The sequence below is a fragment of the Jaculus jaculus genome, chromosome 6, assembly GCF_020740685.1.
Source record: "Jaculus jaculus isolate mJacJac1 chromosome 6, mJacJac1.mat.Y.cur, whole genome shotgun sequence".
Taxonomy (NCBI): domain Eukaryota; kingdom Metazoa; phylum Chordata; class Mammalia; order Rodentia; family Dipodidae; genus Jaculus; species Jaculus jaculus.
Window position 1 is genome coordinate 78,169,217 of NC_059107.1, and position 144,179 is coordinate 78,313,395.

The window sequence follows — 144,179 nt, forward strand, 5'->3', positions numbered from 1 at the left end:
GTAGGAGGATCACCCTGAGTTTGAGGCCACCCCGAGACTACATAGTGAATTTCAGGTCAGCCTGAGCTAGAATGAGACCCTACTTAAAAAAACAAAACAAAAACAAAACAAAACAAAAAAAAAAAAACCCAGACAATGAAAACAGAGTGCTAAAAACAGCAAGAGAGAAACACCTCATTACATAGAAAGGCAATCCTATCAGAGTTACCTCAGATTTCTCAATGGAAACCCTAAAAACCAGAAGGCACAGAACTACATGATCATTTCAATAGATGTAGCAAAGGCCTTCAACAAAATACAGCATTCCTTAAATATTTTCTTTTTTTTTTATTATTTATTTATTTGAGAGCGACAGACACAGAGAGAAAGACAGATAGAGGGAGAGAGAGAGAATGGGCGCGTCAGGGCCTCCAGCCTCTGCAAACGAACTCCAGACGCATGCGCCCCCTTGTGCATCTGGCTAACGTGGGACCTGGGGAAGCGAGCCTCAAACCGGGGTCCTTAGGCTTCACAGGCAAGCGCTTAACCACTAAGCCATCTCTCCAGCCCAAAATACAGCATTTCTTCATGATCAAAATGCTTGAGAGACTAGGCAGTAAAAACTGAGGGCAACCAAAATCTATCAACATGACAAGAAAAGATATCATGAGATGAGCCACCTCCCATGTATCGGCCAGATTCCAGGTGAAACCACAGAAGAATGCAAATTAAGCAACAGAGTTAAAGTTGCTGAGAATGTAACACTAAAGCAGACTTAAAACACACCCATCAAGGCTCAGGGAATTATGTGGAAGAGGGAGTGGAAAGAGTCACAGGATGGAAAGGAGTATCCAGAGGAATTGCTCCCTCTCAATGACTGGCTACTGCCCTCACAATTCATAACCAACATATGATGTAGCCATACAAAGTTTCTATTTAATAATAAAAAAAACCCTTACTCAAAGGGTTAAGAAAATCAGTTGTATCCAGGTACAAATGTTTGTTACATTTTAGTATGTAAATTTGACATAATACAGATGCAAACATTTGTATATGTATACACATACAAACCCAGAAAACAGTCCTTTGCTTTCTCATCTCTAATTCTCATAGAGCTGATTGGATAGTCAAGATTTCTTTAATTAGTTTTCTATTCTGCAAGTACAGGCAGTTTGGTATCATTATTAGGCTCATCTGTGACCTACCCCCTCCCCATTGGCCCCTCCTTGTTGAGGTATATGGGTCGTACATTGTGGAGTTAGCCCACAGTTATTGGTTATTAGTTATTGATCCTGACCCAACATGTGGCTCTGACATTCTTTCCACCCCCTCTTCCACAAAATTTCCCTGAGCCATGTTGGGTTCATTTTTGGTCTGCTTCAGTGAATGAGGTGTTGGGGGCCTCTGGGATGATTTCTTACCAAACTCAATAAAAAGCTTTATGTGCATGTTAAAAAGGAGATAGGAAGCCAGGTGTGGTGGCACATGCCTTTAATCCCAGCAGAGGTAGGAGGATCACCTTAAGTTCAAGGAGACTACATAGTGAATTCCAGGTCAGCCTGGGCCAGAGCAAGCAAAATAAAATTAAATTTAAAAAAATAAAAAGGAGAAAGCAAGTGCATCATTTGCTTGGATTTTATAGAGGAAAAGAAAATTACTGCTGAATTCCACAATATAAATTACAGGACAGGCTACTAAGAGGCTTTTGTTGATTTTCTTTGGGTAGCTATGTAACCATGTTGTTTGCTATTATAGATAAAAGTTGATCCATTACATAGAGGTGGCGCAGGCTCTATAGAACATAGAATGCTACTGACCTAGAACAAATAATCCTCCCCCACTGAAAAAAAAATACAGCTGGCCAGGCATGGTGGTATACACCTTTCATCTCAGCACTTGGGAGGCTGAGCTAGATGAAGTGCTATGAGTTTGAGGCCAGCCAGAGTATATAAATGGACATACCAGGACCCCTAGCTGCTGTAAACTAATGCCCATTTTGCCTTTATGTGTGAGGCTGAGAAGTTGAACCTGGGCTGGCAGGCTTTGCAAGCAAGTGCCTCTAACCACTGAACCATCTCCCCAGAAACTGAGAATTTAAAGGAAATGAATTTTATGTCAAAAACAGGGGTGGGTAACAACTGCAATGATCCTTTAGCAGGTGAGTGGAGGAGGAAGAGGAGGGTACAGCCAGAGGTTAGGCCTCCTGCCAAAGCAGGGAAGCAGCAAACAAGGATGGGTTTGTTTCTAAAGGGCATTTTATAACTAACTGAGCACCAGGTATGCAAAACATTCTCCTCCTAAATCCTTGCAGCTATCAATGCACTTAAAGGTTTTGATCACCATGCACCCTGTGGTGGTTTGAATAGAACAGATGGCCCCCAATATATTCAGTTGTTTGTAGTTTGCATCTGCTGGCTACCTGGCTGGAGGCAGTGTCACTGGGTGATCTTAAGGTGTGGTGTTGGGTTCCCAGTTTCAATCTAAAGATATGCAAACTGTGCCTAGCTGGAGTTCCAGAAGTGTGCTGTATGGCTTTTGATCTTTAGGCTTGTACTTCTTCCCTCTCTCTGCTTGGACCTATGAAGGCAGGCCAGCTTCTTCTGCCATTATGGAACTTCCCCTGGATCTGTAAGCTTCAATAAATATCCCTTCCTCCATAACTGTGCCTGGTCTAGAAGTTCATCTCAGCGAACCTAAAGCTGTCTGTTACACACCCTATAAATCTGCTACTAATGCCAACATGTTATTGTAAAAAAAAAAAAAAAGTAAAGTGATACAATAAAGTATAATGTGAAGGAATGTGACATTTATATAATGGTTCTTTCTAAAGCCAACTGGGAATCCAGGGTAGAGACATTTGGCTTGTATAGTCATATTTTAGTTTTAAAGGTAATAGTAATGAACTTTTAGGATCAGAATGTGATCAAATAGTGATTCAAATAGTGGTAAATTCTTCAAAAGGACATACTGAGGGCCAGGGCTGAAGCTATAGCTTAATGGAAGAGTGCTTACCTAGCATGTGTGAAGCTTTGGACTGATTGATCTCAGAAAAAAGAAAATACTCAGTAAGTTTTTGGTAATTTATTCACAGTTCTGGTTTAGAGTCACTGGATTTGACAGAGTATGAAGATGAAATGACCAACTGGCTCAGAAAACTAAACATTCATTTCAAAGAATACAAAATCAAAACAAGAATGGTTCTAAATTTCCCCTACCTTGTACAAGAAGTATAATTTAAACAAATACCAAAATTTTATTTATGCAAAGACACATTCAGCCAGAAAATATTCAGAAAGTTAACAGGAATATTTCTATATCCATTCTGGAAAGGAGTACAGAAAGCAAATAATTTGAGAATTTCCAAAGTTGTTCTCATTAGCCTTCAATTATGCTATATTTTATAACATGTTGGTATCAAACTATTAACAGTCTTACAAGTTAATATGATAAAACTTAACAGGTTTACTTAATTATGGATATTACTGATCTGAAGCCAATGTCATCAGTCTTAATGTCACTGTCTTAGACTTAAAGATACACTTAAAACTAATCAAGCTGTTACGATACTGAAATGTTTATTTATAAACTTTAAAATGGAAAAGACTAATTAATATGTTAAAACTTTTAAACTTGAGACTCTAAACAAAGCAACCTGAAATCTGTATCCATGGCTGAAATACTGCCTGGTACTCTTGCACACAAATGTACTAAACAGTGGATACCATAAACAAAATAGCTTTACCATTCCTTTAAATTTCTTTGGCCTTTCCAAATTCAATGTAAATTATGAATTCTTTTCAACAAATACTTTGCAATGACATTGTGCTTTTTTAGAGAAAAATTATTTCACTTGTAGCACATAATAAATAGGTGTCTTTTATTGCTATAGAATATCCTAATTATAAGAAAAGGATAGAAACAAACTGACCCCAAAAAGTTTAAAACATGTCTGTCAAAGTAAACAATTCAGCTGGTTTCCTTCTTTCAAAAGTAATAGATAAATGTGAGAGCAGTATTACCAAAATGCCAAAAGCAGGCTCCTTTCCTTCCATCTCCCAGGATGAGACCTGGATTCCCAAGGAGACAGTATCATTTCAGAAACAAACCTGCTACACAGAAGAGGTTGTACATCACCCTGTGGAGGTTCCCGCAGAACAGAGACAAATGATTGCTTATCATCTTGGTATATTATTAACTGTTGTTTCTTAGAGTACCATAGACTTATGTATCGTTTTTAGAGTGGGACAAAGCAGCAAATACATTTCCTTCTTATGAACATATGTCCCAAAATTTGGACCACAGCTTAAGTAAACAAATCGATGCAGAGCATCAAACTCCTCAGCTCAACTCCATTTTTCCACTCTCACCCTGTCTTCCAAGTAGTCTGGCCTTCACAAGAACTCACTGGGAACAGTCAGACACCACTTTAGAGATGATATGGCTCTCATGCCTAGTACAATGACTTCCTCACAACAGGTATTAATAAATCTGGTTACATGGTTGTTACAAACTAAAGAATTAACATTACATTTTCTCTAATCTTTATTCCTATGGCACTGGGGATTAAGAAAAGAAGCTGACTTCAATGCCATAGCTATTTACCAGGACATGTGTTAAATGCTACATGTCTCCCTGCCTAACCAGGGCTCATGGGGTAAAAAATATGAGTGAACTTAAATTTTAAACACATTATAAAAAAAGAATTTTTTACAGAAAGACTCTTTTTGCAGAATATCTTTTTGAAAAATCAGATTTCTGTGTCCTAAATTACATTGGTGCTAGTGGGGCATGCTTACTTACTTAATGGTTAAAATATCTTTTGTATATTAAGAATAAAATAATTTAAAATAGTAACAGAGTAGAAAGCAAAAAGTGAAAAGGAATCATATTTATTTGGAAAACAGCACTTTTTTTTTCTATTTTGTTTTTTATTGTTCAGTTTAGGCCTTACCCTAACTTGTAGTGCATGTGGAGGGAGAGACTGATAAATAAGTTCAAAGAATTATGACAACACAGTTGACAAAACTGCATCATATAATCCAAAATAGCCACCAAAGAACTCTGAATGTCTCAAAGAATGAGTAAGTATTTTAGATGGAGGATAACCTAAGAATCCTGAGGTGGTCATTTCACAATCTCTCTCCCAGTGTACCGACATAGCATACCTTACAACCTAGAATGATGCACAAAAAAAAAAAAGCTAAAAACCCATACAAACCATGAGTATCGTATAGAATGTTACTACACCAACATAAACAACACTATACACATATTGAAGCACACACAAAATCTTAGAAATAATAAGGATAAAGCTAAAGAAGTACACATACGATGTAAATTGTGACCTTGTTCTGTATTAAACAAGTTTCCAGTCTCTTATCAATGAGTCCTTCTAAATTGCCTCAAAATATGCAAACTTTTCCCAATCCTCCTTCATAAATTTATAAATTGTAGCCATAACATCAACTTCAAACACATACTCAAAAGAAAGACTGAGCTTACTGACAACCGTGCTAAATATTTCACCTTCAAAATTTTAAAGAGAAAAGGACCTAACTAAAACATAAGCACATTCTCCTACAGCCCCCAAGGTTCTGTCCAAAAACCTCTGTGAAATTATTCCACACACAGTTTTGGAGTATCAAACTAATATTCTATTTTCAATATTTTAATCCAAATTATCCACTTCCATTTCTGACACTAGACAGCTAATAGCACTTTAGTATCACTTTATATTGTCTTCGCTCCTGAATAGAGGACAGAAACTACAGAAAGGAAAGCACCTCAGAAGTAATACTACATCTGATGTCATTCTACTGTGTAAACCAGGTAACTTTCTGAGCCTAACCTACCACACATCTAAGATCAAACAGCCAAAGTCTTATAAATCCTTCAAGCAATTACAAAATCTCCACACTGGCACTAAGGTATACTTGATGCAATGTAGTAAAGGAAGTTATTTTAATTCTAGGAAACTCTTCCTTGGTACAAAGCTGAAGACAGTAGTGAGCCTATTGATATGAGATTCTTAATAGCAGCAGCTTTGTGCTATAATTTCAAAGAAAATAAAAACGTCATTCAATAATTATTTTTTTAAAAAATACTAGTTACATGGACAAAACCTACTTTTAAGAGATGAAAAAAGAGAGAGATGAAAACAGCAAGGTGTAAGTAGGATATCCAATATCCTATCTTCAAATGTCAAGACATAATCAGTGTCTAAAACAGTTACTTTGAAGTATGTACTACAAAAGAATACACAATGTTCTCTTCAAGTCTGGAAGACAATGCACGACTACAACAGTCTGCTCCCTAAACTACCCTCCTACAGAGATAACAGACAAGCTGAAAAACTAAGTCAACTCAGGTATACATCCCACCAAGTCCTTCAGTTGTACAGTCTGACTTAAAATCAAAACAAAAACAAGTCTCAAAATAAATCACAGCCTATTCTCTATATATAAATTTAGCAAAACCTTCAGTAGATGTCTAAGAATTAGCATGTATTGTCACTGGCACTGAATATTCCTATTAAGTGCACTGCTCTTTCATTGGTCTGACCAAAAAGCAGCACTGGAAAAACAAAGGAAACTGCTTCAAAAATCTAACAACCGTCTCCTATTAAAGTGGAGGACTCAGAAATTCATTATTCAGTTCTTTAAAAAGGAAAAGGCAGTTAAAAATCTGATTTTAGCTTAGATATAGATTTAGGTCCTAGTGATCAAATTCCCCCACATATTACTGGAAAACTATAAGAGGAAATTGCACAAAAAATCATAAATTGAGTGAAATAACTATAACTGATATATAAATAAGGACTTTCTAAAAAAGAGTTTCAGGAAGTGACATTTTAAATACAAAAGGTGTCTTTGTTGATTGACTAAGTGTCCCAATTTGCTGATGTCCTCTACTCTACAGTTACAGATTTGGCAAGATTCCGTGGAAAATCAACCTGCAAAAAGAGGAAAGAATTAGATTACCAAAATATAGTAATAATATATCTTGGGTGGGGGGACTGGAAAAAGTACAAGGAAAGGTGCCAGTGCACTCAGGAAGAGCTACTTGGGTCTTCTCTGGAGATGGCAGTGGCTACAACAATAGAGGGATCAAATATATTACCACCCTACAGCATGCATTGTGTGAGTGTTTCAAACAACACAGAGCTTCCCAAAATGCTAATCACTGCTCCACTGAGAATCAAAGACTGAAAAAATAAGTGATTCCCCAGGTTGATCCCAGAATTGGAACTGAATGCTTCTTCAAGTTCTATGGACAAGAAAAAATGGTGATGTAAAGTTGCAAACTGGGTCAAGAAAAGTTAACGTGACATATAAATATTTAGTTGATCCCTCAGGAGGACAGCGTCAGGATGGACACAGGTTACTCACATCATAGCCTCTCAGCACAGCAAGATGGAAAGCCAACAGCTGTAGAGGGATCACACTGAGAATGCCCTGCAAGCAGTCCACTGAGTGAGGCACCTTGATAGTCCTTTTTGTGTTCTTAATGGTTTCAGTATCCTCCTTGTCACAGATTACCACAGGGCGCCCCTTGGGAGAAAATCACATGCAGACAAAGTCACCAGCAAACCAGTATTTGAGCTGCAGGACCCACATGTAAGCTCTTACTGCCCTCACTCAGACAGTGGCAAAAACATGCTGTTTGAGACTAATTAAAAAAAAAAAAAATCACAGAACCAAGAAACTCCAAGCTTAGTACTTGATCCCAAGTTTGCCTGCCTCTGAAGTTCAAGTTTACTACTAGTATGTTGTACTTAGTTATAGGGAGTAATAGCTTTTGGGATTCATAAGCCAACTAATCTAAAAGAGTCTAATAAGGACAATATTCATGACATTAATGTAAAATCTGAACACTACAGTTCCTTCTGAAAGAAGTACTTAAGAATATTAAATTAAGCCAGGCATGGTGGCGCATGCCTTTAATCCCAGCACTTGGGAGGCAGAGGTAGGAGGATCACCATGAAGTCGAGGCCACCCTGAGACTACATAGTAAATTCCAGATGAGCCTGAGCTAGAGTGAAACCCTATCTTGAAAAACCAAAAAGAAAAAAAAAAAAAAAGAATAGTAAATTAAAAGGAAGCAGCATGTTACCTGAAAAAGACAGAATTTGGAGAACAAGACCGGACCAGGCATGGAATCCCAGCACTCAGGATGAGGATGACCATGAGTTCAAGGCCACCCTGAGACTACATAGTAAATTCCAGGTCAGCTTGGTCTAGAGTGAGACCCTACCTTGCAAAGCCAAAAATTAAAAAAAAAAAAAAAAAAAAAAAACAACCTAGTTTGGGTTTGGTTCCACCTAGTAGGAGACCTTTGAGTTAAGACCCATCAAAACTATTGTCTCACTCCTTCTTTACATGTAAGAAAACCAATTAGCATGTAAACATGCTTTATAAGCCATCTACCTAGTACTGCTCTATCACTGTTAAGTACAAAATTCAACTGAGCTTTAATAACCCAACTCATAGACACACAAGGTATCCTCATAGACACCCAACTTACCTGCCGAGCAACCACCTGCTGCAGAGCATTCTGACACTTGGTGTAAGTGTGATCACGCATGATGATCATGATGACAGGCATCAGCTTGTCCACCAAGGCCAGAGGGCCATGCTTCAGCTCACCAGCGAGGATGCCTTCAGAGTGCATGTAAGTAATTTCTTTGATTTTCTAGTAACAAAGAACCAGGTAAGTAATGAGTCCACATTTCAAAAACCTGTTTTTAAATAAATACGTAAAACATCTGATATCATAAGCCCTAGTTTATCATGAAACATTAAAGAGCAATTAATCTGTAAGCTATCAGATCATTAATTCTATAGTACCAGCAAGTATGTGAGTTTGAAGCTCAAAAACAATATCCTTAAGGTTTCAAATGATTGTGAACATATGCATATTACTTTCAACAGTACCTCTATTTTCCTTGTGCATAATTCCCATTTCTTATCTAGAAAGCTATTATCTTTTATTTATATCTCTGTGTGTGTATGTGTGTATGTACACATGCGTACACATATAGGGTCATGAATGTTGCAGTGCACATATGGAGGTAAGGGGGTAACGGGTCAGCCCTTGCCTTCCACCTTGTTTGAGGCAGGGACTCTCTCATTCTTGTTGTTCACTGGTCTGCTCTGTTTGCCAGGTTAGCTGGTTCATGAGCTTCCAGGAAATTCTCTCTGCCTCCCATCTTGATGTTAGCATGTGGGATTATAGAAGCTCATCACAACTTCCAGCTTTTACATGAGATGTAAGGATCCAAACTCAGGACTGGGTGGCAAGCACTTTATTTAGTGAACCAGCTCCCTAGTACTTAGCACTTTTCTTCTTTTTTTTGAGGCAGGGTCTCACTCAAGCCAGGCTGAACTGGAACTCACTACGTAGTCTCAGGGTGGCCTGGAACTCACAGCGATCCTCCTACCTCTGCCTTCCAAGTGCCAGGCTTTTTTTATTCCCAGGGGTTTCAGGATCTCACGTTAGCCTAGACTGATCTGGAACTAACTGTGTAATCCAGAATGGCCTTGAGCTTACAGTGATCTTCCTATCTCAGCTGCCCTAGTGCTGGGATTATCTACTCACATTGTTTATTTTTTTTTTCCTCATGAACACAAATATTTATTGACATTATTTGTACTACTTGTACAGTATGTGAAGTTCTGGACAGCCTGGATTCACCATCTTCTTGTGGACTCTCTCATTTATAAATGAACATTTCTCTTTGGTATTCATTAGGTATTTGCCCAGATATTGGCCTCTGTCAAATAATAATTTTAAAAAATATATACATGTATAAAATAAAATAACCATGTTTCTATGAAACATAACTAAGAGTCTTATTTATTTGAGAGAGAGAAGAGATGGAGAATGGGCAAGCCAGGGCATCTAACCACAGCAAATGAACTCCAGATGCATGCACTACCTTGTGCATCTGGCTTACATGGGTCCTAGGAAATTGAATCTGGGTCCTTTGGCTTTGCAAGCAAGCACCTTAACCTCTAAGCCATCTTTCCAGCTCCCCCTACTCACATTTTTGACAATACATAAACTCAACTTACTTGTTAAACCCAAGTTATCATTCTAAAATATACTCTTCTTGTCTTTCCCTTTTGAATTAAGTTCCATGACACTTTCTCAAGGTAAAGAAACCACAATGGACATAAAGTGAGAACTTAAGTGTATCTGTTTCATTCAATGCTACAGTGATTGCCTAGCATTTGTAAGGCCCTGGGCTGTAACTCTGGCATCACAAAATAAAGCATGAGAGGCTAAGGAAATGGCTCAGTAGTCAACATCTTTTTGGTGCAAGCATGAGAATGCTAAGTCCATATCCCTCATATCTATGTAAAAGCCAGGCATAATGGTATGTACCTATAATCTGACCACTGGGGAGTTGGAAGCAGCAGCACCCCCAGGACTTACTAGCTAGTTAGTTTAGACAAATCAGTGTTTTCTAGGTATAGTGAGAGCCCTTGTCTCAGAAAATATAAGAGATAGGCTGGAGAGGTGGCTTAGTGGTGAAGGCACTTGCCTGCAAAGCCTAAGGATCCAGGTTTGATCCCCCAGTACCCATGCAAAGCCAGATGCACAAAGTGGTACATGCTTCTGGAGATCATTTTCAGTGGCTAGAGGCCCTGGCATGCCCATTCTCTCTGTATTTGCAAATAAAAAATAAAATTTAAGAGCTGGAGAGATGGCTTAGCAGTTAAGGCGCTTGCCTACAAGGCCAAAGGACCCAGGTTCAATTCCCAGGTCCCATGTAAGCCCGATGTACAAGGTGGTGCACACATCTGGAGTTCATTTGCAGTGGCTGGAGAGCCTGGCATACTTGTTTGCTTTCTTTCTCTCTCTCTCTCAAATAAAGAAATGAAAATAAATTAAAATTTTTAAAAAGGCTGGATGTTGTGGCATACATTTTTAATTCCAGCACTCAAGAGGCAGAGGGTAGGATTGCTGTGAGTTCAATGTCAGCCTGAGACTATACAGTGAATTCCAGATCAGCTTGAAGAAGACCTTACTTTGGGGAAAAAAAAAAAGTTTTAGCCAGGCATGGTGGCGCACGCTTTTAATCCCAGCACTCGGGAGGCAGAGGTAGGAGGATCGCTGTGAGTTCAAGGCCACCCTGAGACTACAGAGTGAATTCCAGGTCAGCCTGGGCCAGAGTGAGACCCTACCTTGTAAAACAAAACAAAACAAAAAAAGCTTTAGGGCTGGAGAGATGGCTTAGCGGTTAAGCGCTTGCCTGTGAAGCCTAAGGACCCCGGTTCAAGGCTTGTTTCCCCAGGTCCCACGTTAGCCAGATGCACGAGGGGGCGCACACGTCTGGAGTTCGTTTGCAGAGGCTGGAAGCCCTGGCGCGCCCATTCTCTCTCCCTCTATCTGTCTTTCTCTCTGTGTCTGTCACTCTCAAATAAATAAATTAAAAAAAAAAAAAAGTTTTAGAAAAAAAATATGAGGTGAGAGCAACTAAGAAAGATGCTTAATGTCTACCTCTGACCCCCACATGTACATACACACATGTGTCCATACATGTGAAACCACATACACACATGAATACATACCACACCTATATCTACAGACATAAAACAAAGATACATGTATGATGATGTGTCAGGACTAAAAGCCAAGAGATTAAAATTAATTGCATGAGAAACATACCAGTGCTCCTTCAAGACAAGTAGCATAATGATAGCCACGTCCCATTATCAAGACTGACTTCTGATGATACAGCTCAGTTGCCAGCTTCTGAATTTCATCATCCATGCTCAGTACTTCCTTAATCAAATCTGTAGAGAAGCAAAAATTAGTCATATCTAGAGTTGTAGTAACAATAATATGTTAATACCAAACAACAGAAGACCAGTATTTTTCTTCTATGGTATCAACATGCAATTTCTCAGCACACCATAGCAAAAGCTGAAAGATCTTACTAAATAGATACAAACCACAACTTCAAGAAGAAGAAAATTCCACCCAATACTCACTTTCTTACAAAAGAACAGAAAACTCAATAAACAGCCTTTGTTTAGACTTGCAAGGTAAGACGGTAAAGTAGAAGCTGCCTCCACATGACCCAGTTAAGGAGAAAAGTCAGGATAAGAAAAAAAGAGACCATGGGGTGGAGAGATGGCTTAGCAGTTAGGGTGCCTGCCTGCAAAGCCAAAGGACCTCAGTTCAATTCCCCAGGACCCACGTTAGCCAGATGCACAAGGTGGCGCATGCATCTGGAGTTTGTTTGCAGTGGCTGGAGGCCCTGGCGTGTCCATTCTCTCTCTTTGTCTGTCTGCGCACCTCTCTCACCCTCTCCCTCTCTCTCTCTCCCTCCCCCCCCCCTTTCTCTCAAATAAGTAAATACAAAATAAATCAAATATTTAAAAAAAAAAAAAGAAAAACAAGACCATAAGGGTTGGACTGCTTGCCTAGGATGCACAAGGTCCTGGGTTTAGTCACCAGCACTACATAAAACCAGGTGTGGTGGTGCACACCTGAAATCCCAGCATTTGGAAAGTGCAGGCGAAAGGATCAGGGGTTTAAGGTCATCCTTGCCCACAAAGTGAGTTTAAAGTAGGCCTGGGCTACATGAGATCACACACACACACACACACACACACACACACACACACATATATTTATATTTATATTTATATATTTAAATATATATATATAAAATCTTGGGCTGGGCATGATGGTGCATGCCTTTACTCCCAGTACTCAGGAGGCAGAGGTAGGAGGATCACCGTGAGTTTGAGACCACCTGAGATTTATACTGAATTCCAGGTCAGCCTGGGCTAGACAGAGACGCTACCTTAAAAAAGTAAAAAAATAGGGCTGGAGAGATGGCTTAGCGGTTAAGCACTTGCCTGTGAAGCCTAAGGACCCCGGTTCGAGGCTCGATTCCCCAGGGCCCACGTTAGCCAGATGCACAGGGGCACATGCATCTGGAGTTCGTTTGCAGTGGCTGGAGGCCCTGGCATGCCCATTCTCTCTCTATATCTGCCTCTTTCACTCTCGATCTCTCTCATATAAATAAATAAACAAACAAAAAAAATTAAAAAAATAAAGTAAAAAAATAAATAAATCTTGGGCAGTTAAGATGCTTGCCTGCAAAGGCTAAGGACCCCATGTTCCACTTCAGATCCCACATAAGCCAGGCGCACAAGGTGATGCAAGCACATACATGCTCACAAGATGGTGCACACATCTGGAGTATGATTGCAATGGCTGGGGACCTTGGTGCAACAATTGTCTCCCTCTCTCTCTCTCTCTCTCTCTCTCTCTCTCTCACTCTTTAAAAAAAAAGAATAATAATAATACAAAAAAAAGAAAAAGGAAAAAAAATCTTTAAAAAAAAGGCAAATTAAAAATGCTAAGAGATCCCATCTCACCCTAATGAGAATAACTATTATCATCATGAAAACAAAAATCAAAAACTTCTGACAAGGATGTGGGGAAAGAGGAACTGTTACATGCTTCTAGTGGCATGGCCACTATACAAGTCAGTGTGAAGGTTTCTCATAAATCTAAAAACAGACCTATCATATCAATACCACTCCTGAGTATTTACCTGAAAGAATCTAAATCAGCTTATTTTACCAAAGAAACCTGCATATGCTTATTGCTATGCTAGTCACAATAGCTAAGGGGTAAATCAGCCTAAATGACTATCAATGGATTGTATGGCATATATAGAATGGAATTTTATTTAGCAACAAAGAAGAATGACATTATACCATTTGCAGAAAAATGGATGGAACTAAAGATTATCATTAAGCAAAATAAGCTAGACTTTGACAAATATCATGTATTCTCTTATATGTGGTTTCTACATTTCAATATATCACCTTGGGCTGGAGAGATGGCTTAGTGGATAAGGACCCAAGTGTGATTACCCAGAACCCATGTAAGCCAGATGCACAAGGTAGTGCATGCATCTGGAGTTCGTTTGCAGTGGCTGGAGCCCTGGCATGGCCATTCTCTCTCTTGCCTGCCTCTTTCTCTCTCTCTCTCAAATATATATATGCTTATATGTGTGAATACCATGAAAGATGAAGGGGTACTGTATGGGTGGAAAAGGGTCAAAAGGAGGAAGGAGAGCAATGCGGAAAGAAAAACAAGTATCACATATTTTCCCTTGTCTGTAGACTCTAGATTGTGTGTGTGTGTGTGTGTGTGTGTGTGTATGCGTTTAGAGAGAGCAAAGGAGAGGGAGACCAGGTATAGGAAGGGGAGCAGTAAGTGGGAAAGGAGGGTACTGGAGGGTCAAGATACAATGACAAATGCATATGAAAATATACACCAGGTGTGCTGGCCCATGCCTGTAACTCCAGAATTTGGGAAATAGTGGCAAGACTGGGAGTTCAGGGTTACTCTCCACTACATAATGAGTTGGAGGCAAGCAAGAACTACATAAAACCCTATCTAGAAAATGACCAAAATAAAGACAAAAAGACTATAGAACACATTTTTTGCATGCTAACTAAAACTATGAAATTTTTAAAGTCTCTGCCAAAAATTAAAAAAGGTGAGCATGACAGCCTTCTTTAATCCCAGCAACTGGGAGACTCAGGTAAGAGGATCACTGTGAGTTCAAAGCCAGCCTGAGACTACACAGTGAATTCCAGATCAGCCTGGGGTTGAGTAAGATCCTACCTCAAAAAATTTAAAAAAAAAAAAAAAGAAGAGGAAGAAGAAGGTGGTATCTTCCTACCTGGCAGCCGTTTCAATCCAAGCATGATCTCTCTGCGTCTCTCTTGCATGGAGATCCTGTCATCACACATCATAAGGGCGAACATGACTAGGGACACAAACTGGCTGGTGTAAGCCTAAAGCACCAAAAAAAAAAAAAAACCAAAAAAAAGAAAGAAAAAGAAAAAGAAAATTAGCTGCACTTTCATTTTAAACAATTGGAACTTTAACAAAAAGATGAAAGTTAAATCCTCCTTCATCATACAATATACACTACCCATCTTTTAAAAGCAACATCAGTAATGCTGAGCTGACTCAGTACATGGACCCAGGGTCTCATGTAGCCCCCCAGGCTGGCTTCAAATTCATTATATAGACAAGGATGACCGTGAACTCCTGATTTCCCCTCCTCAGGGCTGAGATTACAGGTGTGTGCCACCACATTGCATTTGTGCAGTACTGGGGAGCAAATGAGTGCTTTGTTCTTGCAAAGCGAGCACTCTACCACAGAGCTGTGATCCCAACCCTGCTCTTTTAAGTCACGGACACACATGTAAAACCCCTCATTAAACTTCCTCACATCCCTAAGAAAGGAAGAAACACACAGAAGGAAGGTAGAAAGTCACTGGAAGGATCTGAGGTTCCTGGCACTCTGACCCACAGGTGGACTTTTGACTTTTTGTCAACCTTTGCCTCTTTCACATTCTCACTTTATGATATGTGTGTAAACTTGTTTGCGTGCATATAGAGGAGTGTATATATGCATATATGGAGGCTAGAGGAATACAGTGGGTGTCTGCCCCAATCACTCTCCCTACATTTATTAAGATAGGGTCTCTCACTTGATCCCAGAGATTGTCAATTTAGCTAGCCAGCTTACACCAGGGATCCCCTATCTCTGCCTTCGGAGCTCTGGGATTATAGGTGGGTCACCACTCCTGCCCAGCACTTACGTGGGTGCTGGGGGATCCAAACTAGGCCTTCATGCTTGCATAGCAAGAGCTTTATTGACTAAGCCAAAGTCCCAGCCTGTCCCTTTCTGAGATGGGGACTCACCCTATAATCCACGCTGGACTTGAATTCAAAGCAATCATCTTGCCTCAGCCTCCTGGTGTGATAGTGACACCTATAATTCTACTATTTGGAAGGCTAGGGCACAGCAGTATATGAATTCGATGCCAGCCAGGGTTACACAGTGAAACATTATCTTAAAAAAAAAAAAGTGTTGCAGAATAGAAAACTAATAAAAAAGGGAGAGGAGGGGCAGTCATGGTGGTACACACCTTTAAATCCCAGCACTAGGGAGGCAGAGATAGAATTGCTATGAGTTTGAGGCCACCCTAAAGCTAGTGTATTCCAGGTCAGTCTGGGCTAGAACAAGACTCTACCTCAACCACCACCCCCCCCCCAAAAAATTAATTAATTAGGGGCTGGAGGGATTGCTCAGTGGTTAAGGCATATCCCTGCTTGATTCCCCAGTACCCATGTACAGCCAGATGCAAAAAGTGGTACGTATGTCTAGAGTTTTGTTTGCAGTGGCTGGAGGATCCTGGCACACCCATTTTCTCTCTCTCCCCCTCCTTGCAAATAAATAAAAAACATTATTAAAATTCAGTAAGTAATTGAAAGTTTCACTACAGGATTGAAGAGATGGCTCAGCAGTTTAAAAGCACCTGCTTACAAAGGCTGTTGATCTGGGTTTGATGCTTCAATATCCACGTAAAGTGAGATGGAAAAGTGGTGTGTATGTCTGGAAGGTGTTTGCAGTGGCAAGAGACTTTGGTGTCTATTAGCACACATACAAATAAAATTTATACAGATATACATTTATATTTATACAGGTTTAATTATATCAAAATAAATAAAAAATTTTAAAACTTCCAGCCCTATTACTAAGAATAATGACATTAACATTATCATTTGTGAATACTGACCCCTAGCTTTTAGTTTTTCTCTTTATATTAAGAAAATTAATTAATTACAAAACTGGGTGTGGTATACCTGTTAATTCCAGCACTAAGGTGGAGTCAGAAGGATCAAAGTTCAAGTCCATCCTTGGCTACATAGCCAATTTGAAGCTAGCCTGAGCTACATGTGACCCTTCTCAGAAAAAAAAACTCTCAATTATTAGCAGGCATAATTTCTTATTTTTCTTTTACTTCTAACTAGTATCACGAGCATCTTCCCTCTATGTAAAGGCACAGAAGAACCTTGGACAGTTTTTTTCCCTACAGTGTCAGATGTCCCATATATTAAGGGCTTAAAAACCCATGTATTTTTAGGATCCTTGTTCAACCCCCAGTACTAAAAAGCAAAAACAAGAAACCAAGACTGTTGTGAGAATTAACTGAGAAGATACATGTACAGCATCCAGCACAGTGCAAGACATACTACTCAAAACACACTATACTGTACTGGCAAAAACTTGAACTAAGAGACATGTGCTCTTCAACACACTACAACTGCCATTATTCTACAACTTGCAGCCAATACCATTCAGACCACTCTTGTTTTCATAAGCTATATGCAAATTTGAGTTATGCCTTTTTTGTCACATTCTATGGAATTTACTCTGTAGTCCCAGTCTGGCCTCAAACTCACAGCAATACTCCTATTTTTGCCTCCCAAGTGCTGGGATACAGGAACGTGCCATCACATCTGTTTTGTTTTGTATCGGTCTTTTTTGTCCCCTCCCCCCCCAGGTAAGGTCTCTTTGTAGTTCAGGCTGACCCGGTATTCACCGTGTAGTCTCAGGGTGGCCTCAAGTAATCCTTCTTATCTCTGCCTCCCAAGTGCTGGGATTAAAAGGTATGTGCCACCAAGCCCAGCTATTATGTGTCTTTTGATAGTTCCTACTCTTAACCTTAGCCTCTCATTGGCAGTGTCTGCTTTCTCTTATGCCATTTTCCAGATATTCATCATGATGAGAATAATACATTTTTGTCTTTTGTCATTGGTTTTCATTTAGCGTGAAGGTTTTGAAGTGTATTCATGTTGTTAATAATATTAATGCATTTTTTAAAATTAATTTTGGGGCTGGAGAGACAGCTTAGCAGTTAAGACATTTGCCTATGAAGCCTAAGGACCTAGGTTCACTTCTCCAGAACCCATGTAAGCCAGACACACATGATGGCACATGTGTCTGGAGTTTGTTTGCAGTGGCTAGAGGCCCTAGTGTGCCCATTCTGTTTGTCCTTCTCTCTCTCTCATAAATAAAGAAATGAAATATTTTTAAAATTTTTAATTTTTTATTTTGAGGTAAGGCCTCACTCTACCCCAGGCTGACCTGGAACTCACTCTAGTAGGCTGGCCTCAAACTCACAACAATCCTCCTACCTCTACATCCTAAGTGCTGGGATTAAAGGACTGGCCAGTACATTCTTTTTTGGACGTCCTTTTGAGAACATTTTTAAGAATCTTAACATAGGGCTGGAGAAATGGCTTAGCGGTTAAGTACTTGCCCGTGAAGCCTAAGGACCCCGGTTTGAGGCTCAATTCCCCAGGACCCACATTAGCCAGATGCACAAGGGGGCGCAAGCATCTGGGGTTCATTTGCAGTGGCTGGAAGCCCTGGCTCGCCCATTCTCTCCCTCACACACTCTCTCTCTGCCTCTTTCTCTTGTTGCTCTCAAATAAATAAAAATAAACAAATTTTTTTAACCTTAAAATAAGTATAGATGTACAGAAAGCTGCAAAGTTGTATTAGCTTCATATATTACACATACAACCATGACAAAATACCTGTGGCTGAAGGAAAAGGGGGAAGGTTTAGTTTAGTTCAGTTTTGGAGGTCCCAGTTCAAAGTAAGGCAGCCTCATTGTTTTGTGCCTTTGGCAAGGATGTAATTTCACAGTGGGAGTACTTGAATCATTAGCCAGGAAGCAAAGAGGGTCTTGAGAGTTGGGCTCAAAAGCTCTTTCAAGGACATGCCAAAGGATCTCCCACTAGGCCTTGGCTCCTGCCAGTAGGAGAGGTCTCACCACTTCCCAGTAGCGGCACTCTGGGGACCAGGTCTTTAACGGGCAGTTGGGGGAAACATGGCATTCCAGCATAGCACAAACACGAAGAAGTCCCAAGTACTCTTCAATTCATTTCCAAACCCAGTGCTTACATCTTGAATAAAAAGGAGATAGCTTTCTATAGTATAACTTTCATTTTTAAAAACTATTTTAGAAAATTCTTTTCTTCTCATTTCTATTAGGTTGAAAGTTTTTAACTTTAGAGTTTCAATCTTTATTGGTTAGATTTATAAGTTAGGCAAGATTTTAATTTTTCTTAGATTCCAAAGTGACTTTGTTTTCTTCAGCTGTCTCAAGATATTCTGGGCTTGGAACTACTTTAGGGTCTTCCGCCGCAGGTCATTTCTGAATGGTGAATATGAGCTTGTGCTATGAGTAATCACAGAAGTTAAGTGTGGCTTTCATCTTTGGCTCAGTGATGATTCTGCTTACAAACTTCCAACTTTGCCTGAAAAACTGGTTAGGATTAGAAAGATATTACTGGCTTCCTCATAATGTCAGACCATAGATAATTTGACATTTCTTTAGGAACTGATGGGATAAATGTGCAGGCTTAACAATTTTTGTATGTTTTTGCAGGTGCTTAACATTTTATCACAGTGCTGACTTATGTTGATTTTTTAAAATATGCCAATATAACTGTTTTTAGCTGAATTTTTTAAAAAGTTGAAAAGTTTAGAGTCAATATTTTTCTGTTAAGTGATTTCAAACCTCACTAGATTCTAAATGTGGGGTATAACTTATTCTTCTCATAATTTCTTCCCTGGTATGTACTAATGAAATGAAATATATGGTGGCTTGGAATGTGGCCCAGTGGTAGAGGGCTCACCTACTATGTGTGAGGTCCTAGGTTTAATTCTTAGCATGGAAGACAAAAAGAAGGAAAATATGACATTGAAATAAGAAACTGAACTATAACATTAAAGAGTGGAAAATAGTGTGTGCTAAAGTCATGCTATTTAATATTTGTACTTAAAAAAATCAATGCTGAGATTATTTTAAGTCAAAGGAAATTCTAGCTTAACAATAAAGGTTTAGTTATGGGCTGGGGGCGCTGGAGTACTTATAAACAGTTCATTATCTTGGGAGTCCAAGATACAGGGATTTTTCTTTCTTCCCTGATAGTATACTTGTGATTCTTTTGTTGAATATTGAAACACAAACTACACTAGTGAGAGAGAGACCAGGAGGTCCTTGTGCTTGTTAGACTTGAAGGCAGGCCCACATCTACTTCAATGTGTGGGAATAATTCCAATCTGCTAGGAAAACATGAGGGCCAGGAAAGGTGGTTGTGGATGAGCAGATGAGGAGCCGAGCACTGGGTGACCGCAGGAGAAGCAGGGAGCCTTGGGTAAATTTTGGGCTGAGAAGCATTAGACTATGAAGGAGACTCCTCCACAGTATTACAGGAACTTAGTTATTTACTGAAGAGATGAAGTAAGGGGTTGTGGAGACATCTCAGTCAGTAAAGTGTTTGCCTTACAAGCAAGAGGACCTGAGTGTGATCCCCAGGATATACATTAAAAAGTAAACCAGAGCCGGACATGATGGCATACACCTTTAATCTCAGAAGTTGGAAGGCAGAGGTAGAAGGATCACTGTGAATTCAAGGCCAGATTGAGAATACATAGTGATTTCCAGGTCAGCCTGAGAGTACATAGTGATTTCTGGGTCAATCCGGACTAGAATGAGACCCTACCTTGAAAAACAAAAACAAAACAAACAGTAACAAGGGGCTGGAGAGATTGCTCAGTGGTTAATTGTCTGCAGTGGTTAGATTGTCTGCAAAGCCTAACAACCCCAGTTCAATTCCCCAGTGCCTACATGAAGCCAGATGCACCAAGTGGCCCATGCTTCTGGAGTTCATTTAAAAAAAGAAAAAACTAAGCTACATATGGTGGCGCACACCTTTAATCCCAGCACTCGGGAGGTAGAGATAGGAGGATCAAGAAGAGTTTGTGGCCACTCTGAGACTACATAGTGAATTCCAGGTCAGCCTGGCCCTACCTCGAAAAATCAAAAAACCAAAAAATAAAAATAAAAATAAATAAATAAAAAAGAAAAGAGAAATTGTTTACACACATGAAACCCTAGTGTGAGGTGGGGGACAGAGGACCCTTGCAGCTCATTGGCTACCAGTTTAGTCTTAACTGCTAAACTCCAAGTCAGTGAGGGACCCTGTCTCAAAAATACTACTAATAATAACTCATTAATTTAAAAAAAAAAAAAAGGGAGCCGGAGAGAAGCCTTAGCAATTAAGGTGTTTGCCTACAAAGTCTAAGGACCCAAGTTCTCAATTCCCCAGTTCCCATGTAAGCCAGATGTACAAGGCAACGTATGTCCAAGGTTGTACATGTGCACAAGGTGGTATATGCATCTGTATGTATGGAGTTTGATTACAAAGGCTGGAGGACAATTCTCTCTCTCTCTCATTAAAAAAAAAAAAAAAAAAAAAAAAGTCCAGTCTGTTGGACTTGCCTTTAAAAAAAAACAAAACGTTTTTTAAAAATAAACATGGGGCATGGTGGCACATGCCTCTAATCTCAGCACTCAGAAGGCAGAGGTAGAAGGACTGGTGTGAGTTTGAGGCCACCCTGAGACTGTATAATGAATTCCAGGTCAGCCTAAGCTAGAGCGAGACCCTACCTCGAAAAACCAATAAATAACTAATGAATAAAATAAAATAAAACAAACAGGTAAAGATGAAAAGATGAACTGGGGAGATGGCTCAGTAGATGAATGTGTTTGCATGCAAAGCCTGCAGTTTGGGTTCAATCCTCCACTACCCAAGTAGAGCCAGATAACAAAGTGGTACATGGGTTTGTAATTTATTTACAACAAGGGGCCCCAGAATGGCTATTCATATTCTCTCTCCTTGCAGATAAGTAAAAATATTAATACAGTAAAGAACAACAAAACATTAAAAGAGAAAACCTTAATGACACACATGGAAACAAGTCTTAATTTCTTTGGTTTCAAGCTGAGTGAGGTAGTACACACCTGCAGTCTCAACTCTTTGGGATGCTGAGGCATTGATTATTTGAGTGCAGCCTGGCAACACAGGGAAATCCTGTCTTTAACACAATTCAAACTGGTAGCTATTTGCTTAAAAAGGTAATTCTGGCTGGGTGTTGTGGCTCACACCTTTAATCCCAGCACTCGGGGCAGAGGTAGGAGGATCACCGTGAGTTTGCAGCCACCCTGAGACTTCATAGTGAATTTCTGGTCTGAATGAGCTAGTGAGGCCTTACCTCGAAAAACCAAATAAATAAATAATTCTGGCCAGGTGTACTGGTGCATGCTTTTAATCCCAGCACTTCAGAAGCAGAGGTAGGAGGATTGTTATGAGTTCCAAGCCAGCCTCAGACTATAAAGTGAATTCCAAGTCAGGCTGGACTACAGAGAGACCTTACCTCGAGAAAAAAAGAAAAAAGAAAAAAAGACATAAAACAAGACAGGTGTGGTGGCACATGTCTTGATCCCAGCACTCAGGAGGCAGAAGTAGAAGGATTGCTGTGAGTTCAAGGCCAGCCTGGGACTACAGAGTAAATTCTAGGACAGCCTAGGTTAGAATGAGACCCTGCCACGGGAAAAAAAATCAATCAAAATCAAGAGACACAAAATAATGTGTGACTGTAAGTCTTCCCAAACTGAGTAATGGTGACAGCTGCACAGGCAAATAAGCTTACTAAAACTTTACACTTAACATTGGCGGATGTGGGGCTGGAAAGGCGGCAAAGTAAGTAAAGTGCTTACTGCACAAGCATGAGAACCTGAGTTTGGATCCCCACAATCACATTAAAGGCAGTTGTGAATTCCAGTGCTGGGGAGGCAGAGACAAGAGGATCTCTGGGGCTTGCTAGCCAGCTAGCCCAAACAAAACACTAAACTGTGGGATTAGTGAGAAACCTTTTTTCCAGAGTTAATTCATAATATTTTGGACTTAAGATCTAGAGTTGGTACTGTTTATTACTCTGACCTTCATGTCATCATTGGGGCAAAGGGGTTACTATCTACTAAAATCAGGGAATTCTGTTTAAAATACAGCTATGTTTATGATTCAACATGGTTATTAGATTTGTGGTCTTAGACTAACTATTTTCTCCCAAGTGTATTTTGATATGTAATGTATGTGAGCATATACCTACACTTACATTTTATGTGTGTTTTTTGCATCTTTTACAATTTTTACTTTATGCTTTTGTGGATTAGAACAAGATCTTAAGCTTCGGAAGTAACATGAGTTCAGAATCTTCTCAAAACCCTTTTGATCTTTTAAAGTTTTCTGTCTTGTCCAATACTGTGGAATTTTTAATTAGTTTGTATAATTTTTTAATTAAACTATATTTCACTCTAAAAAAATAAATAAAGTGAAGAGTGACTGCGGAAGACACTCAACACTAACTTTAGGTCTCCACATGCATTCACACATACACACACATGCACATACATATACTATACACACAAAATTGGTGGATGTGACTATATGAAACTGCATTTCTAGAAAACTACAGAAAAAAGATTAATGGTAGGATCTAGGTAGTAGGAATATAGGTGTTAGCTAAATCATTTTAACCCTGCTGTATGTATGAAAACCATAATAAAATGACGAGAATTAAACTCTCCTAAGCTAAAGAAACAGGTTTAAAAAGTACTTCCCAGCTGCACAGATAAGATGGCTTAGCGGTTAAGGCATTTCCCTGAAAAGCCAATGGATCCCAGTTAGATCCTCAAGGACCCGTGTAAGCCAGATGCACAAGGGGACACATGCATCTGGAGTTTGTTTGCAGTGGCTGGAGGCCCTGGCACTCTCTTTCTCAAATAAATAAATAAATTTTGTTTGAAAAAAGCATTTCCCTTGGTAGCCCACAGTTGAAGAAAGAGTTATAAAATCCTGGTCATTCTATGTCCCTGCACATCAGGCTAACCTTGGTTCATGATGTGCTACAGAGGAAGGAACCCTGGATTCCAATCCCAGTTAAAGCTGTCTGGACAACGTTCCAAAACACCACACACGATTGCTGTGGTAAACTATTTATCCATCCACAGGGAACAACCCCAAGCAAAACACCTTACACGTTTTAAATTGCCATAAACTATAGTGTTAGTAACATCAAGATTCCCAAGAAAAATTTTAAGCCGGGCGTGGTGGCGCACGCCTTTAATCCCAGCACTCGGGAGGCAGAGGTAGGAGAATTGCCATGAGTTCAAGGCCACTCTGAGATGACAGAGTTAGTTCCAGGTCAGCCTGGACCAGAGTGAGACCCTACCTCGAAAAACCAAAAAAAAAAAAAAAAAACAAAAAGAAAAGAAAAATTTTAAAAAGCCAGGCGTAGTGGCACACACCTTTAATTCCAGCACTCAGGAGGCAGAGGTAGGAGGACCGCTGTGAGTTTGAGGCCACCCTGAGGCTACATAGTGAATTCTAGGTCAACCTGAGACCCTACCTTGAAAAACCAAAAGAAATACACACACACACACACACACACACACACACACACACACCCCTCGAGTTTTTATGTAAGAATCACAAATTAATTCTCCAGTGTAGGTTCCTTATAAAGAAAAAAAGATTCAAATGTGGTTCCTTACAAGTTAACATCTTTCACATGCCTTTAAACTCAAAACCCCAAACACCCACAATATTAATTAACAACAACAACAACAAAAAGACTTGAGCCCAGCATAGTGGTGCACACCTTTAATCACAGCACTTGGGAGGCAGAGAGGATTGCTAAGAGTTTGAGGCAACCCTGAGTCTACATAATGGATTCCAGGTCAACCTGGGCTAGAGCAAGACCCTACTTCAAAAAAACAAAATAGACGTAAGCAGAAAAACTTAAGAAACTGAAATTCTGAAATCATAAAAATACACAGGCTGGAGATGGCTCAGCAGTTAAAGGTACTTACTTGCAGTCTGATGGCTGAAGTTTAGTTCCAAAAAAAAAAACATGTAAAGCAAAATGCACAAAGTGGCACATGCATCTGGAGTTCATGTGCAATAAGCCTGGAGTGCCCATTCTCTCATTACTCTCTGCTTGCAAATGACTATTTTTTTTTTGAGGGGGGGGGGTTTCGAGGTAGGGTCTCACACTAGTCCAGACTGACCTGTAATTCACTCTGTCGTCTCAGGGTGGCCTTGAACTCACAGCGATCCTCCTACCTCTGCCTCCCGACTGCCTGGATTAAAGGCATGCGCCACCACGCCCGGCAATGACTATTTTTTTTTTAAGTAATACATTTGTATAAGAAGATAGACCTTTTGTATTTATACAATGTACTAACATTTCTTAAGTTTGTTTAAGATTTTATTATTCCTAAATATATATATGTACATCTCAAATTCAGAGAACAAAATAGTCTTATTAACCTTTAACATTAAGACTTTTCAAGGGGGTCTAGGGAGATGACTCAGTGGGTAAAATGCCAGCCACAATTAGAATCCCCAGCCTCATATAAAAACAAAAAAGTTAAGCAAGGTGGGACACATCTGTAATCCCAGTTCTGGAAGGGCAGAGACAGGTGGATTCCTAGGGTTTGTTGGCTAGCTGCTAGTCTAGCTGAATTGGTGAGCTCTAGGCTCATTGAGAGCCCCATCTCAAAAAATAAAGTAGTAAGCACTACGGAAGACACCAGACGTCAACCTCGGCTCCACTTTTGTGTGCATAAATTCATGTACGTACAAACATATACACACACGTGTGCGCACGCACTCCACTCACCCCCCAAAAAGGACTTTTACCCAGGCGTGGTGGCTCACACCTTTAATCCTAGCACTTGGGAGGCTGAGCTCAGTAGAAAGATCAGCTTGAGTTCAAAGCCAGCCTGGGCCACAGAGTAAGTAATAGGTCAGTCTGGTCCACAGTGAGACCCTGACTCAGAATAACAAGAACAAAGTACCTTTATACTTCCATAGATGAAACATTTAAATAGAGAATAAGATGGTCAGACAATACCCATTTTTAAAACTTTATTTAAAAAAAAATCTTTGCTTTTTTAAATTACCAAGTGTATTTCACCTTACAAACTTTCAAAAGCAGCTATGTACATCTGACATATAAAAAACCAGAAATATGTATATAAAAATGTCAAAAATTATTTGAATTAAACTTCATGTTTTTAAGTTAATGTTTTCCTTACTCCTAACTATGCACACTAACAGGACAGTGTGTTACGCATACATGTGTTCACTGTGCAATGAAAGTGGGCTGTGTAAGAGATGAACAAAAGTCAGAAGAGACCATTCCAAAGTAGATCAACATGACATATTCATTCCATCTATGCCCAAATAATGGAGTGGGGAAGAGATGGCAACCTTTTATTTATTGAGCCTGAACTCTTAGGACAATTTTGAAAAGTAAGTTGTAGATGGACCTGCAGACCAGTCTGTCTCACCAACACTATGGTTAAGAATCCTCTGTGAGAGAAGCCAAAGATTACCTTTGTACTGGCCACGCCAATCTCAGGACCAGCATTAATGTGAACCCCACAATCTGTCTCCCTTGATATAGAACTGCCGACTGTATTTGTGATCCCCACAGTTAAAGCTCCTCTCTCCTTACAGTAACGAAGACCCATCAGGGTATCAGCTGTCTCACCTGAATAAAATGGACAAAAGTAAAGGCACAGAGCTGTTTCAGAACATGCTGATTCACAGATGCAAACACCAACTGAACACACTTTCAACAGTACTGCTTGTTCTAAATAAAACACATGCACCTAGTAAATTTACAAGAGTGTTAACTGTACATTTTTAGGATTGCTTTTCCTTCCCTATCTGAAAATTCCAATTTTTTAGCTTTAATTATAGTGTTCATTTTTATTAATTTACAATGAATGTACTATTAAAGTAAACCTATTATCAAGTCATCCAAAATATCAATTTTAAAATATCAGTTCTTGCAAAGTGTACTAGGAATGATTAGGAAAATTAACTTTAAGATGCCTTTTCTCCCCTTTAAGCCTTTAAAATGAACAAACCTGATTGACTAATGAAAAAGCAAACATCATCTCGAAAAACTGGCGTGTTTCTATCCAGGAAGTCACTGGCTAGTTCTACCATCACTGGCAATTCGGTCAGCTCCTCAAGAACTTGACGTGTCTATAGAGGAAAGGGAACACAACTTGCCTTCAGACATGCATTTTCTTTGGAGTCCTTTAGATTTAAGGTGTAATTCTTACTTTTTCTGATTATAATCACCAGGCTAGGATATAGCTCAGGGGTGAGCACTTACCCAGCATGCACAAGACCCTGAATTCCAACCCCAGACCTTAAAAAAATAAAAAAGGAAAGAAAACGAGCCATAAGAACTGGAGAATTCTAACATAGCATATAATTTGTGCCCACAAACTGAGGCTTAGGACTAGGTGAAGCATTCAGTAAAATGTTTTGCTTGAGGAGAGAGGCTCAGTAATGGATTTAATATAGCACTGAATTCTCCCATACCTTCTTGAATTTTTACTAGTATATCAAACAAAGTATTCTTTCTATGCTTAAAATAAAAACCAACTTCTCCATCAGGGACATACAAATTAAAAGTACTTAAGATTTCATCTCACTCCTGTCAGAATGGCTATTATCAAGAAATCAAATGACAATAAATGATAGCAAGGATGCAGAAAAAGAGGAACCCTTCTACACTGTTGGTAGGAATGTAATCTGGTATAGGCCTTGTGAAAATCAGTGTGGAAGTTCCTGAAACAGCTAAAAATAGACTTACCATATGATCCAGCTATGGCACTCCTAGGCATCTATCCTAAGGACTCATCTCACTACCTTAGAGACACTTGCACATTAATGATTATTGTTGCTCTATTCACACTAGCTAGGAAATAGAACCAACCTAGATGTCCCACAAATGAGGAGTGGATAATGACAATGTGATACATTTATGCAATGGAATTCTATTCAGCAGTAAAGAAAAATGAAATTTGCAGGGAAATGGATGGACCTGGAAAAGATTATACTTAGTGAGGTAACCAAGACTCACAAAGCCAAGCCTGTTTTCTCTCATGTGGATCCTAGCTACAAATGTTTGGACTTATGAATTGAAATAAAACTCAGTACCAGAGGCTTGTAAGCTAGAAAGGGGTTGTAAGTGAGGAAGGGGAGAGGAGGACTTAAGGGGATGGTATTGTATATTTATAAGTAGAAGAATAGATTACTGGGCCTTAGTGAGGTCAGTGGAAGAGATTCAGTAAAGGAAAGGTGGGAGGAGGGTTAATCAAAATCTAAGAGGGTAGAAATAAGTCATAAGGAAACTTACATTTTTGGAAAATAGTGCATCCAGAAGCTATAGATTGTTACTAGAAAATTTTCAGTGCCAGGGATGGGATATCTTCCAGTAAATTGTCGGCTATGGAGGCTCCTGATGACCCAAAACATTATAGGCCATTGCCAAGGCTCTTGGTTTTCCACCAGGAATAGATGTTAAGACCCTATTGCTGAAGACTCCACATGCTTAGGTGGCAAGGTCACTGAGAAATCCTGCTGGAGCTGAGCTGAAAACTTCCTTACTGCAGACCAGCTGACAGAAAGCTGGAAAAACTATGCTGCATGCAGCTTCATGGGAGAGAGATAAGTCACCAGTGGAGATAAACAACAGTGGACACTGTAAACTTTAAGATGGGCCAGCCAGGCCAAATGAGCCAATGGGTGCAACAGTGGCATGTCTGTTACGGGGAAAACCAACCACTCTCTAATTAGACTGGACACCCACTCCACGGGAGGGAATGCATGCCTGAAGTCATGAGCACCACAGTGGTATAACACCTGCTGGTGCCTGGCTAAATACATATATTATGCTTACCATACTTCCTGGCAAGCATTTCTATTAATGTTCACTATCCATATATTAATGCTACTCTCACTTTTGGTTAGAGAAGCTTCTCTGTTCAGATGGTGGTGACCTCTGGGATAACACAAAAAACACCACAGTGCTGAGAAGAACTGAGAGAAGAGTGCTCAGCACTGAAACATCTCTATCACACCTTCCAAGGCTTGTTCCATTGCAGAAGAGGTGGCAGAAAGAATGTAAGAGCCAAAGGAAAGCTAGGACTCCTTACAATACACTATCAGACACAATATGGCCTGGATATTCATGACCTTGCAGCACCTGGCACTACTTAGACAAGACCATTGTAATAGGAAGAAAAGATGACATCAAAATAAAAGAGAGACTTATTTAGAAGGGGAAGGGATATAATGGAGAGTGGAGTTGTGAAGGGAAAGTAAGGGGGGAGGAAATTATCATGGCTTATTGTCTATAATTATGGAAGTTGTCATAATAAAAAAATTAAAAATAAATAAATCGCCTTCTTAGACCTTTTTCCTTCAATATTGCATAATCTTTCCATTTAGACAAGGTAGTATTTGGGAGAAAGGGGATTTGGAGGTTTAAAAAAAAAAAACTTGCTCAGAGACAAGGCTGGTTATAAGTATGTGTCCCAGCAAATAAAAAATGGCTATGTCATGAACTCTGGGAACCAATTCTATAAGCAAAAGCAAAGTATAAGGGTTCTTCTATATCACTGCACATAACCTGGTTCCTTATGAAGAACTTACATGTGGGTATGAGGTAGTAAGAGGTCATCTCATTCTAGAGTTTCTATAGTGACAACCATATGTTGTCAAATATATGTCTCTGATATGGAATTTCAGCTTCTAACAAACAAAGAATGAAGTCCGATGAAAAGTAGGCAGTACACTTCTCAGGTTCAGACTATACTGGCCATCTTCCTGAGGTCAGTGGACAATTCTAAGCAAAATCAAAACTATCCTGGAAAGCTGAAACAGCAGGATCATAGGCTTGAGGCCAGCCTGGGCTGCATAGTAAGATACTAACATCAATTCAAGTGGCCCACTTATCTGTATAAAGACAACAGATCTTTCCTTCAAGCAACTATGACCCATCTCCTTTCCTGCTGTCTGTCATGGCAAGAATAAGATAGCATGTTTTAATAAAAAGATGATTTTACATAGGTGGCATGCAGTCTGCTGGAGAATTGTCATCAATAATCTTACTCAGCAGTAGACCTCACATGCTACACTACTGACCCTGCTAGGCAAAATGTGCTCACTAGTGCATCAGTGACATGACTATAAGGAGGTAATCAACTTACTTTCTGGTTGGATTTGAAGTCTGCTCCACAGGAGGGAATTCCTGACTTTTTTTTTTAAGACATTGTCAGCAAGCACCTTCATTTTTTTAAATTCATTTTTATTTAAGAGTGACAGAGAGAGAAAGAGGCACAGAGAGAGAGAGAGAATGGGTGCGCCAGAGCCTCCAGCCACTGCAAACGAACTCCAGACGCGTGTGCCCCCTTGTGCATCTGGCTAACGTGGGTCCTGGGGAATCGAGCCTAGAACCAGGGTCCTTAGGCTTCACAGGCAAGTGTTTAACCACTAAGCCATCTCTCCAGCCCAAATTTCTGACTTTTATTACAAACCTGGCCACAGGCCCATGGTTGGCAAAGTCACATGCTGTAGCAGAGAAGGTACTACTGCTGTTTTGCTAAATGGACACGTTGTGCCAATCAAACTACCTTCTGATTATTTTCTCATGCCCATGGATTGGTGCTGCTCTTAAACTTCATCAGAGAAGCTTCTTTTGCACTGGATGACAGTAATGACAGAGAATCATAACTGATCAAAGTGCTGAGTGTAACTATTATGTGCTCAGCCCTAAATGGGTAACTATAGCAGCCCCTCTAAAATTTAGGGAACACTGTGGAAGAGGGGAAATAATGTGAGTGAGCTGAAGGAAGGAGAGGAGTGTCATAGAATGCAGTCTTCCAGATATGACCTGGCCATTGCACTCATGAACTCATAGCAGCTGCGATTACCTGACAGGATTTTAGTCCATCAACATGAACATTCTGTCAAGTCTTGGGGAAGGGCACATGAGGCTCTACTTCCCAATAAGGATTTATAGATAGTTAATATTGCTGCATCCTGAAGATCTATTAGCAGTCATTGGTTGCTGGGAAGGGAAGAGAAATTTTCTTCAGTGGTCTGCCTGTAGCAAATTGTCCATGCCCAGTACTCTAATTAGATTCACTGGGTCACAAGAAAAAAAGAAAGAAAGGCAGACAGACAAAAATGAAAGAGTGACTACTAGATGGAAAAAGGAAGGGGTTCAGAAAGGACTGAGAGATAGCTATCTCTCAATCCTATATATATATGTATATGTAGCACATACACATATACAAATATATATATATAATATACATACATGTATATATATATGAAGCTGTCAAATAAAAAATTAAATTGAAATTAATAAAATAGTTTTACATGGTATGTTATTAGATATACTACTAGTTTGCTGATACCCTCTACAGCCAACCAATATAACATAAATAAAATGTTAAGAGGTCACTTACTGCTACACCAGCATGGTAACTTGTTCCACAAGCAATAAGAATCAAACGCCGACACCTCTGGATCTCCTTAATGTGATCCTTTAAACCACCCAAATTCACTGAAATAAAAGTTTGTGTTTGTGGTTATTTATAAAAGAATCATTTGAAACAAGAAATCACTTTTCATAAATATTCATGTCAATTTGGGAGATGAATAGTGTTTTAAACAATTCAAATCCCTTTTAGAAGGAACACTATTCCATAGTTAGGAAAATAAATTAACAGGTCACAACTTAAATAATTGCCACTCTGCTCAAACTTAAACTAACCTTACTCACCCAAACACTCTCAATAAACACACACTATCGAATGAATTCTGCTTTTAGACATTTTTACCTTCTTCTCTTTAGATTAATTATAGGGTTGGAACGATGGATTAATGGGTAAAAAGCACTTTCTGTGAAAGCATGAGGCCCTGAGTTCAAATCCCCAGAACCCACATCAAGCTAGACACAACAGTGTGAGCATCTCTAAGGCCAGCACTCACTCCTATAGTGAAATTGGAATCAAAGACAGGAAAATCCCCAAAAACTTGTGGGCTCTAGTTGGTATATGTAGCAGCAAACAATCTCAAATAAAGAAAGGACTAACATCCAAGAATGTCCTCTGACCTCCACACATATGCTATGGTATGTGCATGCCTGTATTCATACACATGAGCACATACACACAAACATACACACACAAAATGTTTAAGAATGCTATCTTTTTTAAAAAAGTCATTTATTTTTGGCTTGCATCCGCTTGCCGCACGGAGCCTTGCTCCCTTTTCCTGGCTGGCACCTTGCACCAACTTTAGCAGGTCTGCCAGACTCTGAGTGGCCGGCACCAGGGCAGGATGGCTTGCTTGGGGCTGGGGCGAGGGATCTGGGGCTGCGTGTTAGGCCCAGGCTTGGGATCTCTCGAGACACGTGGGCCGAGGTCGGTCGCTCAAACTCAGCCTGGCCGAATGTGCCCAAACCTGCACGGGTGGTGGACCCTCCTCGGGCTGGCAGGCATTACTCACCACCAAGGCCTAACCGACTAAGCTGCTATCCCCACACAGCCGTCTACACTGAGGAAGACCCGGAAGCTTCGGGGCCATGTGAGCCACGGCCGCACCGGCAGCGCCCGGGGCCCGCATCACCACAGGATCAACTTCGACAGCGACCACCCAGGTTACTTTGGGAAAGTTGGTATGAGGCATGGCCACTTAAAGAGGATCCAGAGCTTCTGCCCCACTGTCAACCCTGACAAACTGTGGACACTGGTCAGTGCACAGACCAGGGTAAATGCTGCCAAAACAAGACCAGAGTTGCCGCCATCATTGACGTTGTGCGCTCGGGTCACTACGGCGTTCTGGGGAAAGGAAAGCTCCCTGAGCAACCTGTCATCGTGAAGGCCAAATGTTTCGCAAGAGCGGAGGAGAAGATGAAGGGTGTTGGGGCGCCTGCGTCCTGGTGCCTTGAAGGCACCCAACAAGGTTCATTAAATGCTAGAAAGTGCTTTTCCAAAAAAAAAAAAAAAACATATTTATTTTTGAGAGAGCGAGAGAGGGAGAGACAGAGAAGGACAGGGAGAGAGAATATGGGCAACAGCAAAGCCTCCCGCCTCTGAGAACAAATTCCAGACATCTGGCTTACATGGGTCCTAAGGAATCAAACCATCCTCTTCAGCCCCTAAAAATGCTATCTTGAAGGCAAAATATGGGGAAACAGGCAACAAATCAGCAGACGCAGAAGGCTGGATTTGGGAAAAGGCTGACAACAAAGGGGCACAATGAAGTTTTTTTTTAATATTTTATTTTTATTTATTTATTTGACATAGAAAGAAGGAGGGAGGGAGGGAGGGAGAAAGAGAGACAGAATGGGCGTGCCAGGGCTTCCAGCCACTGCAAATGAACTCCAGTCACATGTGCCCCCTTGTGCATCCACAATGAAGTTTTATAAGTGATGGAACCATGTGATATCTTGACTCTGCAGGAGTGTGACTATGTTGCATAAGACTGTCAATACCCAGAACTTTATCAAGAAGCCTAAGCAGGAGAATCATTTGACCCTAATAATTCAGGTCAACATAAAAAGATCCTCTCAGGAGCTGGAGAGATGGCTCAATGGCTAAGGTGCTTGCCTACAATGCCAACCTGACTTTGATTCCCCAGGACCCATGTAGAGCCAGATTCACAAAATGGTGCATGCATCTGGAGTTCATTTGCAGTGGCTAAAGGCCCTAGTGCACCCATTCATTCTCCTATTACCTCTTTCTCTCTGTCTCTCTCCCTCCCTCCCTCTCTCCCTCCCTCCCTCCCTCCCTCCCTCTCTCTCTCTCTCTGCAGAGCATAGTGATGCACTGCTGTGAGTTTGAGAGAAACCTGAGACTATATAGTGAATTCCAAGTCAGCCTGGAATTAGGAGCCTTAGGAGTCCTGAGGGACAGGCCTTTGCTCTCTCTCAGCCTTCATTACCACCCACCTAACTGCTCCAGTTCCTACATTATTATCGTCCTGCAGTACTTCACTTCTCCTTCACATCCAGAGTGAGACCCTACCTCAAAAAGAAAAAAAAAAAAAAAGCCTGTCATGGTGGTGAATACCTTTAATCCCAGCACTCAGGAGGTAGAGGTAGGGAGGATCGCTTTGAGTTTGAGATCACCCTGAGAATACAGAGTGAATTCCAGGTCAGCCTGGACTAGAGTAAAACCCTACCTCGAAAAAATAATATATAATATATATATATATATACATACACACATATACATATATGCATACATACATGTGTATATATATACATAGATACATATGTATACATACACACACACACACATCTTGTCTCAGAAAAAATAAACAAAATTTTTCTTCTGCCTATATTATATGTGTGCAGGTGACTGGTATGGGGAAGCACATCCATTTGTGTGTGCATGTGAACACCACAGGTTCATTCATTTGTCTTCCTCTATAATCTCTCTTCTTTTGCTAACTAAGGCAAGGTTTGCCAGAGCTCATCAATTCAGTTAGTCCAGCTAGCCAATTTGCCCTTGGGATTCCTAGTCTCAACCTACTGTATGCTAGGATTACAGGTGTGGGTGGTGTGGATCTGAACTCAAGTTCTCATGTTTACATAGTGCTTTATCACCTGAGCCATCTCCTTAGCTCCAATAAACAGAATTTTACATTAAGAATGATGGATTTGGGGCTGGAGGGATGGTTTAGCGGTTAAGCGCTTGCCTGTGAAGCCTAAGGACCCCGATTCGAGGCTCGATTCCCCAGGACCCACGTCAGCCAGATGCACAAGGGGGCGCACGTGTCTGGAATTCGTCTGCAGTGGCTGGAGGCCCTGGCACGCCCATTATCTCTCTCTCTCTCTGCTTCTTTGTCTGTCTGTCGCTCTCAAATAAATAAATAAAAAATAAACCAAAAAAAATTAAAAAAAAATAATGATGGATTTGGGGCTGGAGAGATGGTTTAGTGGTTAAGGTGCTTGCCTGCAAAGCCAAGAGACCCAGCTTCAATTCCCCCAGGACCCACATAAGCCAGATGCACAAGGTGGTGCATGCATCTGGAGTTTTTTTGCAGTGGATGGATGCCCTGACACATCCATTCTCTCTCTCTGACTCTCTCTCTCTCAAATAAATAAAACTAAAATAAATTTTAAAGAAAATTTTAAAACAATGATGGTTTTGAAAAAAAATTATGGATTTAGGAGGCTAAGCTATAGTTCACTTGGCAAGATTTTTGCCTAGCAAGCACAAGACTGTGGGATTAATCCTCAGCCCTGTATAAACAGAGTATGGCTACACATGCCTGCAATCCAGTGCTTGAGAGGTGGAGTCGTACTCAGCTAAAAAGTTTAAGCCCAACTTGAGATAAAAGAGACACTATCTCAAAAAAGGGGGAAGGAGGAAGATATGGAAATAGAAAGATTATTTAGTTAGAACCAAGAAGGGGCTTAGAGGGAGTGTGATAAGGCAGGATAGTGGGAATGAATATGATCAAAATTATTATATACAGGCATGAAATTATAAAAGCTAAAATAAAAAATAAAATAATTTTGAGTGCAAATCATAAGTCCAATGTGAAAAAAAAAATTAAAAGTGTAACCTGTCACTCAGTGTTAGAAAATTGCCTAAAATGTAGTTTAATAAATGAACTTTGTACCAAATGGTAATTTAAATGGGGTAATTTTCTGCAAAGAAAATACTGTTTTTATGGTTCCAACACTCTTGAATTAAAATAAAAACAACTTGTTAAAAAAAATAAAAAATAAAATAAAATAAAAAACTACTTTAAAAGATGACCTTTATTATATCTAAATATATTTCAACAAATAACAATTATTCTCATTACGTATGGAATGCTTAGGAGGCCTGAAGGACAGGCATTTGCTATCTCTCAGCCTTCATCACCACCCACCTAACTGCTCCAGTTCCTACATTATTATCGTCCTGCAGTACTTCACTTCTCCTTCACATTCAATTTATGCATGCCCCTGTTGCAGTGAGGTTCACAATACTGGTAGAAATCACCTGACCAAGAGCAGCTTTTGGGGAAAAGGGTTTATTTTGTCTTACAGACTCAAAGGGAAGCTTCATAATGACAAGGGAAAACGATGACATGAGCAGAGGGTGGACATCACCCCCTAGTCAACATAAGGTGGACCATAGCAACAGGAGAGTATGCCAAACTCTGGCAGGGGGAAATTGGCTAGAACACCCATAATCCCACCCCCAACAATACACTGCCTCCAGGAGGTGTTAATTCCCAAATCTACATCAGCTGGGAAACTAGCATTCAGAACACCTAAGTTTATGGAGGACACCTGGATCAAAACACTACACCTGCCTCACTGTTATCACATGATTTAGCACCTCTCCAAGGAACAAAGCAACATTCTCCCAACTCTTCTCCCCAATCCTCAGGGTACTAGAGTCTGTCTGCCACACACATAAGAATGTTCTTTAGATGGTGGCATAGGAGCCACACCAAAGCAGTCTAGGGAAGGAAATAAATAGAAAAACAGCAAAATACACTCTTCTACCAAAACGTGAAGGTGTATAAGTTATTACCAAACACAACAGAGAAGCAGGAGAGACTAAGAACTTCCAGAAGGGAGGAAACCCAGCCAGAATCCAGCCAAGGCACCAGTGGCCTCGGGTTATGCATGCCCTCCAAACTGGTACAGAGCGGCAGGAGCAGAAATCAGGTAGAGGGATTTTCCACCCACATGAGCCTTCTCCCAACATCAAAAAACATGAAGGAGGGCTGGAGAGATGGCTTAGCAGTTAAGGAGCTTGCCTGTGAAGCCTTAGGACCCAGTTTCTATTCTCCAGGTCCCATGTAAGCCACTTGCACATGGTGGTGCACACATCTGGAGTTCATTTGCAGTGGCTGGAGGCCCTGGTGAACTCTTTCTCTCTCAAATAAATAAAAATAAATAAATATCCCAGCACTCGGGAGGCAGAGATGGGAGGATTCCCCTGAGTTTGAGGCCACCCTGAGACTCCATGGTGAATTCCAGGTCAGCTTGGGGTACAGTGAGACCCTACATTGAAAAACCAAAACAATAAATAAATAAAATAAATAAATAAACACACATGAAGGGGAAGAAAGCAGGAACCAGCTGAGCAGCAGCTGAAGAACACAAATGGGACCAGATGAGCAGCTCCGGTCCAAATACAAGCAGCATCTCACACAGCTTCCCATCCCCCAACTGTCAATGCCTTAAACCTCCTGAGAACTCACCCCCAGCTACACAGCATCCAGCACAGCTGATAATAACAGTAGATCCACAGGGCAACACAGAGGGATCGAAATGGGTCCTCACCATTGTTGAGACTGGAAGCCATCCCAAAAGGTAACAGGTACATGAGCCTGCACTGTAAGTGCTAATCTCTCTTCTCATGTCACAGCAGGTAAAGTGCTACATATTCTTAATTGGCTTTACCCTTCTCAAATAAGCTGTATGTTGGGGTTGACTACTGTGGCCTTTGATGTTTCCTGATTCATAGGGCCTTTGTCTTTTCCTTCTGTCACTAGTGGGGGCGGGGTCTAAATTGGCCCCAGGCTGAACTAGAACCCATTTTAGACCAGAAATCTCAACCACCCAGTTGAAAGAATTATGGGTGGGGTGCAACACACATACTAGGGAATCTGGCTTTATTAGATTATCTATTTGTTTTAATCCCCACTACTGCATAAATACTCTGGGCTGGTTTTGATTGATTGAATGTATATATTGCTCAGCTGAAGTTTAGAATTTGCCAGTAAATTGCTCCACCCAGTACACTAGAATACCTGAATAGCAGGTAAATTCAACAATTAGGATAACTCCTGCTGTCTCCTTGGAGTATAATAGCTACACTTGGCACCTGCAACTCCTACCCTGAAGATTTATAAAGTCAGATTTACATGGCTTAGAATACTGCAGATAATTAGAAAAAGCATCAAATTAATTCAAGATGTAAAAATCACTACATTATAAGATACATTAAAAAAAATCAAGACAATACAATCTTCCCCAAAATTATAAACACATCAGAAATGATACCCAGTGAGACTGCTTTAAATGAAATGCCTGACAAGGACTTCAAAAAATGATTATACCTATGCTCAAAGAAATTGAAGAAAACAAAGGAATCAAAGAAAAGAACAAACTCCTAAAAGAGAACACAGGAAACTAACTTAACGAAATAAGGAGGGCAATACAAGACATAAGTAAAGAAACAGAAATAATGAAAAAATACCAATCAGAAAGAGCAGCAATGAGCCAGACGTGTTGGTGCACACCTTTAAGCCCAGAACTCGGAAGGCAGAGGAAGGAGGATCACCATGAGTTTGAGGACACCCTGAGACTACATAGTGAATTCCAGGTCAGCCTGAGCTAGAAGGAGAAACTACTTCATAAAAACTAAAAAAAAAAAAAAAAAAAAAAAAAGTAGAAATGAAAAACAGAGTAAGTAAAATAGAAAACTCTCTAGAAGGTCTCACCCATAGAATGAATCAAGGAGAGGACAGAATATCTAACCTAGAAGAACAGGTGGCAGATCTATTACAATCCAACTAAGAGAAAGACAAACTAACAGGAAGGCATGAATGGGAATTTCAAGACATCTGGGACACTATGAAAAAATCAAACATAAGAATTCAGGGCACAGTAGGAGAAGAATTTCATTCCAAAGGCATAGCAGGTATTTTCAAAAATTATCGAAGAAAACTTCCCCACAATAGGGAAAGTCATGCCAATGCAGATACAGGAAACCTTTAGAACACCAAATAGAAAATTAGGAAAAAACATCTCACCATCATATTATAATTGAACTACAAAACAGACAAACCAAAGAAAATACAACTGGAAACACATAGAGAGAAAAATCAAGTCACAAAGGCAAGCCCATCAGGATAACAGCAGATTACTCAACACAAACTTTAAAAGCGAGAAGGGGTGCATTCCAAGTTTTAGAAGATAGAAACTGTCAACCAAGACTATTGAGCAAAGCTATCCATCCAAATAGATGGAGAAATAAGGACCTTCCATAACAGAAACAGGCTAAAGGAATATATGAACACTAAACCAGTTCTACAGAAAGTACTTGAAAGGATCCTCCATGTGGAAGAGAAAGATCACAGACATAAGGAACCAAGAAAACATAAAGCACACTCAAATAATGGTTAATACAAGATAGTAAAGGAAAAATGGGAAGCACTATGAAACAAAAAGAACGGCAAGAATAAATACACACCTTACAATAGTAACTCTTAACATCAATGGCCTCAATGCCCCAACCAAAAGACATAGATTTGTAGACTGGGTTAAAAAGCAAGATTCTTTAGTTTGTTGCCTCCAAGAAACTCACCTTTCTACAAAGGATGGACACTATCTTAGAGTGAAAGGTTAGAAAATGGCGTTTCAAGCAAATGGGCCTAGAAAACAAGAAGGGGTTGCTATCCTTATATCTAACAGAATAGAGACTTCAGACCAACACTAAGTTAGGAAAGATAAGGAAGGTCACTTTATACTGAGTAAAGTAACACTCCAACAGGAGGACATTACAATTCTAAAGAAACACTATTAAAACCAACATTAGCGATAACAGCAAACACAGTTGTAGTGGGTGATTTCCACACCCCACTCTCATCAATTAACAGGTCATCCTGGAATAACAAACAGATATCTGGATTAAATAAAGTCACAAAACAAATGGACCTAACATCTACAGAACATTTCACTCAAAGGCTGCAGAATACACATTTTTTTTCAGGAGCACAGGGAACATTCTCTAAAATAGACCATATATTAGGACACAAAGCAAACCTTAACAAATACGGGAAAACTGAAATAATCCCTTAGATTCTATATGATCACAATGAGATTAAACTACAAGTCAATATAAAGAAAAGCTATAGAATATACACAAAATCATGGAAACTAAACAATACACTACTAAATAACGAATGGGTCAGTGAAGAAATGAAGAAGGAAATCAAAAAATTCATAGAATCATAGCTGGGCGTGGTGGCGCAGGCCTTTAATCCCAGCACTCTGGAGGCAGAGGTAGGAGGATCACCATGAGTTTGAGGCCACCCTGAGACTACATAGTGAATTCCAAGTCAGCTTGGACTAGAGTAAGACCCTATCTTGAAAAACAAAAACAAAATTCATAGAGTCACAGAAGGCATCATAGTGCTGGAAAGAAGTGACTGGAGTACTGAGTAACAGCTCGATCACACTTTCCAAGACTCAGGGTCTAATGCGGAAGAGGTGGTGGAAAGAATGTAAGAGCCAAAGGAAGGGTAGGACTCCTTACAACGTGCTCCCTAAAGACATAAAATGGCCTGGATATCCATGACCTCATAGTGCCTGACACTACCTACACAAGACCATCATAAGAGGAGGAAAAGATCATGACATCAAAATAAAAGAGAGACTGATTGAGATGGGGAGGGGATATGATGGAGAATGGAATTTCAAAGGGAAAGTGGGGGGCGGTATTGCCATGGGATATTTTTTATAATCATGGAAAATGTTAATAAAAATTGAGAAAAAAATTCATAGTCAAATGATAATGAGAACAAAACATACCAAAACCATTGGGACACAATGAAGGCAATCCTAAGAGGTAAATTTATAGCTTTAAGTGCCTATACTAAGAAATTAGAAAGGTTTCAATTAAACAACTTAATTCTTCACCTAAAGCCTTTGGAAAAAGAAGAACACGGCAAACCAAAAATCAGTAGATGAGAAGAAATAATAAAGATTAGGACAGAAATTAATGAAATAGAAACCAAAACATATATATAATAATAAAAAGAATCAATGAAACAAAGAGTTGTTTCTTTGAAAGGATAAACAAGATTGACAAACCCTTAGCAAATCTGACCAAAAAAAGAGAGAAGACACACAAATTAATAAAATTAGAGATGAAAAAGGCACCATCACAAGAGATACCAAAGAAACTCAAAAAATCATAGGGATATATTATAAGAATATATTCTCCACTAAGTCTGAAAATCTGAATAAATGGATGATTTCCTTGATTTATATGACCTACCAAAATTAAGTCAAGAAGAGATTAACCACATGAGTAGAAATGTAACAACTATGAAGATCCAAGCAGTTGTAAAAAAATCTCCCAACTAAATAAAGTCCAGGCCCAGAGAGATTCACTGGTGAGACCAGACCTTCATGGAAGAAATAAAACCACTGCTTCTCAAACTTTTCCATAAAATAGCAAAGGAAGGAATCCTACCACACTCCTTTTACAAAGCCAACATCACTCTGATACCAAAACCAGACAAAGAAGGAACAAAAAACAGAAAATTACAGACCAATCTCCCTCATAAACATAGATGCAAAAATCTCAACAATTATTGGCAAACAGAATACAAGAATATATCAGAAAGATCACTGACTCCAACCAAGTAGGCTTTATCCTAGACATGCAAGGATGGTTCAACATAAGCAAATCAATAGTTCTAAGACACTATATAAATGGACTGAAGGACAAAAATCAAATAATCATCCCAATAGATACAGAAAAGGCACTTGACAAAATCCAACATACCTTCATGATAAAAGTCCTACATAGAGTAGGAATAGAAGGAACATATCTCAACATAATAAAAGCTATTTATGACAAACCTACAGCCAACAAAACACTAAATGGGGAAAAATTTGAAGCTTTTTCACTAAATTCAGGAGTAAGACAAAGGTGTTCACAGTCCCCACATTTATTTAATATAGTACTGGAAGTCTTAGCCATAGCAATAAGGCAAGAGACACACATAAAAGGGATATAAATTGGAAAGGAAGAGATCAAGTTATCATTATTTGCAGATGATGTGATTCTATACATAAAAAAGGACCCTAAAGACCCTACCAGCAAATTGTTAGAGCTGACAAACACTTTCAGCATAGCAGGATACAAAAAAGACACACAGAAACCAATAGCCTTCCTATATGCTAACAACAAATACACAGAGGATGAAATCAGAGAAGCACTTGCATTCACAATTGCATCAAAATAAAGTACCTTGGAATAAACCTAACCAAGGAATTGAAGGATCTCTATACAATGAGAACTTTAAACACTCAAGACAGAAATTGAAGAAGACACAAGGAAATGGAAAGACAACCCTTGTTATTGGACTAGAAGAATCAATATTGTGAAAATGGCAATCATAACAAAAGCAATCTACACATTTAATGTAATCCCCATCAAAATTCCAATGGCATTCTTCATGGAAATAGAAAAAAACAATCCAAAAATTCATTTGGAAGCACAAAAGACTTCAAATACCTGAAACAACTTTGAGTAACAACAATAAGGCGGGTGGTATCACCATACCTGATTTTAACCTATACTACAGAACTATAGTAATAAAAACAGCATGTTACTGGTACAAAAACAGACATGTGGATCAATGGAGCAGAAGAGAGGACCCAGATGGAAGTCCAGGTAGCTACAGCCACCTGATCACAATGTTGATCAACAAAAATAAGGCTGGTGGGGCTGGAGAGGTGGCTTAGTGGTTAAGGCACATACCTGCAAAACCTAAGCACCTAGGTTCAATTCTCTAGGTGCCACACAAACCATATGCACATGGTGGAGCATGTGTCTAGAGTTTGTCTGCAGTGGCTAGAGGCCCTGGTGTGCCCTTTCTCCCCCCTATCTCTAATAATAAATAATTAAAAATAAAATCTTTAAAACTAAATAAATAAATAAGGCTGGCTATTGAGGTGGGGAGGTAATATGATGAAGAATGGAATTTCAAAGGGGAAAGTGTCAGGGGGGAGGGTGGGAATTACCATGGGATATATTTTTTTTTAATAATCATGGAAAATGTTAATAAAAATTTAAAAATTTTTAAAAAAAACAACAACAAAAATACATTTCAGGGGGCTAGAGAGATGGCTTAGTGGTTAAGGCTCTTGACTGCAAAGCCAATGGACCAAGGTTCAATTCCCCCAGGACCCATGTAAGCCAGATGCACAAGGTGGTACGTGCATCTGGAGTTTATTTCAAACAGCTGAAGGCTCTGGCGCACCCATTCTCTTTCTCTCTTTCCCACTTTCAAATAAATAAAAAAATAAATAAGTAAATAAATAAGGCTGGTAATAACATCATACCCCTTTAAGCTATATTTCAAAGCCATAGTAATTAAATATGGCATGGTACAGGCACAAAGACAGATACACAGATCACTGGAACAGAATAGAGGACCCAGATGTTAATCCAGGCAGCTACTGCCATCTGATTTTTGACAAAAACGTCCAAAAAATTCACTGGATTAAAGACAGCCTCTTCAGGGCTGGAGAGATGGCTTAGTAGTTAACTGCTTGCCAGTGAAGCCTAAGGACCCAGTTTGAGGCTCGATACCCCAGGACCCATGTTAGAAAGATGCACGAGGGGGCGCATGCATCTGGAGTTCATTTGCAGTGGCTGGAAGCCCTGGCACGCCCATTCTCTCTCTCTCTGCCTTTTCCCGCTTTGTCTGTCGCTCTCAAAAAAAAAAAAAAAAAAAAAAGACAGCCTCTTCAACAAGTGTTACTGGGAAAACTGCATATCTATATGTAGAAGGAGGAAAATAGATCCTTGTCTCTCTCCATACACAAGAATCAAGTCCAAATGGATCAGGAACCTTAATATTAGACCTGAAACTCTGAAACTGCTAGAGTAAAAAGTAGGGAAAACCCTTTGTTGTACTTTGAATAGATGGTCCCCAATATACTCAGTGTTTTATTAGTGTATAGTCTGGATCTACAGCCACATGGTTAGAGGAGGTGTCACCTGGCAGACCTGGTGGTGGGTTTAAAATTCCAAACTAAAGATATACAAAGTGGCCAGGGAGTTCCAATAGTGTGCTGTGTGGCTTTTGGGCTTGTGGCTTCTCTCTCTCTGCTTGGACCTGTGAAAGCAGGCCAGCTTCTTCTGTCATTATAAAACTTCCCCTGGATCTATAAGCTTCAATAAATATCCCTTCCTCCATAACTGTGCCAGGTCTGGAAGTTCATCTCAGTGAACCTGAAGCTGTCTGCTACACCCTTTATCATACTGGTATAGGCAATGACTTTCTGAATATAACCCCCAGTTGCTCAGGAAATAAAATCCCTAATCAACCACTGGGATCTCATGAAATTACAAAGCTTTTGTACAGCAAAGGACAATGTGAATAGAGCAAAGAGACAACCTACAGATGGAAGAAAATTTTTGCCAGCTACACATCTGACAGAAGACTAATATACAGAATATACAAAGAACTTAAAAAATAAAACAATAAGAAATCAAACAACTCAATTTAAAAAACAGGCTATGGAATTAAATAGTGTTCTCAAAAGAAGAAATACAGATGGATGGAATCAGCCTAGATGTCCCTCAACTGATGAGTGGCTAATGAAGATGTGATACATTTATACAATAGAATTCTATTTAGTGGTAAAGAAAAATGAAATTATGAAATTTTCAGGGAAATGGATGGACCAGGAAAGTATTATACTTAGTGAGGTAACCCAGGCTCAAATACCCAAGCACCACATGTTCTCTCTCATATGTGGATCCTAGCTACAAATGTTTGGACTTATATGTGAGCTGGAATAAAATTCAGTAGCAGAGGTCTATAAGTTAGAAAGGGCCTGGGCTGTAAGGGAGGGAGGAGAGGGGAGGATTTAAGAGGATGGTGTTGTTTATATGTAAGTAGAAAAACTTACATATATGTAAGTTTTTATGGGAACTTACATATATGTAAGTTTTTATGGGGGAGGGGTGGAATGGTCTAAGTGAGGTGGGCATAAGAAACTGAGTAAAGGAAAGCTGGGGGGAAGGTTAATCAAAAGCTAAGTGGGTATAATATTAAGTCACAGAGAAACCTATTGTTTTTGGAAAATGGCACATCCAGTAGCCAGATTGTTACTAGAAAATTTACAGTGGCAGGGATGGGATACCTTTCAGTAAATTGTTGGCTAGGGAGGCCCCTGATGCCCCCAAAACATTACAGGCCATTGTCGAGGCTCTTGGCTTCCCACCAGGAATAGATGGTAAGACCCTATTTGCTGAAGACTCCACATGCTTTAGCTGCAAGGTCACTGAGAAACTCTGCTGGAACTGAGCTGAAAGACTTCTCCCTGTATACCAGCTGACAGAAAGTTGGTAAAAACTATGCTGCATGCAGCTTCATGGGAGAGAGAAAAGTCAACAGTGGAGATAAATGACAGTGGGTATTGCAAGCCTTAATTTGAACCAGCCAGATCAAATCAGCCAACAGGTGCAATAGTGGCACATCTGTCATAGGGCAAACCAACTACTCTCTAATTGGAGTGGAGGACCACTCCACAGGAGGGAACAGTGATAGCCATGAGCCCTATAGGTGTAATACCTACTGGTTAAATGCATAAATTACACTCATCAAACTGCCCTGTAAGCACTTTTCTTAATGTACACACACACACACACACACACACACACACACACACACACTTTTTTTCTCTGGTTTGTCATAGTAGGGTCTTGCTCTGGCCCAGGCCAGTCTGGAACTTGCTATGTAGTCTCACGGTGGCCTCAAACTCATGGCAATTCTCCTACCTCTGTCTCCTGAGTGTTGGGATTACAGATGTTTAGCACCGTGCCCAGCATACCCATGTATTAATGCACTCTCATTTTTTATCAAAGAGGCTTCTTTTCAGATGGCAGTGACCTCTGGGATAACTAAAAAGGCACCATAGTGCTGAAAAGAAGTGACAGATGAGTGCTTATAACCAAAACATCTCTATCACACCTTCTAGGGCTCAGGGTCCATTGCAGAAGAAGTGGTAGGAAGAATGTTAAAAGGAAAAGGAAGTGTAGGACTTCTTATAGTGCACTCTTCCAGTCATGAAATAGCCTAAATATCCATGCCCTCACAGTGCCTAGCACTACCTACACAGACCCAAACAACAGCAGGATAAGATGATGACATCATCATCATCATCATCAGAGCAACTGACTGAGAGAGAGAGGGGATATGATGGGGAGTAGAGAATGTAGTTGTGAAGCAGAAAGTGGGGGAGAAGGGAATCATCATAGTTTATTGTCTATAATTATGAAGTTGTCAATAATAATATAATTTTTAAGTATTATTTTTTACAGTGATCTTTAAAAACAAGATTGGGCTGGAGAGACGGCTTAGCAGTTAAGGCTCTTACCTGCAAAGCCAAAGGATCCCGGTTCAATTCTCCATGATCCAAATAAGCCAGATGCACAAAGAGGTACATGCATATGGAGTTTATCTGCAATGGCTGGAGGCCCTGGCACATCCATTCTCTCTCTCACTCTCTACCTCTTTCTCTCTCAAATAAATAAATAAAAACAAGATTGATCTTGAAACTGTCCAGTGGCGTCTATCCTGTTTCTGTCTCTAGAGCTATTTATGTGTTCATTGATTGGCATCTTTATCTGTGGGTCCATTGACACAGTCTAGTTTCCTACTTGGAAGAAACTCTAATTATTCAACTAGTTTTTGAGCCCCCACCCCCTGCTCAAACTCCAAGTATCTGTCAGAGCTCCAGACCCCAGCCAGGGCCCAACTGAGGAGGAAGATGTGTCTCCTCATGGGCACCATCCTCTTCTGCTACATCCCCGCCTATACACCCTACCTAGCCCCTGCTCTCATCACCTACCCGTCCCTTGTCTGCCTTATTTGTACTATAAAACTGAAATGTATGTCTTACCTGTTATCTTTTTTAATGATGTTGTGTGCTCCTTTTTATATATGAATAGCAAAGCCAGGCATGATGGCACACACCTATGATCCCAGCACTTATAAGGCTGAGGCAAGAGGATTGTGAGTTCAAAGCCAGCCTAGAGTTTCAGGTCAACGTGGGCTTAAAAAGTGAATCTACCTCAAAATAAGCATGTCATCAATTTATTTTATTTTATTTTATTTTTTTAGTTAGCAAAGGAGAGACAAAACAAAGTAAGAACAAAAATATCACTGGCTTCCCAAATGACTGAGAGTAATCTACAGTGCTTTTTATAGATTTTAAGTCCCCTGTGACCACTGCTTTGTTCACTCTCCTTTGTCTGTACTAGACAAAGCTGCTCCTATAATTGTCCACATTGTTTTCACAGCCCTTGGTATGTGTTGTGAAAGTTTGGGAAGAAAAGAAACAAAGGCTGTAGATATTCATGACTGCATAGTAGCTGAAGCTACCTACACAAGACCTGCATAATAGGAAGGGAAAAAAAAGATGACATCAAAATAGAAGACTGACTAATTGGAAAGAAGGGAACAGATGAGGGAAAGATTTGGGAGGAGTAAAGGGAAGGAGGTGGAAATGCCTTATGATCGTGGTATACTTTCCATATGTATGGAAGCTGCCAATAAAAAAGTTTAAAATATAGTTGGGTGTGGTGGCACACGCCTTCAATCCTAGCAGAGGCAGAGGAAGGAGGATCGCCATGAGTTTGAGGCCACCCTGAGATTACATGGTGAATTCCAGGTCAGCGTGAGCTAGAGTAAGACCCTACCTCAAAAACCAAACAAACAACAACAAAAAATTTAAAAAATAATAAAATTAAATTAAAAATAAACAAAGGCTAACATGAGGTTAACTGGACAAGTGTTTCCCTAAACCTCAAATTTCATCCTACCATTATTTCCCGATGGTAGAGAGTTTAAGAATCCTCCAAGGTCTAAAATGATTCCTTATTTTTCTTTGGAGGCAAGTTCTCACTACAGAAGCCTAGGTTAGCCTCAAACTCCCAAATGTATGCCATTATATCTGACTTGATAATGCTTTTTTTTTAAAAAAAAAATCTATTTTATTTTAAGAGAAAGAAGGGCAGATAGAAAGAATGGGCATGATGGGGCTTTCAGCCACTGCAAACAAACTACAGATCCATGTGCCACCTTGTGCATCTGGCTTGCATGGATTATAGGAAATGAAACTTGGGTCCTTTGGCTTTACAGGCAAGCACCTTAAGCTCTAAGCCATTTCTGCAGCCCTTATAATGCTTTTGAAAGAAGCTTAATCCTGGTAACAGTAGACACAACTACCAAAAAACAGCAAGAATGCCTGGTGGAGCATATTCAGGTGGGGTGGGGTTGAAAGAACCGCATTGAACACATGGAAATGAGCCTAGCTCCATGAGTGACTAGCAACATGACTTTCAGCAAGAAATTCAAACTGATGCAAGCCTTGACTTACGTATCTTAACAGCTACCCTGTTTACATTATATAGCTTTTTTTTCCCTCCAGAATATGGTAGGAAACCCAGGATGACACAACCACAACAGGGACAATTTTGTCTCATTCTCTTCCCTTATCAACAAATATTTTTCCTGACTTTAAATCCATAGTGTTTACTGCTTCTCTCCCAGTCCTCCAACTCAGCCATCCTTCCGAACTCCTCCCCGACACAGACAGATGAGGGTCTTGATTACATAGTTCCCCAGCTCTCTCCTAGCTCATCTCTCTCCTTTCACTGTGTTCCAGACAGACCAACATCCTATTAACAAATGTAGTCAGCCTGCCTTCCTGCATGCTTGAGACTGGTAGCTCTCTCACATCAGTACACCAGTGAAATTGAGCCTGGCTCCACAGCCCCTGAGAACTCTGCAGTTTCTTTAAGAGAAGACACCCTACTGAGCTTCTCACCTGTTCCAGCCTTATTTCCTTTTCCTTCTCAAGTACCAAATCTATGAGACCAAAACTATAGATTACTCCATGCGTTTAGCTCTCTAATGGTTTTTCTCACTGAATGCCTTAGCTAAAGCTCTTCTAGTCAAATGATGTTCCTATCTGGCCTTCAATGACTTGTACCTTCCATGCATACCTTCATATTTCATGAAGCATTCCTTCATAGCAATCCCTCTTCCTACAAACAGACCCATTCATTCAACACTGAACTTTAAGCATTTGAACATTAATATACAGTTCTTCCCCCCCGCCCCACATACACATAGGTAGGGTCTTGCTCTAGCCCAGGCTGACCTGGAATTTACTATGTTGTCTCAGGGTGGCCTGGGACACAGAGCGATCTGCCTACCTTTGCCTCCTGAGTGCTGGAATTAAAGACGTGCTCCACAATGCACAGGCAACATGTGTTTCTAATGAACTAACTTTTATCTTTCCTTTTTATTTTTACATGTGTTGTGTGTGAATGCACATGTAGTCTCTTGCCCCTACAATGAACACCAGATGCATGCACTGCTTTTTGTATCTAACTTTAAATGGGTGCTGGGGAATTGAACCTGGGCTTGCAGGCTTTATAAGCAAGCACATTTAACCACTGAGCCATCTCCCTAGCCTCATCTTTCTTTAATTAATAATTATATACTTACATCACAGTCATGTCTATACACTCCGCTGATAAATATTCTAGAGAGAATTCCACAAACAAGACTAGAATTGTACTCTGACTTCTACTTTAAACATGGAGGAAGGTACGGGTTTCATTCAAAAAAAGTCCTCTTGGAAAGTTTACACTTTTCCTTATTTATGAGAGAAACCTTGCCTGGCACAGATGTAAGCTTCCCAGCAAGCAGACCATGTCTCATTCTTCCCAAGACTCAGTGTCCCAAATCTGCCCAGACTGACCCTGACAGCCAAAGCAGGTACCCATATGTGACATTTTCCATCTTAACTCTTTCTAGGCACACAATTCAGTGCATTGAGCCCATTCACTGTTGGTATCCATCACCACTACCCACCTCCAGGACTGTCATCACCCCAAAGTGAAACTGTACGATGAAATGACAGCTCCCCAGTTCTCTTCCCTGAGCACCTGGTAACCATTAGCCTACTTTGTGTCTATGAAGCAGACTATTCTAGTTTCATATACATACTGAGTGGCTGAGCTCCACTGATGTCTGGCAGCCATAGTTGTTCTACAAGGCTACATAAAAGACAATGGATTTTCAGGTTGCTAATGGCATCCCCAACAAGATACGAAACAAAATCATTCATCTGTCATTACCAGTATAGTCATCAAAGTTGACTCTTCCTCTCATTGTGTTCACAACAGATTCTGGCTGCTCAAAAATTTCCTTCTGCATAAATGAACTAAAGTTGCCTACAGGAATAAAAAGTATGTAATTAAAACAAAAAGTAATAAACCAAAGGATAAGAAATTTGCATACAACTGAGTCTATGTCCTTTAACATAAACTTGATAAATGAAACAGAAGGTTGTACAATATAGAATAATACTCATATGTGACTGCCTAAAGGATTAGATGAATGCTTTACTCTTCATGAAGAAAAGTGAGCAATTGAGGAGGAGAATCATTTTTATTTACTTCATAGCTAAAATGTATAGTTGTAGCAAAACAAGGCAATAATATAATCACATTTTTTAAGTCAGATTTAGGTTCAAATCAGAGCTAATATTTACTATCTCAACCAAGGAAATCCCTTACTCTAAAAAGCCCTAAGAACAGGAGTTACTTCATAGTGTGCACTGAAGTGCTGATTATAGTGAACTCCACACACAGTAGTTTGCAATGAATATTTGCTTTTATTCCCATTCCAACCCAGGAGAATAAAAATCACAGTAATTCTAACAGTTAATAGGAGTGCATATTATGTAGTGTGCACTAAATCTATCAAGCACTGTTCCAATGGTTTGACATACCAGTCTTATTGATTCTTAACACACCTTAATGAGGTAGATTCTGTATGAGCAAGCTGAAGCCCAGAGAATAAGGAACAGAACATGAGCTACATTTACCCTTAATAAAGCATCTTAAAAACATTAGGTACTATTAAAATAACCTCCTTTTTATAATGTTACAGACCATTAATTAGCTTGAAGAACTAATGCAAGAACAGCAGATAATTTCTCCAAAGAATTAGTCCTTTTCCTGGGGTTGTCCCTTCACTAATGGTGTGGAAGATTCCATCAGCTGGACATGTACAGAATGCTTCTTTTCTTTAAGGATCCCAAGCTGTAACCTAACAAAAATGCTCACCCTTCATGATCTGCTGGAGTTCCATCTGGAGTGTCTGCACAGCTCGGCCAGGATGATCTCCGGCAGTTCGTTTAATTCGATGGATAGATAGACGGCCATCCACCACTGCTGCAACATCATCATCTTCTAGAAAGATGACACGATTGGTGTGTTCTATGACAGCACTATAAAATGTTCAATGAGTTGTTATGATCAATAACCATGAGTCACTGTCACAAAGAAAGCAATCACAGGACACAAGGACCAAAATGAAACACCAATGCTCATGTCGCAACACTTCTGTTAGCTGTCTAGATATCAATGCCCTCCCTGCAAAGCAGAGGTAAATAAAGCATTAGGTTAGTGACACAGCTCAGTTGGTAGAGTGCTTGCCTCACACTCACTAGGCCCTGTCTTTGCTCTCTGCACTAAGTAAAGGATCTCTGCAGCAACCTAAACAACCAGACTAGATCACAAGGCATGGCTATTTCCACTTCATTCTGTCCTTACCAAAGCCTCAAATTTTAAACCCTATATGTTTCTCAGCTTCCTTACATGTCCACTACCACCAAGTATAAGCTACCACCAGCTCTTTGGTTGGCTAATGCAGCATCCTATCTACCACATTCTCTTACCTCTGTCATCCATTCTCTTCTGCCCAAGTCAACACTAAATAGCACCACTAATCAAAATTTTTTCCTTACCAGTAAACAAATGACAGCCTCCCACTGACTGTTAGGGAAACTACAAATTGACTTCCATCCCTAACAAGCATACTTTTACCTTGTCCTAACCATTCCCATCCCTCCTGCACTCTCACCCAAGAGCCACCTGCACAGAAAGAATGTTCTTCCCTCCATCCTTTCACTGGCTAGCTCCTGATCTCCTCTTAGCTCAGTTCAAGCTTCATTTCCTTAAAGAGACCTACATACAAGAGGATAAATGACCCTATTTTAAGCACTGTGTATTTTGTCATTGTAAGAACTCTACAGTGGTGCATTATTATTTTGTAATTTGTCTCTTAAATTGTGGTAGGACTACATAAAGGCAATTTAATTTTTTTTATTTGTGTGTATATAAAAATGTGTGTGGGGCTGGAGAGACGGTTTAGCAGTTAAATGCTTGCCTGTGAAGCCTAAAGACCCCAGTTAGAGGCTCGATTCCCCAGGACCCACATTAGCCAGATGCACAAGGGGGCGCATACATCTGGAATTCGTATGCAGTGGCTGGAGGCCCTGGAGATCCATTCTCCCTCTCTCTTTATCTGCCTCTTTCTCTGTCTGTTGCTCTCAAGTAAATAAATAATTTTTAAAAAGTGTTTGTGTGCCTATTTGCACACATACCACAACACACCTGTGGAGGTCTAAGGACAACCTCAGATATTGGTTCTCTCCTTTCACATTCTTAGAGATATGATCTCTCATTAAAGCTGGGCATGATGGTGCACACCTTTAATTCCAGCACTCGGGAGGCAGATATAGGAGGATCACTGCAGGTTTGAGGCCATCCTAAGACTATATAGTGAGTTCCACATCAGCCTGGGATACAGTGAGAACCTACCTCGAAAAACCAAAGGGGCGATCTCTCATTATTTTTGCCACAGGAAAGACCATTCAACCTGTCCCATGAGCTCTGGGACTTCTGGCTCTGCCTCCCATTGCTATAGGCACATTAGGATACACACATGTGCCACTTTGTGGCCAACTTTATGTGGGTGCTAGAGATCCAATTCAGGTAGGAAAGCTTGCAGAGCAAGCACCTTTAATCATGGAGCCATATCCCCAGCCTCCGTACAAGTTGTATTTTAATTTTACCATTACCTCCAGAAGCAATCATAGTACTCTACTCAGAGTATAAAACATGAATGTGAGAAGGAATGAAAAAAGCTGATATGCTTCTTCATTTTCCAGTTTACATTAAGTAATAACTGTCAACTCCATAACAAACTCACTATATAACAATAATACATCTTGAGCACCAACTACACATCTTACATATCTGCAAAATCTAAAAAATAGCAAAGCTTGTTTCTTGCTGAAATAATATATTCTCTAAAGTACTAAATGGTATCATTTACCAATTTTTATTATTTTCTCTTATTTTTTCAGGTACAGTGAATGAAAACTCCTAATGGCAAGTTGAGTGGTTCCATTTTACCCTCATTACTATTTCATCTAAATAAATATCCCACTGTGCTTTCTTTTCCTTTTTTTCTCAACTTACACTGTGTTCTCTCCCAAAGGGAGAAAAAGGATGATCATCAAAGGTAAGACAGTTTCAACAAAGCAACACTAAGAGCCAGCTTCACATTCAGGAGAGAACACTATGTCTCCTCCTCATGGTTTCCAGTGCTGTACACCATCAAAATAACTTCTCTAGTGACAAGCTACAGAAATGATCCCTGAGGGCTGGAGAAATGGCTTAGTAGTTAAGGTACTTACTTGCCTGCAAAGCCAAAGGACCTAGATTTGATTCCCCAGGACCCAGGTAAGCCAGATGCATAAGGTGGCGCATGTGTATGAAGTTCATTTGCAGTGGCTGGAAGCCCCAGTGTGCCCATTCTCTATCTCTCACTCTCTTTCTCTCTAGTAAGTAAGTAAATAAATAAATAAATAAATAAAATTTAAAAAATAAATGATCCCTGAAAGTAGAGTCTTTGTGTTTTCTTTTAAAATGTCTTAGTCACCATGTGTGGTGGTGCCCATCTTTAATCCCAGCACTCGGGAGGCAGAAGTAGAGGATGGCCATGAGTTCAAGGCCACCCTGAGACTACATAGTGAATTCCAGGTCAGCCTGAACTAAAAGCAAGACCCTACCTTGAAAAACCAAAATAATAAATAAATAAATAAAATGTCTTACTCACCAGGTATGGTGGCTCATGTTTTTTATTCTATGACTCAGGAAGCTGAAGTAGGAGGATCACTACAAGCTCAAGGCCAGCCTGAGCTGTAAAGTGAGTTTCTGCTTAGCCTGGGCTCCAGGGAGACCCTGACTCAAAAACAAAAGCAAAAGCAAAACAAACAATAACACTGGGACAATTCTCAAGAAATGTATATGTTCTTGGTAAACTGACCTATGTGCTTTTAAGTGGGAGAAAAAGTGTTCTATAACCTCACTGTCAAAAAGATCAATTCTACTTTAAGAAAGTTTTAGAAGCTGGGATCTCTCAAAGGTACAGCACTTACTTAGCATACAGGAACCAAAGGTTCAATCGCCAGTAGAAAAAAGAGAAAGCTTTCTTAGATGTGTACAAAATGCCTTCATGGTTTTCTGTCTCAAAAATTCTCCTTGAATCAATGAAAGAAGCTCACCTTGCATCAGAGGCAAAGTAATACTCTACAGCTTTTTCCTCAACAGGGAAAAGGCATGTCGTGCTGTCCACACGGGAGAGATTGCAGCTTCCTTTCTTGTCTTTCCCTGGAACATAGTTAACATGAGCTGGCAAATGTGGGATATCATGGACAATAGAAACATATGCAACTGTTTATAAATTCAACAAAACAACCCAAAGCAACACAATAATTTTAGCAATTTTCAAATGCCAGGTAGATCACCTCATTTCCATGCAAAAGCCAGTAAGAAAAGACAAAGAGTAGAGTGAAAAGGAATAGCAAAGAAACGTGCTCACTGTACTTTCTGATGTAGTATTTCTTTTCCAGGTAGAAGTCCAAGAATTCATTATCATTAACTCTTAAATCAAAAGACCCAATATCATACCAAACTTGATAAACTGAATATACTTGTGTATCTATGCTCACCACAAAAATTATTTTTAAAATGTCAAAACTGTGCTGGAGAGGTGGGTCAGCAGTTAAAGCAACATGCTTGCAAAGCTCAATTCCCTGGTACCCACAAAAAGCCAAATGCACGAAGTGCAGCATGCATCTGGATGGAGTTCATTTGCAGTGGCAAGAAGCCCTGGAGTGCCCATTCTTCCTCTCACTCACACACTCTCTCTCAAATAGATAAATAACAGTACATTGTTTTAAAGTACCAACACCAAGCATGATGGCACATGCCTATAATCCTAACATTTGGAGACAGAGGCAGGAGGTTTAGAAGTGCAAACTCTTCTCCAGCTACAAAACGAATTCAAGACCAGCCTGAGTTACATAAAACCGTGTCTCAAAAAATTCAGGTGGGTATGATGGTGCATGTTTCTAATTTCAGCATCTGAAAGGCAGAGAGGTAGGACTGCTGTGAGTTAGAGGCCATCGGGAGAATGTAGAGTGAATTCCAGGTCAGGCTGGGCAAAAATGGCACCTTACCTCGAAAAAAAAAATCAACATTTTGCAATGAAGAATAAAATGAAAACCAGGCATGGTAGTGCATGCCTTTAATCCTAGTACTCAGGAGGCCAAGGTAGAAGAATCACCATGAATTCAAGGCCAGCCTGGGCTAGAGTGAGACCTTAACTCAAAAAACTAAAAATAGGGCTGGAGAGATGGTTCAGCCATTAAGGCGCATGCCTCCAAAGTTAACAACCCAGGTTCAATTCCCCAGTACCCACGTACATCCAGTTGCAGTAAAGCATGTATCTAGAGTTCATTTGCAGTGGCTGGAGGCCCTGGTGTGTTTTCTCTCTGTCTCTCCCCCATCTCTCTGCTTGCAAGTAAAAAAATAATAATATTTTTTTTAATCTAAAAATAAAATAAAATGAAAGCCAGGGGCAAATCACTTTCTACAAAATGAGTTGCTGATTGTAATAGCAAGTCAACATAACAAATCATCACACAACATAGAATAATACTCATTTAAAAGCAAAGACATGTCACTCTAACCACAACACACTCTATGTGACATTTACTGAAAGCCACAGAAAAAACTAATAGGTTCAGAATCTCTCCTGTCTTAGTATAGTATTATTTTATGCTTCTTTTAAGTCAGTATAAAGTATGGTCCTTTTGTGAAGACCATTTCTTTTTAATTCTAGTACTTAATTACTTATCAGTGATGAATAATATTTTTTTTTTCCTTTTTTGCTAACTTACAACTAAAGTGGAAATGAAGAAGTGTGCTGAAGTTTGGCAAACTAGACCAAAGTAGAAAAAACCTCTCTTGACTAGAACCAAGGTGGTGGCATATGTTTACAGTACCTTTATTTAGGAAATGGAGACAAGAGGATCAGGAGTTCAAAGCCAGCCTGGACTACTTAAGCAACAACAACAAAAAAAAACCCTATCTACTCAAAAAGTCTCTATTATAAATTGTCCTTTTGAATGTGAGTATCTTTCTCCAAGACCAGGGCATAGGAAACTTTAAAACCCATGGACACAACAGCTACAGCATACTACAAGTCACTTATAAAAGCTCTATTCATATCTGCCCTCTAAAAATGTACACTTGGTAATATTCTTAGAAACACAGATGCAATGTTCTCTACCATGTGACTATTTGGAGTGATAATAACTCTTCCCAGACAAACTTGGTAGCAGAGAAGATATCAAACTTTCAAAAATATGTAAGTGATGGCACTCTAAAGCAGGTAATGGTGTTCACCAGAGGCTAGGAACAGGATGAGGTTGATCACTAAGGCACAGCTCAAGGAAACTGCTGAAAGGAGGAAACAGTTCTGTTTCCTTTTTTTTTCTTTATTTGCAGGTGTGTGCACAGGGGTGGGGGCTTGCAGCTGCAAATAAACACTAAGGGCCTGATCACTTTTTGTATCTGGCTTACTTAGACAATTGGGGAATTGAATACAAGGCAGGATAAGGTATCTTTCCAGCCTCATGCTTTTGACAAAACTCTCGAAACTATCCATCAAAAAATGTACTTTAGGGGCTAGAGAGATGGCTTAGCAGTGCCTGGAATTCATTGTAGTGGCTAGAAGCCCTGGCCACCCATTCATTCCCTCTTTCACTCCCCAGAATGTAATGGCTCACACCTTAATCCCAGCACTTGCAAGGCCACCCTGAGATTACACAGTGAATTCCAGATCAGCATGGGCAATAGCAAGACCATACCGCAAAAAAAAAAAAAAAAAAAAAAGGAGGGGAACTTTATTGTAGCTAAAAAGAATGAAGTCAGATGTGGTAGAAGATCTAATCCCCGAACTCAGGAGACTAAAGTAGGAGAATCAGGAGTTTGAGGCCAGCCTGGGTTATATAGTTGCAGGTCAGCATCATCTATACAGTAAAATATTTTGGACTTAAGATCTAGAGTTGGTACTGTTTATTACTCTGACCTTCATGTCATCATTGGGGCAAAGGGGTTACTATCTACTAAAATCAGGGAATTCTGTTTAAAATACAGCTATGTTTATGATTCAACATGGTTATTAGATTTGTGGTCTTAGACTAACTATTTTCTCCCAAGTGTATTTTGATATGTAATGTATGTGAGCATATACCTACACTTACATTTTATGTGTGTTTTTTGCATCTTTTACAATTTTTACTTTATGCTTTTGTGGATTAGAACAAGATCTTAAGCTTCGGAAGTAACATGAGTTCAGAATCTTCTCAAAACCCTTTTGATCTTTTAAAGTTTTCTGTCTTGTCCAATACTGTGGAATTTTTAATTAGTTTGTATAATTTTTTAATTAAACTATATTTCACTCTAAAAAAATAAATAAAGTGAAGAGTGACTGCGGAAGACACTCAACACTAACTTTAGGTCTCCACATGCATTCACACATACACACACATGCACATACATATACTATACACACAAAATTGGTGGATGTGACTATATGAAACTGCATTTCTAGAAAACTACAGAAAAAAGATTAATGGTAGGATCTAGGTAGTAGGAATATAGGTGTTAGCTAAATCATTTTAACCCTGCTGTATGTATGAAAACCATAATAAAATGACGAGAATTAAACTCTCCTAAGCTAAAGAAACAGGTTTAAAAAGTACTTCCCAGCTGCACAGATAAGATGGCTTAGCGGTTAAGGCATTTCCCTGAAAAGCCAATGGATCCCAGTTAGATCCTCAAGGACCCGTGTAAGCCAGATGCACAAGGGAGCACATGCATCTGGAGTTTGTTTGCAGTGGCTGGAGGCCCTGGCACTCTCTTTCTCAAATAAATAAATAAATTTTGTTTGAAAAAAGCATTTCCCTTGGTAGCCCACAGTTGAAGAAAGAGTTATAAAATCCTGGTCATTCTATGTCCCTGCACATCAGGCTAACCTTGGTTCATGATGTGCTATAGAGGAAGGAACCCTGGATTCCAATCCCAGTTAAAGCTGTCTGGACAACGTTCCAAAACACCACACACGATTGCTGTGGTAAACTATTTATCCATCCACAGGGAACAACCCCAAGCAAAACACCTTACACGTTTTAAATTGCCATAAACTATAGTGTTAGTAACATCAAGATTCCCAAGAAAAATTTTAAGCCGGGCGTGGTGGCGCACGCCTTTAATCCCAGCACTCGGGAGGCAGAGGTAGGAGAATTGCCATGAGTTCAAGGCCACTCTGAGATGACAGAGTTAGTTCCAGGTCAGCCTGGACCAGAGTGAGACCCTACCTCGAAAAACCAAAAAAAAAAAAAGAAAAGGAAAAAAAATGAAATAAAAGGGCTTGGAAGATAGCTCAGAGGTTAAAAATGCTTGCTTGCATTCTCAAAGGAAGAAATACGAATGGCAAATAAGTATCTAAAAAAATGTTCCACGTCACTAGCCATCAGGGAAATGCAGATTAAAACTACATTGAGATTCCATCTCACTCCTGTCAGATTGGCCACCATCATGAAAACAAATGATCATAAATGTTGGCGGGGATGTGGAAAAAGAGGAACCCTTCTACATGCTGGTGGGAATGCAATCTGGTCCAGCCATTGTGGAAATCAGTGTGGAGGTTCCTAAAACAGCTAAATATTGATCTACCATATGACCCAGCTATAGCACTCCTAGGCATTTATCCAAAGGACTCATCTCATTTCCTTAGAAATACATGCTCATCCATGTTTATTGCTGCTCAATTTATAATAGCTGGGAAATGGAACCAGCCTAGATGTCCCTCAACTAATGAGTGGATAATGAAGATGTGGCACATTTATACAATGGAGTTCTACTCAGTGGTAAAGAAAAATGAAGTTATGAAATTTGCAGAAAAATGGATGGACCTGGAGAGGATTATACTAAGTGAGGTAAGCCAAGCCAAGCACCACATGTTCTCTCTCATATGTGGATACTATCTACAGATGACTGAGCTTCTGCGTGAGAATGAAAATACTTAGAAGCACAGGCCAGTAAGTTAAAAAGGAGCCATAAAGGGAAGAGAAAGGAAGGGAGGAGGGTACTTAATAGGTTGATATTGTATATATGTAAGTACAATGATTGTGATGGGGAGGTAATATGATGGAGAATGGAATTTCAAAGGGGAAAGTGTGGGGGGTGGGGAGGGAGGGAATTACCATGGGATTTTTTTTATAATCATGGAAAATGCAAATAAAAATTAAAAAACAACAACAACAAAAAAAAAATGCTTGCTTGCAAAGCATGCTGGCCTGGGTTCGATTCCTCAGTACTCACATAAAGGCAGATGCAAAGTGGTGCATGTATCTAGACATCATTTGCAGCAGTAATAAGCCCTGGTACACCATTCTCATTCTCACCCCCTCCCTCTCTCTTGCTTGAAAATAAATAGATAAAAATATCTTTAAAAAAACAAGCAAGAAAAACAAGAAAAAGGATAGCCCAGCGCCTGTGTTAAAAATAAATAAATATAAGGCGGGAGAGATTGCATAGCAATTAAGGCACTTGCCTATAAAGACTAAGGACCCAGGTTCAATTTCCCAGTACTCACATAAACCAGATGCACATGGTGGTGCATGTGTCTGGAGTTTGTTTGCAGTGGCTACAGGCCCTGGTGTGCCCATTCTCTCTCTCTATCTCTCTTTCTCTCTCTCTCTCTCTTTCTCTCTCTCATAAATAAATAAAAATAAAATATATTTTTAAAAATCCAGAAGTACTGGTTCTTTAAAAAATAAAATTAAAGAAATAAATACAATGGCCAGGTGTGGGCTGTGCACACCTTTAATCACAGCACTTGGAGAATCACTGTGAGTTCAAGGCCACTCTGAAATTACATAATGAATTTCAGGTAAGCCTGAGCTAGAGCGAGATCCTACCTCAAAATAATTTAAAAGGGGTGGGGGGAATAGCTCAGCAATTAAGGTACTTGTCTACAAAGCCAAGAAACTCAGGTCCGACTCCCTAGTTCCCACTTAAAGCCAGATACACAAGGTGGCACATGTGTCTGGAATTAGTCTGCAATGATTAGAGGCCCGTGCTCACTCTCTCTTGTGCTTGCGCACTCTCGTCAGTCTCTCTCTGTTTCTATCTCTATCTCCTTCTTGCTCTCTCTCTCTCAAATAAATCAATAATTATTAAAAAATAACACTGAAACAATAAAATATGTAAAAGAAGACATTATTGCCCGTTTGAACAGTATTTATACAGCTATTAGTCTAAAAATGTTCCGGCCCTCAAAAAAATGTTTTACGGCATGTTTATTTTATCATTCAATTAAAGTATAATACAAATATGGCCCTATTCTGCAAAGACGTGGTGGCTTGAACCTAGAGAAAAATGGCAAAAGACTGAAAGCCAAGAGGCCCTGGCATATCCATACTCTTTCAAATAAATAAATATATTTTTAAAAAATTAATTTGGGGATTGGAGAGACAGCTTAGAGGTTAAGGTGCTTGCCTGCAAAGCATAATACCTAGGTTCAATTCCCCAGTATCCACATAAAGTCAGATGCATAAAGTGGTGCATGCATCAAAGTTTGTTTACAATGGATAGAGGCCCTGGCACACCCATTCTCATTCTCTTTCCTTGCAAATAAATAAATTAAAATATTTTTTAAAAAATTAATTTTGGCTAAATAGAATCCCAACACTTATGAGGTAAAGATAGGAAGATGGGGAGTTTAAGGCCAGCCTGGGCTACATAGAAAGTTAGGCTAGCCCGAGCTGTGTGAGACCCTGTCTCAAAGCCCCTACCCCCCAAAAAAGTTTACCTTTGAGGTCAGGGATATACAGGTAGACTGTCTGCCTAACAAAAAAGTTTACCTGTGAGGTCAGGGATATACAGGTAGACTGTCTGCCTAGCATGCATAACTGGGTTTGACATCACCCTCCTCTCATAGCACCACTAAATAAGCAAACTTCAAACAAAGAACAATGACTCCAAACACACAAAGTGAATCAAAATATCAAATGTAAATAAACCTAAAAGAAAAAAGTCATGTATAAAGAAATGACCATTTAAATGTATTCCAAAGCTGGATATGATAGCCCAAAACTTTAATTCCAGCACTCAGGAGGCTGAGGTAGGAGGATTACTCTTGAGTTTGAGGCCAGCCTGTGTCTACAGAGTTCCAGATCAGCCTGGGCTACAATGAGACCCTGACTTGAAAAAAATAAAAGAAAATAAAAAGAGAGAGCCTGGCGTGGTGGTGCACACCTTTAATCCCAGCATTTGAGAGGCGGAGTTAGGAGGATCACCATGAGTTCGAGGCCACCTTAAGACTACATAGTGAGTTACAGGTCAGCCTGAGCTAGAGTGAAACTAAACCTTGAAAAATAAAAAATAAATAAATAACCAGAATCCCCAACAAGGAGAATCCCTTCAGAGGGGAGGACAGGGATGAGGGTAAGGATGGCACCATCATTTGCTGTTTACACACTCAGTATGTCCAAAACTAAAAATATAAATATGTGTGTGTGAGTGTGTGTGTGTGTGTGTGTGTGTGTGTGTATGGTAATTTTTTTAAAAATTGAAGACCTTAAGAAAGAGGAAGGAAGGTATTTGAAAGGAGTAAACTACAAGAGACAGCTATAGCTGGAAAAGAATATGATCCAAGAACAGAACATTGTATGCATGTATGAAAATGTTACAATGAAATAAAAATAGGAAAAAAAGTTAAAATAAATAAAAACAGAGATCATAGGGGTTGTGGCACAGTGGCAGAGCACTAACCTAGCATGTGCAAGGCCCTAGGTTCATCCTCTACACTGGAAAAAAAAAAAAAAAAACTAAACTAACTTAACAATTAAAAATTTTTATAAAATTAAAAAAATAAATAAATGTATTCCACCTAAAAGAAAGACTAAATCATGCAAGTAACTACAACTTAGTTCAATGCTCCTTTCCTAATATAAGCATGTGTTCTGAGCTATTTTAACACAGAAAAAAAAATACTTTAGGGCTGGAGAGATGGCTTAGTGGTTAAAGTGTTTGCCTGCAAAGCCAAAGGACCTTGGTTTGATTCCCCAGGACTCACAGGAGATGCACAAGGTGGTGCATGTGTCTGGAGTTCATTTGCAGTGGCTGGAGGCCCTAGAGTGCCCATTATCTTTCTTTCTGTCTGTCTGTCTGTCTCTCTCTCTCTCTTTCTCTTTCTGTTATCTCCTTTCTCTCTCAAATAAAAAAATTTTTTTAAAAACTTTATAATTTCAATGACTTCCTCAACCTCAGATTTTAATAAAACAAGTTGTATTAAGCAAAATAATATAATTTTTTAAATGCCAAAAGCAAACAAAATATATTCTGCAAATTAGAAAAATAAATGTCAAAATGTTTCCCCATAACATAAGCACAATTTTAGTGGCCTAGCACATTCACTTCAAAAACAAAGAATTAGTAAAGAATGAAGGAAAGCAGGTAAGACTCCTCCCTTCATGCAGAGTGCATTTCCCACCTCTTTCTGCCTGTGATCCCCACAGTGTGAACTTTGATCCAATCTGAGACCTAGCTAAAGATGTACAACAGAAAAAAAAAATTCTTCTCATCAGAGAGTTCACAAAACAAATTTTTATGTCTAGATATAACTATATATTTATATACATATGTACATATGGATCTGACCAAAGAGCATTTACTTCTATTAAGGAAAGAATTATCTTCCGTTTTCACACATCTTCCCAGAATGACGCAAAAGGAGCTTTTACCTGTTCTGTACAGTATCGGGATGTGATCCGTAGAAAGTTTATGTTCACTTCGCACACCAATCAAGAGAGGACTTCCTCGCCTGTGAATGCAAGATGAATCAGAACCAAATCAATTTTACAAGTATGCTAACAATATTAAATTTAAATATTAATTAAAAATTCATCGTAATCTGAAATATAAGACTCTTCAAATATAATTTTAATTTTAAAAATTAGCTCAGTAAAGACCTATTGGCCATACCTGCCTATCTCAATAAAGTTTTAAAATTATTTATTTGATTTTGTTGTTGTTGTTATTTTCAATGTAGGGTCTCACGTTAGCTCAGACTGACATGGAGTTCACTATGTAGTCTCAGGCTGGCCTCAAACTCATGGCAATCCTACCTCTCCCTCCTGAGTGCTGGGATTAAAGGCATGCACCACCACACCTGGCTTAAAATTATTATTAATTGCCAATTGCAACTATATTAAAGGAAGTTTGACAGACAGGCCCTTCTTTTACATATGCTCTTTAGCTGCTTTCACAACATTGAGTGCCACAGGGTGGCCACATGCTTCATCAGTATTTACCATCTGGTCCATTCCACAAAAAAAAAATTGTTTTGTTATGTTTTCCTAAATTTATTTTTATTATATATGGACATATTTGGTATGTAAACAACACATGTTGGTACCATCCTTTCCCTCCTCCCTGCCCCTTTTCAGAAGAGGTCTTCCTCGTTGGGATGCAGGTCAACCCCATGGGGATTGTAGGTCATGCATTATGGGAGCAGACAAAAAAATGTTTTGTGTTTAAAATTAAAAATAAAAAGCCGGGTGTGGTGGGGCACACCTTTAATCCAGCACTCGGGAGGCAGAAGTAGGTGGATCATCCTGAGTTTGAGGCCACCCTGAGACTACATAGTGAGTTCCAGGTCAGTCTGGACTAGAGTAAGACCCCAAAAAATAAAAATAAAATAAAATGTGGCTAAAACTGTTTTCCTTTTTAACATAAAATGGAACTTTTATTCATTTATATACAGAATGTCAATATACAAAAGTGTGTTCAACACCTTCTCTTTAGTCATCCTGCCTTCAGAGTATGATACCTTCCTCTTACCAAATCTTAAAGCTCTTCATTGCTCTAAAAAGGACTTCATAGTCATGTCTCAATATCCTAGCAAAGCCATCTAAACAACTGTCTAGGAATCTATCTGGCAAGTTTACAAAAAATATGGAGAAAGACAATGTTGTGGGCCTGAAATTAAACAATATTCAAATATACAAATTCACAAAGAGCCATAATACCCCCAAAAAAAGGCAAATCAGAAATGCTGAAATGTATTTGCTTTATTAAGAGATTCTGTTAAATGAAGAGCATTACATTAGATAAGAAAAAGTGAATGGAAATAAACAGTCACCTAAGTATCTCTAAGATATAGGGAGAGCCTTTACAGTACTGGGCCCTTGGAGGCTAGAGAATAACTCTAAACTCAAATGTTTCAGAGTTACATTACAATCATTAATCCTTATAAGATTTATATGTACCTTGTGCCAACTGCTTGCCCAGGAAAATGAACACTTTTAAATACAAGTGCAAAAGCACCTTCCTATGGAGGGAAAAAAGATACATTAGCAATATTTAGAGTGTGTATGTGTGTGTGTGAGAGAGAGAGAAAGATAGAGTGTGTGTGTTTGTATGGGGGGGGAGGGAATGCACGCAGGTGGGTGTCATTCTTTAGGAACACCATCCATCTTTTTTGTCAGGGTCTCTCACTGGCACGGAACATACCAATTAGTCTAGACTAACTGACTAGCCACCCCAAAGATCCTCCTATCTCTGCCTCCCCAGTGCTGGGATTACAAGCATATGCCAACACATGCAGTTTTTTATATAGGTTCAAGGAATCTAACCCAAGACCTCATACTTGCACAGCAAGCACTTTATCCACTGAGGCATCTCCCAAGGCCCATTAGCAAAATTTATTATAGCCAATCATCAAACATAAAATGCTTAAAGCATACTTAAAACAAACATACTGGTTTCAGTGTACACTTCTTGTTCACACAAGTGCTCTTTTTTACTAGTTTATAACAAGTCTTCATTTTAGGTAGATACTCCTGAGCTTTGGTGTGAGCAAGCCAACTGATCCAAGAGTACTTTCAAAATACTTTAAGAACAATCTGTGTTGGTGGTATAGTGGTAAGCACAGATGTCTTCCAAAATACTACCAACAGCTCCAAAAGCAGAGCACCAGGAAAATAACCTGTGAAGCTACTACCAGTATTTTTCAACAGACACCAACATCTCTCAGGTTCTAGGAACTTGTATGAAAGGACAGAATTAGAATATCCTAAGCTCCACACCCAAAAATCATTCTTAGCCCTAGGAATTCTACACCACTATTAACTTCCATTCTTTTTTGTTTTTGTTTTTGTTTTTGTTTTTCGAGGTAGGGTCTCACTCTGGTCCAGGCTGACCTGGAATTAACTCTGTCATCTCAGGGTGGCCTTGAACTCATGGCGATCCTCCTACCTCTGCCTCCTGAGTGCTGGGATTAAAGGCGTGTGCCACCACGCCCGGCTTTAACTTCTATTCTTTTTTTTTTTTTAATTATTTATTTATTTGAGACAGACAGACACTGAGAGAAAGACAGATAGAGGGAGAGAGAGAGAATGGGCGCGCCAGGGCTTCCAGCCTCTGCAAACGAACTCCAGATGCGTGCACCCCCTTGTGCATCTGGCTAACGTGGGACCTGGGGAACCGAGCCTTGAACCAGGGTCCTTAGGCTTCACAGGCAAGCGGTTAACTGCTACGCCATCTCTCCAGCCCTAACTTCTATTCTTTGGTCTTTGATCTTGGAGTTAAGAATATGTACAATCACAATTATTAACAAAGGCAGCACAGCCTGTTGACCAACTCTTCTCAGGGACAAAGCTTAAGAAGAATGGGAGCTGGGGCATATGCCTTTAATCCCAGCACTCGGGATGCAGAAGGGTTCGTAGTGAGTTTGAGGCCACCATGAGACTATATAGTGAATTCTAGGTCAGCCTGAGCTAGAGTAAAACCCCACCTCAAAAAACAAAACAAAACAGAATTGCTTTGTCATTTCCATCCATGATGTGTGGAGTAGGAACCACCAAACCTCTGTATCTAATTGAATAAAGGAACCCATTCAGGACCCTACCCACTAAATAAATAAATAACAAATAAATAAAACATTCTAGAAGAATGGGTTAAAAAAAAAAAAAAAGAATATGAGGCATGAGAATAAAGAACTCCCAGAGGACCCACACTAGATTATACAGAAAGCAGAAAGGAGTGCTTTTAAAAAGCAAGAACAGGCAAGAAGGGCACATTTCTCTGTCTGGGAAACAAAAAGAACAGATTTCTATATTCACTACCTTCCTACCTCCTATTGCTATAGGCATTACAAAGTCTAAGGGGAGGAGGAAGGGAAGGGCCTATAACATGGCATAGCAAAGCTAGAGTTATTAAGTGAGGCAGGCAGATGAAAGCATTGCTATGGACTTGGGTTTTTGTGGATCCTTAATGTCTCCCATCTTTAATAAAGAGCAAATGAAACCAAAGAATACTGCTATCTTGAGGTGGAAAACACTTTTCTATGGAGGCACAGAGATAGGAAAAAGTCTGCATAAAGAAAAAACACTGCTGACTCAGAAGAATAAAAGAGTGCACTTAGGTTACTGGCTGGAAGCTAGAGTGATAAATCCTCTGTTGTAGGTACTGGGGACATATGTGTGTGTGTGTGTGAAAAAGCATGTACATATGTGTGGCTTTTAGAAAAACTGACTTTATAAGTTCATGATATCAAACTAAATAGATTTAGTGAAATAAATAGAATTTAAAATGTGGGCAAGGATAGGATAATAAGACAAACAACAGTTTCTCAAAATCATATGCATTAAATTGTTTATATATATGACAGGTATACATAAAAGCCAAAAATATTAAGAACTTATAAAATTAGCACACTCCCTCCTTATCAGACATCTTAAGAAAGTTTCTTGCAACAAATTTTAGTATAATTATCTTTAGAAGTATGTTTAATACCAATTGTTGGATAACTCTCTCCACCAACGTAGTAAAGCTGATGTCCTGGCTTTCCCAATTGTCATACATGTACTTTACAAGTTTGGCAATTGCTTCTGTATCCGTTTCAGATTCAAAGTCATAGCCTTTACTTTCCTACCAATTGAAAAAAAGGAAATAGACACAATTAACATAATGAAATATATAATACTCAAAGGAATGACTTCATAGTGGATATAAAAATTCTTACTGTGATGAAATTATATTATCCAGTAAAAGTCATTAGCTATATATGACAATTTAGTAAATTGATAAGAGATACTATAATCTTAGCCAAAAGGCACAGAAGTTACTTACATGGCAACCTAAATTAAGTAAAATTTATGTTAAAGTGTCACAGTCAAATGTGCATAGTAGACCCTGCATTAGGTGGCAGAGAAAGTTTCCATCACTGAAAAAGGCTCTACTCGACAGCCCTGAGAAGGCACCATGACAACAAAGCTATTTGGGATAAAGCTCTGTCTTCTAATCTGTTCTAATTTTTCTTATCTGTCCCAGCTTTCTGAAAAACACCATACAGAACTAGCAAAGAAAAAGAAGTATCTTATAATGGCACGTCTGTCATGGTGGAAACCAAATGCCCTCTAATTGGACTTGAGGCCTGCTCCAGGAATACATCCCTGTTACCAAAAACTTAAAACAGGGGTAGTCATGAGCCCTAGGGGTGTAAAGTCTGCTGCTGACTGGCTAAATATAACTGCCCAGTAAGCACTTCTCTTAATTAATTATATATTATATTAATGCTACTTATATATATTAATGCTACTCTCACTTTTGGTAGAAAACCTTCTCTTTTCAGATGGCAGTGATCGTGGGATGACTCAGAAGGCATCATGGTGCTGGAAAGAAGTGACAGGAGTGCTCAGCACTGCAAAATCTCTGTCACACCCTCCAAGGCTCAGGGTCCATTGTGGAAGAAGCGGTGGAAAGAATGTAAGAGTCAAAGGAAGGGTAGGACTCCTTACAACGTGCTCCCTGCAGACACAAAATGGCCTGGATATCTATGACCTCACAGTGCCTGACACTACCTACACAAGACTGTCATAATAAGAGGAAAGATCATGACATCAAAATAAAAGAGAGACTGATTGAGAGGGGGAGGGGATATGATGGAGAGTGGAGTTTCAAAGGGGAAAGTGGGGGGAGGAAGGGCATTACAATGGGGTATTTTTTATAATCATGGAAGATGTTAATAAAAAAATCTTCACCAGCTATACATCTGATAGAGGATTAATATCTAGGATATACAAAGAACTCAAAAAGTTAAATAATAAGGAATCAAATAAGCCAATCAAAAAATGGGCTATGGAGCTAAATAGAGCATTCTCAAAGGAAGAAATACGAATGGCATATAAGCATCTGAAAAACTGTTCTATATCACTAGTCATCAGGGAAATGCAGATTAAAACTACATTGAGACTCCATCTAACTCCTCTCAGAATAGCTATCATCATAAAACAAATGACAGTAATTGCTGTCAAGGACACGGAAAAAGAAGAACCGTTCTACAGTGTTGGTGGGAATGCAAACTGGTCTAGCCATTGTGGAAATCAGTGTGGAGGTTCCTAAAATAGCTAAAGATTGATCCACCATATGACCTAACTATAGCACTCCTAGGCATATATCCTAAGGACTCATCTCATTTCCTTAGAAGTACGTGATCAACCATGTTTATTGCTGCTCAATTTATAATAGCTGGGAAATGGAACCAGTCTAGATGTCTCTCAACTGATGAGTGGATAATGAAGATGTGGCACATTTATACAATGGAGTTCTACTCAGCGGTAAAGAAAAATGAAGTTATGAAATTTGCAGAAAAATGGATGGATCTGGAAAGGGTTATACTAAATGAGGTAACCCAGGCCCAGAAAGCCAAGCGCCACATGTTCTCTCTCATATGTGGATCCTAGCTACAGATGATTGGGCTTCTGCGTGAGAAGGAAAATACTTAGTAGCAGAGGCCAGTGAGCTAGAAAAGAGATATAAAGGGAAGAGAAAGGAAGGGAGGAGGGTACTTAATAGGTTGGTATTGTATATATGTAAGTACAATGATTGCGATGGGGAGGTAATATGATGGAGAATGGAATTTCAAATGGGAAAGTGCGGGGGTGGGGGAGGGTATTACCATGGGATATTTTTTATAATCATGGAAAACGTTAATAAAAATTGTAAAAAGATTAAAAAAAAAGTTTCTTCAAAACAACTTTTTTGGGTGGGAAGGGGATCAGTGCTGGGGATGAAACCCAGGGACCTACTTGTAACATGTGTAATCAAGTGTCGTTCCACTGAGCTACAACCAAGCCCTAAAAAGTCCAATTTTAATGTCTGTCATTTATTAAAAAGTCAAATAATTATTTCCTTTTCAAATTAAAAAAATTAATTCCCTGGGCTACTGGGGTATTGTCCAGGAAGTCCTTATCCACTCTCATGGAGAGTTCCTATTTTTTCTTCCATTAGTCGAAGAGTTTCAGGTTTATATTGAGGTCTTTAATCCATTTGGAGTTGATTTTTGTATATGGCAAGGTGAGTGGGTCTAGTTTCAATTTTCTACATGTGGTGGTCCAATTTGTTCAGCTCCATTTGTTGAAGATGCTGTCTTTTCTCCAGTCTACATTATTAGCACCTTTGTCAAAGATCGAGTAGCTGTAGCTACTTAACCTATGGTCCAGGTCTTCAATTCTGTTCCATTGGTCTGTTTTTATGCCAGCATTATGCTGTTTTTGTTCTGTGGCTTTGTAGTATAGCTTTAGAACAGCTATAGTGATAACTCCAGAGGTGTTTCTTTTGCTGAGGATATGTTTAGATATCTTAGGCCTGCTGCCATTTCTTACAAATTTTGAGATCTTTTTTTTCTATCTCTGTGAAGAATGATGCTGGAATTTTTATTGGTATTGCATTAAATCTGAATATTGCTTTTAGTAGAACTGCCTATTCACAATATTAATTCTACCTATCCAGGAGCATGGGCGGTCTTTCCATCTGCTCAAGACCTCCTCAATTTCTTGAGCATTTTTATGTTTTCAATACATAGGTCTTTCATAACCTTTGCTAGTGTTATTCCAAAGTATTTAATTTTTTTATGGCTATTGAAAATGGAACAGCCTCACTGATTTCTTTCTCTTATATTTGTCCTTTGCATATAAAAAGGCCACTGACTTTTTTTTAAGGGTACTGATTTTTGTGTGTTGATTTTGTATCCTGCCACTTTGCTAACGGAATTAATCACCTTTAGAAATTTTGAGATAAAGACTTTTGGGTCACTTATATATAGGATCATGTCATCTGCAAATATAGCTAATCTGACTGCTTCTTTTCCAATGTGTATCCCTTTTATTTCTTTCTCCTGTCTCACTACATGGGCTGGGATTTCTAGTACTATGTTGAAGAGCAGTGGGGAGTGGGCACCCCTGTCTTGTTCCTGATCTCAGTGTGAACTCCTTGAGTTTTTCCCCATTAAGTATTGTTTGGGCTTTAGATGCTTTATATATAGCCTTTATTGTGTTGAGATATTAACCTTCCATGCCTATTCTCTCCAGCATTTTGATCATGAAATGATAATCTATTTTTTTCAAAGGCCTTCTCTGTATCAACTGAAATGAGCATGTGGTTCTTAACACAGAAAAGTCCAACAAATCACCACACCCTTGCAATCATCTTAGGAATTATTCAGTTATATCTAGACAATACGGCATAACCTAACAAACCACCCACAGTCTCTCCTTAGAAGTTATTTGCAAACGTGTGCCTCTTGAAGTCTCTTTACGTACCAAAAACTTTTTCAAGTCTTTGTAGTTGGTGATGATTCCATTGTGAATAACAATAAACTCTACAAGAGATAAAAGTATTAATGACCAAAAAGTGTAAGTCCAATAATTATCATAAATAGTTATGAACAGATTTTTTTTATTTATTTTTTATTTTTTTTATTTTTTTGGTTTTTCAAGGTAGGGTCTCACTCTAGCCCAGGCTGACCTGGAATTCACTATGTAGTCTCAGGGTGGCCTTGAACTCATGGTGATCCTCTTACCTCTGCCTCCCGAGTGCTGGGATTAAAGGCGTGCGCCACCACACCCGGCTAGGTTTTTTTATTTTTTATTTTTGTTTCTTTTTAGTATATTGAAGCAGGATCACATTCTAGCCCAGACTACCCTAGAATTCACAGTGATTTTCCTACCTAAGCCTCCTGAATGCTGGGATTAAAGGTGTGAGCCACTACTCCCACATGGACAGCTTCTTTGTTTCATTAATTTGTTTTGTTTATTTGTTTGTTTTAGAAATAGCATTTCATTATGTAGCCACACTAGCCTGGAATTTGCTAAGTAAATCAGGTTGACCTCAAACCTGTGATCCTCCAGCTGGGATTACAGACACATACCTCTATCCTGGCCAATTACTACATTTTCCTCAAGTCAAAAAGGTTGGTAACATGCCAGTAGTGTCAATGATCACCTCTGTCTTATTACTGGGTTATCATCAGGTACCTCAACAGCACTGTTTCAAGGCTCAATGGAAGCACACAATGCCAGTGGGCATGGGTATAAGGAAATAAACAGACCCCCAGGTTCTGCTACAGCAAAACTACTATCCCAACTTCACTGAAGAAAATCTCATGGGCTTGTTTCCTCATAAACTGAGAGGGCTAAACCCACCCTGTAATTCCTACTCTCTCCAGTGTAAGTTTAAAGTCTTTTCAATCTTAACCTGAGAAACACTGAGCTCAAGAACAAGTAACTACATAATCATTCAGAGAGCTAAGTTTACTTGCCTGTGGTCTCAAGTCCTGGAATGTCACATGAAAACATTATCACAGTATGTAATAAATATTTAGGGATAGGGGCTGGAGAGATGTGTTTAGCATTTAAAAGCACTTGACTACATAGTCTGCCATCCCAGGTTTAATTCCCTGGCACCCACATAAAGTCAGATGCAAACTGGTACATGCATTTGTGACCCCAATACCCTATGACAATGGGAGGAAGAACCAGGAGAATCCAAAGCTTTTACATGTCAGCTAATCTGTCATTAATTTGTAGCCTGCCAAGTATATCTGTAGCAGCGAAAGACCTTGTCTCAAAGGTGAAGCACAGATACCTTAAAGTCGTCCTCCGACCTCCACGCACAGGCTGTGGCATGCACACCCATATAGACATACACATAGTTAAATAAATTAGAAAAAGAAAGAGAATAGAACATAGTAAAATTAAAAAATAAAATAGAAAAGGGAAGGAAGGGAAGAAAACAGTTCGTTTAGCAGGCAAGGTGGCACACATATGTAATGTCAGGACTTAGAAGGTAGAGGCAGAAGGACTGATGCAAGCTTTAGGCCAACCTGATTTACATAATGAATTCCAGGCCAGCTAGTGAACCTATTTCCTTTAAGAAGAAATTACATATATGACACATTAAATGTAACAGGAATAGATGCAATTAGCAAGATCCAGGCTACAGGAAACTCACAGGATAAACACAGTAAACTACAGGGAAGAGAAAAAGATGAGGACCTACATATTGATATTGAAGAGTTAACAATCTATAATGAGCTATCTACTGGGGTTCCAAAATAATCTAGGCAGAAAGAGAATAGATAAACTTAATTGATCCTGTATTGCACAAATGTTGAAGCTGGATGATGTGCCAGGTTCTGTGAGCGCTTATTTCTAAATATACTTAAATCTTTTCAGATGAAAATAACAACAAAGCCCTTCATTCTTCTCCCATTATTAGCCTTCTGTAATCACTTCAAAGCACACAGAATGTCTTCATACCATTATTTTTATCAGAGCGCTGGGGGTGACTATTAACAGGACTGGGTTCGCCATGAGTTGCCCAACGGGTATGAGCAATTCCAAGGTGTACATCAAATTCTATATCCAAATCCATATCCTGTTGTTCTTTAAAAGATAAAATGAAAAAAATGCCAGTATTTAACAATGCTGTACAGACACTAAGACTTGTACTAAATATAATTATAGCAGTACTCCACAACCCACAAGACACACTTCAAGGCACCTAGCTGATGCCTGACACTGCACATAGTACCAAACCCTCTATCAGCATGCATTTCCTATCACCCAAACTTTACCTTTCTCCACCTTAACAAAACACCTACATACCCTGTAGCTGTAACATTTTTACCTTGAGGTCCAAGTCTAGCGTAAGTTTCTTTCTTCACAGTTTTAGACAAAAGGTTCATCTTTACCAGAGATCACAATTTTCCTATTTTCCTTGTTATGTAGAGAACTTTCACCTTTTGACTCAAAGGAAGCACTTTTTGGCTTCTCTTTTGCACATGTAAATTTGCCAGCAACAACACTATTAAGTAAAAACCACCATCAAGTGAAGACACAAGAACAAGGCCACCTATGAAAGGCCATTCCTCAGGATGGTGGTTCTTCTGAAGCTTCCTCACCTGAAGATACATCCATTTGCTCCAAACCCAATGTATCTAACTTCCTTGCCTTGCTGCTATTTATTTGTGTTTGTTTTTAATTTTTGAGGCAGGGTCTCATTCTACCCCAGCTGGCCTTAAACTCACTCATGACAACCCTCAGTACTGGATTATGAAGTGTGAGCAACACATCTAGCTCCCTAAGGTTGTTTTTAAAGCCCAGACACAATTTGAAGCCAGTCAAAGCAACAACAAAATTACTATCCTTCCTTTCCCTCAATCTTGAGAATTATACTCAGAACAGGTCCCCAAATATGGGGCATTTGGTGGAGAAGGAAAATGGCAGGGGACAAAAACCAAGCTAAGTACATTACTGTGAACTTCTTCATCCAGTGCCTTAACTTTTCCTTTCTTCTTAATGAGCTGGATTTTACAAGCATTGGCTTCCCAGTCTTTGTCATTTCCTCCGTCAACACCCACACCTAAATCAGCAAAAGACAAAAGAGGAAAATTTAGAAATTGGCTATTGCTAAGATTATCAATTGAAGCACTACTTTTTTAAAAAAAATTATTTATTTATTTGAGAGAAAGAGAGAATGAGAATGGGCATGCCAGGGCCTTCAGCTGTTACTAATGAACTCCCAACACATGTGACACTTTGTGCATTTGGCTTACATGGGTTCTGAGGAATAGAACCTGGATCCTTAGGCTTCATAGACAAGCTCCTCCATCTCTCCAGCCCAAGGCATTCCTTTTAATTTAGGAAACTTGCATTTTTATTTTATTAATTTACCAACTTAAAGTTTACTACATTATCTATTACGTGTCAAAAAGCCAGGCATAGTGACGTACTTCTTTAATCCCAACAGTTGGGAGTCAGAGATAAGAGGATCTCCATGAGTTCAAGGCCACCCTGAGACTAAATAGTGAATATGAGGCTACAGAGAGATCCTACCTGGAAAAAAAAAAGAAACAGGAAGGCTAAGGGAGATGGGGGAGACAAAGAACTAATTCTAAGTTATATAAATAATTGTTCTATGTTATAAATTACATTAAGTGTCTCAGGTCACAACTGGAATACAATGGAGAAATACAAAAGAGACACACACATACACCAGAAATGGGAAAATAAGGGATAGTTGGGAAGATATCTTTTGAGATTCTACCTAAGTTGTTTGAGTTATCCTGAAGGCCAAGGTAGTAGCAAAAGTGCAGCAAAGCCAAAATGCATAGGGCATGATTTAAAGAAGCAATGAAGATAGTGGGGCAGAAGGCACTGGAAATGAAGTGAGATGGCTAAAGTATAGAATACCTCCCAGGAACTATAGCATGATTACCAAGAGATACATAGAACAGAACAAAGTTTAGGTGAGGATTGCAGTGTATTCAGTTTAGTTTTGAACAGGTAAAATGTTTAACCTGTAAGAAATTTCTGGAGCAGCTGAAAACACAGGCCTACAACTGAGGAAATATACTAGATTAGAAATATGTAAGAAAACCAAGCAGGGTGACTCATACCTGTAATCTCAACACTCAGGAGGCTGAGGAAGGAGGATTGCTGTGAGTTTAAGGTCAGTGTGGGCTTCAAAGTAGACCCTATCTCAAAAACTTTGCCAGGCATTGTGGCGCACTTGGAAGGCAGAGATGTAGGAGGATCACTATGAGTTCAAGGCCACCCTGAGACTACATAGTGAATTCCAGGTCAGTGTGCAACCCTTCCTCAGGAAAAAAACAAAAAACAAGGATTATAAGTCACAAAGTATACAAAACAAGAAAGCACACTGAAGAATTTTCAAAGATGGGTTGGGAAGTTTATGCCTAAAATCTCGGCCTTTGGAAAATTCAAGTAGAATAACTGGAAGTTCAAGGCCAGCCAGGGCTACAAACTATGAACCTCTTTCAAAACAACAAAAACCCTTAAAAAGCACTCTTAGTTAAGCTCTAGACAGAAGGAGCCTCCAAAGTTTACAGAAAATCAAGGCTGTGGAGATGGCTCAACAGCTAAAGGCAACTGCTTGCAAAGCCTGCTGGCCCTGGGTGTAATTCCCCAGCACCCAGTACCCACATAAAGCCAAATGAACAAAGCAACATGTGTCTGAAGTTCATTTGTAGTGAAAGGAGGCCCTGGTGCACCCTTTCTCTCTCCCCCCAGTCAATAATCCTATCTTCCTTATGTCATAAAACTTGCTCCTTTCTGTGGTTTAAGGTCTTAAAGAATTGATTTTTGAATGCAGCATTAGTTCCCTATGGGTATATGTCTGTGGGGTTTCTTTGTTTCTTTTTGACCTTTTTGTGATTTTTTTCCCCCCAGAGCTGAGGACTGAACCCAGGGCCTTGAACTTGCTACGCAAATATTCATTCACTGAGCTAAATTCCTAACCTCTAAAAGTTATGTTCTTTTTTCATTTTGTTTTTTCAAGGTAGGGTTTTACTCTAGTCCAGGCTGACCTGGAACTCACACTGTATACTTAGGCTGGCCTCAAACTCAAAGTGATCCCCCTCATATCTTCTTTTTTTAAATTTTTATTTATTTGAGAGTGACAGACAGATAAAGAGGCAGAGAGAGAGAATGGGCACACCAGGGCCTCCAGCCACTGCAAATGAACTTCAGATGCATGCACCCCCTTGTGCATATGGCTTATGTGGGTCCTGGGGAATTGAGCCTCGAACTGGGGTCCTTAGGCTTCGCAGGCAAGCGCTTAACCACTAAGCCATCTCTCTAGCCCATGTCTTCTTTAAAACACAAACAAACAAAAGAAACCCATAATCAGCATCCAAGTGAGGAGCTAAGGAAGGAGAACTGTGAGAACAAAGGAACTAGATCCTACCTCGAAAAAGAAAAAAAAAAAAAATATATATATATATATATATATATTTTTTTTAAGCAAGGCATGGTAGTGTCAGCCTGGACCAGAATGAGCCCCTATCTCGAACCCCCCCTCCAAAAAAGAAATTATTATAAGAACAAAGGAACTGGGCAGGGATACTCAGTGGGTGAGCCCTCCCATACCATGTGCCAAGCCCTAGGTTCATCTTCAGTCCCACTAAAAATGGAACTTAGGATCTGACACTGATAACTAAGCTCTGAAAAGACCTACTTGCAGGGCTGGCCCGTGGCTATCATCTGGAATCTTAGACGTCAGACTCCCCACAACCTCCATGTCGGAACCTTTCATACAAACTGGGGCTTAGGCAGAATGTCTACCTTTCCTCTGCTAGCCCCACTGGGAAAATGTTGCTCTGGGCTTTGAATGACAATAAGCTCTCTGGTAGGTGACATTTCACATGTGCTATTACAACTTACTGCTAGGGAATTAAAGTATGTCCTGCATTACCACCAGAAGATGCCACTTGAAAGCTGTGCCTGCTTTCCTCTAGATCTCACCTCCTACCCTTTAACTTTTCCTGATTTTGCTTTGAGTCTTTTGCTATTTCAGATAGACAGGAGTGCAACCATATGCAGAGACTCATGAGTCACCAGAGGCAATCGCAAAATCTGAGCACTTCATAGGCCCCAACACAGGGAGAGCTAGCTCCACATAGACCACCAGAAACTTGACTTGTCATTTACATAAATCGAAGAATTGTAGATGAGGATGTAAGCTCAGTGGTAGTATTGCTACTTTGTGCAAATGGCTCAACATGCACAATAGGAACAGGCCCTGGGTTTGATTCCCCAACACCACAGGGAAAAAAAAAAAAAAAGAATCTCATTATCTCATGTTTATACAGAAAACATGAATAAGTAGAGAAAAAGAATTTATAAAATAAGGCATTCAACTGCCCCATGATTTGTGTTTTATAGTAACAATCTTTTTTTTTTTTTGGTTTTTTGAGGTAGGGTCTCACTCTAGCCCAGGCTGACCTGAATTCACTATGGAGTCTCAGGGTGGCCTCGAACTCACAGCAATCCTCCTTCCTCTGCCTCCTGAGTGCTGGGATTAAAGACGTGCACCACCACACCCGGCTTATAGTAACATTCTTAAAAGCAATTACAAGAAGCAAAATCCCACACAAATGATAATACTATTGAAATGATATAAAAAAGCCCCTTAGACATGAAAGATAAAAATTCTTCAGATTTAGATTTACAAGATAACAAAACATGAGTCTAGTCTCATAGAAATAATAAAAACTCTACTTAGATTCAAGAATCACAGAAAACCCTTAATATTTTTAAAAGGAATACCAGCAGAATCATATCCTCTGTACTCCAGTCTCTGAAGGCCTTTGATTAGGGTCTCCAAGATTTCTCGTCTTGTGCGAGGAACATGGTAGTTTAAGTAAGCAAAAATACCTGCAAAAAAAAAAAAAAAAAACACAAATGTAACAAAGTTCTGGTGAATGAATGAATCAAAATTGATATAATGTTTAGGATTTGCAAAAAATGCAAAGTTAGAGTTCAACTTTTAAAAAATATTAAGTATTCTCAAGTAAAGAGAGAGAAAAGAGAGAAAGAAAATGGGTACACCAATGCCTCCAGCAGCTGCAAACTCCAGGCAAATATATCACTTTGTACATCTGGCTTTACATGAGTACTGGGGAATCAAACCTGGGTCATTAGGCTTTGCAGGCAAATACTTTAACCACTGGCCATCTCTCCAGCCCCAAGAGTTCAACGTTTTTAAATAGCATTCATTCATTCGAGGTGAAGAGAGTGAGCATGGGTGCACTAAAGCTTCCTGCTGCTGCAAACGAACTCCAGACATGTGTGCCACTTGGTGCAATTAGCTTTACATGGTGCGGTAGTTTGAATAGATGCCCCCAATATATTCTCTGCTATATACGTGTACTGGGGAATTGAACCCAGGGCAGCAGACTTTGCAAACAAGTACCTTTAGCAGCTGAGCCATCTCCCCAGCTACAGAGTTCACTTTTAAAAGAAGAAATCTTCATTTAAAATTGTTTAAAGTAGTGAAACTTTTAAAGTGGAATTCTTGTAAGAACAAAATAAAATGATTACTAAATAAGTAAAAATAAAATGATAAGCATGTTCAAAGAAGCTTACAACATTAATCACTATTTTCCTTGGCTGCAATTTTGTCACTGAAATTAAATTTTTAAAAACTGGGTAAATCTGTGAGTTCCATTCTGTATATTCACATCTATAATCCTTGCACAAAGGAAGCTGAGACAGGATTGCCATAGTTCAAGGCAAGCTACAGAGTGAGTTCTTAGTCAGCCTGGTTAAGTAGAGTGAGACCCTGCCCAAATATAAAAAAGGGGGTCTGGGTAGATGGCTCAGTGGTTAAAGGCACTTGCTTGCAGAGCCTACCAGTTCAATTTCAATTCCCAAGCCATCCATAAAAAATGTCTCAAGTGTTTGGTGTACACACATACACATACACACACACACACACGCAAATAAACTTTTAAAAGTTCTAAAGTAAGTAGTTTATATAACAGTTTCTACAAAACTATATAGAGTAATTTTGCTTATTTCCAATGACCATACTATCAGTATTAGTTAGAAATAAATAATAATGTGAAGATTTACAACTTGGTTCCCTTTTCAGAGATGAGAGTACATACTGGGCAAGTGCTTTACCATTCAACCACACACCAGGCCAAAAATTTAATGTCATAAAATGGTCTGAATCACTACTAGCAAAAGATATCACCATACATTAACCCTTGAAAATTCAGGAAAAAAGAAAAATCATTTAGAAAGACAAAACTAGAAATAAAGGACTAGTACTACAATGTAAAGTGAACTGGAGAAGCATCAAAAGAACAGAACACTATGAAGGAAATGTCTATTCTAGGAACAGAGTATGGAAATGACCTGAGGCTATCCAAGAGCACGCTCTGGCCAAGTGAACACAGTTTAAATGTATAAAAATGCTGAAGCCAGCCGGGCTTGGTAGTTCACGCCTTCCATCCCAGCACTCGGGAGGCAGAGGTGGGAGAATCACCATGAGTTCGAGACCGCCCTGAGACTACATAGTGAGTTCCAGGTCAGCCTGGGCTAGAGTGAGACCCTACCTCGAAAAACCAAAATAATAATAATAATAATAAAGTTTTGAAGCCCTGGATATGTGAAAACACGAGCTCAAGCTACTTACTTAGGAAAGAACTTTCCATTTACTTAACTACATTTGTAGCTGGGCATGGTGGCATACTCCTTTAATCCCAGCATTTGGGAGGCAGAGGTAGAAGGATCACTGTGGTTGGAGGCTACCTTGAGACCACATAGTAAATTCCAGGTCAGCCTGGACTACAGTGAGACCCCACCTTGAAAATAAAATTTAAAAAAAAAAAAACCTACATTTGTAATCATTCTGCTAATTCTTTTTTTAAAAAAAATTATTTTGTTCATTTTTTATTTATTTGAGAGCAAAAGACAGAGCAAGAAAGACAGATAGAGAGACAGAGAGAATGGGCACACCAGGGCCTCCAGCCACTGCAAAGGAACTCCAGGGGCATGCGCCCCTTGTGCATCTGGCTAACGTGGGTCCTGGGAAATCAAGCCTTGAACCAGGGTCCTTAGGCTTCACAGGCAAACGCTTAACCACTAAGCCATCTCTCTACCCCATTCTGCTGATTCTAAATGGGCTTAAATTCATTCTCTGGGACAGAACTTCAGAGGGAATAGTCTTCCTCTACACCTGATTTCTACAGAGTGTGGTCCCACTGAAATATTTCAGCAAAGGGAAAGGTTAGATGTACGTCCAATCAGTGCAGCACAATGTTCAAAATAAACTATTAAGGCTTAAAAGAAATCCATACTATAAAATTAAAATCCAATGTAATTAAAAAACTCCCCTGCAAAAGTGTCATGCTTTTGTATGCTATTAAATCATCTCACTTTCACAGCACCACCCCATTTTAGCAAAGATAGAGCATATATTATACATAAAAAGACAGACACTGAGTTTTGTGACATGTCAGAAATAGCAAAGTGTAGCTCAGGGAACTTCAAAACGAGTGCGATGGCATTTCTAAGGTGCCAGTGACCTCAGCATAGGAATGAGCACTACTAACCCAATCCCAAGAGCTCTCCTGAGCAGAAGCCAGAGGGCAGAAGGGTCCAAAACCAACTATCTCCACCTTTAGTTAGAAGCATGAGGGCCTGGGTTTCTGTTGTTACTGTTGTTCCTTTGTAAACCATTTGTAACACCACTGCAAGTCAAACTTCATTTGTTGTACTTTCATTCCTATATGTCACTGACTTTTGATTAAGATTAAACAGAGATAACTATCCCTTAAACCCCAAATAGATGCTTTAAATATATCATTAAGAGAGAATACGGCCTGGTGTGGTAGCACACACCTTTAATCCCAACACTTGAGAGGCAAAGGCAGGAGATCAATGTGAGTTCCAGGCCACCCTGAAACTACATAGTAAATTCCAGGTCAGTCTGGGCTAGAGTGAGACGCTACCACAAAACAGTAATAAAAATAAAAAAAGAAAGACTAGAGGGCTGAGCAAGGCCTTGGGTTCAATTCTCAGCAGCACCAGAGGGGAAAAATAAATACATACATCACACGTACAGAGAGAGAGACAGACAGACAGACAGACAGAACCAGGAGGGAAAACAAAAGGAAGGAGAGCATGAGGGAAACAGACAAAATAATAGAGAGGGTGGGGGAAACCTTTTTTTCCAAAATAATACCCTATCAAAAAGAAAAAAAGCCTGGCCTTTAATCCCAGCCCACTGTGTGTTCAGAACTGACTCACACAGACTGCTCCCTTTCTGCCTCAGATGTATGAAGATGTGAGCCAGTTACCATGCTTTCTCCACCATGACCAATGTTCTCCTTGAAATTGTAAGCCAAAATAAACCCTTTCCTCCCATAAGATGCTTATGATCAAGTGTTTTGAGTCAGCAATGAGAAGGTAACTGCTACATATGCATACAACTTACAATGATCATATCCATCTACTCTTCTCTTATGCAGAACGCCCCCCCCCCCATTCCATTCGGTACTTCAAAAAGGTTGGCTTAATAGTTTCCATAGGGGAATGAGTATTTGCCATTCTACGTTTGGCTTATTTCATTCAGCACGATGTCCTGCAGTTTCACCCATGTTCCTGCAAATTACAGGACTTCATTCTTTTATGACTGCGTAGCATTTCATTATATAAATATGTATCACATTTTTTCTTATTTATTCATTTGCTGAAGGATATCTAGGTTGAGTCCATACTCTCACTGTTAGGAAAAGTGCTACGTTGAATATGGGGTTGTAAGTATCACACTGGCATAAAGATTTCATGTCATATCCATTAGAAGAAATGTTGGATCATATACTAGTTCTAATTTTAGTTTTTTTGAGACACCTCCATGTTGTTTTCAAAAATGCCTATATTAACCAAAATAAAAATAAAAATAAAAAGACCAGGCATGGTGACACATGCCTTTAATCCCAGCACTCAAAAGGCAGAAGTAGGATGATCACCATGAGTTCAAGGTTACCCTGAGACTACAAAGTGAATTCCAGGTCAGCATGGGATACAGTGAGGCCCTACCTCGAAAAACCAAAAGGAGATATCTGGGTAAGATGGCGGCACAGTAATCATGCCAAACGAGCATAGGGAGGGACTTAAGCAAAACCACAGGAAAATATACTCTTCTTCCAAAAGTAAAGGTATACAAGTTATTATGGGTCAGGGCACAGAAGCAGTAGAGACCAAGATCTACCAGAAAGGAGACTAGCCAGAATCCCGCCCCTGCTGAGTCACTTGCCGCTGATCCACACCAGACTTCCGGCACTCTCCCATCCCCCAGTTGTCAGAACAGCAACCCTCCAGAGAAGGCACTCACTCAGCCCTCAGTGGCAGGGCATCCAGCAGAGCTGATCAGAGCACCAGTTACACAGCACAACACAGAGGGATTAAGGTGGGCATTCAGGCCTGTGAGAGTGGAAGCCACCCCAAAAGGCTGACTGACAAAAAAGCAGGCCTGCACTGGAAGTGCTAATCTCTCTTTCCATGTCAGGGCAGGTTATGGGTTACATATTCTTGGTTGGCTTTACCATTCTCAATTAAGTTGTAGTTGGGGATTGACTATTGTGCCTTTGATGCTTTTAGACTTATAGGGCCTTTGTCTTTTTCTTCTGTCATTACTGGGGGCAGGGTGTGATTCAGACCCAGGCTGACCTAAAACCTACTTCAGAACAGAAATCTCAACCTCCCAGCTGATAGGATTAAGGGTGTAGAACAACACACATCCTTAAGTACTTTGGCATTATAAGGTTATCTGTTTGGTTTAATCCCCACACTTGCATACTCTGTGCTGGTTTTTACTGAATGTGTATATTGCTCAACTGAATTTTAAAATTTCCCAGTAAATTGTTCTACCCAAGCTACTAAAATACTTGAATATCAGGCAAACTCAACACCTAGGATTACTTCTGCAGGTGGATTAGAGTACAAGAGCTACACATGGCACCTTAAACTCTGTGGTGGTTTGATTCAGGTGTCCCCCATAAACTTAGATGTTCTGAATGCTAGGTTCCCAGCTGATGGAGGTTTGGGAATTAACGCCTGCTGGAGGTGGGTTTATGGGTGCTATACCCAGTTTCCCCTTGCCAGTGTTTGGCCCACTCTCCTCTTGAAATGGTCTACCTTATGTTGGCCAGGGGGTGATGTCCACCATCTGCTCATGCCATTGTTTTCTCTGCCATTATAGAGCTTCCCCTCAAGCCTGTAAGCCAAAATAAACTTTTTTTTTTCCCACAAGCTACTCTAGGTTGGGTGATTGCTACCAGCAATGCGAACCTGACTGCAAAAAAACTCCTACCCTGAAGTATATAAAGTTGGATCTCCACATTTAAGAACACTGCAGATAGTTACAAAACCCAAGCATCAAATCAACTCAGGATGCAAAAATCATTACATTATAATATAAGAAACACAAAGAATCCAGACAATACAATCCCACCAAAAATTATAAATATGCCGGGTGTGGTGGTGCACACCTTTAATCTTAGCACTCAGGAGGCTTTGTAGGATTTGCTGAGAGTTTGAGGCCAGCCTGAGACTACATAAAGAATTCCAGGTCAGCCTGGGCCACAGCAAGATCCTACCTTGAAAAAACAAAACAAAAATCCATCAGAAATGATCCCCCAATGAGATGGTTTTAGATGAGATGCCTGACAAAGATTTCAAAAAAAAAATATTATCTATACTCAAAGAAATCAAAGAAGAAAACAAGGAATTACAGAAGAAAATAAACTCCTGAAAGAGAACACAGAAAAACCAGTTTAATGAAATAAGGAGGTCATTACAAGTCATAAGTAAGGAAATGGTGAAGAAAAACCAGGCAGAAATACAAGCACTGACAAACACAGTAAGACTTAAAAAACACTGTGGAAAGTCTCACCAGTAGAATGGATGAAGAAGAGAATAGAGTATCTAAACTAGAAGACCAGGTGGCAGACCTAATACTGTCCAACAAAGAGAAAGACAAGCTAATAGGAAAGCATGAATGGGAATTTCAAGATATTTAGGACACTATGAAAAGATCAAACATAAGAATGCAGGATATAGTAGAAGAATTTCACTTCAAAGGCATAATAGGCAATTTGAACAAAATCAAAGAAGAAAATTTCCCCCAAACTGGGAAAGAGATACAGGAAGCTTTTATAACACCAAACAGACAAAACCTCGAAAGAACCTCTCCTCCCTATCTTATAATTAAACTACCAAACACACAAACCAAAGAAAATATACTGAATGCAATCAGAGAGTAGAATCAAGTCACTTATAAAAGCAAGCTCATCAGGATCACAGCAGATGACTCAACACAAACTTTATTTATTTATTTATTTTGAGAGAAAGAGGCAGAGAGGGAGAGAGGAGAGAGGGAGGGAGAATGGGCTCGCCAGGGACTCCAGCCACTGCAAACGAACTCCAGATGCATTCATTCCCTTGTATATCTGGCTTATATAGGTCCTGAAGACTCAAATCAGGATCCTTTGGCTTTGCAGGCAAATGCCTTAACTGCTAAACCATATCTCCTGCCCCTCAACACAAACTTTAAAAAGCCAAAAGGGCCAGACATGGTGGCACATGCCTTTAATCCCAGCACTTGGGAGGCAGAGGTAAAAGGATCTCCATGAGTTCCAGGCCACTCTGAGACTACACAGTGAATTCCAAGTCAGTCTGAGCTACAGTGAAATGCTACATCGAAAACCAAACAAAAAGACAGAAGGGCTTGGAATGATGTATTCCAAGTTCTGAAAGACAACTGTCAACCAAGATTACTTTATTGGCAAAGCTATCTATCAAAATTGATGGAGAAATAAGGACATTCTACAACAAAAACAAGCTAAATGTATTTATGACAACTAAACCAGCTCTACAGAAAATACTTGAAGGAACATGAAGGAATCCTTCATGCTGAAGAGAAAGCAAAGCACACACATGAGGAAATAGGAAAAAAGAAACCATACTAAAATAACAGTCAAAACAAGCAAGTAAAGGGAAAACAGGAAGCACTACAAAATAAGAATGGCGAGAATAAATACATACCTTTAAATAATAACTCTTAATATCAATGGCCTCAATGCCCCAACCAAAAGACACAGGCTTGCAAACTGGATTAAAGCCAGGATTCCTGCTGTTTGTCGCCTCCAGGAAATTCGTCTCTCAATATAGGATAGACAGTGTCTTAGGGAGAAAGGATGGAAAATTCAGCAAATGGGCCTAGGAAACAAGCAGGGATTGCTACCTTAATATCTGGCAGGACAGAGTTCAAACCAACATTATTAGGGAGGAAAGATAAAGAAGGTCACTTTATACTGATTAGAGGAACATTCCAACAGGAGGACATTACAATACTAAACATATATGCACCTAACATGAGGGCTCCCAATTTCATCAAACAAACACTTTTGGACTTAAGTTCACAGATAACTCCAAATACGACTGTACTAGGTGACATCAATACCCACTCTCATCAATTGACTGGTCATCCCGGCAAAAATAAGGAGAAAGACATCTGGATTAAATGATGTCACAGAACAAATGGGCCTAGCAGATATCTAGAGAACAATCCATCCAAATGCTGCATAATATCCACTTTTCTAAACTAGACCATATATTAAGGCACAAAGCAAATCTTAACAAATACAGGAAAATTGAAATAATCCCTTATACTCTATCCGACCACAATGGGATTAAAATACAAAAAGAAAAACTACAGAGCATACACAAACCAAATAGAGACTAAACAGTACACTACTGAATGATGATGAGTGGATCACTGAAGAAACCAAAAAGGAAATCAATAAATTTACAGTATCAAATAATAATGAGAATACAACAAACCAAAAACTTTGGGACACAATGAAGGCAGTCCTAAAGAAATTTATACCTCTAAGTGCCAATATTAAGAAATTAGGGAGTTCACATCAAAAAAGAAATCATTGAATTCATAGACTCAAATGATGAGAATACAACATACCAAAACCTCTAGGACACAATGATGGTAGTCCTAAAAGGAGTATTTATAGCTCTAAGGGCCTATATGAAGAAATTAGAGAGTCCACAAGTAAACAATTTAATGCTTCACCCTAATGCTTTGGAAAAAGAACAAGGCAAACCAATAATCAGTAGATGGCAAGAAATAATAAAGATTAGGGCAGAAACTAATGAAATACAAACAAACAAAAAAAAATTCAAAAAATCAATGAAAAAAAGAGTAAGTTCTTTGGAAGGATAATCATGATTGATAAACCCTTAGCACCATTACAACAGATATCGAAGAAATTCAGAAAATCAAGAGACATACTTTAAGAATATGTACACCTCTAAGTTTGAAAATCTGAAAGAAAGGAATAACTTCATTGATTTATATGACCTAATAAAATTAAATCAGATGAGATTAACCATTTAAATAGACTTATAACAAGTACAGAGATTCAAGCAGTTAAAAAAGTCTCCCAACTAAAGAAAAGTCCAGGCCCAGATGGATTCACTGGTGAACTTTACCAGACCTTATTGGAAGAACTACCACTACTGCTTCTCAAACTTTTCCATAAAGTAGATAAGGAAGGAATTCTACCAAACTCCTTCCATCACCCTGTTACCAAACCAAACACAGACAGAATAAAAAAAAAAAAAAAAAAATTACAGACTAATCTCCCTCATGAACATAGATGCAAAACTGCTTAACAAAATACTAACGAAGAGAATATAAGAACATATCAAAAAGATCACTCACCCTGACCAAGTAGGTTTCAACCCAGAGATGCAGATATGGTTCAACACACACAAATTGATAAATGTAATACAGTACATGAATGGGTTGAAGGACAAAAATCACATGATCATCTCAATCTATGCAGAAAAGGCATTTCACAAAAATCCAACATCCTTTCATGATAAAAGTCCTACAGAAACTGGGAATAGAAGGAACACATCTCAACATAATAAAGAGTATTTATGACAAACCTACAGCCAACATAATGCTAAATGGGAAAAAAACTTGAAGCTTTTCCACTAAATTCAACAGCAATAAAAGGCTGTCTACTGCTCCCATTCTTAATTAATATAGTACTTGAAGTCTTAGCTATAGCAATAAGACAAAAGACACTCATAAAAGGGGTACAAATTGGAAAGGAAGAGATCAAATTATCATTACTTACAGATGATATGATTCTATATATAAAGGGCCCTAAAGACTCTACCAGCAAACTGTTAAGAGATGATAAAACACTTTCAGCAACATAACAGGATATAAAATAAACACACAAGAAGTCAGTAGCTTTCATATATGAACCACAAACCTGTGGAGGATGAAATCAGGGAATCACTCCCATACACAGTTGCCTCAAAATAAATAAATAAATAAATAAATAAATAAATAAATAAATAAATAAATAAATAAAGCACATTGGAATAAATCTAACCAAGGAAGTGAAGAATCTCTACAATGAAAACTTTAATACACTCAAGGAAGAAATTAATACACTCAAGGAAGAAATTGCAGAAGACACTCAGAAATGGAAGACATCCCATGTTCTTGGAATGGAAGAATCAATATTGTGAAAATGTCAATCTTACCAAAAGCAATCTAGACATTCAATGCAATCACCATTAAAATTCCAATGGCTTTTTCACAGAAATAGCAAAAACAATTCAAAAATTCACTTGGAAGCCAAAAAAAAAAAAAAAAAAATCCCATGAATAGCCAAAACAATTTTGAGCAACAAAAATAAGGCTGGTGGGGGCTGGAAAGATGGCTTAGCAGTTAAGGCATTTGCTTGCAAAGCCAAAGGACCCAGGTTTGATTCCCCAGGACCCATGTAAGGAGATGCAAAGGGACACATGCATCTGGAGTTCATATGCAGTGGCTTAGAGGCCCTGGCGTGCCCATTCTCTCCCTGTCTCTCTTCTCTCTATCTCTCTCTCTGCTTGCAAATAAAAATAATAGTAAAATAATAAGGCTGGTGGTATCACCGTGCCGATTTTAAGCTATATTACAAAGCCACATTAACAAAAACAGCATGGGGAGACTTCCGGTTAAGTTGGCGGCGTAGGTACCACGCCAAAACAGCCTGGGGGGGGAAAGACCAAAAAAAACTCAGCAAAATACACACTTTTACTAAAAAGTGAGGTGTATAGGAAGTTGAGGCGGCAGCGGAGAAGTGGAAGAGTTATAGAGCATCCAGAGCCTGCACAGGCGGGAACAGCGGCTCCGGGGCGGCTCAGCTACCCGCCGCAACCGCGGAGCGGCAGAAAACCGCCGGACTCTCGGCTCGAGCCGCAGGACAAGCCAGGTGCGGGATTTTCCCCTCACACCGCGCTCTCCGCAACTCGGGAAACGTGAGGGGAGAGTGGCAGCGAGCAACGGAGGGAGGAGCAGACCGCGAGGTAAAAGCACACGATACAACCAGAACAGCCGCGGCTCCCTCCCCTCCCCTGCCGCCTGAACCCAGCTCCAGCGAACACAGCAGCAGCCCGGGACCCGGCCACGCCAACTTGGGCTGACGGCGGGACCCAAGCAGGAGCAGAATTTGGCAGCAACTTCAGCGGCTCCAGCACCGGTACCAGTGGCCCCAGCAGCAGCGGACCCAGGAGAGCAGCGGCTTCGGGGTGAGCAGCAGCGGTGGACACGACAACGGCAGCTTCAGCAGTGGTGGGGGCTCCGGCGGTGGCACCTACAACAGCTGCAGAGGCGGCGGCAGCGGCTCAGTTTGCCCCGTAGGAAAAGCAAGTGCCCAGCTCCAGAAATCAGAACAGCAGCCCGACGACCCAGGCAGCAACTTGACTGAGACCACAATCACCCAAGGTAACTGGGATTGCACCAGGGAAGGGTCTCACCTGGTCACAAGCTGACTTGGATACCTCAACAGACCAGAAATCTAAACCTCTTTGTTGATAGAGGATCTGGTCATTATAATAACTACTCTTGCATACATACTCGGGGCTGTTTTTGATGGAATGGGTACAGTGTTTAGCTAAATTTTAGAATCTACCAGTATATTATTCCACTCAGCCTGCTTGAATACTCCTATAGCAGGGAAACTCAACCCCTAAGAACATCTTTGTAGATACTCTGAGAGTCTTAAGAGCCACACCTAATACCTTAAGGTCCTACCCTGAAAATATTTTACACCAAATCAATTGATACAGCTAAGAATACACAGCTAGCTAGAAAATCCAAGCATTAACTTAATCCAAGATGCAAAAATATATACATTATAACACAAGAAACACTAAAAAGCAAGACGATATAAATCCACCTAAAAGTATTAATGCATCAGAAATGTCCTCCAGTGAGAAAGAGTTAGAGGAAATGCCTGAGAAAGAGTTCAAAAGAATAATTATAAATATGTTCAAAGAGGTCAAAGAACACATGAAAACAATCAAAGAGGAAATCAAAGAGGAAATCAAAGAGGAAATCAAAGGAATCAAAGAAGAGGCAGGACACCAATTTAATGAAATAAAGAAGGCAATACAAGACATAAATAGAGAAATAGAAATAATAAAGAAAAACCAGTCAGAATTACTAGCAATGAAGAACACAGTTAATGAAATAAAAAACTCTGTAGAAAATCTCACCAGTAGGATGGATGAGGGAGAGGACAGAATATCTAAGCTAGAAGATCAGGTGGCAGACCTAATGCAGTCCAACAAAGAGAAAGACAAACTTATAGAAAAGTATGAGTGGGAATTTCAAGATATTCGGGACACTATGAAAAGATCCAATATAAGAATTCAGGGCATAGTAGAAGGAGAAGAATTCCACTCCAGAGGCATAGTAGGCATCTTCAACAAAATCATAGAGGAAAATTTTCCCCAAATTGGGAAAGAGGTGCCAATACAGATACAGGAAGCCTTTAGAACCCCAGCCAGACAAAACCCAGAAAGAAACTCTCCTCGCCACATTATACTCAAACTTCCAAACACACAAACCAAAGAAAAAATATTGAAAGCAGTTAGAGAGAAAAATCAAGTTACCTACAAAAGCAAGCCCATCAGGATTACAGCAGATTATTCAACACAAACTTTTAAAGCCAGAAGGGCCTGGAGTGATATATTCCAAGTTCTGAAAGATAACAACTGTCAACCAAGGTTACTTTATCCTGCAAAGTTATCCATCCAAATAGATGGAGAAATAAAGACATTCCATGACAAAAGCAGGTTAAAGGAATATCTGAAGACAAAACCAGCTCTACAGAAAATACTTGATAGAATCCTCCATGCTGAACAAAAGGAAAAGCACACATATAAGGAACCTAGAAAAAACCAGCCATACTCAAATACCAGTTAACAGAAGAGAGCACAGGTAGAACAAGTAACACACACACACACACACAAATGGCAAACATAAATACACACCTTTCAATAATATCTCTTAATATCAACGGTCTCAATGCCCCAACGAAAAGACATAGATTTGCAGACTGGGTTAAAAAGCAGGATCCTACAATTTGTTGTCTTCAAGAAACTCACCTTTCTACAAAGGATAGACATTATCTTAGGGTGAAAGGTTGGAAGACGGTGTTTCAAGCAAATGGGCCTAGAAAACAAGCAGGGGTTGCTATCCTAATATCAGACAGGGTGGACTTTAGTCTGAAGTTAATCAAAAAAGATAAGGAAGGTCACTTTATATTGATTAAGGGCACACTCCAACAGGAGGACATTACAATCCTAAACATATATGCACCTAACATGGGGGCTCCCAAATTTGTCAAACAAACACTATTAGAACTAAGGTCACAGATAACACCAAACACGGTGGTGGTGGGTGACTTTAACACCCCACTCTCATCAATTGACAGATCATCCAGGGAAAGAATAAACAGAGAGGCATCTGGACTAAATGAGGTCATAGAAGATATGGACCTAACAGATATATACAGGACATTTCATCCAAAGGCTGCAGAATATACATTCTTTTCAGCAGCACATGGAACATTCTCTAAAATAGACCATATATTAGGACACAAAGCAAATCTTAACAAATTCAGGAAAATTGAAATAATTCCTTGCATTCTATCTGACCACAATGGAATTAAACTACAAATCAGTAGCAAGAAAGGCTATAGAGCATACACAAAATCATGGAAGCTAAACAATACACTACTAAATGATGAGTGGGTCAATGAAGAAATCAAAAAGGAAATCAAAAAATTTATAGAGTCAAATGATAATGAGAACACAACATACCAAAATCTCTGGGACACAATGAAGGCAGTTCTAAGAGGTAAATTTATAGCCTTAAGTGCCTATATTAAGAAATTAGAAAGGTCGCAAGTAAACGACCTAATGCTTCGCCTTAAAGCCTTGGAAAAAGAAGAACAAGGCAAACCAAAAAGTAGTAGACGGGAAGAAATAATAAAGATTAGGGCAGAAATTAATGAAATAGAAACAAAAAGAACAATCCAAAGAATTAATGAAACAAAGAGTTGGTTCTTTGAAAGGATAAACAAGATTGATAAACCCTTAGCAAATCTGACCAAAAGAAAGAGAGAAGAGACACAAATTAATAAAATCAGAGATGAATAAGGTAACATCACAACAGATTCCAGAGAAATTCAAAAAATTATAGGGACATACTATAAAAGCATATACTCCACAAAGTATGAAAATCTGAAAGAAATGGATGATTTCCTTGATCTATATGACCTACCTAAATTAAATCAAAATGAGATTAATCACTTAAATAGACCTATAACAAACATGGAGATCCGAACAGTTATCAATAATCTCCCAACTAAAAAAAGCCCAGGCCCGGATGGATTCACTGCTGAATTTTACCAGACTTTTAAGGAAGAGCTAACACCATTGCTTCTTAAGCTTTTCCAGGAAATAGAAAAAGAAGGAATCCTACCAAACTCCTTCTATGAGGCCAGCATCACCCTGATACCAAAACCAGGCAAAGATAGAACAAAAAAAGAAAATTACAGACCAATCTCCCTCATGAACATAGATGCAAAAATTCTCAACAAAATATTGGCAAACAGAATACAAGAGTATATCAAAAAGATCATTCACCCTGACCAAGTAGGCTTTATCCCAGAGATGCAGGGATGGTTCAACATACGCAAATCTATAAATGTAATACATTACATAAATGGGTTGAAGGACAAAAATCACATGATCATCTCATTAGATGCAGAGAAAGCATTTGACAAAATCCAACATCCCTTCATGATAAAAGTCCTACAGAGACTGGGAATAGAAGGAACATATCTCAATATAATAAAGGCTATTTATGACAAGCCTACAGCCAACATATTACTAAATGGGGAAAAACTGGAAGCTTTTCCACTAAAATCAGGAACAAGACAAGGGTGTCCACTGTCTCCACTTCTATTTAATATAGTTTTGGAAGTCTTAGCCATAGCAATAAGGCAAGAGACACACATAAAAGGGATACAAATTGGAAAGGAAGAAATCAAGTTATCACTATTTGCAGATGACATGATTCTATACATAAAGGTCCCTAAAGACTCTACTAGCAAGCTGTTAGAGCTAATCAAAACCTACAGCAATGTAGCAGGATACAAAATAAATACACAGAAATCAGTAGCCTTCATATATGCTAACAACAAACACACAGAGGATGAAATCAGAGAATCACTCCCATTCACAATTGCATCAAAAAAAATAAAATACCTTGGAATAAACCTAACTAAGGAAGTAAAGAATCTATACAATGAGAACTTTAAGACACTCAAGCGAGAAATTGCAGAAGACACTAGAAAGTGGAGAAACATCCCTTGTTCCTGGCTTGGAAGAATCAATATCGTGAAAATGGCAATCTTACCTAAAGCAATCTACACATTTAATGCAATCCCTATCAAAATTCCAAAGGCTTTCTTCATGGAAATAGAAAAAACAATCCAAAAATTCATTTGGAATCATAAAAAACCTCGAATATCTAAAATAATACTGAGCAACAAAAAAGAGGCTGGTGGTATCACCATACCTGATTTTAACCTATACTACAGAGCCATAGTAACAAAAACAGCATGGTACTGGCACAAAAACAGACATGTAGATCAGTGGAACAGAATAGAGGACCCAGATGTAAGCCCAAGTAGCTATAGCCACCTGATATTCGATAAAAATGCCAAAAATACTCATTGGAGAAGAGACAGCCTCTTCAGCAAATGGTGTTTTGAAAACTGGATAAATATCTGCAGAAGGATGAAAATAGATTCTTCTCTCTCGCCATGCACAAGAATTAAGTCCAAATGGATTAAAGACCTTAACATCAGACCGGAAACTTTGAAACTGCTAGAGGAAAAAGTAGGGGAAACCCTCCAACATATTGGTCTTGGCAAAGACTTTCTAAATACAACCCCAATTGCTCAGGCAATAAAACCACAGATTAACCACTGGGACCTAATGAAATTACAAAGATTTTGCACCGCAAAGGACACAGTGAAAAAAGCAAAGAGGCAACCTACAGAATGGGAAAAAATCTTCGCCAGCTATATATCTGATAAAGGATTAATATCTAGGATATACAAAGAACTCAAAAAGTTAACTAATAAGGAATCAAACAGGCCAATCAAAAAATGGGCTAAGGAGCTAAATAGAGAGTTCTCAAAGGAAGAAATACGAATGGCATATAAGCACCTAAAAAAACGTTCTACGTCACTAGTCATCAGGGAAATGCAGATTAAAACTACATTGAGATTCCATCTCACTCCTGTCAGATTGGCCACCATCATGAAAACAAATGATCATAAATGTTGGCGGGGATGTGGAAAAAAAGGAACCCTTCTGCACTGCTGGTGGGAATGCAAACTGGTCTAGCCATTGTGGAAAACAGTGTGGAGGTTCCTAAAGCAGCTAGAGATTGATCTACCATATGACCCAGCTATAGCACTCCTAGGCATATATCCAAAGGACTCATCTCATTTCCTTAGAAGTACATGCTCAACCATGTTTATTGCTGCTCAATTTATAATAGTTGGGTAATGGAACCAGCCTAGATGTCCCTCAACAGATGAGTGGATAATGAAGATGTGGTACATTTATACAATGGAGTTCTACTCAGCGGTAAAGAAAAATGAAGTTATGAAATTTGCAGAAAAATGGATGGACCTGGAAAGTATTATACTAAGTCAGGTAACCCAGGCCCAGAAAGCCAAGCGCCACATGTTCTCCCTCATATGGGGATCCTAGCTACAGATGACTGGGCTTCTGTGTGAGAATGAAAATACTTAGTAGCAGAGGCCAGTAAGTTGAAAAGGAGACATAAAGGGTGGAGAAAGGAAGGGAGGAGGATACTTAATAGGTTGATATTGTATATATGTAATTACAATGATTGTAATGGGGAGGTAATATGATTGAGAATGGAATTTCAAACGGGAAAGTGTGGGGGTGGGGAGGGTGTGAATTACCATGGGATATATTTTATAATCATGGAAAATGTTAATAAAAATTTAAAAAAAAAAAAAAAAAAAAGAAGTACCTTGGGGGCTGGAGAGATGGCTTAGCGGTTAAGCGCTTGCCTGTGAAGCCTAAGGACCCCGGTTCAAGGCTCGTTTCCCCAGGTCCCACATTAGCCAGATGCACAAGGGGGCGCACGCATCTGGAGTTCGTTTGCAGAGGCTGGAAGCCCTGGCGTGCCCATTCTCTCTCTCTCCCTCTCTATCTTTCTCTCTGTGTCTGTCGCTCTCAAATAAATAAATTAAAAAAAATATTAAAAAAAAAAAGAAGTACCTTGGAATAAACCTAATCAAGGAAAGGAGGGATCTCTGCAACGAAAACTTTAAAACACCCAAGACAGAAATTACAGAAGACACTAGGAAATGGCGAGACATCCCTTGTTCTTGGATTGGAAGAATCAATATTGTGAAAATGGCAATCTTACCAAAAGCAATCCATACATTTCATGCAATCCTCATCAAACTTCCAATGGCATTCTTCATGGAAATAGGGGAAAAAAAATCCTAAAATTCATTTTGGAAGCACAATAAACCTCCTAAAACAATTTTGAGCAACAGAAATAAGGCTGGTGGCCAGGGCCTCTTGCCTCTACAAGTGAACTCCAGATGCATGTGCCACTTTACCCAGGCCACAGGCTTTGCAAACAAGCACTTTTAACTGCTGAGCCATCTCTGTAGTTCTTTTTTTTTTTTAATTTTTATTAACATTTTCCATGATTATAAAATATATCCCATGGTAATTCCCTCCCTCCCCACCCCCACACTTTCCCATTTGAAATTCCATTCTCCATCATATTACCTCCCCATTACAATCATTGTAATTACATATATACAATATCAACCTATTAAGTATCCTCCTCCCTTCCTTTCTCCACCCTTTATGTCTCCTTTTCAACTTACTGGCCTCTGCTACTAAGTATTTTCATTCTCACGCAGAAGCCCAGTCATCTGTAGCTAGGATCCACATATGAGGGAGAACATGTGGCGCTTGGCTTTCTGGGCCTGGGTTACCTCACTTACTATAATACTTTCCAGGTCCATCCATTTTTCTGCAAATTTCATAACTTCATTTTTCTTTACCGCTGAGTAGAACTCCATTGTATAAATGTACCACATCTTCATTATCCACTCATCTGTTGAGGGACATCTAGGCTGGTTCCATTTCCCAGCTATTATAAATTGAGCAGCAATAAACATGGTTGAGCATGTACTTCTAAGGAAATGAGATGAGTCCTTTGGATATATGCCTAGGAGTGCTATAGCTGGGTCATATGGTAGATCAATCTCTAGCTGTTTTAGGAACCTCCACACTGTTTTCCACAATGGCTGAACCAGATTGCATTCCCACCCGTAGTGCAGAAGGGTTCCTTTTTTTCCACATCCCCGCCAACATTTATGATCATTTGTTTTCATGACGTAGTTCTTATTTTGTGTTTTTAAAAGGCTTCCACAAGTAGTATAACCTCAACTGGGCATGGTGGTACATGCTTTTAATCCCAGCACTCAGAGGCAGAGGTAGGAGGATCCCTGTGAGTTCGAGGCTAGCCTGAGACAGTGAATTTCAGGTCAGCCTGGGCTAGAGTGAGACCGTACCTTGAAAAAAAATCAAAGAAATAGCATAAACTCAGACTTCACAAAATCTGTTCCTCCTCTAGTTAGAAAGTCCATAGAGATGAATTTGAAGTCATGGGCCATGTGCAGTGGAAAGATGCTCGGGGGGGGGGGGGGGAGTCTGTGTTTAGGGGACATGTGTTTATGCAGTTGTTTAAGAATATGTACCTAGGGCTGGAGAGATGTCTTAGTGGTTAAGGCACTTGCCTGCAAAGCCTAGGGACCCAGGTTCCATTCTCCAGTACCCATGTAAGTCAGATGCACAGGGTAGTGCATGCATCTGGTGTTTGTTTGTAGTGTCTACAGGCCCTAGCGCACCCATTCTATCTCTTTCTCATGTGTAGTGGCTTGAGGCCTTGGCCTGCCCATTCTGTTTCTCTTTCTCTCTCTAATAAATAAATAAAAGTAAAAAGATTTTTTAAAAAACTGGGCTATGGAACTAAATAGAGAGTTCTCAAAAGAAGAATTAGAGATGGCATATAAACATCTAAAAATGTTTTACATCCCTAACCATCAGGGAGATGCAAATTAAAACTACTTTGATATTCCATCTCACTCCTGTCAGATTGGCTACCATCATGGAAACAAATGACCATAAATGCTGGCAAGGATGTGGTAAAAGGGGAACACTTCTACACTGATGGTGGGAATACAATCTGGTCCAGTATTGTGGAAATCAGTGTGGAGGTTCTTGAGAGAGCTAAAAATAAATTTACCATATGACCCATGTATACCATTCCTAGGCATATATCCTAAGGATTCGTCTTACTACCTCAGAATACTTTCCCAACCATTTTTTTTTTGTTCATTTTTTATTTATTTATTTGAGAGCGACAGACACAGGGAGAAAGACAGATAGAGGGAGAGAGATAGAATGGGCGCACCAGGGCTTCCAGCCACTGCAAACGAACTCCAGACGTGTGTGCCCCCTTGTGCATCTGGCTAACGAGGGACCTGGGGAACCGAGCCTTGAACCGGGGTCCTTAGGCTTCATAGGCAAGTGCTTAACTGCTAAGCCATCTCTCCAGCCCCCAACCATTTTTATTGCTGCTCTATTCACAATACCTAGGAAATGGAACCAGCCTAGATGGCCCTCAACTGATGAGTGAATAATGAAGATGTGGCACATTTATACAATGGAGTTATACTCAGCAGTAAAGAAAAATGAGATTATGAAATCTGCAGGAAAATGGATATATCTGGAATGGATCATACCTAATGAGGTAAAACCGAGACCCAGAAAGCCAAATGTCACATGTTCTCCTCATATGTGGATCCTAGCTACAAATGATTGGACTTCTATGTGAGATGGAATAAAACAGTAGCAGAGGCCAGTAAGCTAGAAAGGAGATACTAAGGGACTAGAAAGGGAGGGAAGGAGAACTTAATAGGATGGTATTATATGTATGTAAGTAGAGGAACAGATTAATGGGGGTGAAAAGGCCTAAGTGAGGTCAGGGAAAGAGACTGTGTAAGGAAAGGTGGGGAGAGGGCTAATCAAAATCTAAGAGAATATAAATAAATCATATGGAAACCAACTTTTTTGGAAAATGGAACACCCAGGAGCCATAGATTGTTATTAGAAAATTTTCACAATGATTGAGATGGGGAGGTAATATGATGGAGAATGGAATTTCAAAGGGGAAAGTGTGGGGGGGAGGGATATTTTTTATAATCATGGAAAATGTTAATAAAAATTGTGGAAAAACAAAAAAGAAAATTTTCAGTACCAGGGATGGGATACTTTCCAGTGAGTTGTTGGCCAGGGAGGTCCCTGATGCCCTCCAAACATTACAGGCCATTGCTGAGGCCCTTGGTTTCCCACCAGGAATAGACGGTAAGACCCTATTGGTGAAGACTCCACATACTTATTTGGTTTCTGTAAATAGCCTGCACCATAAGCCTTACACTATAAGCCTTAATAGCCCACACTGTAAGCCTTAGTAGCCCGCACCATAAGCTGTAGCAGCCTGCCTCAGACCACCAAGGTCATAGGAGGCTGATACCACACTCTGCTACTCCCACCCAAGGACCTGCGCAAATGCTGACCACCAAGGTCATAAGAGACTGATTGGTCCACAAGGGGCTTGAACAAAATAAACTAACTGGCTTAGAAACTATGGAGTGGCACAAACTGACTGCCTCGCACCCTGTGGGCTCCTGATATTAAAAAAATGATTGGTCTAATGCACAGGCTTTGTTAGAAACCCTATAAAAACTGTCCCGTTCCTGCATTCGGGGCTCTGCAGTCCTCTACCCCTGTGCGGTGTACGACTGTGGGCCCCAGCGCGCTTGGAATAAAATCCTCTTGCAGTTTGCATCAAGACCGCTTCTCGTAAGTGATTTGGGGTGTCGCCATATCCGGGCAGAGCGTGGGGTCCTCGTTTGGGGAGTCTTACAAAATAAAGTCCAAAGGCAGAGACAGTGGTAAAGGCATAGAAGATACTGTTAGGAGACCTGTGAAGAAATGTATCTTAGCCGTGTTTCTTCAAAAAAAGAGTCAGTAAAGTATATCATTATGAGGGAATTTGTTTGATTAGCCTACATGGTCAGAGGCTAGATTGTACCATAATGGATGTCTGCAGGCCAAGACATGCAGGCCAGAAACTCCTCACTCGAGGAAGCTGGAAACCCCAGAAGAAAGGGGTAACGAAATGTCATCTGAGGCCTGCTGACTCCCTAGACAGCCAATGTTGTAAGTCCTTGTTCAAAGACTGAAGAACCTAGAGTGTGATGTTCACAGGGTATTGCAGCAAGAAACATGGCTGCTGAAGAAGAGAAGTGGATGAGATGCCAAGCGCTCCTTCACTATTTCAGCCTGGCTGAGTCTGTTGGATTGCACTGCCCATGTTCAAGGATCTTCCCCGCTCACTAACAACTTCTGGAAGCATAGCACAGACACACCACGGTGTGCTTACCCAGTTTCCTAGACATGGCTCAGTCCACTCAAGATGTCAACCAAGGTTAACCATCACATGTCACACAAAAGTATTAACCACAAAGGCAAAAACTGACAAAATTGACCATGTTAAGGAACCTCAGTACCAAAAAGGGAATGAATCTCTATACGATACCAAAGGGAATATACTTGCACACACACAACAAAGGACTAGAATCCAGAATAAGGGAAGAGGCCCATGGTGGTTTGATTCAGGTATTGTTCTGAGTGCTAGGTCTACAGCTGATGGCAGTTTGGGAATTAAAGCCTTCTGGAGGCAGTGTATTGTTGGGTATGGGCTTATGGGCATTACAGCCAGTCTCCCCTTGCCAGTGTTGGGCAAACTCTCCTGTTTCTATTGTCCATCTGATGTTGGCCAGGAGGTGATATCCACCCTTTGCTCATGCCATCATTTTCCTCTGTTTTCATGGAGTTTCCCCTTGAGTCTGCAAGCCAAAATAAACCTCCTCCCCCCCACACACACACACAAGCTGCTCTTGGTCAGATGTTTTCTGCCAGCAATGAAAACCTGACTGCAACACTAAGATTGGTATAAAGAAGTGGGATCATTGCTGCTAGAAACCTGACTATGTGGCTTTTGGCCTTTTAGAACTAATATGTGGGAGGAATGTGGATGAATTTGAAATCTTGGCCCAAGAAATGCCTTGCAGTGTTTTAAGTACAGCTGGATAGATCATCCTGGTCAGAGTTGAAAGACCGGAATACAGTAAGGACTAGAGGGTGGACTGGGTTAGAAGTAGTTTGTGTGAGAGGCCTGTGCTGCCTGTGTCCTGAGAACTTGTGCAGGGTTGCATTGAGTAGAAACGAACTGGTGTGAGCATAGGGATATGGCACAGAAAGAAATCTTTGGGCTGAAACTGCTGCCTGTTCAGCTGCAATGGTATGAGAGATTACAACTTTTGAAACTGGGCCAACTGATTTCTATTAGGACAACAGGAAAAATACAGACTCTTTTGAAGGGGCCTGTATGCTGAAGAAGTGTCCTGTTCTTCAAATTCTGCTTGATTCCCCCATGGATTAAGAAGTTGTTAGCGGAGCCGGGCGTGGTGGCGCACGCCTTTAATCCCAGCACTCGGGAGGCAGAGGTAGGAGGATCACCGTGAGTTCAAGGCCACCCTGAGACTACAGAGTTACTTCCAGGTCAGCCTGGACCAGAGTGAGACCCTACCTCGAAAAACCAAAAAAAAAAAAAAAAAAAAAAAAAAAAAAGAAGTTGTTAGCGGGACTTCTGGTTAAGATGGCGGCGTAGGTACCACGCCAAAGCAGCCTAGGGGGGAAAAAGACCAAAAAAAAAACTCAGCAAAATACACACTTTTACTAAAAAGTGAGGTGTATAGGAAATTAAAGCGGCAGCGGAGAAGTAGAAGAGTTATAGAGCATCCAGAGCCTGCACAGGCGGGAAAAGCGGCTCCGGCAGCTCGGCCAACAGCCGTGGCCGCGGCGCAGCAGAAAGCCGCCAGACTTGGCTCGAGCCGCAGGAAAAGCCAGGTGCGGGATTTTCCCCTCACACCGTGCTCTCCGCAACTCGGGAAACGTGAGGGGAGAGCGGCAGCGAGCAGCGGAGGAGCAGACCGCGAGGTAGAAGAACACGTGGAGCAGCGAGACAACCAGAGCAGCCGCGGCTCCCTCCCCTCCCCCACCGCCTGAACCCAGCTCCAGCGAACAGAGCAGCGGCCCGGGACCCGGCCACACCAATGTGGGCTGACAACGGGACCCAACCAGGAGCAGAGTTCGGCAGCAACATCAGCGGCTCCAGCACCGGTACCAGCGGCCCCAGCATCAGCAGACCCAGGAGCGGCAGCAGCGGCAGATCCCGAAGCAGCAGCTTCAGGGGGAGCAGTGGCAGTGGACACAGCAGCAGCAGCTTCAGCAGCAGTGGTGGCTCCAGCAGTGGCAGCTACAGCAGCAGCAGAGGCAGCAGCAGCAGCTCAGTTTGCCCCATAGGAAAAGCAAGTGCCCAGCTCCAGAAATCAGAACAGCAGCCCGACGACCCAGGCAGCAACTTGACTGAGACCAAAATCACCCAAGGTAACTGGGATTGCAGCAGGGAAGGGTCTCACTTGGTCACAAGCTGACTTGGATCCCTCAACAGACCAGAAATCTAAACCTCTTTGTTGACAGAGGATCTGGTCATTATAATAACTACTCTTGCATACATACTCGGGGCTGTTTTTGATTGAATGTGTACAGCGTTTAGTTAAATTTTAGAATCTACCTGTATTTTATTCCACTCAGCCTGCTTGAATACTCCTATAGCAGGGAAACTCAACCCCTAAGAACATCTTTGTAGATACTCTGAGAGTCTTAAGAGCCACACCTAATACCTTAAGGTCCTACCCTGAAAATATATTACATCAAATCAATTGATACAGCTAAGAATACACAGCTAGCTAGAAAATCCAAGCATTAACTTAATCCAAGATGCAAAAATATATACATTATAACACAAGAAACACTAAAAAGCAAGACGATATAAATCCACCTAAAAGTATTAATGCATCAGAAATGTCCTCCAGTGAGAAAGAGTTAGAGGAAATGCCTGAGAAAGAGTTCAAAAGAATAATTATAAATATGTTCAAAGAGGTCAAAGAACCTATGAAAACAATCAAGGAAGAAATCAAAGAGGAAATCAAAGAGGAAATCAACGGAATCAAAGAAGAGGCAGGACACCAATTTAATGAAATAAAGAAGGCAATACAAGACATAAATAGGGAAATAGAAATAATAAAGAAAAACCAGTCAGAATTACTAGCAATGAAGAACACAGTTAATGAAATTAAAAACTCTGTAGAAAATCTCACCAGTAGGATGGATGAGGGAGAGGACAGAATATCTAAGCTAGAAGACCAGGTGGCAGACCTAATGCAGTCCAACAAAGAGAAAGACAGACTTATAGAAAAGTATGAGTGGGAATTTCAAGATATTCGGGACACTATGAAAAGATCCAATATAAGAATTCAGGGCATAGTAGAAGGAGAAGAACTCCACTCCAGAGGCATAGCAAGCATCTTCAACAAAATCATAGAGGAAAATTTCCCCCAAATTGGGAAAGAGGTGCCAATACAGATACAGGAAGCCTTTAGAACCCCAGCCAGACAAAACCCAGAAAGAACCTCTCCTTGCCATATTATAATCAAACTTCCAAACACACACACCAAAGAAAAAATATTGAAAGCAGTTAGAGAGAAAAATCAAGTTACCTACAAAAGCAAGCCCATCAGGATTACAGCACATTATTCAACACAAACTTTTAAAGCCAGAAGGGCTTGGAGTGATATATTCCAAGTTCTGAAAGATAACAACTGTAAACCAAGGTTACTTTATCCTGCAAAGTTATCCATTCAAACAGATGGAGAAATAAAGACATTCCATGACAAAAGCAGGTTAAAGGAGTATTTGAAGACAAAACCAGTTCTACAGAAAATACTTGATAGAATCCTCCATGCTGAACAAAAGGAAAAGCACACATATAAGGAACCTAGAAAAAACAAGCTATACTCAAATACCAGTTAACAGAAGAGAGCACAGGTAGAACCAGAAACACACACACACAAAAAAAAAAATGCAAACATAAATACACACCTTTCAATAATATCTCTTAATATCAACGGTCTCAATGCCCCAACGAAAAGACATAGATTTGCAGACTGGGTTAAAAAGCAGGATCCTACAATTTGTTGTCTCCAAGAAACTCACCTTTCTACAAAGGATAGACATTATCTTAGGGTGAAAGGTTGGAAGACGGTGTTTCAAGCAAATGGGCCTAGAAAACAAGCAGGGGTTGCTATCCTAATATCAGACAGGGTAGACTTTAGTCCGACGTTAGTCAAGAAAGATAAGGAAGGTCACTTATATTGATTAAGGGCACACTCCAACAGGAGGACATCACAATCCTAAACATATATGCACCTAACATGGGGGCTCCCAAATTCGTCAAACAAACACTATTAGAACTAAGGTCACAGATAACACCAAACACGGTGGTGGTGGGTGACTTTAACACCCCACTCTCATCAATTGACAGGTCATCCAGGGAAAGAATAAACAGAGAGGCATCTGGACTAAATGAGGTCATAGAAGGAATGGACCTAACAGATATATACAGGACATTTCATCCAAAGGCTGCAGAATATACATTCTTTTCAGCAGCACATGGAACATTCTCTAAAATAGACCATATATTAGGACACAAAGCAAATCTTAACAAATTCAGGAAAATTGAAATAATTCCTTGCATTCTATCTGACCACAATGGAATTAAACTACAAATCAGTAGCAAGAAAGGCTATAGAGCATACACAAAATCATGGAAACTAAACAATACACTACTAAATGATGAGTGGGTCAATGAAGAAATCAAAAAGGAAATCAAAAAATTTATAGAGTCAAATGATAATGAGAACACAACATACCAAAATCTCTGGGACACAATGAAGGCAGTTCTGAGAGGTAAATTTATAGCCTTAAGTGCCTATATTAAGAAATTAGAAAGGTTGCAAGTAAACGACCTAATGCTTCGCCTTAAAGCCTTGGAAAAAGAAGAACAAGGCAAACAAAAAATCAGTAGACGGGAAGAAATAATAAAGATTAGGGCAGAAATTAATGAAATAGAAACAAATAAAACAATCCAAAGAATCAAGGGAACAAGGACTTGGTTCTTTGAAAGGATAAACAAGATTGATAAACCCTTAGCAAATCTGACCAAAAGAAAGAGAGAAGAGACACAAATTAATAAAATCAGAGATGGACAAGGTAACATCACAACAGATTCCAGAGAAATTTAAAAAATCATAGGGACATACTATAAAAGCATATACTCCACAAAGTATGAAAATCTGAAAGAAATGGATGATTTCCTTGATCTATATGACCTACCTAAATTAAATCGAAATGAGATTAATCACTTAAATAGACCTATAACAAACATGGAGATCCGAACAGTTATCAATAATCTCCCAACTAAAAAAAGCCCAGGCCCGGATGGATTCACTGCTGAATTTTACCAGACTTTTAAGGAAGAGCTAACACCATTGCTTCTTAAGCTTTTCCAGGAAATAGAAAAAGAAGGAATTCTACCAAACTCCTTCTATGAGGCCAGCATCACCCTGATACCAAAACCAGGCAAAGATAGAACAAAAAAAGAAAATTACAGACCAATCTCCCTCATGAACATAGATGCAAAATTTCTCAACAAAATATTGGCAAACAGAATACAAGAGTATATCAAAAAGATCATTCACCCTGACCAAGTAGGCTTTATCCCAGAGATGCAGGGATGGTTCAACATATGCAAATCTATAAATGTAATACATTACATAAACGGGTTGAAGGACAAAAATCACATGATCATCTCATTAGATGCAGAGAAAGCATTTGACAAAATCCAACATCCCTTCATGATAAAAGTCCTACAGAGACTGGGAATAGAAGGAACATATCTCAATATAATAAAGGCTATTTATGACAAGCCTACAGCCAACATATTACTAAATGGGGAAAAACTGGAAGCTTTTCCACTAAAATCAGGAACAAGACAAGGGTGTCCACTGTCTCCACTTCTATTTAATATAGTTTTGGAAGTCTTAGCCATAGCAATAAGGCAAGAGACACACATAAAAGGGATACAAATTGGAAAGGAAGAAATCAAGTTATCACTATTTGCAGATGACATGATTCTGTACATAAAGGACCCTAAAGACTCTACTAGCAAGCTGTTAGAGCTAATCAAAACCTACAGCAATGTAGCAGGATACAAAATAAATACACAGAAATCAGTAGCCTTCATATATGCTAACAACAAACACACAGAGGATGAAATCAGAGAATCACTCCCATTCACAATTGCATCAAAAAAAATAAAATACCTTGGAATAAACCTAACTAAGGAAGTAAAGAATCTATACAATGAGAACTTTAAGACACTCAAGCGAGAAATTGCAGAAGACACTAGAAAGTGGAGAAACATCCCTTGTTCCTGGCTTGGAAGAATCAATATCGTGAAAATGGCAATCTTACCTAAAGCAATCTACACATTTAATGCAATCCCTATCAAAATTCCAAAGGCTTTCATCATGGAAATAGAAAAAACAATCCAAAAATTCATTTGGAATCATAAAAAACCTCGAATATCTAAAATAATACTGAGCAACAAAAAAGAGGCTGGTGGTATCACCATACCTGATTTTAACCTATACTACAGAGCCATAGTAACAAAAACAGCATGGTACTGGCACAAAAACAGACATGTAGATCAGTGGAACAGAATAGAGGACCCAGATGTAAGCCCAAGTAGCTATAGCCACCTGATATTCGATAAAAATGCCAAAAATACTCATTGGAGAAGAGACAGCCTCTTCAGCAAATGGTGTTTTGAAAACTGGATAAATATCTGCAGAAGGATGAAAATAGATTCTTCTCTCTCGCCATGCACAAGAATTAAGTCCAAATGGATTAAAGACCTTAACATCAGACCGGAAACTTTGAAACTGCTAGAGGAAAAAGTAGGGGAAACCCTCCAACATATTGGTCTTGGCAAAGACTTTCTAAATACAACCCCAATTGCTCAGGCGATAAAACCACAGATTAACCACTGGGACCTAATGAAATTACAAAGATTTTGCACCGCAAAGGACACAGTGAAAAAAGCAAAGAGGCAACCTACAGAATGGGAAAAAATCTTCGCCAGCTATATATCTGATAAAGGATTAATATCTAGGATATACAAAGAACTCAAAAAGTTAACTAATAAGGAATCAAACAGGCCAATCAAAAAATGGGCTAAGGAGCTAAATAGAGAGTTCTCAAAGGAAGAAATACGAATGGCATATAAGCACCTAAAAAAATGTTCTACGTCACTAGTCATCAGGGAAATGCAGATTAAAACTACATTGAGATTCCATCTCACTCCTGTCAGATTGGCCACCATCATGAAAACAAATGATCATAAATGTTGGCGGGGATGTGGAAAAAAAGGAACCCTTCTGCACTGCTGGTGGGAATGCAATCTGGTCCAGCCATTGTGGAAAACAGTGTGGAGGTTCCTAAAGCAGCTAGAGATTGATCTACCATATGACCCAGCTATAGCACTCCTAGGCATATATCCAAAGGATTCATCTCATTTCCTTAGAAGTACATGCTCAACCATGTTTATTGCTGCTCAATTTATAATAGCTGGGAAATGGAACCAGCCTAGATGTCCCTCAACAGATGAGTGGATAATGAAGATGTGGTACATTTATACAATGGAGTTCTACTCAGCGGTAAAGAAAAATGAAGTTATGAAATTTGCAGAAAAATGGATGGACCTGGAAAGTATTATACTAAGTCAGGTAACCCAGGCCCAGAAAGCCAAGCGCCACATGTTCTCCCTCATATGGGGATCCTAGCTGCAGATGTCTGGGCTTCTGTGTGAGAATGAAAATACTTAGTAGCAGAGGCCAGTAAGTTGAAAAGGAGACATAAAGGGTGGAGAAAGGAAGGGAGGAGGATACTTAATAGGTTGATATTGTATATATGTAATTACAATGATTGTAATGGGGAGGTAATATGATTGAGAATGCAATTTCAAACGGGAAAGTGTGGGGGTGGGGAGGGAGGGAATTACCATGGGATATATTTTATAATCATGGAAAATGTTAATAAAAATTTAAAAAAAAAAAAATGCAAAACAGAAAAAAAAAAAAAAACAGCATGGTACTGGCACAAAGACTGACACACAGAAGAATAGAACACAAAAGAGGACCCAGATGTTAATGCAGGCAGCTACAGCCATCTGATTTTTGACAAGAATGCAAAAAATATTAATTGGAGGAAAGACAGTCTCTTCAACAAGTGGTGCTAGGAAAACTGGATATCTGTATATAAAAGGATGAAAATAGATCCTTGTCTCTCCATGCACAAGAATCAAAAGCAAATGGACCAGGGACCTTAATATCAGACCTGAAACTCTGAAGGAAAAGGTAGGGGAAACCCTTCAACATACTGGCAAAAGCAATGACTTCCTGAATACAACCCCAATTGTTCAGGAAATAAAACCACAAATCAAGCACTGGGATTTCATGAAATTACAAAGGATTTTACAGCAAAGGACACTGTAAATAGAGCAAAGAGACAACCTACAGAATGGGAGAAAATTCTTGTCAGCTACACATCTGACAGAGGATTAATATCCAGAATATACAAAGAACTCAAAAAAACAAAACAATAAGAAATCAAACAACCAAAGTAACAAATGGGCTAGGGAACTAAATAGAGAGTTCTCAAAGGAAAAATTACATATGGCATATAAATATCTAAAAAAACTGTTCTACATCCTTAGCCATCAGGGAAATGTAAATTAAAACTACTTTGAGATACCATCATGTCAGAATGACTATCATCAAGAAAACAAATGACAATAAATGTTGGCAAAGATTCAGAAAAAGGGGAACCTTTCTTCATTGTTGGTAGGAATGTAGTCTGGTACAGCCACTGTGGAAATCAGTGCAGAGGTTCCTGACTGAAACAGCTAAAAAGAGATTTACCAAATACCACTCTTAGGCATATATTCTAAGGACTCCTCTCACTATCTTAGAGATACTTGCACAACAATATTAATTGCTGCTCTATTCACAATAGCTAGGAAATGGAACCAGCCTAAATGTCCCTCAACAGATGAATGGATAATAAAGATATGGCACATTTACACAATGAAGTTCTATTCAGCAGTAAAGAAAAATGAAATTTGCAGGGGGGGATCTGGAAAGGATTATACTAAGTGTGTAACTCAGGCCCAGAAAGCCAAACATCATGTTTTCTCTCATATGTAGAACCTAGTTACAAATGTTCAGACTTGTGTGAGAGCTGGAGTAAAAATTGGTAGCAGAGGCCAGTAAGCTAGAAAAAGGCTATAAGGGAAGCAGGAGGAGGGGTGGATTTAAAAAGAGGTAGTGTATATATATGTAAGTAGATGGACAGATTACTCCTGGTGGAATGGCTTAAGCAAGGTCAAGAGAAGAGGTTGAATAAAATGAGTGTGGGGAGAGGGGTAATCAAAATTCAGGATACTGTGAATAAGCCACATGATAACCTACTTTTTTAGATAATGGCACACGCAGAAACCATAGACTATTACTAGAAAAATTTCAGTACCAGGGATAGGATACTGTTGCAGTCAAGTTTGCATGCTAGTAGAAATCACCCAACCAAGAACAGCATGTGGGAAAAAAAAAGGTTTATTTTGGTTTACAAACTTGAGGGGAAACTCCATCATGGCAGGGGAAATGATGGCATGAGCAGAGGGTGGACATCACCCCCTGGCCAACATAAGGTGGACAATAGCAACAGGAGAGTGTGCCAAACATTGGCAAGGGGACACTGACTATAACACCCATAAGCCCACCTGCAACAATACACTCCCTTCGGGAGACGTTAATTCCCAAATCTACATTAGCTGGGAACTTAGCATTCAGAACACTTAAGTTCATGGGGGACACCTGAATCAAACCAGCACATTCTACCCCTGGCCCCCATAAACTAACTACACATGATGTAAACTGCAATGCATTCAGTCCAACTTTAAAAGTTCTCATTTTTTTTAATCCCAATAATGTTCATACATCCCCATAGTCCAAGGTCTTTTGACATAGCCACAGTACCAAAAAAATGCCAAAAAAAACCATAATGACACAGAATAAACATTCACACTGCAGAAGATGACATTGGGCATAGCAAAGAAACATTCAGTCAATACAAGATTTAAAATTTTTTTTGTTTATTTATTTGAAAGCAACAAAGCGAGAAAGAGGCAGAGAGAGAGACAGAGAATGGGAGTGCCAGGGCCTCCAGTCACAGCAAACGAACTCCAGACACATGCGCCCCCTTGTGCATCTAGCTAACATGGGTCCTGGGGAATCGAGCCTCGAACCAGGTCCTTAGGCTTCACAGGCAAGCGCTTAACCGCTAAGCCATCCCCTCCAGCCCCAATACAAGATTTAAAACAATCAAGGCAAACAACAAACTCTATAGCTTCAAGTCCAACAACGCTAGCCAGAGACAAAATCTCCAAGTCCGATAATTCTAATCAGCAACAAGTTTCCACAATATCAGGTAGGGTGTCAATTTCTTAATCTAGGGGGGAATAAAACAGACTTTGAAGAACAGGACACTCCTTAAGCACTCAGGCCCCTTCAAAATAGTCTACATTTTTCCTGTTGCCCCAGGTCAGGTCAGCTGGCTCAATCTCAAAAGCTATAATCTCTCAAACAATTTGCAGGTGAATGGGCAGCAATGTTTTTTGTTTGTTTGTTTTGTTTGTTTGTTTGGTTGGTTTGGTTTTCTAAGGTAGGGTCTCACTCTAGCTCAGGCTGACCTGAAATTCACTTTGTATTCTCAGGGTGGCCTCAAACTCTCAGCGATCCTCCTACCTCTGCCTCCCGAGTGCTGGGATTAAAGGTGTGTGCCACCACGCCTGCCTTGGGCAGCACTTTAAACCCAAATATTTCACTTTTTTCTGTGTCATATTCCTCTGCTCACACCAGTTCATTTCTACACAAAGCAACCCTGCACAACTTCTCAAGACAAGGACATAAATTCAAGCTTCTCACACAAACTGCTAGCCCAGTACAAACAAAGCTCTTTCTCACCCTCATAAGCCAAACCTCACAGTCCACAGTTCTTACTGCATTCAGGTCTTTCAACTCGGACCACAATAATCCATCAAGCTGTACTTACAGCACTGCAAGGCATCTCTTAAGCCAAGGTTTGAAAACCTTCCACATTCCTCTTGAAAATCAGCTCCAAAAGGCCAAAGCCACACAGTCAGGTGTCTAGCAGCAATGCCACTCCTCGGTACCACTTTACTGTTGCAGTCAAGTTCACATTGCTGGTAGAAACCACCCAACCAAGAGCAGCTTCTGGGAAAGAGGTTTATTTTCGCTTACATGCTCAAGGGGAAGCTCCATCATGACAGGGGAAAACGATGACATGAGAAGAGGGTAGACATCACCCCTGGCCAACATAGGGTGGACATTAGCAACAGCAGAGTGTGCCAAACACTGGCAAGGGGACACTGGCTATAATACCCATAAGCCTGCTCCCAACAATACACTCCCTCCAGGAGGTGTTAATTCCCAAATCTCCATCAGCTGGGAACCTAGCAATCAGAACATCCAAGTTTATGGGGGGGCACCTGAATCAAACCACTACAGATACCTTCCAGTGAGTTATTGAACAAGAAGGTCCCTTATGTCCCCAAACATTACAGGCTATTGCCAAGGCTCTTGGTTTCCCGCCAAGAACAGATGAAAAGACCCTATTGCTGAAGATTCCACATGCTTGGGCTGCAAGGTCACCAAGAAATCAAATGGGGTCTGAGCTGAAAACCTTTTCCTTGTAGACCAGCTGACAGAAAGCTAGAAGACGCTGCACTGTGTGCAGCCTTATTGGAGACAGAAGCCATCAGTGATGAAAACAGTGGACACTGCAAGCCTCAAGTTTGGCCAGCTAAGCCAAATGAGCCAATGCGTACAACAGTGGCATGTGTTATGGGGAAAACCAACTGTTCTCTAATTGGACAGAAGACCCACTCCACAGGAGGGGAAACATACCTGGTACTGAAAACCTAACCAAAAGTCTATAGTGGGGGAGGTCATGAGCGTTAGGAGTGTAATACTAGCTCTTATCTGGCTAAATGAATATATTATGCTCAACAAACTGCCCTGTAAGCGCTTTACTTAATGTTCATACCCATATATTAATGCTACTCTCACTTTTGGTTAGAGAAGCTACTCTTTTCAGATGGTGGTGACCACTGGGATCACCCAAAGGGCAACACAGTGCTGAGAAGACATGACGGAAGAATGTTCAGCATTGAAACATCTCTAGCACACCTTCCAAGGCTCAGGGTCTATTGAAGAAGAGGTAGCAGAAAGAATGTAAGAGCTGAAGGAAGGGTAGGACTGCTTTCAATGCAATCGACCAGACAAAAATTGGCCTTGATATTCATGACCTCACAGTGCCTAGCACTATCTTCACAAGACCCTCATAACAGGAGGAAAAGATGATGACATCAAAATAAAAGAGACTAATGGAGAGAGGGAGAGGATATGATGGAGTGTAGATTTGTGAAGGGGAATGTGGGGGATGGAAGGGAATTATTATGGTTGTCTGTAAGTATGGAAGCTGCCCATAAAAAGGAAAAACAAAGTAAAACAAAAAGGAAACAAATAACTATATTAACTTACATCTCCCTTAACAGGGGAAACTGGGGATGTACCTCAATGGTAGAGTACTTACTCAAAATGGCAGAGGCACTAGGTTTTTTCCCCACACACAGAAAACACACACACACACACACACACACACACACACACACACACACACACAGAGAGAGAGAGAGGGGGGGGGGAGAACAGAGCTGGGTATGATGGCTCATGTTTATAATCCTAGTACTCTGGAGGTGGAAAAAGAACTGCCATGAGTTTGAGCCCAGACTGGACTACACAGTGAGTTGCAGGCCAACTTGGGATATAGTATAATACCATGCCTCAAAAAAGAAAGACAATTAAAAAAAAATGGTGGAAGGGGCGATTACAACCAGGGTACATTGTGTATATGTATGGAGGTTGTCAATAAAAAAAAAAAAATAGCCAGACGTGGTGGAGCATGGCTTTAATCCCAGCACTGAGGAGGCAGAGGTAAAAGGACTGCCCTAAGTTCAAGGCTACCCTGAGACTACATAGTGAATTATAGGTCAGCCTGGGCTACAGTGAGATCCTACCTCAAAAAAAAAAAAAAAAAACAAGAAAGAAAGAAAACCAGGGCTGGAAGGATGGTTCAGTGGTTAAAGGTGCTTGTTTGTAAAGCCTCAGACCCAGATTCAATTGCTCTCTACTCATGTAAAGCCAGTTGTACAAAGTGTTGCATGCATCTGTAGTTCATCTGCAGTGGCAAGAGGCCATGGAGTACTTATATTTTCTTTCTCTCTCCCTCTCCAATACATTAATTTTTTAAAACAAAAAAGGAAAGAGCTGGAGAGATGGCTTAGCAGTTAAGGCAGCACCTTAAGACCCAGGTTTGATGCCCCAGTACCCACATAAGGCAGATGCACAAGGTGGTACAAGTGTCTGGAGATCATTTGCAGGGGCTAGCGGCCCTGGACCACCCATTCTCTGACTCTATCTTGCTTTCTCTAATAAATAAACAAAATTTTAAAAAGGAAGAAAAGCTGGGCATGGTAGCACAGGCCTTTAACCCCAGTACTCAGGAAGTAGAGCTGGGATGATCACCATGAGTTCAAGGGCAGCTTGAGACTGCATAGTTAATTCCAGGTCAGCCTGGACCAGAGTGAGACCCTACCTCGGAAAATAAAGAAAGAAAGGAAGGAAGAAAGGGAGGAAGGGAGGAAGGGAGGGAGGGAGGGAGGGAGGAAGGGAGAGAGGAAGGGAGAGAGGAAGGGAGAGAGGCAGGCAGGCAGGCAGAGAGGGGCTGGGAAGATGGCTCAGTGAGTATAGTGCCCACTTCTCAAGCATGAGGGCCTGAGTTCAGATACTCAGAACTCACATATGAAGCAGGTATGAGGGTGCACACCTTTAATCCCAGCACTCAGGAGACAGAGGTAGGAGGATCACTGAGAGTTCAGGGCCACCCTGAGATTACATAGTGAATTCCAGGTCAGCTGGGCTATAGGGAGACCCTACCTCAAAAAACCAAACAAGAAAAGAACTCACATAAAAAAGCCATGTGCAGTGAGTGCATGCCCATAATCACAGTTCTTGGGAGGCAAAGTTAGGAGGAACCCTGTAGCTTGCTGGCTAGTTAGTCTAGCTGAATAGAATGAGCTCCAGGTACAGTGCAAAAAATAAGGTGAAACATGATGGAGGAAAGTACCCAACATCCACCTCTTGTCTCCATATGCATGCACACACATATATGTACACAAACATATACAAAAATACATACACATACCACCACCACCACACATATACACGTGAACAAAGAATGGAGAATAAAAAATAATTTAAACATAAACAGTCTATTCATTCATTTGGGTGGGGGAGGGGGACTTAAAAGTAGGGTGTCACTCTAGCTCAGGCTGACCTGGAATTCAGTATGTAATCTCAAGGTGGCCTCTACCTCATGGTGATCCTCCTACCTCTGCCTCCAAGTGCTGATTAAAAGCATGCACCACCACCCAGCTAACATTCTATTCTTTAGGGAATTCACAATACTTATTAATATGTGTCATGTTAATTCATTGCTTCTCAAAATTTCCCTGACCATAAGCAGTGTAATAATTTTATCAGTATACTTGCTTGAAAAGCACAGCATAGACTCTCAGTTTCTATGGTTTTGCCTCAACATTTTACAATGTTTTAACAAAATAATTTTAAAATATTTTTTACTTATTTATTATTGAGAGAGATAGAAAGAGGAAGCCAGAGAGAGAGAAAAAAAGAATGAGCATACACCAGGGTCTCTAGCCACTGCAAATGAATTCCAAATGCATGTGCCACCTTGTACATCTGGCTTACATGGGTCCTGGGGAATTGAACCTGGGTCCGTAGGCATCACAGGCCAAGTGCCTTAACCATTAAGCCATATCCCCAGACAGAAAAAAAAAAAAAATTTAGGAGAAGTTGATTAGGTAGCAGGAAATCAGAAGGCAAACTGCTATATGTTCTCATTTCCTCTGCCCAGAAATTTTATTTCATGATTAAGACAGGAGAGGAAACACATTCGGTGAACTTCCTGGCACTTGGAAGGTGGAGGCAGAAGAATCACGACATCAAGGATAGACTAGGCTACAAGAGATCCTGTTTCAAACAAAAACAAAGAGTAAGAGCCGGGTGTGGTGGCACACATCTTTAATCCCAGCACTTGGGAGGCAGAGTAGGAGGATCACCATGAGTTCGAGGCCATCCTGAGACTACATAGCAAATTCCAGGTCAGCCTGGGCTAGAATAAAACCCTACCTTGAAAAACCAAAAAAAAAAAGAAAAAGAAAAAAAAAAAAAGAACAAAAAGATGTGGGAGGAAAATAAAGACAACTTCTCACCTTAACTTTCAAGTGTTACATTAGAGAAAATCAGTTCTAAACACTAGTCCTGGAATCACGCCAAACTCCAGTCTTCTTTAAAAGCAGGATGTTAGAAATGCCTCAAATACTGTGCTAACTCATTTCTTCTTTATATTGTTTCCTCAGTAGTTAAACTCTGTTTAATGACAGTAATGCACTCATGGCTACTGTGACTAATGTTTAGTCTCCTGGCTATAAGGCTTCTTTATCTGAGCTTTATCTGAACTGGGCCTGAATTTTTGGTGCTTGGACACCTAATTTCCTGGAACAAGATAAGGAAATAAACTGTAAGTAAAATGTCAGGTACTAAACTATGTACACAGCTCATTATTCCAGTTTATCAGTGAGGCAGGGTGGTGCATACCTGTAAATCCCTGCACTTAGTAGGCAGCAAAGCAGGAGGATAGGAGAGTTCAAAGTCATCCTCTGCTACACAGCAAGTTCCAGGCCACCCTGGGCTACATGAGACCATGTCTTTAAAAACTGAACAAAAAAAAAAAAAGAAAAAAATTAATTACCAAATCAAACATACTAACAATTAATCTACTTGAAAATTCACTACTCACAATTCCAAACTAAACTGTTTTACAAAATCAATCTATTAAATATCAAAAGTATAATTCATTCTCAAGTCTGCTCTAACAATTCAGTAAGTATTTATAGATGTTCCTATTTTTATTCTCTCCAAATTTAAACCTGCTCCTCATTTTCAGAAATTAAAATGGACATAAAATACAGAAAAAAATGTACACTAAGTTCAACCTATATCCTGCTCAGTTCCTTCATACAAAAGACTAAAGAATGTTTCCCAAAGAGCTTCCATTCTTCCCACTTAGCCCCTCTCACCAAGGCAGGGCCACACTCTAGCTCCAGGCTGGCCTCAAACTAACAGTGATCCTCCCACCAATTCTTCTAATTGCACCTGTCTTTATTGCTATTATTATTATTATTTATTTATTTATTTATTTATTTTAGTTTTTTTGAGGTAGGATTTCATTCTAGCCCAAACTGACATGGAATTCACTATGTAGTCCCAGGCTAGCTTCAAACTCATGGCAATTCTCCTACCTCTGCTACCCAAGTGCTAGGAATTAAAGGCATGTACCACCATGCCTGGCTTTGGGCCTACCTTTAAAAGGTATTCTAGCTAGGCTTGGTGGCACATGCCTTTAATCCCAGCAGTCAGGAGGCTGAAATAAAAGGACAGTTGAGTTTAAGGCTAGCCCAGGCTACATAGTGAGGTCAGTCTGCATTACAGTGAGATCCCACCTCAAAAAAAAAAAAAAAAGTGAGGCTGGAGGGATGGCTTAGCAGTTAAGGTGTTGGCCTGCAAAGCTAAAGGACCCAGGTTTCAATTCTCCAGGACCCACATAAGCCAGATACACAAGGTGGCGTATGCGTCTGGAATTCATTTGCAGAGGCTGGAAGCCCCAGTGGACCCATTTTCTCTCTCTCTCTCTGCTTCTGTCTCTCAAGTAAACAAATAAAAATAGGGCTGGATGGGACTGGAGATATGGCTTAGCAGTTAGGGTGCTTGCCTGTGAAGCCTAAGAATGCAGGTTTGATTCCCCAGTACCCATATAAACCAGATACACAAGGTGACACATGCATTTGGAGTTTATTTGCAATGGCTAGAGACCTTGGTGCACCCATTCTCTCTCTATCTGCCTTTCTCTAATAAATACTTTGTTTTGTTTTGTTTTTTGGTTTATCGAGGTAGGGTCTCGCTCTAGCCAAGGCTGACCTGGAATTCACTCTATAGTCTCAGGGTGGCCTTGAACTCATAGCAATCATCCTAACTCTGCTTTCCAAGTGCTGAGATTAAAGGCATGTGCCACTATGCCCAGCAATAAAATATTTTTTAAAAATAGGGCTGGAGAGATGGTTTAACAGTTAAGGTGCTTGCCTGAGAAGCCTAATGACCTGAATTCAATTTCCCAGTACCCACGTGAAGCCAAATGCACAAAGTGGCTCATGCATCTGGAGTTTGTTTGCAGTGGGTAGAGGCTCTAGTGCTCTTCCATTCTGTCTCTCTTCTCTTCTCTCTCTCTCTGCTTGCAAGTAAATAAAGACATTCAAAATAGATAAAAGTATTGAAAAAAAATTTGAAAAAAAGTGCTCTTGGGGCTGGAGAGATGGCTTAGCAGTTAAAGACACTTGGTAGCAAAACCAAAAAACCCAGGTTTAGTTCCCAGGACCCATGTAAACCAGATGTACAAGATGGCAGGTGCATCTGGAGTTCATTTGCAGAGGCTATAGGCTCTGGTACGCCCATTGTCTCTCCCTCTCTCAAATACGTAAATAAAATAAAGCAAAAAAATAATTTTTTTAAGTGCTCTAGACAGCAGCTTGTAGATTTTCAGATTGTCACTGCTAAATTCCTTAGATTAATCACAAAAATCCTAGGCATGCTTGCTGTGATATTCTAGGCTTTCTCACTATTTTCTCAATAAATTTCTTGCTTTACTTCCAAAAAAAAAGCAGAAGGTGTTCTTTCTTGGAAACCAGATGTAGTGGCATACACCTATAATTCCAGCACTCAGGAAAACTGCCTAGAGTTGCAGGTCAGCCTGAATTACAGCGTGAGGAGCTGTCTCTTTTTGATGTTCTTTCTTCTGGAGATAAAGTCATTTGTCAATTTCAAAAAAGAAAGAATACAATTCTTTTTCTAGACCATTAATGGTGAAATTAATTCCAATTTCAGAGTAGTATTAGTCATATCACATATAATTCTCACAATCTCTTTAAGTAGCTTTTTTAGGTAATAAAGCTCAAAATATGGAATAAGAGGTCCTAACTACGTTTTAGCTGTTCTAGGAAAAACATGTTAAGTGGGTGCACATGCAAGCAAAGTGTTATGTGGCCCAGCTCTTCTACCAGGAGATAAGGTCTAAAACTTCTTTATCAAGTTAGTAATCAGTAATCATCTCTTAAGACAAGGAGTGACAGGAAAAAATACGTGTAATACCACTGTCGATTTTGTTTGAGTCCTAGTAGGGCCACCCTACAGAAAACGACCAGGATTAAATAACTTTTTTAAAGACCGCAAAATAACTTTAAGAGATGGCACCAGCCAGGTGTGGTGGCTCAAGCCTGTAATCCCAGAACTTAAAAGGCTGGGGCAGGATGATTATGCTGACTTCCAAACCAGTCCGGAGTAAGAGTGACACCTTGTTCCCTTACCTCTAAAAGTGGGGGAGGGGCTAAGGCTACAGGTCAGTGATGGGGTACTTGCATACCCTACTCTTTGAATTCCATTCTCACTGTCTGGGTGGCACAGGGTGGTCTCACATGTTGCCTCATTTGGTGACCCTTCAAAGGCTCGCCTCCATACCTCATTCCTTCAGGCCTCTTCTTTTTTCAGTGCAGTCTCCTATCTGTGCAAAGACACCCCCAGTGCGTCCCCATCCCCCTGTGGCTTCCTGAACCCCTGCTGTCGCCGACACCCATGTGGCCCCACGAACCTCCTTCGGCCCCCGACTTTTCTGCGTCCTCCTAGAGTTCCCCCATGCCCTCCGTCTTCCTGATTCCCTTATTCCTCTTGCGGGCCCCGCCTTTCAGGCACCGTCCCCAGAGTCACCCCACTCTCCTGGACCCCCGTCCCGCCCGGCCCGCCGCCGCAGGACGCCCCCGCCCGTCTCCGGACTTCACGTCTCCACCTCCGGCCTCCTGCGCCGCAAGCCCGGCCCCGCCGCCCCACGCCCCCATCCGTCCGCGGCCCTTACCGCACATGATGCTGAAGGGCGGCCCGGAGCCGAGAATTGAGCTGCTGCAGGGAGTCGGCGCACACAAGTTTCGGGGATGCCCACGGGAGGACTGCGGCTGTTCGGCGGAGGCAACGACGCGACGCCCTCGGGATGCGACCACTGCTCCCGGCTTGGCCCGCAACCGCCCCCGCCCCGCCCCGCCCCCCCCAGCGCGGCGCGCGCCGCCGTGAGCCAACTTCATTGGGCCACGTCCGCGCCGATCACGCGCAGGCCCCGCCCCTGGCCCGCGCAGGCGCCGGACTGCTGGAAAGCCAAGACGTGGCAGCGAGTCCGGCGGCATCCGCCTCTGGTTCCTGGAGACGCCCTCGCTAGGACGTCGCCGCTGCAGGCGCTGGAGGAGAAGAAGGGAGGGGAATGTTTGCAGAGCACTTAGCACGGGATCACGGTCAGCATCCGAAAGGCAGGGCCCAGGGACAAATTACGGTGCAAAAGGGACGATTAAGCTGAGGAAAATCTGCCCGGAGCTCGGGTGAGGTGGCAGCGGACGGACAGACGTGCCAGAATCTTTGACGACCAAGCGCTTCTTGCGTTCAGCCGGTCTTTCTGTGGCTGACCATTTCGCTTTCCAACTTAAGCTGTACGCACGTTGTCTAGTTTCTAAAAGCCTCTGCACCCCATTTATTGTCTCCTGAACCCCGTTTGTTGTGGACAGTGGCAATGAATGACAGGCTCGGTGATCCCAACACTGTGCCTGTGCGTAGAACACTTGTGGGTGGCCCTCCGCTGAATGCCCACCTGAGAGGGCTGGACATAGCCTTCAGTTTGTTTGACTCTGAACCACTAGTGCTATGAATCAATGCACCATTCCTGCCAAGATAGGCATGTGTTGCAGTCAGGTTCGCATTGCTGATAGAAATCACCCAACCAAGAGCAGCTTGTGGGGAAAGAAAAAAAAAAGAGGTTTACTTTGGCTTACAGGCTCAAGGGGGAAGCTCCATGATATCAGGAAAAAACGATGGCATGAGCAGAGGGTGGACATCACCCCCTAGCCAACATAAGGCGGACAATAGCAACAGGAGAGTGTGCCAAACACTGGCATGGGGAAACTGGCCATAAAACCCATAAACCCGCCCCACCCCCAATACACCGCCTCCAGGAAGCTTTAATTTCCAATTGCCATCAACATTTGGCATGCAGAACACCTAAGTTTGTGGGGGATACCTGAATCAAAATACCACAGCATGGTTAGAGAACTGTATTCCTGAGACATTATTGTCTGGGCTTTTGCTTCAGAAAGATTTAAATACTACCTTTGTCAAATGTTTGTGGTTCTCAAATCTCTACTAATGGCTCTAGAGTAAATGTACTTTCAGAGCCTCGAGGTTCTTCCCACTGTGGAAGTATCTGTTCTTAGTTCCCTTCCTACCCCGCCTTCCATCCCTGTGTGTTCCAACAAAGCTGAATGGACAGCATCCTCACTCGTCTGCACATTGTAATTTGTCCCAGCATAGCTTCCCAGCCTTGTCTGTTTAAATGTTTCCCCAGAAAAACACACACTTAGGCCTCTTATCCTTTGAGCTTCCTCCTTTAAGAAAGATATGCTCTATACAATGGGTTTTGTTTGTAATCTCTCCCTACTAAGCTGTAAATTTCCTAAAACTGGAGAGTGAGTCTTTGTATAGCCAATACCTAGTATAGATCCCAAGCAAAAAGTAATGAATCAAAAATGTCTTTGAGGGCTGGAGAGATGGCTTAGTGGTTAAGGCGTGCATGAAAAGCCAAAGGACCTTGATTCCAGGACCCACGTAAGCCAGATGCATAAGGTGGCACATGCATCTGGAGTTCGTTTGCAGTGGCTGGAGGCCCTGGTGCACCAATCCTCTTCCCCAGCCCCTCTCTCCCTCACTCAAATTTTTTTAATTTAAATAGGAGGGAATTACCATGGGATATTTTTTTATAATCATGGAAAATGTTAATAAAATTTTTTTTTAAATTTAAATAAATAATGTTTTCGAGCTGTGTGTGGTGGCTCATTTCTTTGATTAAAAAGGGGAGAGTATCAATATGAGTTAAGGCCAGCTTGGGGGTACAGAGTGAGCTCCAGGTCAGCCTGGGCTAGAGTGAGACCCTAACCCACACACACACACACAAATGTGCCAGGCATGGTGGTGAAAGCCTTTAATCCCAGCACTCAGGAGACAGAGGTAGGAGGATAGCTGTGAGTTGGAGGCCAGTCTGGGACTACATAGTGCATTCCAGGTCAGCCTGGGCTAGAGTAAGACCCTACCTCGAAAGAAAGAAAAATGTTTTTGAATTAGTGAAAAAAGTCATAGAATTCATCCAAAACTACTTAAAGGAGCAGAGGACTTTCCATTTTTCAATGGTGTATTTAAATGATCAAAGTATTTCTCACCTAAAGCCCTTTGTTACTTCAAACCCTTACAAGGTCTCTAGATGACAGCAGAGTTAAAATGTGGACTGTTAATGCCAATGCATTTAATTCAAGAAACAGGGGCTGGTTCAGTCAGTCCCAGCAGCAGCTGCGGCTGCTCAGTTCTTTTGTGGCTCTCCTTGTCTTCTCCCTTTCACATCCCAAAACATGGCCCTGGGTGTGGCTGTCTCTGATGGTGTCATCACGATGTTCTGTGACATGAAGGTGTGGAAACCATCAACATCAGAGGAAGTGAAGAAGTGCAAGAAGGTGGTGCTCTTCTGCCTGAGTGAGGACAAGAAGTTCTGGAGGAGGCAAGGAGATCCTGGTGAGTGATGTAGGCCACCCTGTGGATGGCCCTATGCCATCTTTGTCAAGATGCTGCCACACAGGGTCACTGTGCCCAAAACGATGCAACCACTTAGCCCAAGGAAAGCAAGAAGGGGGCTCTGGTGTTCATCTTCAGAGGCCCCTGAGTGTGTATCCTTAAGAGCAAAATGGTCTTTGCCAGCTCCAAGGACTCCATGAAGAAGGCAGAGACCAGGCATGAATTATAAGCACACTGCTATGAAGAGCTCAAGGACTGTTGTGCTGGCACAGAAGCTAGGTGGGTGGCAGTGTGGTCATCCGCCTCCCTGGACAGCAAGCCTGTGTGAGCTGTCTCCAACCCCCCAACCACCACCACCACCAGCGTCTAGCAGCCTCAGACATGCCTTTGGGGACTGCAGGTTGCCCACTTACTGCCAGATCAAAAGGCTTGGGGAAATCCCAGCAAGGGAAAGTCAGTCCGTTCACCCCAGTTGCCACACTATCCCCCTGCCCTTTGGACTTTCCTCCTCCCTGTATCAGTGATGGTTCTGGCCTTCCCAAACCAGTTTTGAACTGCTTCCTTATGGGTTAAAGCAGTCCAGGCACCCAGTTTGAGAAGGTGTTGTGTTTTTTAATGACACCCCTACTTCCCCTCTAACTTCCCAGTCCTATGCTGCCAATTCTTTTTTTTTTTTTTTAACATTGTATTTATTTATTTACTTACTTATTTGAGAGAGTATGAGAGGCAGGTAGAGAGAATGGGCACACTGCAAATGAACTCCAAACGCATGTACCACTTGTGCATCTGGATCAACATGGGTACTGGGAAATTGAACTTGGGTCCTTAGACTTTGCAGGCAAGCACCTTAACCACTAAGCCATCTCTCCAGCCCCACTCCTAAGCACAATGGTGATTCTGTGCTTGTCTGTTTAGTTCTGTGTGTAAATGGAATGCTGTGGAAGTGACTCTTCCATGCACCAGCTAGCTTCCCACCCACCACCACCCCCTGCTCCCTTTTCCCTTGATCTTGGTCACTCGTGGAAGCAAGACCAGTAAGGGGCCTTCAGTTACAAAAAAAATAAAAAATAAAATAAAAGGTGGGCTGGAGAGATGGCTTAGTGGTTTAGGTACTTGCCTGTGAAGCTTAAGGATTCATGCTTGACTCTCCAGGTCCCACGTAAGCCAGATGCACAGTGATGCAAGTGCGCAAGGTCACACATGTGCACAAGGGAGCAACACATCTGTAGTTCAATTGCAGTGGCTGGAGGCCCTGTCATACCAATTATCATTCCCTGTCTCTCGCACACATTTAAAAAAAGGATTGGAGAGATGGCTTAGCAGTTAAAGCATTTGCCTGCAAAGGGTAAGGACCCATATTCAACTCTCCAGGTCTCATGTAAGCCAGATGCACAAGGTGATGCAAGCACACAAGGCATCACATGTGTCAGGAGTTTGATTGCCGTCGCTGGAGGCCCTCTCTCTCTCATAAAATAAATAAATAATTTTTTTTAAAAAGCAAACAAGGAAGCCAGGTGTGGTGGTGCCTACATTTATTCCCAGCACATGGGAGATAGAGGTAGGAGGATCACCTTGAGTTTAAAGCCATCCTGAAACTACAGAGTGAATTCCAGGTTAGCCTGGGCTAGAATAAGACCCTACCTCAAAAACAAACAAACAGAGATGGCTTGGTGGTTAAAGGCCTTTGTTTACAAAGACTGGACTTCCCCAAGTTCAATTCCCCAATACCCACCTAAAGACAGGAGCACAAAATGGAACATCTAGAGTTTGATTGCAGCTGCAGGAGGCCCTGGCATGCCCATTCACACATTTTCGTAAAAATATTTTTAAAATATTTTTTTAAACACAATTTAAAAAATAAATGAAAAGAAAGAAACAAGGGTCTCTGGATACACATCTTAGCTCACCTGAGAGGCTCTGGTGGGACCTGATGATACTGCCCAGGAGAAATGGTGTGGTTCCAAGGCTTATGCAACACTTGTTTGTTGGCTATAAAACTGTTGATTATCATAAAGAAAATACCAGCAGGAGTAAGACAAAATAGAAAGAAAATTATGGGACAGGGGACAGGAAAAGAATCCTTCACCCTGAAGTCTGAATCCTCTCGCCAACTGAAAATCAAGAATTCCAGCACTTAGCTGAGCGTGATGATACACGCCTTTAATCCCAGCACTTGGGAGGAACAGGTAAAAGGATTGCTGTGAATTCGAGGCCACCCTAAGTCTACATAGTAAATTCCAGGTTAGCCTGGGCTAGAGCAAAATTCTACCTCAATAAACCAAGATAGGAGGAAAAAAAAATCAAGCACTTGAGCTGAGCACAGTGGCATATGCTCTTAATGCCAGCACTACAGAGGCTAAGGTAGAAGAATCACTGTGAGTGTACAGACACACACTAATATTAAGATAACTGTTCAAATCTCCCTTAAGAAGCCTATACCCAAGCTTAGGAATGTTTTAATTTCTTATAAAGCACCTTCTGTTTTTCTTAAGTCACACTTAAAATCTATGTTAAAAGTATCATAAGGGGATGGGAGTTGGCTCAGTGGATACCATGCTTGCAGTGCAAGAATGAAGAGTTGCATTCCAATTTCCAACACCCATATAAAGCATATGCCAAGCATAGCAGTACATATCTGTAATTCCAGCACTAGAGAGTCAGAGACAGGGAATCCCTGGGGATTACTGGCTAGCTAGCCTACCCAAATCAGTGAGCTCTAGGTTCAGTGTGAGACTGTGTCAAAGAATAGTATGGAAGCCAGGCATGGTGGTGCACGCCTTTAATCCCAGCACTTGGGAGGCAGAGGTAGGAAGATTGCAGTAAGTTCAAGGACACCTTGAGACTCCATAGTGAATTCCAAGTCAGCTTGGGCTAAAGTGAGACCCTACCTCAAAAAACAAAAACAAAACAAAAAAAGAATAGTATGGAGAGCAAGTGAGAAAGATCCTTGAGGTTGACCTTGGGCCTCTACATAATGCACATGCACACACATGCACCCCCCACACAAGTATACAAAGATATAAACATGCATATGAACACATACCACTCACACAAAAGAAAAAGAGAGTCTTCTTTTAATAAACTATGTCACTTCTTTGAAAATCCCAAAGCCATGCTCTTGAATATCTTTATAGTGGTTTGAATGTACATGTATGTCCCCCATAGCCTCAGGGATTTTTTTTTAATTATTTATTTATTTATTTGAGAGCGACAGACATAGAGAGAAAGACAGATAGAGGAAGAGAGAGAATGGGCACGCCAGGGCTTCCAGCCTCTGCAAACGAACTCCAGACGCGTGCGCCCCCTTGTGCATCTGGCTAACGTGGGACCTGGGGAACTGAGCCTCGAACCGGGGTCCTTAGGTTTCACAGGCAAGCGCTTAACCGCTAAGCCATCTCTCCAGCCCTGCCTCAGGGATTTTTGATTAAGCTTACAACTCATGTCTCCAGCAGCCTGCTGTAGAAGGTACCACTGGGCATGGATCTTTTAGTCTAGCCCTAAGGTGTGTTCAGAGCACTCTGAGCTCTGAGTGTTCATATTTGCTGACTGTTTGGTGGTATCTTTGCTATAGATATATAGAAGTGAGCCAGCTTCTTCTGCCATTGATGGTGTTTTCCCTGTGTGGTGGTTTGATTCAGTTGTGCCTCATAAACGTACGTGTCTGAATGCTTGATCCCCAGATGATGGCAATTTAGGAATTTAAACCTTGCTGAAGGTGTGTTGTTGGGGGTGGGCTTTGCCAGTTGGGAGTTTCACTTTGCCAGTGTTTGGCACACTCTCCTGATGCTGTTGTCCACCTGATGTTAGCCAGAGGGTGATGTCCCGGCTCTGCTCATGCCATGGTTCCCTTGCCATCATGGAGTTTCCCCCTCCAGACTATAAACCAAAATAAAACATTTTCCTCCCATCAGTTGCTTCTGGTTGGGTATTTGTCCCAGCGAAGAACAGTAACTGACACACCTTCTCTTTCTTTTTCTTTTTCAAGGCAGGGTCTCACTCTAACCCAAACTGACCTGGAACTCACTCTGTAATCCAAGGCTGGCCTTGAACTCACAGCGATCCTCTTACCTCTGCCTCCCTAGTGCTAGGATTAAAGGTGTGAGCCAACATATCCAGTTCTTTCTATTTTTTTTTAAAGATATTTTTATTCATTTATTTGCAAGCAAAGAGAGTGAGTAAGAGAGAGGGACAGAGACAGAATGAGAAAGGGCACGAGGGCCTCTTACCACTACAAATGAACTGCAGGCACATGAGCCTCTTTGTGAATCTGGCTTCACTTGGGTACTGGGGAATAGAACCTAGGCAATCAGGCTTTGCAAGCAAGTATCTTTAAAGGCTGAGCCACCTTTCCAGCCATCATTTTGTTTTTAATAAAACTCCAACTTAAGCCGGGCATGGTGGGGCACGCCTTTAATCCCAGCACTCGGGAGGCAGAGGTAGGAGGATCGCCGAGAGTTCGAGGCCACCCTGAGACTACATAGTGAATTCCAGGTCAGCCTGAGCTAGAGTGAGACCCTACCTTAGAAAAAAAAAAAAAAAAAAAAACTCCAACTAGTCCTGAAACACTTTATATCAAAGCCATGAATCCTGGGTTCTGAGTCAAAGTTTCTAAAAGATTATGGGAACTCCTTGAGCTGCTGAGGATAACAGTGTGGCGCTGTCCTCTCCTTGCTGATACTACCACCAATGTTTTCCAGCTACAATAATGTCCTGTACTTCCTGCTGCTTGCTCACAATGACTCTTTGTCTTATCTGTCTCCATCCTATAGCTATGTTGGAAAGTGCTTAGTATCAGGTAAAAGGAAGAAACTTTAAAGGTCAACGTTTCCAACCCAGCCTTGAACAACCTCACCAAGCACTACTTTAACAAAGAACTCTTTGTAACCATGTTCCAGTCAAGACACTGCCTTAGCTGGCCCTTTAAAAATAAGGTCCAGAGGAAAATATAATAAATGATCTGTGAAGGAAAAGGGACATCTGGAGCCAGTTTGAACATCTGAAGAACTGGAAAGAAATTTTTCTCTGTATCCAACAGCTCTGAACAAACTTAAGAAGGGCCTCATTCATCCTCTTCATTGAAGTCCACTTCCCTATTCACATCCTCAGGCCCATTAAATCCGATAGTTCTGTACTGTACTTGCCTTGCCTTGTTAAGTTGAAATCCTGTTAAGTTGAAATCCATCAGAGCTCCCAGTGGCTGTTTCTAAAGACTCAAAAAACCATAATTTAAGTAGTTCTTTAAGGACTGGAGAGATTGCTCAGTGGTTAAGGCCCTTGCCTGCTAAGTAATAAGACCCCGGTCAATTTCCCAGTACCCACTTAAACTCAGATGCACAAGGTAGGACATGTGTTTGGAGTTCCTTTGCAGTGGTCAGAAGCTTTCTCTCTCATACCCTCTCATATGAGTAATAAATAAAATATTAAATAGCTCTTTAAGATTTTTGTTTTGTTTTTCAAGGTAGGGTCTTGCACTAACCCAGGCTAACCTGTAATTCACTATGTAGTCTCAGGATGGCCTCAAACTCATGACAATCCTCTTACCTCTGCCTCCCAAATGCTGGGATTAAAGGCATTTGCCACCATACCTGGCATTCTTTAAGATTTTTTAAAAAATATTTTATCTTTATTCATTTATTTGAGAGAGAGAGAAAGATAACAGGTATACCAGGGCCTTCAGCAGCTGCAAGTATCTCCAGATGCAAGCACCACCTTGTGCATCTGGCTTACATGGGTCCTGGGAAATTAGCCTGAGTTCTTGACTTTGCAGGCAAGCACCTTAACTGCTAAGCCATCTCTCCAGCCCTTTAAGATTTTAATATTTTATTTATTTATTTGAGTGTGAGAGAGTGAATGGGCATGCCAGGGCCTCCAGCCACTGCAAACAAACTCCAGATGCATATGCTACTTTGTACATCTGGCTGTACATGGGTAATGTAGCATTAAACCTGGATCCTTAGGCTTTGCAGGCAAGCACCTTAACCACTACACCATCTCTCCAACCCTTTAACTTTTTAAATTCTTTTTTAATTTTTGGGTTTTTTTAATTTACTTATTTGAGAGCGACATGCAGAGAGAAAGAAGGAGAGAGAGAGAGAGAATGGGTATGCCAGGGCTTCCAGCCACTGCAAATTAACTCCAGACGCATGTGCCCCCTAGAAAACAAGCGGGGGTCACTATCCTAGTATATGACAGGGTAGAGTTCAGACCAACATTATTTGGGAAAGATAAGGAAGGTCACTTTATATTGTTCTATGACATCGTTTAATCCAGATGCATCTCTTTTAATTTTTTAAATGTTTTTATTTTATTTGCAAACAGAAAGTGAGGGGGGGAGGAGACAGAGGGAGAATGAGTACACCAGGGCCTCTAGCTACTGCAAATAAACTCCAGATGCATGCACCCCCTTGTACATCTGGCTTATGGGTACTATGGAATCAAACCTGGGTCCTTTGGCTTCACAGGAAAGTGCCTTAACTGCTAAGCCAAATCCCCAGCCCCTCTTTTTATATTTTTTTTGCCAGGATGACCTGTCAATTGATGAGAGTGGGGTGTTGAAGTCACCACTACAACTGTGTTTGGTGTTATCTGCTATTCAAGTAATGTAGTACACTGAGTGAAGCAAATTACTAGCAAATTCTAAAATTCAACTGAGCAATGTAGACATCCAGTCAAAACCAACACAGTGTATTTATACAAGCATGGGGATTAAACTGAACAGATAATCTAGTAAAGCCAAAGTCCCTAAGGATTTGTCCATAGTTCTTACTTACTGCATTCAGGTCTTTCAACTCTGACAAGAATAATCCATCAACGCTAAGCCATCTCTTCAGCCTGAATTTTATTTTTTAAGTATTTATATTTATGAGAGAGAGAGAGAGAATGGGTGTTCCAGGGCTTCATGCTGCTGCAAATGAACCCCAAATGCTGCGAACCAACTCCAGATGCATGCACCACTTTGTGCATTTGACTTTATGTGAGTACTGGGGAATCAAACTCCAGTCCAGAAGGCTTTGCAAGCAAGTGCCTTTAACCACTGAGCCATCTCCCCAAGGCCCAAAAAATTAAAACAAAAAGAAAAGAAAAGAAAGCCATTTGCAGTGGCACATACTTGTAATCCCAGCACTAAGGAAGTGGAGGAAGGAGGATCAGAAATTCAAGGTCGGGCAAGACAGCAGTTAAGGTGTTTGCCTGAAAAACCTAAGGACCTGGTTCGATTCCCCAGTACCCACATAAGCCAAATGCACAAGATATGATGTTTACATCTGGAATTCGTTTGCAGTGGCTAGAGGCCCTGGGGTGCCTGTTCTCTCTCTCTCTCTCTATCTATCTATCAGATAAGAAATCAAATAAAGTAAAAAAAGAAAACTTCAAGGTCCTCCCCAGGCTGTAGGTGATACTCCAGCTACTGGCCAGTCTGCTGCCATCTTGCAACATACCCAGTAAAATTTTTCAAAAAGAAAGGGAGGAAGGAAGGAAGGAAGGAAATCAGGCCTGGGAAGATGGTTCAGCAGTTAAAGGCATTTGTTTGCAAAGCCTATGGGCCCATGGTTTGATTCCCCAGTATCCAGATAAAGCCAGATACAGAAAGTGGTGCATGCTTCTGGGGTTTGTCTGCAGTGTCAAGAGGCCCTGACACACCCCATCCTCTCTCCTCCCCACTCTCAAATAAATAAATAATTTTAAAGTGAAAAAAAAAAAAAAAAAAGAATAGTCCATCAAGCTGTACTTATAGCACTGAAAGGCATCTCTTAGGCCAAGGTTTCAAATCCTTCCACATTCCTCTTGAAAATTAGCTCCAAAAGGCTAAATCCACACAGTCATGTGTCTAGTAGTAAATCACACCACTCCTCGGTACCAACATTATTGCAGTCAGGTTTGCATTTCTGGCAGAAATCACCAGACCAAAAGAAGCTAGTGAGAACAGGTTTATTTTGGCTTACAGACTCAAGAGGAAGCTCCATGGGGCAGGGGAAAACAATGACATGAGCACAGGGTGGACATCACCCCCTTACCAACATCTGGTAGACATCAGCAATAGGAGAGTGTGCCAAACACTGGCAAGGGGGAGCCATAAGCCATAAGCCAGCCCCCAACAATACACTGTCTCCTGGAGGTATTAATCCCCAAATCTCCAACAGCAGGGATCCTAGCATTCAGGACACCTAAATTTCTGGGGGACACCTGAATCAAATCACTACAACATTATATCAATGGACTAAAGGACAAAAATCACATGATTATCTCATTAAATGCAGAAAAAGCATTTGACAAAATCCAACATTCCTTCACCATAAAAGTTCTCCAGAAACTAGGAATAGAAGAAACATATCTCAACATAATAAAGTCTATTTATGACAAACCTACAGCCAACATAATACTAAATGGAGAAAAACTTGAAGCTTTTCCATTAAAATCAGGAACAAGGCAAGGGTATCCACTGTCCCCACTTATATTTAATATAGTACTGGAAGTCTTAGCCATAGCAACAAAGTACGAGACACTCATAAAAGGGATACAAATAGGAAAAGAAGAGATCAAGTTATTATTTGCGGATGACGTGATTCTATACATAAAGGACCCTAAAGACTCTATCAGCAAAGTGTTAGAGCTGATAAACACCTATAGCCATGTAGCAGGATACAAAATAAACACACAGAAATCAGTAGCCTCCCTATACGCTAACAACAAACACACAGAGGATAAAATCAGAGAATAACTCCCACTCACAATTACATTTAAGAAGTACCTTGGGACTTCCGGTTAAGATGGCAGCATAGGTACCACGCCAAAACAGCCTGGGGGGGGGAAAGACCAAAAAAAACTCAGCAAAATACACACTTTTACTAAAAAGTGAGGTGTATAGGAAGTTGAGGCGGCAGCGGAGAAGTGGAAGAGTTATAGAGCATCCAGAGCCTGCACAGGCGGGAACAGCGGCTCCGGGGTGGCTCAGCTACCCGCCGCAACCGCGGAGCGGCAGAAAACCGCCGGATTCTCGGCTCGAGCCGCAGGACAAGCCAGGTGCGGGATTTTCCCCTCACACCGCGCTCTCCGCAACTCGGGAAACGTGAGGGGAGAGCGGCAGCGAGCAACGGAGGGAGGAGCAGACCGCGAGGTAAAAGCACACGTGGAGAAACGATACAACCAGAACAGCCGCGGCTCCCTCCCCTCCCCTGCCGCCTGAACCCAGCTCCAGCGAACACAGCAGCGGCCCGGGACCCGGCCACGCCAACTTGGGCTGACGGCGGGACCCAAGCAGGAGCAGAATTTGGCAGCAACTTCAGCGGCTCCAGCACCGGTACCAGTGGCCCCAGCAGCAGTGGACCCAGGAGCGGCAGCGGTGACAGATCCCGCAGCAGCGGCTTCGGGGTGAGCAGCAGCGGTGGACACGGCAACGGCAGCTTCAGCAGCGGTGGGGGCCCCGGGGGTGGCACCTACAACAGCTGCAGAGGCGGCGGCAGCGGCTCAGTTTGCCCCGTAGGAAAAGCAAGTGCCCAGCTCCAGAAATCAGAACAGCAGCCCGACGACCCAGGCAGCAACTTGACTGAGACCACAATCACCCAAGGTAACTGGGATTGCACCAGGGAAGGGTCTCACCTGGTCACAAGCTGACTTGGATACCTCAACAGACCAGAAATCTAAACATCTTTGTTGATAGAGGATCTGGTCATTATAATAACTACTCTTGCATACATACTTGGGGCTGTTTTTGATGGAATGGGTACAGTGTTTAGCTAAATTTTAGAATCTACCAGTATATTATTCCACTCAGCCTGCTTGAATACTCCTATAGCAGGGAAACTCAACCCCTAAGAACATCTTTGTAGATACTCTGAGAGTCTTAAGAGCCACACCTAATACCTTAAGGTCCTACCCTGAAAATATATTACACCAAATCAATTGATACAGCTAAGAATACACAGCTAGCTAGAAAATCCAAGCATTAACTTAATCCAAGATGCAAAAATATATACATTATAACACAAGAAACACTAAAAAGCAAGACGATATAAATCCACCTAAAAGTATTAATGCATCAGAAATGTCCTCCAGTGAGAAAGAGTTAGAGGAAATGCCTGAGAAAGAGTTCAAAAGAATAATTATAAATATGTTCAAAGAGGTCAAAGAACACATGAAAACAATCAAAGAGGAAATCAAAGAGGAAATCAAAGAGGAAATCAAAGGAATCAAAGAAGAGGCAGGACACCAATTTAATGAAATAAAGAAGGCAATACAAGACATAAATAGAGAAATAGAAATAATAAAGAAAAACCAGTCAGAATTACTAGCAATGAAGAACACAGTTAATGAAATAAAAAACTCTGTAGAAAATCTCACCAGTAGGATGGATGAGGGAGAGGACAGAATATCTAAGCTAGAAGATCAGGTGGCAGACCTAATGCAGTCCAACAAAGAGAAAGACAAACTTATAGAAAAGTATGAGTGGGAATTTCAAGATATTCGGGACACTATGAAAAGATCCAATATAAGAATTCAGGGCATAGTAGAAGGAGAAGAATTCCACTCCAGAGGCATAGTAGGCATCTTCAACAAAATCATAGAGGAAAATTTTCCCCAAATTGGGAAAGAGGTGCCAATACAGATACAGGAAGCCTTTAGAACCCCAGCCAGACAAAACCCAGAAAGAAACTCTCCTCGCCACATTATACTCAAACTTCCAAACACACAAACCAAAGAAAAAATATTGAAAGCAGTTAGAGAGAAAAATCAAGTTACCTACAAAAGCAAGCCCATCAGGATTACAGCAGATTATTCAACACAAACTTTTAAAGCCAGAAGGGCCTGGAGTGATATATTCCAAGTTCTGAAAGATAACAACTGTCAACCAAGGTTACTTTATCCTGCAAAGTTATCCATCCAAATAGATGGAGAAATAAAGACATTCCATGACAAAAGCAGGTTAAAGGAATATCTGAAGACAAAACCAGCTCTACAGAAAATACTTGATAGAATCCTCCATGCTGAACAAAAGGAAAAGCACACATATAAGGAACCTAGAAAAAACCAGCCATACTCAAATACCAGTTAACAGAAGAGAGCACAGGTAGAACAAGTAACACACACACACACACACAAATGGCAAACATAAATACACACCTTTCAATAATATCTCTTAATATCAACGGTCTCAATGCCCCAACGAAAAGACATAGATTTGCAGACTGGGTTAAAAAGCAGGATCCTACAATTTGTTGTCTTCAAGAAACTCACCTTTCTACAAAGGATAGACATTATCTTAGGGTGAAAGGTTGGAAGACGGTGTTTCAAGCAAATGGGCCTAGAAAACAAGCAGGGGTTGCTATCCTAATATCAGACAGGGTGGACTTTAGTCTGAAGTTAATCAAAAAAGATAAGGAAGGTCACTTTATATTGATTAAGGGCACACTCCAACAGGAGGACATTACAATCCTAAACATATATGCACCTAACATGGGGGCTCCCAAATTTGTCAAACAAACACTATTAGAACTAAGGTCACAGATAACACCAAACACGGTGGTGGTGGGTGACTTTAACACCCCACTCTCATCAATTGACAGGTCATCCAGGGAAAGAATAAACAGAGAGGCATCTGGACTAAATGAGGTCATAGAAGATATGGACCTAACAGATATATACAGGACATTTCATCCAAAGGCTGCAGAATATACATTCTTTTCAGCAGCACATGGAACATTCTCTAAAATAGACCATATATTAGGACACAAAGCAAATCTTAACAAATTCAGGAAAATTGAAATAATTCCTTGCATTCTATCTGACCACAATGGAATTAAACTACAAATCAGTAGCAAGAAAGGCTATAGAGCATACACAAAATCATGGAAGCTAAACAATACACTACTAAATGATGAGTGGGTCAATGAAGAAATCAAAAAGGAAATCAAAAAATTTATAGAGTCAAATGATAATGAGAACACAACATACCAAAATCTCTGGGACACAATGAAGGCAGTTCTAAGAGGTAAATTTATAGCCTTAAGTGCCTATATTAAGAAATTAGAAAGGTCGCAAGTAAACGACCTAATGCTTCGCCTTAAAGCCTTGGAAAAAGAAGAACAAGGCAAACCAAAAAGTAGTAGACGGGAAGAAATAATAAAGATTAGGGCAGAAATTAATGAAATAGAAACAAAAAGAACAATCCAAAGAATTAATGAAACAAAGAGTTGGTTCTTTGAAAGGATAAACAAGATTGATAAACCCTTAGCAAATCTGACCAAAAGAAAGAGAGAAGAGACACAAATTAATAAAATCAGAGATGAATAAGGTAACATCACAACAGATTCCAGAGAAATTCAAAAAATTATAGGGACATACTATAAAAGCATATACTCCACAAAGTATGAAAATCTGAAAGAAATGGATGATTTCCTTGATCTATATGACCTACCTAAATTAAATCAAAATGAGATTAATCACTTAAATAGACCTATAACAAACATGGAGATCCGAACAGTTATCAATAATCTCCCAACTAAAAAAAGCCCAGGCCCGGATGGATTCACTGCTGAATTTTACCAGACTTTTAAGGAAGAGCTAACACCATTGCTTCTTAAGCTTTTCCAGGAAATAGAAAAAGAAGGAATCCTACCAAACTCCTTCTATGAGGCCAGCATCACCCTGATACCAAAACCAGGCAAAGATAGAACAAAAAAAGAAAATTACAGACCAATCTCCCTCATGAACATAGATGCAAAAATTCTCAACAAAATATTGGCAAACAGAATACAAGAGTATATCAAAAAGATCATTCACCCTGACCAAGTAGGCTTTATCCCAGAGATGCAGGGATGGTTCAACATACGCAAATCTATAAATGTAATACATTACATAAATGGGTTGAAGGACAAAAATCACATGATCATCTCATTAGATGCAGAGAAAGCATTTGACAAAATCCAACATCCCTTCATGATAAAAGTCCTACAGAGACTGGGAATAGAAGGAACATATCTCAATATAATAAAGGCTATTTATGACAAGCCTACAGCCAACATATTACTAAATGGGGAAAAACTGGAAGCTTTTCCACTAAAATCAGGAACAAGACAAGGGTGTCCACTGTCTCCACTTCTATTTAATATAGTTTTGGAAGTCTTAGCCATAGCAATAAGGCAAGAGACACACATAAAAGGGATACAAATTGGAAAGGAAGAAATCAAGTTATCACTATTTGCAGATGACATGATTCTATACATAAAGGTCCCTAAAGACTCTACTAGCAAGCTGTTAGAGCTAATCAAAACCTACAGCAATGTAGCAGGATACAAAATAAATACACAGAAATCAGTAGCCTTCATATATGCTAACAACAAACACACAGAGGATGAAATCAGAGAATCACTCCCATTCACAATTGCATCAAAAAAAATAAAATACCTTGGAATAAACCTAACTAAGGAAGTAAAGAATCTATACAATGAGAACTTTAAGACACTCAAGCGAGAAATTGCAGAAGACACTAGAAAGTGGAGAAACATCCCTTGTTCCTGGCTTGGAAGAATCAATATCGTGAAAATGGCAATCTTACCTAAAGCAATCTACACATTTAATGCAATCCCTATCAAAATTCCAAAGGCTTTCTTCATGGAAATAGAAAAAACAATCCAAAAATTCATTTGGAATCATAAAAAACCTCGAATATCTAAAATAATACTGAGCAACAAAAAAGAGGCTGGTGGTATCACCATACCTGATTTTAACCTATACTACAGAGCCATAGTAACAAAAACAGCATGGTACTGGCACAAAAACAGACATGTAGATCAGTGGAACAGAATAGAGGACCCAGATGTAAGCCCAAGTAGCTATAGCCACCTGATATTCGATAAAAATGCCAAAAATACTCATTGGAGAAGAGACAGCCTCTTCAGCAAATGGTGTTTTGAAAACTGGATAAATATCTGCAGAAGGATGAAAATAGATTCTTCTCTCTCGCCATGCACAAGAATTAAGTCCAAATGGATTAAAGACCTTAACATCAGACCGGAAACTTTGAAACTGCTAGAGGAAAAAGTAGGGGAAACCCTCCAACATATTGGTCTTGGCAAAGACTTTCTAAATACAACCCCAATTGCTCAGGCAATAAAACCACAGATTAACCACTGGGACCTAATGAAATTACAAAGATTTTGCACCGCAAAGGACACAGTGAAAAAAGCAAAGAGGCAACCTACAGAATGGGAAAAAATCTTCGCCAGCTATATATCTGATAAAGGATTAATATCTAGGATATACAAAGAACTCAAAAAGTTAACTAATAAGGAATCAAACAGGCCAATCAAAAAATGGGCTAAGGAGCTAAATAGAGAGTTCTCAAAGGAAGAAATACGAATGGCATATAAGCACCTAAAAAAACGTTCTACGTCACTAGTCATCAGGGAAATGCAGATTAAAACTACATTGAGATTCCATCTCACTCCTGTCAGATTGGCCACCATCATGAAAACAAATGATCATAAATGTTGGCGGGGATGTGGAAAAAAAGGAACCCTTCTGCACTGCTGGTGGGAATGCAAACTGGTCTAGCCATTGTGGAAAACAGTGTGGAGGTTCCTAAAGCAGCTAGAGATTGATCTACCATATGACCCAGCTATAGCACTCCTAGGCATATATCCAAAGGACTCATCTCATTTCCTTAGAAGTACATGCTCAACCATGTTTATTGCTGCTCAATTTATAATAGTTGGGTAATGGAACCAGCCTAGATGTCCCTCAACAGATGAGTGGATAATGAAGATGTGGTACATTTATACAATGGAGTTCTACTCAGCGGTAAAGAAAAATGAAGTTATGAAATTTGCAGAAAAATGGATGGACCTGGAAAGTATTATACTAAGTCAGGTAACCCAGGCCCAGAAAGCCAAGCGCCACATGTTCTCCCTCATATGGGGATCCTAGCTACAGATGACTGGGCTTCTGTGTGAGAATGAAAATACTTAGTAGCAGAGGCCAGTAAGTTGAAAAGGAGACATAAAGGGTGGAGAAAGGAAGGGAGGAGGATACTTAATAGGTTGATATTGTATATATGTAATTACAATGATTGTAATGGGGAGGTAATATGATTGAGAATGGAATTTCAAACGGGAAAGTGTGGGGGTGGGGAGGGTGTGAATTACCATGGGATATATTTTATAATCATGGAAAATGTTAATAAAAATTTAAAAAAAAAAAAAAAAAAAAAGAAGTACCTTGGGGGCTGGAGAGATGGCTTAGCGGTTAAGCGCTTGCCTGTGAAGCCTAAGGACCCCGGTTCAAGGCTCGTTTCCCCAGGTCCCACATTAGCCAGATGCACAAGGGGGCGCACGCATCTGGAGTTCGTTTGCAGAGGCTGGAAGCCCTGGCGTGCCCATTCTCTCTCTCTCCCTCTCTATCTTTCTCTCTGTGTCTGTCGCTCTCAAATAAATAAATTAAAAAAAATATTAAAAAAAAAAAGAAGTACCTTGGAATAAACCTAATCAAGGAAAGGAGGGATCTCTGCAACGAAAACTTTAAAACACCCAAGACAGAAATTACAGAAGACACTAGGAAATGGCGAGACATCCCTTGTTCTTGGATTGGAAGAATCAATATTGTGAAAATGGCAATCTTACCAAAAGCAATCCATACATTTCATGCAATCCTCATCAAACTTCCAATGGCATTCTTCATGGAAATAGGGGAAAAAAAATCCTAAAATTCATTTTGGAAGCACAATAAACCTCCTAAAACAATTTTGAGCAACAGAAATAAGGCTGGTGGCCAGGGCCTCTTGCCTCTACAAGTGAACTCCAGATGCATGTGCCACTTTACCCAGGCCACAGGCTTTGCAAACAAGCACTTTTAACTGCTGAGCCATCTCTGTAGTTCTTTTTTTTTTTTAATTTTTATTAACATTTTCCATGATTATAAAATATATCCCATGGTAATTCCCTCCCTCCCCACCCCCACACTTTCCCATTTGAAATTCCATTCTCCATCATATTACCTCCCCATTACAATCATTGTAATTACATATATACAATATCAACCTATTAAGTATCCTCCTCCCTTCCTTTCTCCACCCTTTATGTCTCCTTTTCAACTTACTGGCCTCTGCTACTAAGTATTTTCATTCTCACGCAGAAGCCCAGTCATCTGTAGCTAGGATCCACATATGAGGGAGAACATGTGGCGCTTGGCTTTCTGGGCCTGGGTTACCTCACTTACTATAATACTTTCCAGGTCCATCCATTTTTCTGCAAATTTCATAACTTCATTTTTCTTTACCGCTGAGTAGAACTCCATTGTATAAATGTACCACATCTTCATTATCCACTCATCTGTTGAGGGACATCTAGGCTGGTTCCATTTCCCAGCTATTATAAATTGAGCAGCAATAAACATGGTTGAGCATGTACTTCTAAGGAAATGAGATGAGTCCTTTGGATATATGCCTAGGAGTGCTATAGCTGGGTCATATGGTAGATCAATCTCTAGCTGTTTTAGGAACCTCCACACTGTTTTCCACAATGGCTGAACCAGATTGCATTCCCACCCGTAGTGCAGAAGGGTTCCTTTTTTTCCACATCCCCGCCAACATTTATGATCATTTGTTTTCATGACGTAGTTCTTATTTTGTGTTTTTAAAAGGCTTCCACAAGTAGTATAACCTCAACTGGGCATGGTGGTACATGCTTTTAATCCCAGCACTCAGAGGCAGAGGTAGGAGGATCCCTGTGAGTTCGAGGCTAGCCTGAGACAGTGAATTTCAGGTCAGCCTGGGCTAGAGTGAGACCGTACCTTGAAAAAAAATCAAAGAAATAGCATAAACTCAGACTTCACAAAATCTGTTCCTCCTCTAGTTAGAAAGTCCATAGAGATGAATTTGAAGTCATGGGCCATGTGCAGTGGAAAGATGCTCGGGGGGGGGGGGGGAGTCTGTGTTTAGGGGACATGTGTTTATGCAGTTGTTTAAGAATATGTACCTAGGGCTGGAGAGATGTCTTAGTGGTTAAGGCACTTGCCTGCAAAGCCTAGGGACCCAGGTTCCATTCTCCAGTACCCATGTAAGTCAGATGCACAGGGTAGTGCATGCATCTGGTGTTTGTTTGTAGTGTCTACAGGCCCTAGCGCACCCATTCTATCTCTTTCTCATGTGTAGTGGCTTGAGGCCTTGGCCTGCCCATTCTGTTTCTCTTTCTCTCTCTAATAAATAAATAAAAGTAAAAAGATTTTTTAAAAAACTGGGCTATGGAACTAAATAGAGAGTTCTCAAAAGAAGAATTAGAGATGGCATATAAACATCTAAAAATGTTTTACATCCCTAACCATCAGGGAGATGCAAATTAAAACTACTTTGATATTCCATCTCACTCCTGTCAGATTGGCTACCATCATGGAAACAAATGACCATAAATGCTGGCAAGGATGTGGTAAAAGGGGAACACTTCTACACTGATGGTGGGAATACAATCTGGTCCAGTATTGTGGAAATCAGTGTGGAGGTTCTTGAGAGAGCTAAAAATAAATTTACCATATGACCCATGTATACCATTCCTAGGCATATATCCTAAGGATTCGTCTTACTACCTCAGAATACTTTCCCAACCATTTTTTTTTTGTTCATTTTTTATTTATTTATTTGAGAGCGACAGACACAGGGAGAAAGACAGATAGAGGGAGAGAGATAGAATGGGCGCACCAGGGCTTCCAGCCACTGCAAACGAACTCCAGACGTGTGTGCCCCCTTGTGCATCTGGCTAACGAGGGACCTGGGGAACCGAGCCTTGAACCGGGGTCCTTAGGCTTCATAGGCAAGTGCTTAACTGCTAAGCCATCTCTCCAGCCCCCAACCATTTTTATTGCTGCTCTATTCACAATACCTAGGAAATGGAACCAGCCTAGATGGCCCTCAACTGATGAGTGAATAATGAAGATGTGGCACATTTATACAATGGAGTTATACTCAGCAGTAAAGAAAAATGAGATTATGAAATCTGCAGGAAAATGGATATATCTGGAATGGATCATACCTAATGAGGTAAAACCGAGACCCAGAAAGCCAAATGTCACATGTTCTCCTCATATGTGGATCCTAGCTACAAATGATTGGACTTCTATGTGAGATGGAATAAAACAGTAGCAGAGGCCAGTAAGCTAGAAAGGAGATACTAAGGGACTAGAAAGGGAGGGAAGGAGAACTTAATAGGATGGTATTATATGTATGTAAGTAGAGGAACAGATTAATGGGGGTGAAAAGGCCTAAGTGAGGTCAGGGAAAGAGACTGTGTAAGGAAAGGTGGGGAGAGGGCTAATCAAAATCTAAGAGAATATAAATAAATCATATGGAAACCAACTTTTTTGGAAAATGGAACACCCAGGAGCCATAGATTGTTATTAGAAAATTTTCACAATGATTGAGATGGGGAGGTAATATGATGGAGAATGGAATTTCAAAGGGGAAAGTGTGGGGGGGAGGGATATTTTTTATAATCATGGAAAATGTTAATAAAAATTGTGGAAAAACAAAAAAGAAAATTTTCAGTACCAGGGATGGGATACTTTCCAGTGAGTTGTTGGCCAGGGAGGTCCCTGATGCCCTCCAAACATTACAGGCCATTGCTGAGGCCCTTGGTTTCCCACCAGGAATAGACGGTAAGACCCTATTGGTGAAGACTCCACATACTTGGGCTGAGAGGCCACTGAGAAATCCTCCTGAAGCTGAGCTGAAAATATACTCCATGTTGATCAGCTGACAGAAAGCTGGAAAAAGCCATACTGCATGCAGTTTTATGGGAGAGAGAGAAATCACCAGTGGAGATACTGAATGGTGGACACTGCAAGCCTTAAATTTGACCAGCCAGGACAAGTGAGCCAATGGATGCAATAGTGGCACATATCTTATGGGGGAAACCAACCACTCTGCAATTGGGGTGGAAGCCCTCTCCATGGAAGGAATACATCCCTGATACTGAAAATCTATGAGAGTAGTAGTCATAGCCCTAGGTGTGTAACGTCTGCTGGTATCTATCTAAATGTATATAATATGCTTACCAAACTGCCCAGTAAACACTTCTCTTAATGTTCACACTCATCTATTAATGATACTTTCACTTTTGATTAGAGAAGCTTCTCTTTTCAGATGGTGGTGACCTTGGGATGACTCAGAAGGCACCATGTTGTTGAGAAGAAGTGACAGAGGAATGCTCAGCACTGAAATATCTCTATCACACCTTCCAAGGCTCAGGGTCCATTCCAGAAGAGGTGGCAGAAAGAATGTAAGAGTCAAAGGAAGGGTAGGACTCCTTACAACATGTTCCTCCAGATACAAAATGGCCTGGATATCAATGACCTTACAGTTCCTGACACTACCTACACAAGACCATCACAACAGGAAGAAAAGATGATGACATCAAAACAGAAGAGAGACTGATTGAGAGGGGGAAGAGGTAAGATGGAAAGTGGAGTTTCAAAGGGGAAAGTGGGGAGAGGGAGGGAATTACCATGAGATATTGTCTATAATTATGGAAGTTGTCAATAAAAAATAAATTAAGAATTTTTTTTTAAAGATGAGCTGTTATAGGCCTACAGAGATGGCTCAGGGGTAAAGTGCCTGCCGTGCAAGCATGAGGACATGAGTTTGGATACACCCACCCACGTAAAATGCTGGGCATGGTAACATAATACCAGTGCTGAGATGATGAAGACAGAACAATCCCCATGCTTTGCTGGGTAGCCAGTGTGGCCAAATTAGTGAACTCCAGGTTTGTTTTTTTTTAATTGGTTTTTCGAGGTAGGGTCTTGTAGTCCAGGCTGACCTCGAATTCACTATGTAGTCTCAGGGGGGCCTCAAACTTATGGTGATCCACCTACCTCTATCTCCTGAGTGCTGGGATTAAAGGTGTGTACCACCACACCTGGCTTTGAACTCCAGGTTTAAGGAGAAACCATTTCAAAATATAATGTGGCTTTTTTAATTTAAAAAAGTTTTAAAATTTTTTATTGGCAACTTTCATAATTATAGACTAAACCAAGGTAATTCCCTCCCCCCACCTTCCCCTTCACAACTCCACTCTCCTCAACCCTCTCTTTTATTGTCCCCTCCCCCTCCCTTTTATTTTGATGCCCTCATCTTTTCCTCCTATTATGGATAGTCCAGGCCATTTTGTGTCTGGAAGAGTATAATGTGGCTTTTTCTGTTCTTCCCTTTCCTGATTCAAGGAGTGTATACTTTCCTGTATCTGTCTCTGCCTCAGCCTCTTTTTTTAAGATTTTGTTTTTATTTTTACTTACTTATTAGAGACAGATAGAGGGGAGAAGAGAGAGAGAGAGAGTGAGAATGGGCATGCCAGGGCTATAACCACTGCAAACGAACTCTAGATGCATATGTCACCATGTGCATCTGGTTTACATGGGACCCAGAGAATCGAATCTGGGTTCTTAGGCTTCACAGGTATGTGCCTTAACCACTAAACCATCTCTCTAGCCCTGCCTGAGTCTCTGATTCTGTTTTTCTTTCATAAATGCACTTCTGTCTTTTCTCTCTAATCTGCTTTCTTTTCTATATGTATACCTTTTCTCTTTCTCGCTCTCCCTTTCATCTTTGCTCTCTCAGGTCACACCTGGTTCCCCTCCCCTTGCTGACCCACTGCACACTGTTTCTTCTGGGCTGGCACCCAGCAATCTGCCATCAATTCTCCCATGCCTAGTCCCTCCATCTTTTCCTAAAACTGATATTCCTAAAACTCCCTGTTCCTAAAAAAGTTAATTAATTAATAAGGTGGACAGCAATTGAGGATGTTGCCATAAATCAACCTCTGGCCTACACACACACACACACACACACACACACACACACACACCCCTGCACACATGGACACCTCATATGAACATGAATATACACATGAAAAAAAAAGATTAACCATCACAATAACTAAGATTTTTTTTTTATGAGAGAGAGAGGATTGGTGTGCCAGGGCCTCCAGCCACACAATCGAAATCCAGATGTGTGTGCCACCTTGTGCACATGTGTGAACTTATGCACTTGTGTCACCTTTTGCATCTGGCTTATGTGGGATCTGAAGAGTTGATCATGGGTCCTTATACTTCACAGGCAAATGCCTTAACTGTTAAGCTATCTCTCCAGCCTGGATAGAGTATTATTTATAAATTAGACACAGTAGGACACTAATAACATAGCAGGAGATTAAAAACTATAAATTATATTTATATGTATATAAATACATATATAAATTATATCTATAAATAACTATTACAACAAACATGATGAGGATGAAATCAGGGAAACATACTTATTCACAACTGCCTCAAAAAAAAAACTGCCTTGGAGGCAGGCGTGGTGGTGCACACCTTTAATCTCAGCACTTGGGAGGCAGAGGTAGGATGACCACTATGAGTTCAAGGCCACCCTGAGAATACAAAGTGAATTCCAGGTCAGCCTGGGCTAGAATGAGACCCTACCTCGAAAAACCAAAAACACAAACAAACAAAAAACAAAGTGCCTTGGGGTAAACCTAACTAAGATGTGAAAAGTATCTACAATGAAGACTTTAAAATGCTCAAGAGAAATTGCAGAAGACACTAGAAAATTGAAAGACATTCCATGTTCATGGATTGGAAGAGTCTATTATGAAAATATTATCTTACCAGTTGGGTGTGGTGGCACAAGCCTTTAATCCCAGCACTTGGGGGGCAGAGGATCACCATGAGTTCGAGGCTACCCTGAGAATACATAGTGAGTTGTAGGTCAGTCTGAACTAGAGTGAGACCCTACCTTGAAAAACCAAATAAAGGAAAAGAAAATAAAATATTACCTTACTAGAAGCAATCTATAGATTCAATAGAATCTCCATCTCCATCAAAATTCTGATGGCATTCTTCACCAAAATAGAGAAAATCTTAAAATTAATTTGGAACAAAAAAACCTCAAACACCCAAAGCAATTCTGAGCAACAAACATAAGGTTGAAGGGGCTGGGAGATAGTTCAGTGGTTAAAGTGCTCCCTTGCAAAGTCTGACAACCTGGGTTTGATTCCCCAGTACCCATGTAAAGCCCTGGCATGCCCATTCTCTCTCTCTCTCTCTCTTTTTCTCTATCAAAAGAATAAGTAAAATTAAAGTATTGAAAAAAAGAAAGAAGGCTGGGCATGGTGGTGCACACTTTTAATCCCAGCACTCGGAATGCAGAGGTAGGAGGATCGCCATGAGTTCAGGGCCACTCTGAGAGTACATAGTGAATTCCAGGTCAGCCTGAGCTAGAGTAAGACCCTACCTCAAAAAAACAACAACAAAAAAAAAAAAAAAGGAAAGAAAAAGAAATCAAACAATCCAATCAAAAAAAGGGGGCTACAGCCAGACGTGATGGCACACGCCTTTAATCTCAGCACGTGAGAGGCAAAGGTAGGAGGACTGTCGTGAGTTTGAGGCCACCTTGAGAGACTACATAGTGATTTTAAGGTCAGCCTAGGCTAGAGTGAGACCCTACCTCAATAAAGGGGGGGTGGTGGCTATAGAACTGTATAGAGAGTTCTCCAAAAAAGAAATACAGATGTCCAATTGACATCTAAAAACATGCTTTTATGGCCATCATCAAGAAAACAAATAACATTTCTTTCTCGAGAGGGAAAGAGGCAGAGAGAGATTAAGAACGAGAACGGGTACACCAGGGCCTTCCAGCTGCTGTCAACAAACTCCAGATGCATTTGCCCCTGTGCATATGTGCAACATTGTGTGCTTGTGTCACTTGTGCATTTAGCTACATGGGACCTGGAGATTCGAACAGGAGTTCTTAGACACCGCAGGCAAGCGCCTGAACAAATGACAGTAAATGATAGCAAGGTGTAGGAAAATAGGAACCTTTCTTTATTATTGGTAGGAATGTACATTTTTAATCTTTTTTTTTTTGGCTTATGTGGGTCCTGGGGAATCAAACCTGGGTCCTTTGGCTTCACAGGCAAATGTCTTAACCACTAACCCATCTCCCCAGCCCGGGGAATGTAAATTTATAGTCATTGTGGAAATTGGTGTGAAGGTTCCTGAGAGAGTTAAAAATAAGTTTATCATACAACCCAGCTATACCACTCCTTGGCATATATCCTAAGGGCTTTACTCTTTACCTTAGAGATACTTACCCATACATGTTTATTGCCACTCTTCACAATAACTAGGAAGTGGAACCAGCTTAGATGCCCTTCAACTAATGAATAGATAATGAAAATGTGGTACATTTACATGATGGGATTTTATTTGGCCATAAAATAAAATTATGAAATTTTCAGGGAAATGGGTGTATCTGGAAAGGATTATAGTGAGGTAAACCAGGCTCAAATAAAGTGAAATGCTGAATGTTCTCTCTCATGTGTGGATCCTACCTAGATTCAAATGTTTAGAATTGTATGTGAGTTGGAGTGAAATCAGTAGAACAGGCCAGGCACTAGGAAGGGGCTATGAGGGAGGGAGGACAGGTGGAAGCTTAAGAGGAAGGTATAGTAGGTATAAAAATAGAGGGGCAGAATACTGAGGGTAAAATGGTCTCAGGGGAGGGAATAGAGAACAGGAGGGGTGAGAGGAAGGTGTAGTAGTATGAATGTGTGCCCCCCATAGACTCAGGTGGTTTTTAAAAATATATGTATTTTGGAATTTATTCTTGTTTGCTTATTTATTTACGAAAAAGGAAGAGGCAGGGTAAGAGTGGGATAGAATGGGTATGGCAGGACTTCTAGCTACTGAAAACAAACTCCAGATGCATGAGCCACCTTGTAAATCTGGTTTGATGTGGGTAGTGGGGAATCAAACCTGGGTCCTTTGGCTTTGCAAGCAAGTGCCTTAACCACTAAGCAATTCTCCAGCGTAACTCAGGTATTTTATTGAAGCTTATAATGGGTCTCCAGCCACCTGGTTGGAGGAGGTGTCACTGGGGGGTGGATCCTAGGGTCCAGCCCAAAGGTGTGTTTGGGTGTGGATCTGAATTTCAGCCCAAAGGTGTAGAGAGCAGCCTGAATTCTGGGTGTCCTGCTTGCTGCTAGTTCGTTCTTGCTGCTTTTTCTTTGGTTTTTACAAGCTGCTGGTGGTTTTTCTCTCTGCCTGAATTTATGAATGTGGACCAGCTTCTCCCATCATTAATGGAACTTCCCCTTGGATCAATAAGCTGAAATAAATTCTGTTCCTCCCATAAACTGTGATTGGACATTCATCCCAGCACCATGAAACTGCCTACAACAGTGTTAATCAAAATTTAAGATATAAGATGCTATGAATAATTTTAAGCCATATGGAAACCTACTTTTTTTGCTAGCTAAATATATAATATAAATAAATAAATT

The 144,179-nt window shown here is 40.4% G+C and overlaps 1 protein-coding gene and 1 pseudogene across 1 annotated transcript; both read right to left on the reverse strand.

Moving 5' to 3' along the window:
* Positions 1-3,045: 3,045 nt before the first annotated feature.
* Positions 3,046-117,276, reverse strand: Gfpt1 (glutamine--fructose-6-phosphate transaminase 1). The gene is made up of 19 exons (XM_045151882.1): positions 117,119-117,276; positions 77,093-77,200; positions 73,278-73,385; positions 72,281-72,406; positions 70,283-70,341; positions 66,477-66,611; positions 63,950-64,011; positions 62,423-62,502; positions 53,828-53,933; positions 50,538-50,701; positions 49,545-49,640; positions 31,083-31,180; positions 26,679-26,799; positions 26,139-26,296; positions 14,702-14,816; positions 11,653-11,780; positions 8,503-8,670; positions 7,368-7,529; positions 3,046-6,931 (listed from the first exon to the last, which is right to left on the reverse strand). Exons 1-19 carry the CDS (start codon positions 117,123-117,125, stop codon positions 6,887-6,889), a joined length of 2,046 nt encoding a protein of 681 aa, XP_045007817.1. The 5' UTR covers positions 117,126-117,276; the 3' UTR covers positions 3,046-6,886.
* Positions 52,731-52,927, reverse strand: LOC123461764 (annotated as a pseudogene).
* Positions 117,277-144,179: the final 26,903 nt, after the last annotated feature.

Bases quoted from the DNA above. Each gene is read 5' to 3' on its own strand.
- Gfpt1 (XM_045151882.1), bottom strand. The intron at 73,386-77,092 runs GTATTCCTTTTA...TTGCTGATTTAG, and splicing joins CAGAGGATATGATTCTGCTG to GTGTGGGTGTTGACGGAGGA. The intron at 8,671-11,652 runs GTATGTTTCTCA...CTTTGTTACTAG, and splicing joins CTTGTCTTGAAGGAGCACTG to AAAATCAAAGAAATTACTTA.